The sequence below is a fragment of the Quercus lobata genome, chromosome 7 (genome assembly GCF_001633185.2).
Source record: "Quercus lobata isolate SW786 chromosome 7, ValleyOak3.0 Primary Assembly, whole genome shotgun sequence".
Taxonomy (NCBI): domain Eukaryota; kingdom Viridiplantae; phylum Streptophyta; class Magnoliopsida; order Fagales; family Fagaceae; genus Quercus; species Quercus lobata.
This window is the reverse complement of record NC_044910.1, coordinates 46655865-46800043: the sequence shown is the minus strand read 5'-3', so window position 1 is coordinate 46800043 and position 144179 is coordinate 46655865. Positions and strand designations below refer to the sequence as shown.

The 144179-nt window shown below is 34.2% G+C and overlaps 13 protein-coding genes and 1 long non-coding RNA gene across 19 annotated transcripts; 4 read left to right on the top strand and 10 right to left on the bottom strand.

Moving 5' to 3' along the window:
• Nucleotides 1–36107: 36107 nt before the first annotated feature.
• Nucleotides 36108–36792, bottom strand: LOC115953961 (zinc finger protein ZAT11-like). Its single transcript, XM_031071797.1, has one exon. The coding sequence runs from the start codon at nt 36722–36724 to the stop codon at nt 36212–36214; it is 513 nt and encodes a 170-aa protein (XP_030927657.1). The 5' UTR covers nt 36725–36792; the 3' UTR covers nt 36108–36211.
• Nucleotides 36793–45651: 8859 nt separating this feature from the next.
• Nucleotides 45652–46404, bottom strand: LOC115953942 (zinc finger protein ZAT11-like). The gene has a single exon (XM_031071773.1). It carries the CDS (start codon nt 46223–46225, stop codon nt 45713–45715), a length of 513 nt encoding a protein of 170 aa, XP_030927633.1. The 5' UTR covers nt 46226–46404; the 3' UTR covers nt 45652–45712.
• A 6275-nt stretch (nt 46405–52679) lies between these two features.
• On the bottom strand, nt 52680–53772 carry LOC115953891 (zinc finger protein ZAT11-like). The gene has a single exon (XM_031071713.1). It carries the CDS (start codon nt 53708–53710, stop codon nt 53195–53197), a length of 516 nt encoding a protein of 171 aa, XP_030927573.1. The 5' UTR covers nt 53711–53772; the 3' UTR covers nt 52680–53194.
• Nucleotides 53773–56833: 3061 nt separating this feature from the next.
• LOC115952132 lies at nt 56834–58676 on the top strand. Its single transcript, XM_031069209.1, has 3 exons — nt 56834–56849; nt 57554–57686; nt 58319–58676. Exons 1-3 carry the CDS (start codon nt 56834–56836, stop codon nt 58674–58676), a joined length of 507 nt encoding a protein of 168 aa, XP_030925069.1.
• Nucleotides 58677–60295: 1619 nt separating this feature from the next.
• LOC115952407 lies at nt 60296–62855 on the bottom strand. 2 transcript variants are annotated; one of them, XR_004083402.1, is made up of 3 exons: nt 62588–62855; nt 61588–61654; nt 60296–60653 (listed from the first exon to the last, which is right to left on the bottom strand). It is a non-coding gene; the product is annotated as an uncharacterized LOC115952407 (long non-coding RNA). The 2 variants fall into 2 exon arrangements; XR_004083401.1 differs by having other exon boundaries at nt 60296–60633; nt 62588–62854.
• A 3565-nt stretch (nt 62856–66420) lies between these two features.
• LOC115953722 (zinc finger protein ZAT11-like) lies at nt 66421–67062 on the bottom strand. Its single transcript, XM_031071485.1, has one exon. The coding sequence runs from the start codon at nt 66997–66999 to the stop codon at nt 66484–66486; it is 516 nt and encodes a 171-aa protein (XP_030927345.1). The 5' UTR covers nt 67000–67062; the 3' UTR covers nt 66421–66483.
• Nucleotides 67063–69473: 2411 nt separating this feature from the next.
• LOC115952131 lies at nt 69474–70888 on the top strand. Its single transcript, XM_031069208.1, has 3 exons — nt 69474–69642; nt 69883–70431; nt 70710–70888. Exons 1-3 carry the CDS (start codon nt 69474–69476, stop codon nt 70745–70747), a joined length of 756 nt encoding a protein of 251 aa, XP_030925068.1. The 3' UTR covers nt 70748–70888.
• A 6420-nt stretch (nt 70889–77308) lies between these two features.
• LOC115953852 (zinc finger protein ZAT11-like) lies at nt 77309–78487 on the bottom strand. The gene has a single exon (XM_031071671.1). The coding sequence runs from the start codon at nt 78358–78360 to the stop codon at nt 77848–77850; it is 513 nt and encodes a 170-aa protein (XP_030927531.1). The 5' UTR covers nt 78361–78487; the 3' UTR covers nt 77309–77847.
• Nucleotides 78488–82189: 3702 nt separating this feature from the next.
• On the bottom strand, nt 82190–91549 carry LOC115953455 (kinesin-like protein KIN-5B). Its single transcript, XM_031071100.1, has 24 exons — nt 91302–91549; nt 90753–90951; nt 89859–89988; nt 89589–89744; nt 89152–89489; nt 88887–89025; nt 88438–88535; nt 88193–88349; nt 88034–88103; nt 87875–87951; nt 87474–87527; nt 87310–87390; nt 87113–87224; nt 86929–87015; nt 86437–86612; nt 86169–86330; nt 85963–86070; nt 85686–85844; nt 85517–85600; nt 85211–85416; nt 84281–84382; nt 84079–84188; nt 83842–83993; nt 82190–82812 (listed from the first exon to the last, which is right to left on the bottom strand). Exons 2-24 carry the CDS (start codon nt 90929–90931, stop codon nt 82636–82638), a joined length of 3114 nt encoding a protein of 1037 aa, XP_030926960.1. The 5' UTR covers nt 90932–90951; nt 91302–91549; the 3' UTR covers nt 82190–82635.
• Nucleotides 91550–98466: 6917 nt separating this feature from the next.
• Nucleotides 98467–101083, bottom strand: LOC115951346 (sm-like protein LSM36B). Of its 2 annotated transcripts, none has more exons than XM_031068557.1 (4): nt 100919–101083; nt 100257–100403; nt 98802–98915; nt 98467–98681 (listed from the first exon to the last, which is right to left on the bottom strand). In XM_031068557.1, the coding sequence occupies exons 2-4, from the start codon at nt 100369–100371 to the stop codon at nt 98635–98637; spliced, it is 276 nt and encodes a 91-aa protein (XP_030924417.1). In that variant the 5' UTR covers nt 100372–100403; nt 100919–101083; the 3' UTR covers nt 98467–98634. The 2 variants fall into 2 exon arrangements, with proteins under 2 accessions (XP_030924417.1, XP_030924418.1); XM_031068558.1 differs by having other exon boundaries at nt 100924–101083.
• A 2205-nt stretch (nt 101084–103288) lies between these two features.
• LOC115953894 (diaminopimelate epimerase, chloroplastic) lies at nt 103289–109978 on the bottom strand. The gene is made up of 9 exons (XM_031071715.1): nt 109548–109978; nt 109298–109465; nt 109087–109157; nt 108731–108788; nt 108363–108542; nt 107445–107529; nt 104535–104594; nt 104344–104417; nt 103289–103897 (listed from the first exon to the last, which is right to left on the bottom strand). Exons 1-9 carry the CDS (start codon nt 109839–109841, stop codon nt 103781–103783), a joined length of 1107 nt encoding a protein of 368 aa, XP_030927575.1. The 5' UTR covers nt 109842–109978; the 3' UTR covers nt 103289–103780.
• Nucleotides 109979–116544: 6566 nt separating this feature from the next.
• On the bottom strand, nt 116545–118463 carry LOC115952556 (F-box protein At2g39490-like). Its single transcript, XM_031069729.1, has 3 exons — nt 117432–118463; nt 117168–117326; nt 116545–117067 (listed from the first exon to the last, which is right to left on the bottom strand). Exons 1-3 carry the CDS (start codon nt 118260–118262, stop codon nt 116663–116665), a joined length of 1395 nt encoding a protein of 464 aa, XP_030925589.1. The 5' UTR covers nt 118263–118463; the 3' UTR covers nt 116545–116662.
• Nucleotides 118464–129360: 10897 nt separating this feature from the next.
• On the top strand, nt 129361–131353 carry LOC115953682 (pentatricopeptide repeat-containing protein At5g42450, mitochondrial). Its single transcript, XM_031071441.1, has one exon. The coding sequence runs from the start codon at nt 129544–129546 to the stop codon at nt 131137–131139; it is 1596 nt and encodes a 531-aa protein (XP_030927301.1). The 5' UTR covers nt 129361–129543; the 3' UTR covers nt 131140–131353.
• Nucleotides 131354–134544: 3191 nt separating this feature from the next.
• LOC115952834 (serine/threonine-protein kinase AFC1) lies at nt 134545–140650 on the top strand. Of its 4 annotated transcripts, none has more exons than XM_031070142.1 (13): nt 134545–134996; nt 135259–135436; nt 135881–135907; nt 136405–136558; nt 136637–136685; nt 136804–136918; nt 137146–137237; nt 137563–137719; nt 137806–137870; nt 138333–138430; nt 138525–138630; nt 139566–139707; nt 140103–140650. In XM_031070142.1, coding segments are annotated over exons 1-13 (1293 nt in total). In that variant the 5' UTR covers nt 134545–134888; the 3' UTR covers nt 140105–140650. The 4 variants fall into 4 exon arrangements, with proteins under 4 accessions (XP_030926002.1, XP_030926001.1, XP_030926004.1 ...); XM_031070141.1 differs by having other exon boundaries at nt 139566–139763; XM_031070144.1 differs by lacking the exons at nt 136637–136685; nt 136804–136918 and having other exon boundaries at nt 134744–134996.
• Nucleotides 140651–144179: the final 3529 nt, after the last annotated feature.

Sequence of the window (144179 nt, the reverse complement as noted above, 5' to 3'; positions counted from 1 at the left end):
AATTTTTTTGGGGCAGCCTTATTTGAGTTATATTTCTGCTCAAATTTTAACCTTTGTGCAGATAAATTTGTTGACTTCTCTTGATCTTTCTTATTTTTTATTGGCTCGCTTTCTTTTTCCATTTGAATCCATTTTTCTTTGGCCAAATTATTAGGCTTTGAAGGTCTTTATTCTTTTGTTTGTCGACTTTGATTTTTGGTAAATTATCTGGGTAAACACAGAATATATAATTAATAATATCAGATCAAAGGCAAATGTCATAGAAAATGTCAAAGGCAACGACAAAAACAAAAGTTCAAGAGGAATGACGAAGTAAAGGACAAAGTTTTGAGCCTGTTTTAGTCCCAGGGACATGCTTAATCTCTTTAAGTGGAAATTGTTGGAGTAGCCACATAAAATCATGAACAAGGGCTTCCAAACCAAAAGAAACAATTGTGTATTCAATTTTACCACAAGAGAATACGGTCCCATGGGTAAAGTAAATCGTAACCCATTTATTAAACAGACTTTATATTGGTTTCTAATTTCACCAATTGACCACGACGTACTTTAACTCCAGAATGGTAGATTCCACCCAACTTAATTTATATTTGTACCAACAATTGAAATCGGCTACAATATTTAATTTATCTTTTCAAATATTACGATTTATTTAATTTATTACTTTTCAAACACCATATTGTAAGATGTAATTTACTCCCTAACCCCATAAATTTTATGAATGGTGTGTACATTTATTATTTAGTGCTCGAGCTCAACCCCCCAAACCCCATAAATTATATTTATTGTTGATGTGTATATTTATTATTTAGTACATGAAAAATTTTAAAATAACAAATAGATAATAACAACTATATAAAAATAAAAATGTTATACAAACTTAACAAAATAAAATGGTCACACTCACACCTACCTATATTGACAAAAGATAATGACAACTGATAAATTAAATATCATGTAATGATTTCAACATATGAAAAATCGTAAAAAGAAATTGTAAAACTACATACATTTGGTTTTTTTTTTTTTTGATAACTCGATAAAGTCCAGTTCTATTTTAATGACCTCTCTGAAAAAAATTATCTGAAAAAAATTATTGGAGCCGCCATTGGTTCTACAACCACAAAAATGGAACTCACGTGCAAAATTTCTTGCCCATGATTTTCAGAGTGTTTCTATACTCAGATTCCAAAGGTAGCCAAAAATGGAATTGAAAATTACCAATCAAGTTGCCAAAAATATGAAAAAAAAAAAAAAAAAAAAAATCTAGTACAGGAGCCGCGTTAAGTGTTCTCTGGGGGTTCAAATGAACCCCTGACTTGAAATATATATATATATATATATAAAATATTTTTTTATTAGCTTACTTTACTTTTAAAAATATTCTTGCACATTCATTTATTGCTTGCTCACATTTAATAATTCCATCGTCACATTAAGTAATATTAACATCACATATGATTGTACTTTTGTCACATTTAGTATTTCTTTTATTTTTTACTTATATTTGATGGTTTTATTTTCACATTAAACAATACCACCATCACATATGATTGTATTGTTGTCACATTTAACAGTTGCCTTATTTTTACTCACATTTAATAGTTTCATAGTCATATCACACAGTACCAACATTACATATGATCATATTTTTGTTACATTCGGTGGTTTCCTTGTTTTTTTTTACCCATGTTTCATTGTTCCATCATCATATTATGTAGTATTAATATTACATATGACTATATGTTTGTCACATTTGATAGTTCCCTTATTTTTACTCACATTTAATAGTTTTATAATCATATCACGCAGTACTAACATCATATATGATCGTATTTTTGTTACATTCAGTGGTTCTCTTATTTTTTTACCCACGTTTCACTGTTCCATCATCATATTATGTAGTATTAACATTATATATGACTGCACGTTTGTCACATTTGGTGGTCTCTTTATTTTTTACTCACATTTGATGGTTTTGACTTTGCATTAAGCAGTACCATCATCACATATGACCATACTATCATCTCATTTAATGTTTTCTTTATTTTAATAATTATATCAGATGGTACTAATGTCACATTTGTCAATACCAATGTCACATTTGACAGTTCCTTTTTTTGTTAGGCACATTAATGGGACCCATGGAACATTGGCCAATACCATCCAATGTGACTAAATACTGACATGACTAACCATCAAAATAGTAGATATATATATATATATATATATATATATATATATATTCTGAACTTTCATAATGAAGAGCTACATTTCAAAGTTATCACAATATTGAATATTATACACCAGCATTTGAAAACAATTTCACACGGTAAGAAACTAGTTATAGAATAATTCCAGACCACCGTTTTAATTGCAGCAATTTAGAGGGGAGAAAAAAAAAAAATTAATGTCCGAACTTGCATATTCCATAACAATTTTCGGAGAAAGAGTCACAAATAGATTGCACCGTGGAACAAACCGCAGGAATTCTGCTCCTGCAAAATGATTTAGCATCATATTAAATGTAAGTTTTGAGTATGAGAGAAAAAGGGAAAGAAAGAGATGCTATGCCACTTCGGCAAGACACTATCTAAATAACATTGTCAATCTACTGTCTATTATTTCATCAAGATTTGATTGAAAATTTGTCAATTTTTTACTTACTCCATGATTAAGTAAATTAGTAAGTTAAAATTGCATAAGGTAGGCACACTAGCTCCACTGGGCTACTACAAAGCTTATAGAACAAAGCATAAAACACATGGTGTGCATTTTTAGAACAAATCATCAAATGTTGTTCAAAACTCCCAAATACAACCACCAAAAGCAGATAACCCACAGGCCATCATATATCCACCAAAAAGAACTAACCTTAGATTGCTGCATTCAATGAATGAATGAGACTCAAGCATCTCCAAAACCATGAGATATGAACCTGGAAAACCCAATCAAATTAAAAAACTAAGCAATAATCAAACCCAACAATGTTTGAAAATTCAACAATACAAATTTAAATAAAAGTAATGTACAAAGTTAATAATCAACTTGTCCAATAAAAGTTGTTCAAAAACTCCCAAATACAACCACCAAAAGCAGATAACCCACAGGCCATCATATATCCACCAAAAAGAACTAACCTTAGATTGCTGCATTCAATGAATGAATGAGACTCAAGCATCTCCAAAACCATGAGATATGAACCTGGAAAACCCAATCAAATTAAAAAACTAAGCAATAATCAAACCCAACAATGTTTGAAAATTCAACAATACAAATTTAAATAAAAGTAATGTACAAAGTTAATAATCAACTTGTCCAATAAAAGTTGTTCAAAACTCCCAAATACAACCACCAAAAGCAGATAACCCACAGGCCATCATATATCCACCAAAAAGAACTAACCTTAGATTGCTGCATTCAATGAATGAATGAGACTCAAGCATCTCCAAAACCATGAGATATGAACCTGGAAAACCCAATCAAATTAAAAAACTAAGCAATAATCAAACCCAACAATGTTTGAAAATTCAACAATACAAATTTAAATAAAAGTAATGTACAAAGTTAATAATCAACTTGTCCAATTGCAGGTTAACATTATTAATAGAGATAGATTAAGGCCACATGTATGATGATAAACTATTTCAAATGAAACCTATATATAGTTAGCTATCAACCTCTAACCCTATCATACGCACGTATCAGTGTAATATGTTTATTATATTAAATATTGAAACTTAAAAGGTTCCAAAAAAATAAAAAATAAAAAGAGAAATGGTAATTTCACAACATTTTCGTAACAAATTCTAGATGGTAAGTTGTTATTGATTCTAATTTGAACCCATCTATGAAATTATTTTTTTGCTTAACAGTATTAGCTATAATAACATTCTGTCACTTAAAATTTATTGTAAAAGTATTGTAAAAATATGTAAGCATATCATTTCTCAAAACAAAAGAAAAATTACATTTTACTACCCTAAACTATACCTTAAATTACACTTTGCACCCTAAACTTTTCAAATGCACGTTTTGCACCCTAAACAATGACTCTTATTACATTTTGCACATCGACGTTAAGTTTACCGTTAACTTGGATGAAAATATAAAGTTTATGGTGTAAAGTATAATCAAGAGTATAGTTTAGGCTAATAAAGTGTAATTTCTTCTTTGTTTTTAATGGATTGAGAAGAGGTGTAATTAGGTCATTTCACATGATGTTATACTTTTCCATCCAAGTTAACAGCAAACTTAACGTCAGGGTGCAAAGTGTAACAAGAGTCATAGTTTAGGGTTAGGGTGCAAAATGTAATCTGAGATATAGTTTAGGGTGGTAAAATGTAATTTCCCTTGAAACAAAAGTTATCAGATCCGAGGAAATTAAAAAAAAGAAAAGAAAAAAAAGTATCTTATAGTTCCCAGCACTAAAGTTATTCGTCGTAATACATTTTACTCTTCTTTACCTACCTAGATTTGATTTGATTTTTTTGTTGTTGTTGAATATAAGATAGAAATACCTAGAAATGATTTAATATTGTATGCGTGTAGTTATCTAAACAAAAATTACATGAAAAATGTTTCCGTATTTTTGTTGCAATTTGTTTAATAAAATAGACATATTATACTCGTACTATACACGTGTCGTTCTTTCTCCGTTTCCATATTTTTCTGCCAAAATTTTGAAACGTACTTTTCTTGAAAGATGTCGAATTGGACCCGTTCTTATAATTACCGTATTTTACTAACTATGGTAACTCTTATTTTCATCAATAGGAGCCTCCCTACCTTTAAGTAAATTTTCTCATTTAAACTTATATTTTTGTTGTACTTCAACTTATCTATCTCAACATTTACATTTCATCTTCTCAAAAAAATAAAAAATAAATAACATTTACATTTCAATTGCAATCACTTTACGAACATGTTGCTTCTAAATAGTCCAACATTTAGTACCATAAAGTATTGTCAATTTTATTGAAGTATTTTCTTAATTTACATATAATTTTGAATACTCTATAAATTGCATGTGCATAATACTAACTAAATATTAATTTTGAATTAGGGCATTGATCGTTAAGTGCATAAATTTATAGTTTAGGCACCATGATTTTAATTACTCCATATTAAGAAAAAAAAGCAATACTTCTAGATTCCTAGTTAAAATTAAATAATTGAGAGAGCCAGTTTTAGATTAGTGGTAACAAAAGGTGGTTACTTAGAGAGTGTATTGTGTGTAGTATAATTTGCTCCACAATTCCTTAAAAGTTACCTTTACTTTCAAGTGGAATTTGTGATGCATCTCTGTGTTAGAACGTTATTCCTTTTTCGTTGTGTGTTTTTTTCTATAAATAAAAAGGTGGTGACTTCGTAAAAGACTAGTGGTATGTTTGGAAGGAAAGGAGAATAGTGAAATGAGAGGTAGGAGAAGGGAGGAGAATGGTTATCCATTCCCCTTATTGGGATTTTAAGTAAAAAAAAAAAAAAAAGAGGGATATTGCCTCTCTTTTTTTTTTGTTTTTTTTCAAATGTTTTAAAAATTAAAATGGGAAGGAGATGACATGTAAAACACCATACAAATTAACAATTATATCTCTCTTTTGTTTAATTTAAAGAAATAGACATAAAATACATCTTAAGAGCAAAATTGATAATTTAATGTTTATTTTATATTAAAAAAAAAAATTGGAACTTGTTTCCCTATATATTCTCCCATTTTAGAGGAATTAACAATGTGTTTGGAAGTTTGAAAGGAGAGGGGATAGAGGGTATGAGGGGAAAGGAGAGGAGATGGGAGGGGAATGGCATCTGTTCCCATTATTTGAATGTTATTATAAAATTAAGTATGGGGAACGGAATAAAATTTCTTCCTTTATTTGGATGTTTTAAAAGAATAAATGAGAATGGGATGAAATAATAAGATATTGTATAAATTGATAATTACCTTCATTTTGTTTAATTTAAAGAAATAGCAATAAATTGACACCATGAACGTAAAGTTGACACCCCTCTAAACCCCTCAATTTGGAGGGGAATATAAAATGAGGGGTTTAGAGGGGTGTCTTACCCATTTAAATCCCTTCAAACCCTTTCTGTCTCCCATTAAAAACATCAAAGAAAAGTGAATTCAATCATCCCCTATCCTTTCCTTCTACTCCCCTTTCTATTCAAACACACAATGAAATTAAGGGATTTGGAGGGATATTTTAACCCTCCAAAATCCAAATCTCATGCCATCCTTTCAAAAAAATAAATCCAAACACCATGAGTTAAAGCTTTTCTCATGGAGTCCTTCCCTCCCTCAAAAGTAGTGTGGGTTTTACTTATAGGTCCACCCCCTATTAGAGGAGGTAGTATCTTATAGATCATATACATCATCATCTTTCTTTGGTCACGTATAAATGATGTAATATATTCTAAAGAGAGATATTATGTCTACAACATTTTTACAATAAATCACAGGTAGTTAGTTGTTATTGGTTCAAATTTGAAATTAACACTAAGATTACTTTTTTACCCTATCAATAACAACCAATAACAACATGCCACTTAAAATTTGTTGTAAAAATATTGTAAACATATTATTTCTTTATTGTGAAAGAGATGTTACGGGTAAATTTGGTTTAACCTTTTTGAAATTGAGCTTTTTGAAAGAAAGAAAAAAAAACAATATTTTGTTATTGCTATCATTTGGTCCAATACGATTAAAAAAAAAAACCTAAGACTAAAAGGCAGGATTTATAAATTTTACTAAAAAGTAAATCACATTTTGAACATTAATTTTGTGCAAAATGTGGTAAATAGGATTTGTTTGATAAATGTGTTTAAACATATGTTTTCAATTTTTAAATAATATCATATTATATATAATAAAAGTTGGGCTTAGACGCCGTAGTTGCGCCATGTGTCTTTACCAAATTGTAGAAATTTTAATAGATTTTTTAAAAATAAATATAATTTTTTTTTCTTCTTATCTTTTTTTCCTATAATTTCTAAGTTGATAAAAATTTTAATTTGAAATCACTTCTTTAGATAAAGTTTGATAGACACAAGAACTTGATAATTTAATATCAACTTAACCTCTTCTCATCCATTAAGAAAAAAAAAATATATTCTTAAGCTTCACGTACACTTTCATAAATTTTTATAGATATATATATATATATATATATATATATTTTGTTCTTATCTTCTTAAATTGCATGATTTTTTTTTTTAGAAGATAAGAACAAAAAAATATATTAGTACATAATGACATATTGCATCAAATTGATTATAGGAAACAACAAAAAGAGGGGCTAACAATGGAAATGAAGCAATTGAAGAAAAAATCTGTGCCGAAGTAAAGAAAAGAAAGATTGTGAAGAAGTAAGTACAATTGCACAAATAAATATTATTTGGTTCTTTTTAAAACTTCACACTATTTTTATTTTCCTTAAGAAGAAAATAACTTTTGTATTTTTTCTGTTTTGCAAAGAAATAAAAAAAGAGAAAGTGGAGGACCAAATAGAAGTGTTAGACGATTAGAGAACATATAAAATATTTAAATGAAAGACTAATTTCATATTTAGAGTTTTCGATTGTTTTCATTTTAGAATGATTTGAGTTTGGAAAAATTTACTTTTAAGCTATTGTATATACGCTAATTCAGTTAATAGATTTTATTTCGGATAGGTTGACTTAGTTTATTGTACATGTTTTCGGTGTTGCACTCTTTTTTTAACAAATGTGTTATGTGCTAATTTTCTTTCATAAAAAAATGTGCTAAAAAGAAGGAAGGATTTTGATGAATATTACACAAGACTTCTTTCTGAGATTTCTTAATTGGAAGCAAGGTTTCAAGAGGTAAAGGATCATGCAACTCTCTTATTTTTTAATTATACAAAATTCAATTATTTTTTAGATTTTAAAAAAATAGATATATATTTTTTATCTTATATACAGAGAGAGAGAGAGAGAGAGATTTCATTAATAATTGTTATACTATTTTTACAATTTGCCATAGTTTTTAAAATATTTTATAATATTTTTTTTTTTTTATAAAAATGCCCAACTTGAACTTACATAATATTCATTTTAATTGTTATTCAATTTAATTATATTATCAAAATATCATGTGGCTTCACCAAATTGCAAAAATTTTATTAAATTTTTAGATTTTTAAAGAACTAAAAAGGAATAGTATACTATCAGGACTCTAATTCATTTTTATTGTAAGGACACAATTCTTTGGCGGCCCAATAAGGATGTTGGGCTCGCGCATGAAAGATCCCTCACAATATGATTTGTAGAGAGTGGGCTTGAAAAGCTAGCCGTTGGTCACGGGGCGGTGCCCGGTCCTGGTTTTAGAGGAATTCGTGTAGAAAAAGGATTTGGGCTTGAACGTTTAAGCCCTACAGCATCGCATCCTATGGGATGGGCCTCCTCGGACTTGATCCGAGGACCATTAGGGTCTTATCCCGGTTACCCGACGATGGGTTTTTTCTGTAATCTCAGGTGTTGTTGAGATGTTCTCACCCAGATCGTCTCCCTTTTTTGGAGGTGGAATGGGCGTCCTCTTCTAGGTTCACTTACTCTTTCTTTTATACTAGCTTACGTCCGCTGTCCTTCGTCCACGTGTAGGGCCAATCTTTATTAGACTGATACTTGTCCCATCAGTCTAGTCCCAGAATTGTGGGGGATGGTCGATAAAGCTGAAGAATACGGCTCTGTCAGGTGCAGAGTCTTATCTGGAAGGATAGTAAGGATAACTTCCCCCAAGATATTTTGGATCTCCTTACAAATTCGTTCCTATACCAGTTTTACCCCTTTATTCCGGTGGGATTCTGGATCTGCCGAGGACTGAACTATCCTCGGCTGCCTCCCAAAACTGTTTTGTGCTCTGTATTGTAGAGCTTGGGCCACAGCTTTCCTCGGCTTGGGCCTTCGGATTTTCCAAGAGCAACTGGGCCTGGCCCTTAAATTATTGGGCCCCACAATAGCCCCTCAAAACCCTGCTACCCGACTTCTTGGTTGGAAAGGAGGGTTTTGGTAAACCCGGGCCTTCAGTATGGCTTTATTTAATTCAGCCCTGCATTTAATGTGGGCGGTTTTCCACCTGTCCAGGAAACTCGCCGGTTTACCAGGTATTCCCTTTAATCCGTTCGTAATCTACTCCTGCCGTTTGGCTGTCCAAGATGCGCCTTTAATGACTTCCCTTTACGAGGCTAATTTGCGTTCGGCGACTCATCTGATGAGGTGGGGAAGTGGAACGGACACACCTTTATTCTTCAGATTCCTTTTGGAAACCTGAATGAATTTAATTCCCTTCGTTTTGCCCTTCCTATAAGAAGGCAAGCAGGAGGCCATCACTTTCGTGCAGACTCCCTCTCATCCTTCTAAGATCTGAAACCCCTAGCCTCCCTTAGCGTTCACTTAACCCCATTGTCATACACCCAATCAGAATGCGTTTACCATAACGAGTGATGAAGGAACCATACCCCTCCTCAAAGCACCGTGTTCTAATAAAGCTCGAAATGGCTCGGTCAGGGCAAGGCTGGCGGAGACTTAAGATTCGTCTCACCTTCCCTTCAGCCAAAATCCGAAACAGGGACTCATCACGTCCAACTTTCGGCGTGATTGAGTCGAGAACTCCCATCATCATAACCAACCGCTCTCTTATGAGCTCACCTAGTATGGCCCCAGCGTGTTAGGAGGCAGGACCGAGGCAGGGACTAAGTGTCTCTGCTTCTTCCTTTCTTCGTTCACTGGTGGCCCTCTCCGCCTTCCTTTCCTAGTCTTCCCAGCACCAGATCCATTCTGGTGCTTTCTCTTCTCCCTCTTTTGCTCCCTTTCTTTCTTTTCATCTCTTCTCTCTTCTTCTCCTCCTCCTTTACTCATGTCCTCCATCTTCCTCATTCATCTCCTCCATCTTCTTCATTGATTTCTTCCTTACTATTTCCTTCTCTTTCATCTTTTTCCAAAGAAGGTTCTTATCATAACATGAGCAGCATTGAGGCAGAGATTGGAGAGACTTTTGAAGACGAGTTTAAAAGACGCCTGACTGTTTACATATCTGTACTATGGATGTTATTGTTGCTTAGGCAGTTCACATTTTGTATAGGCTTGTTTGAGCCCCTCTTTGTACGTTGTAATGATTTTTCGTATTAATAAAAAATTGTTGTCATTTCATTTCGCATATTCTGTCTCTTTGTTTTTATAAATTTGCAAGTGCTGCTCGGCTCAATAATATCGCATCTAAATCAATGATGACTAAGACCGAAATACTTGATAATAAAAAGATGTCGCCATAACTTTAATAGAATTGTTTGACATAGCAATTCGTACCTGTAAATAGCGATACTTGCCAGAAACAAAACTGAGATTAGAACTGGATGTTCTATGTGGTGTAGGAAGTAATTATTTGAAGGCATATCACCCGCAAAAGTGAACAGCCCCCTTAGGCTACCGAAATAGCGGAGCGTCCCGCCATCATCCGAACACTCTTATTGGCCTTAACACTTTACAGTAGTTGAGCCGAGGACTTTCCCTATCCGAGCAGTTGGTTTCCCCATAGGCTTGAGTCCGAGGACCACGCAAGGCCTTGGTACTGTCCAACACTTGTAATTTTTCTTTTTTGTACTTGGTTTCGCCATAGGCTTGAGTCCGAGGACCATGCAAGGCCTTGGTTCTGTCCAAAACTTGTAAGCTTTCTTTTTTGTACTTGGTTTCCCCATAGGCTTGAGTCCGAGGACCATGCAAGGCCTTGGTTCTGTCCAAAACTTGTATAGTACTTGGTTTTCCCATAGGCTTGAGTCCGAGGACCATGCAAGGCCTTGGTTCTGTCCAAAACTTGTATCTTTTTTTGTACTTGGTTTCCCCATAGGCTTGAGTCCGAGGACCATGCAAGGCCTTGGTTCTGTCCAAAACTTATGATCTTTTTTGTACTTGTTTCCCCATAGGCTTGAGTTTCCCATTGCATAGTCCGAGGACCATGCAAGGCCTTGGTTCTGTCCAAAACTTATGATCTTTTTATGTACTTGGTTTCCCCATAGGCTTGAGTCCGAGGACCATGCAAGGCCTTGGTTCTGTCCAAAACTTGTAAGATGTTTTTATGTACTTGGTTTCCCCATAGGCTTGAGTCCGAGGACCATGCAAGGCCTTGGTTCTGTCCAAAACTTATGATCTTTTTATGTACTTGGTTTCCCCATAGACTTGAGTCCGAGGACCATGCAAGACCTTGGTTCTGTCCAAAACTTGTAAGATGTTTTTATGTACTTGGTTTCCCCATAGGCTTGAGTCCGAGGACCATGCAAGGCCTTGGTTCTGTCCAAAACTTGTAAGATTTTTTTGTACTTGGTTTCCCCATAGGCTTGAGTCCGAGGACCATGCAAGGCCTTGGTTCTGTCCAAAACTTTGATTTTTTTTTTTACTTGTTTTATTTTTCGACCACAAGTCCCTACACCAGGGCGGGGAAAGTTGGCTGAGGTTGGAAGCCCCTAGAGACGCCCGCGCCCTTAGCACTGCGAGGCGTAGCCCCTAGCAGAAGCTTACGTCGGAGCAACAACTATATGTCGCCGGAGACGGAGGAGATCCCAGAAATTTCTGCTTGCCAATGAGTTGATTCCACCGCCACCTGCGCCAGCGCGCAAGCTTCCCACAGACGGCGCCAATTGTAAGGACACAATTCTCTGCGGCCCAATAAGGATGTTGGGCTCGCGCATGAAAGATCCCTCACAATATGATTTGTAGAGAGTGGGCTTGAAAAGCTAGCCGTTGGTCACGGGGCGGTGCCCGGTCCTGGTTTTAGAGGAATTCGTGTAGAAAAAGGATTTGGGCTTGAACGTTTAAGCCCTACGGCATCGCATCCTATGGGATGGGCCTCCTCGGACTTGATCCGAGGACCATTAGGGTCTTACCCCGGTTACCCGACGATGGGTTTTTTCTGTAATCTCAGGTGTTGTTGAGATGTTCTCACCCAGATCGTCTCCCTTTTTTGGAGGTGGAATGGGAGTCCCCTTTCGATTTACTTACTTTCTTCTTTTATACTCGTCTGCGTTAACTGTCCTTCGTCCACGTGTAGGGTCAATCTTTACAAGACTGATATTTGTCCCATCAGTCTAATCCCAGAATTGTTGGGGATGGTTGATAAGGCTGCAGAGTACGGCTCTGTCAGGTGCAGAGTCTTATCTGGAAGGGTAGTAAGGATAACTTCCCCCAAGATATTTTGGATCTCCTTACAAATTCGTTCCTATACCAGTTTTACCCCTTTATTCCGGTGGGATTCTGGATCTGCCGAGGACTGAACTGTCCTCGGCTGCCTCCCAAAACTGTTTTGTGCTCTGTATTGTAGAGCTTGGGCCACAGCTCTCCTCGGCTTGGGCCTTCGGATTTTCCAAGAGCAACTGGGCCTGGCCTTTAAATTATTGGGCCCCACATTTATCATTAAATTAAATTAGATAAACATTATTTTTTTATTTGTTAGGATATATTTCTTAAATTAAGGGATAATATTGAACATACAAAAATTTAATTTAGATAATATTTATCATCTAATTAACATTGTTTTATTTGTTAGGATATATTTATTAAATTAGGGGATAATATTTAACATTCAAAAATTTAATTTAGATAATATTTATCATCTAAATTTTCTAAATTTTAATATTATTAAATTAACATTATTTTATCAGAATATCAAGCTACAAAACTTGATTATTAAGGGATAAGCACAATCCAAATTCTTCAAGAGGTAATTAATATAAATCTATCCCAATAAATAGTATATATCTCCAATAATTTGATAAACTCTATCTATTCTAAAAAACAGTATATATCTCCATTAATTTGATAATTTCTACATTAATAACATTTAATATATATATATATATATATATATAAATATCAAAATTCCTTATAGCTATCAACCACGTTCTCTTTCTCTCTCTCTTTTTTTTTTTTTAAATTTTTTTTATATGTTACGTTATGTTGAATCAGCTTTTTTTTATTTTTTATTTATTCTATTCATATGACCTTTTTTTTAATTCCAATTTTTATGGGATAAAAACAAACACATTGATTAGATATCTTTAATTTCAATTAGATTTAAATGAATTATATTTCAAATGGAACTCCACCAATATATATAACCCTATATATCCTTTTTGGAGTGAAACTTATTTCAATATGTGAATGCATAAATCCTATGACAATGAAGGTATGCATTCTTTCTTCTTTTATTATTATTATTTTCATTATTTTTATTTTCTTTAGTGTTATTATTGGTTTTTTGTCTTCATGTGATTTTAATTAATGAATTCAAAACATTCGAAAACATTGTCAAGTTTCTAAAGGCTCCTTCTTCATTTTTGTATTTTGTTTTTATTAAATTGATTAGGTTTTGTGTATTGCTTGCCTTTTGTTTAAATTAATTTTCTTAGCTTTGATCTAATTTATATGCTTAGGGTTAGGGTCTTAGAATTAATGAATAAATATGATTAGAATTAATAGATTAATTTTAACAATTTTCTTATTTGATTTTAATGTTACATCAAATTATCAAGATGTTCTACACGTGTATTCTTGAATTATCAACTTAAATTTTAATTTATAATATTATCAAGATTATATTAATTTTAGATTTATCAATTGTTTAGTACTTTTTTAAAAATAATTATCAATTTAAAATTCGATTTGGAATTATCAATTTAATTTAGTTTTAGGAAGAAATCTTACCCCTTATTTTAGTGAGATAATTATTTACACTTGATAATTTTTTCTTTTATATATATTGAATCTATTAAAATATATAATTATTTATACATTTATTTTATAAGTTTTTTCATAAAACCGTGCAACGCACGGGCCTATAACTAGTTATACGTATTTTTACACATTTTTTTATCCACACATATTTTTATAAAAACTAAAAACTTATGTTTAAAAACAAGTACCAAATGAGTTCTAAACAGACACCTTAATAATCTGATTTTTTTCCACCATTGAAGAGAGTGGGAAGAACTCCTCCAGGAGGCGTAATAGTTTATCCTCTCCATCTGGTCTTCTTCGCCGTCCTGTCTCTTCTCCCTATCCAAAAAACACACCATAAAAAGGGGTGTGGGTAGCACCAAAAGCGGTTTCCTTTACACGCTAATCATTGATTGAACTTTTACTTAGCGGTCTATGCATCATTATTCAACTGTGATGATTTGCCTTTTGATTTGATTTGTTTGGGTTGGTCATATCAAACATTAAAGATGGTCTTGTTTAAAAAAGGACGTCGTAGAAAGAAGTAATGGTAAGGGGTGAACGGCTGTGTGTCATGACTCATGACAGGAATGTGAACGAAATAGACCTTAGAGCATTCACATCAGCTCTTGTATAACTGTGTATAAATGTGTAAAATACACATTTTGGCCGTTTTTACACATTTTTAAGCAAAAAACACCCTACATCAGTCCAGCTAAAATCATACATAATCATCTAAAAATTTCAACGAGCTACAGTACCCGTGTAAATTTACACGGGTACTGTAGCATGTGTATTTAGTTTTTTATTAATTTCCGTTCGCACCAATTTTTCTCTCTCTTTTCTGTGCACAACGACCTCAATGGAAAAACAAACAAACTCAAACGGAAAAAAAAAAGAGACAGATCGGTGCTAAAAAAAACCCAAACGAAAAAACAAACAAATCGAAACGGAAAAACAAAAAAGAGACAGATCGGTGCTTAAACCAACACAGAGATGTACTTGCTAAAAAAAAAAAAAAAAAAACCCAAACGGAAAAACAAAAAAGAGACAGATCGGTGCTTATCGGAGCTCGTGGGTCTCGCTTGGTCGAAGCTGCGATGATGATCGGAGCTGTGGATCGGTGATCGGAGCCGTGGATCGGAGCTGTTATGATGATCGGAGCTGTGGATCGGTGATCGGAGCCGTGGATCGGAGCTGTGATGATGATCGGAGCTGTGGATCGGTGATCGGAGCTGTGGATCGGAGCTGTGGATCGGAGCTGAGCGATGATCGGAGCTGTGGACGGAGCTATGATGATGATCGGAGCTGTGGATCGGTGCATTGGTTTGTGACCGAGAGGGAGAGAGATGACACAGAGAGAAATCAGAAAATGAGAGATAAACCGAGAGGGAGATAGAAGAGAGAGAGAGAAATCAGAAAATGAGAGATAAACAGAAAATATGAGGGAGAGGGAGAGAGAGCGTGTACTAAAAGGGTGAGTGAGTGCTTATCAAAAAAAACAAAAAAAGGGTGAGTGAGAGAAATAATAAAATAATTAAGTAAATTGATTATTTAAATAAGAGGGGTGATAGAATAGATGAATTGATGTAGGTGTTTTGTAAAAGTGATAGTGTAAAATAGAAAAAGTAGGTTTTTTGTGTAAAATAGATGGAATTTTTTAAACGAGCTGATGTGAATGCTCTTAGGCCTATGACTTTCCCAACATATTTTCGTATATGAAACTTATAGAAACTAGATTCACTGCCTCAAAAAAAGGAAAGAAAAAAAAATTCACCCAGCCGGCCAGCCTATATTTTTAAAATATAATTTTTACTACAAAATAAATTATTTTTAATTATCAATATATTATAAATAATAATTTAATATCTTATGAATTTCTTTATAAATTTATGCAACCTAATCTAAAGCCTATATAAGTACATGTATATATATATCTTGAACTTTATACTTCCAAGCTTAATCTTAATAGGTTGTAAATGAATCAAACTGTTTATAAACAATTCGGACTTGACTCGATAAAAAACTCATTCATGTTTGTTTGTTTATAAATAAGCCAAAACTTGAGCATTAGTTTTAGGCTTATTTAGTAAACAAGTTGAGCCTAAGCAAAAATATTTGTTTATAAGTAGCTCGTGAGTTATAAAGCTCGATACAAAAGAAGCTGAGTATAAACTCATTTATAAGCTTGATATTTGCTTTCTAAATAAACTCATTACACATATTTTAATAATAACATGTCTCATATTGGACCATCCTTTACCTTAATTTTTTTACTTCTCTCTAAATTGATAAAGCACCACTTTAGATTTTAGTTACTTTTTAATAAATAAAAAAAATTTATAAGTGGGACCCAAGTCTTTTTCTAGTTCTTTGCCATCTAATTTGGATGTAAAAATTATATTTTAAACAATTGATGAAGCTATAGACAATGAATGATGAATTAATGGATTTAATTTTGTAAAGTTGTAATTTGAACAACGGCTAATCATAGGTCGGACTAAAAGCACGATAAATTGAGTATGTTATTTTTTAATTTTTGTTTACTTGATTTTGGAAAATTTGAGCATTTGATAATATAATTTTATTGGATCTTAAGTTCAAAAACTTGATCTGAGCTCGAGTTTGAGTTTGATATTAAACTCGAGCTTGGCTTGACTAATGAATCAAGTTAAGCCAAGTCAAGCTCAAGATTTTTTTTACTTTTCCATGAGCTTAAGCTCAAACAATATTATAAGCTTGTCTCAAACTCAAGCTAAGTTTAAGCCAGTACTACTCAGCAAAGCTTGACTTATTTATAACCCTCTAAACATGTTAATTTATTTGTGCTTGACTCACTTAATAATCAAGCCTAAATTTAAGATTTAGTTTGATTAGCATGTTCGTTAAATAAAAGAAATAGCTTTAAAAAAAATTTATTTATAAAATACTCTATCAATTCATTTAAAGCTCCACCCTCAAGAGTCAAGACCCTAATTAATGGACAAATTCAATAGTTGTAGTTTAAAAGAAGAAAAAGCCAATAAATTGAAATGGTGGCTACAATTTGAACCTTGATGTGACACAAATTAATTAGTCACCCAGCTGGTATCTGCGGATGGTAATCCAGATCCTGAAGGAATATACACACATAGGCTTCTTAAATCTTAAGTATTTAGGAAAAAAGTATTATCTATCTGACTGGCTTTCAGAAAAAATAAAACAATGGGCACTACTGGCGGTAGTAAAAATTCAACAAACACTTATTTCTTTTTTGGATAAAACTATTCAACTAAAAATGTGGTCGTTTATTTATAATTTTTTATTCTAAGTTCTCGATCGTTTTCCTTTTTTTTTTTTGGTGGATCTATAAGAAGAATACAGTGCCAATCTTCCTCACTTTTTCCTAGTTTCATTGGAATGCTCCATCAAATGTGGCTTGGTATAAATTCCAACAATTCAATATAATGACTTCTACGGTCCCAATTGCAGTTTTGTCTGGCTTTCTTTTGGCGAATCAGTGCAAGTGCAATCTCCATAAGAAAGCATATATGAAAAATTAAGCTACTTTTTTTTTACCCTCTCTTCTTTTTGAGGTAGTTTTCATACTCAATTTGGAATTTTGAATGCAGTAGTAGCATATGATCATGTTATACAAATTAACGCAATAAAATGAATAATTGATAAGGCATATTCATCTTAAATTGAGGTAGGGAACAGAGCCAGAGCTAGACCTTTGAGTCAAGGGAGGTGACTTTACTGTTAATTGTGTGTAGTGGTTTCAACCTTTCACTTTACTACTATTTAGCTACTGAGATTTTTTATTTATTTTTTTATGTTATTAAGAACAAAACTATTTTTGTTTATAATTTTTTAAATGACAGGGTTGTTTATTTTAAATAAACTTGGTTAATTGAGCTTAATTTTTTTTTTTTTTAAGTTTTACTATCGGTAATTTTTGTTGTTGAGGTTTTTTTATTTTTTATTATTTTTTTGTGCTTATATATTTTGTTTTAGATTTCAGATCTATAATTTTTTTTTATAGTCACTAAAATGAAGAAAATACTAGCACTACAAACATTTTTATATATTACTGATGTAATAAGTGGTTACCAGTAAGTAAAAAAGTGATGTGAGTGGAAGGTACATGTGTGAACCAATAAGAATTTGCTACCAAAATACTTTGTAAGAATGTTGTAAAAAAGTTTATGAGTATAATATTACTCTTAAAAGAATCAATGATATTGTTTAAAGGAAAAAAAAATTATAGAACAAAATTGCTAAAATTATTACACATATATAATAATATTTTTTAAAAAAATTTAAGGGGGCCATTGCCCCCCTATTCCAAAGCTAACTACGTCCCTGAATTGAGGTAAGGTAAAAGCAACGGCCTCTACAAAATCACACCTAATTCTTCATAGGAGCGAGCCAAATATGACTACATACACTTGGCCATGTTGCCAACCGAAGATTCTGAAAGATTTATCATTATCACAGAAAAATTATTTTAAAAAAATGCTACTAAGTGGCACGATAAGTACATATTTGGAGCCTTTTTCTACCTTTTAACTTGTAACATCGCTGTCTCAACGAAAGCATATCCTTCATATATGAACATGTGTCGAGTGATTATTGTAAAATAGACCCTCCATTACCTCAATATAATCGACCTGTAACATGTTATTTCGTACACGTGCTATGTCCTTATGTTACGGTCAATATTAACTTGAGGATTAGGGAGAAGGTGAAGAAAGAAAATCTCCGCAGAAAACCAATCATATCCCATATTAGGGTTTTATTGGTAAGAGGTGACAATAAAAAAGATTAAAAACGTCCTTAATTTCTAATCTGAGATAAACAAAGATACGTTGAACCTCTTTTCTATTTTTTTTTTGTTTTCCTTACAAAGATAACTTGAACTTTCAAAAGAGATTAGTTTTTATATGATTATCATAGTATTGTTGGGTATAAGGAGTTTAAAGAGAAAGAGACGTACCAATGCTGGTTTGCTAAGTGTCATGACCACGTTGTGTTCTAGTGATTGTGGCTCTCAGCCATTGGCCTTTGGAGATTCGACAAAAATCATTTCCACAACCTAACCCAATATGCCTCTATATATGATAGGGCTTAATTAAACAAATAGACTGGCTAGGACGTCATGAAACTCCTTAAGGGAGGCATGGCCACGTCAGACCTGCAGAAATTCTAACACAGAGAGATCGAGGAAGCAAACCTATCCGTTTACCAAAAGAAAGAAAGCATTGGAAAGTAAAGAAGAAAGTGCATGCGTACTTTTGTTTATTTATCAGGAAAATAAAAAGTGTATGTACTTTTATCCTAGCTTATGTGAAGCTTGACTGCATCGAAAGTTCTTCCCTAATCTTTGAACTCAGATTTATCTAACTAGTACAATTCAAGTTTGTGCGAGTGTGCATTTGTTTATTAGCACGCCTTTGACTGTTATTTTGTTGAATCTCTTAAGTTATAACTTAGTGTATCCTGCCTTTTGTTGATGTGGTTAGGACCTTTTTCTCATGTCTTCAAACAACTTATGAGACATTAACCTATCATAATATTTTTGCATTCTAACTTAAATCGAATTGCATTATCATGTTAGAGATATTATACTCCAAAAGGTCCAAACCTATTGTAGGCACACGCAATTGTAAAATAAGCACACTAACCTTAGGATTAGTCTAAGATGGTCTTAGAGTTCTAAATGAACCCTACATTAGATTAATTCAATATAAAACACAATTTCAATAGTTAAGATATAATGTCAAGGATTTTCTTAGACCATTAAGCCGAACCATGTAAGATTCTTACTTCCACTTTTCTCTTTTCTCTCTTTCAATACTTCAATCATTTAACAACTTTAATATACTATCAATTATCAATGCCAGATACTCCAAAATCCAAAAACCCACACGTCACAACTCACAACCAAATATTTTGCAAGCCATGATTCACTTAATTCAAAGGAAAAAAAAAAAAAAAAACCCACCACGCTTGCCGTGGCATCAATGTGTTTCCAAGTCACCCCTTGCAACTTAGCTAGCTATGCCAAAGTGCCCCCTATGTCAAGTATTGATACAAGGTCTTGTCATGTCAAGCAAAGTTATCAAATGCTAGTCTTATCATCAATACTATATCTATAACAAAAGATTTTGTCATGTCAACCAAACGTTAGTCTTATCATTAATGCTATATTTATAACAAAAGATCTTGTCATGTCAACCAAACATCAATGTGCCATGTCATTCATCACATTATAATACCAGTCCAATAAAGGTGCCACATCAGCTATCATGCATGCCAACATCTTACTTGCCTAGTGCCAAATCTCTGGCATCATGCCAATCCATGCAAACCCACTGTGCAAGCATCCCAAATCACCCATTGACCATGATCACTCCTTAGTCTTTTTAGGGTACACATTTCTCATGAACCACATGTCGCGTAGCATTAGCAACACCAGTCACACACAATGCTTCCATTAATTGGAGCAAGTTGCAGCAATTTGTGTCGGCGATAATCATCAACTGTGGCCGTTTGCTACTTGAGAACACCTTTCACATTTTCAAACTAATCACGTTATGCATTCAAGACCTTACAAACTAAGGATTCATTTGAAGTTTAAGGGTGGTGTAAAGATATCATGGCCCTAAAAGCCTAAACCTATTGTAGGGTCATGAGTTTATACAACAAGCAAACTAATCCTAGGATTAATCTAGAATTGTTTAGTATATAAACTCTATATTAGATTTATTAGCATACATATTTAATAGTAAATATGTAATCGTTAATAGCTTAATTTCTATTGTAAATGTAATCGATAGGTCCAACCACAGAAAATTCTTACTTTCACATTTTTTTTTTCTTTATAGTCCCTCAATCCATCAACAACTTTAACAATCCCAACGCATTTTTGATGATCTATATTGCTGATGCCAATATGGCGGCTCCATCCATTTCAAACTTTCCAATGGCCCCATCACACTTTATTAATGAAAATGAAGTATAATATTAAAAACAATCTTTAATGAAGTATAATATTAAAAATTAGGTTTTAAATCATATATTGTGGACACGTATGTCCTTATCAATTTCCTTGGAGAACTTTTTGACGAGCGCAATAGCAAGCAGCTTGAAAAAACGCATTCACATTTCACAGATAGTGGCTTATATATATGGCCGGTCCAATACTTGTCCTTGGAAGTTGGAACCTTCCATGTTTCAGGCCATTATAAAGGAATGATATAGTGGAATTCTGGGAGACGGGAATGTTATACGATGTTATTAGCAATTAACAAGAAATGATATTATTGCTGAAGAAATTGACAAAGGGTGACCCCATGCTACAACCAACCTACAAGTGAATTGTCTCTTTGCTTCATCGCAGGATTCATCTACTAGGGAAGCTATCTTTTGAGTCATTAAATTATTCGAGGCATTAGTTAGTGGACCTTTTATGATATGCACTAAAATGACTTCTACTTGTGGATTATCAAATCTCACATTCTAGATTACTTAATCAATGTACCCATCCGTATTAGGGTTGTGAGGAAATATCAAAATTAAGTTAACTAACAATTTTTGGCGATACGTACCTAATTTCGATGTAAAAAAGAGACCATAGATTTTTGCTATTATTATTATTATTTTTTTTACAGGTAAATAACATAAACCAAGGCCAAGATATCTCATCCGTGATAATCTTGATTATTCCGATGATTAAAATTAATTGGGTTCATTTCATCCAACACTTTAAGGCAGTCCTTGGAGTCACAGTCATTGTTTGAGGAAGGAATTCTAGATAGAATAGTGTTGTGCAGATAGCACCTCAGGACTCAAATCAATAACAGTAAATAAGTGAAAATTAAATAACAAGCACACACAAAAAACACAAGAATTTACGTGGTTCGGCAAATTGCCTACCTCCACGGAGATGACGGAGAAATTTCACTATAAAAAATTAAGGAGATACAATAGTGCACAAGAACATTCTCAAGAAACCCAAATCCCAATACACCCTAACTCTCTCTCACCCACAAGACAAGAAAACACTATTCTTCTTCTTATGCGACTGTTGCTAGGGTTTTAGGAATTACTCTAATTCTCTCTCACGGCTGCACTTGCTAGGTTATTAGGAATAACTGTATTGCCGTAACTAATAACATATATATGTATATATATATATATATATATAGGGATATATGTTAGGTCGACTGCCTTGGACTCCTAATACAACAAGTATTTGGTATACTTGTAATTGACTTGGGCTTGTGGCAATTCAAGCAACACACACGACCCATTTCAACAAATCTCCACCTTGGATTGAATTGATCAAGCTACACGAGCAAACTCCTCCATCACCTCCACCTTAGCCCTTAAGGGCTCACAAGCTGCAAACACCAACCAAGTCCAAGTAACTCTTGAACTTATCTGTTGGAACTGACTTTGTCAACATACTAGAGGATTCCCAAGTCTTATTCTTCTGTAGTGACCCTATCTCTTCTACATCCCTGTAAGATAATGGATCTCCACTGCTAGTTATGAGAGCAAAGCTAACCATGTCTTCAAAGCCATATCTCTGTGGTGCTTTGTGAATCTGCTTCTCTATACCTTTAGCAATTGAATAAGACTCTTCTTGTTGCTGCTGTGGATCAATCTCAACATCACCCTTATCACTGGGTGAACTATTCTTGTCAAACTCCACCTCAATAGTTAATTTCTCCTGTGTACTATCATCACAAGTCTCTGCTTCATTCTGTTTCAACATAAAGGCTTCATCAAATATGACATCTCTGCTAGTCACCATTTTCTTTGAGATTGGATCCTAAAGCTTGTAGCCTTTAACACCTTTTTCAAAACCAAGAAATACACATTTTCTTGACTTCGAATTCAATTTAGAACGCTCTCCACTCTGCATATGCACATAAGCTAGACAACTAAAGATTTTTAAACTCGAATAATCAACTGGTCTACCTGACCAAATCTCTTCTGGAATCTTGAAATCAATGGCTGATGATGGAGATCTATTAATAATGAAGCTTGCTGTGTTAATTGTCTCTGCCCAGAACACCTTAAGCAACCCTGCATTCAATCTCATGCATCTGGCTCTTTCTGCTAAGGTTCTGTTCATTCTCTTTGCAACCCCATTTTGCTGTGGAGTTCCTTTAACTGTGAAGTGATGAGTAATGTCTTCTAATTCACAAAATCTTATGAATTCTTTATCTCTATACTCTAGTCCATTATCTGTTCTAAGGTATTTTATTTTTCTGCTAGTTTGATTCTCAACCTATGTTTTCCACTTTTTAAATATGCGAAACACATCAGACTTATGCTTCATAAAATAAATCCATACCTTTCTAGAGTAGTCATCAATGAAATTGACGAAGTACTAAGCATCGCTATGAAAAGAAACTGATACTGGGCCCCAAACATCTGAATGAATGTAGTCAAGAACACCCTTACTTGTATGAGAGCCTGTCTTAAAACTGACTCTATGCTGCTTCCTATACACACAATACTTGCAGAAGTCTAGCTTGCATGTCTTCACTTCTTTCAATGAATTTCTCTTGTCCAGCTCTAACATACCACGTTCACCAATATGGCCAAGTCGCATATGTCATAATTTTGTGTCGTCAGTGCTGGACTCCACTGAAGTGGTGATTGCAACTCTTCCTACAACTATGTTCCAATCAATCTGTAAAGTGTGCTTATTTTCTGTCCCTTCATCACCATCAAAGCACATTTGGTAATCTTCTTGATTCCACCCTTTGATGAGTATGAATAGCCCAAATCATCCAAAACTCCTAAAGAAATTAAATTCTTTTTAAGATCTAGAACATGTTTGACATTACTAAGAACTCTCACAACTCCATCAAACATCTTGATCTTCACGGTACCAATTCCAATAACTGGGCATGTAGCATCATTACCCATTTGGATCATAACACCGTTGTAAGGCTTATACGTGTCAAACCAATCTTTCTTTGAAGTCATATGATATGAGCATGCTGAATCTAAAACCCAAGATTCCAGTAGAACATTGTTACCTGATGAGACTGAAAGTAAATCTGCACCAACTTCATTGTCATCTAATGTTTCTTCAGCAACACTAGCTGATTCTAGGGGCTTCTTTCCATTCTTCTTCTCATCTAAATGCTCTTTCAACTCTTTACACTGATTCTTGTAGTGCACTTTCTTATGACAATAAAAGCACTCTACATCTTTTTTTGCATGTGATTTAGACTGTGATCTGTTCCTATTGGAGTTCCATCCTCTTGACCTACTTCTACCCCTATTGCTCGACTCAGACTTTACAATAAGTCCATCAGCCTGAGAACCATTACCTTCTTGCTTCATCTTTATGTGTGACAAGAGAGCACTAGTCACCTCCTCGAGTACTATAGTCTCTTTCCCGTATATCAACGTAGTCACTAGATGATCAAAAGAAGTAGGAAGCGACGCTAATAAGAGTAACGCTTTATCTTCGTCCTCATAATTCACCCCAAAACTTGACAGTTGTGTGTTCAACATATTAAATGTGTTGAGATGCTCCAACAGATCACAACCCTCCTTCATATACAAACTATACAATTGCTTCTTTACTTACAACTTGTTCATCAGATTCTTTCTCATATAAAGACCTTCTAGTTTTTCCCAAACCTCCTTTGCGGTCTTTGCTTCTAGGATGTTGTGAATGACCTTATCACCTAGGTTGAGACGAATAGCGCTAGTTGCTTTCTCATCCATCTCTACCCCTTCTACATCCTTCATCGTTTTCGGTTTCTTTTCCTTCCCAAGCAAGGCCTTGTGAACTCCTTGTTGAATTAGGAGATCCTTCATTTGCCTTTGCCAAAGTGAAAAATTTCCCTTACCACAAAACTTCGCTACATCATATTTTGTGCTTGACATCTTTACTGTATTCAAAGGATTGAATCCTAACTTTGCTCTGATATCACTTGTTGTGCAGATAGCATTCTAGGACTCAAATCAATAACAGTAAATAAGCAGAAATTAAATAACAAGCACACACAAAGAACACGAGAATTTACGTGATTCGGCAAACTGCCTACCTCCACGGAGACAACGGAGAAATTTCACTATAAAAAAATAGGGAGATACAATAGTGCACAAGAACACTCTCAAGAAACCCAAATCCTAATACACCCTAACTTTCTCTCACCCACAAGACAAGAAAACACTATTCTTCTTCCTATGCGGCTGTTGCTAGGGTTTTAGGAATTACTCTAATTCTCTCTCATGGCTGCACTTGCTAGGTTATTAGGAATAACTGTATTGCCGTAACTAATAACATATATATATATATATATATATATATATATATATATAGGGATATATGTTAGGTCAGCTGCCTTGGACTCCTAATACAACAAGTATTTGGTATACTTGTAATTGACTTGGGCTTGTGGCAATTCAAGCCACACAGACGGCCCACTTCAACAAATATTCTAAATAATTTTGTGATGATTCATGGATATGATTCATGTATAGTCTATATTCATGGATATGATTCATGTATAAACATTAATTCTATATAAATGAATTTCTCCTTTGAATATGTCCATAGGTTTTCTACTTTGTTACCAATATTTGTGTTATTTACTTTATCACTTAAGGTTTTATAATTGATGACTTGCATAAACTGTGGTTGGTAATAACCAGTATTGCATAATTGGTGGTTAATTCAACAAGTTGATATATTTCGTTACAAAGTAACTAAACGTCTAAATTACTTTTCATTACAAAAACAAATTAAAATCTAAAATGTTATAATTGTGTTGGCATTATTATGCTAACCAAGAAAAAAAAGGGGGGGGGGGTGCGGGGAACGAGATAGGAAAAGACACACAACATAACAGAAAGAGATTAGGAATTGTTGTTCAATAATGCAAATCAACCAACCAAAGAAGTGATGCATCGAAATTGAATAGCTTAAAAGGTGAAAGTTATTTGTTTTTATCCCCAGTCAAAGTAGGAATGATGGTGTAGGTGGGATAAATGGAAAATCAAAATACTACAAGGATTCTAAACTAATACAATAAGACTGATTTACTATGTTGGAGACCAAGCAATGGGGTTTGATTAGAGGCACTTTAACGATTAAGCTAATGAAGAAAATCATATGATGAGTTCAAGAAAAGTGGCAAGAGTGTTTAGATAATAGAGTGTGAACTAAATCATATAATGAGTTTAAGAAAGGTGGTAAGAGTGTTTAGATAATAGAGTGTACATGACTCGCTAGTTAATTTAGAGGGGTTTCTATAGTGTTTCCTCGGTAGTGTTAGTTGGTGGGCTTGTTCCCTTTGATTGAGGAACTATGTTAGGGTCTTGATCAAGATACTTGATGAGCAGTCGATGGTTGCATCTTGGCTTAAACTGTTTGGTTGTGCCGACAATATTAGGTCTACTCGAACTAAACCTACTTTGCCACCTCTTGGGCTCAAGTGATTTAACCCCTCTAGATTGAATCCTTGACATTTTCCACCAATAAGGATAGAGGAGCCATTAGACCACAAGACTAATGGCCATTGACAGATAAACAACATGCTTCAATTGTTAGAATTGAGAAATAAGTTATTGGGGACCCTCACTATATTTCTTATGCAATTGACCTGCAGTCATGTGAGTAGATGAGAACTGTGTGGTCCTACTACAACGTATTCAATAGATTTCTTATACTCATCGTTGTCACTTTTTAATGATCATATATGCATGATTAGGGTTAAAATATATTCTAGAAACTTTTTTGCATGACTGCACTGCAAGTGTGGGGGCGATCAACACCGGTGTGTCCTCACTCCTCACATCTTGCATTCTCTCCTTGGATGGTGATAACTTTTCATGTAGTGATGTTGCCTAGCTAAATAAGTGTAAGTAATTGATCAACATGTGTAATTTTTGGTAAATGATTACAACCTTTTGCAAATGTTAGGAGGGACACAACACAACTTATTCCTGAAAAAAATTTAATCTTTCATGAATGAGTGTATGTATGCCTATAACTATGAAATTGATTATATCATTGTCATTGTCAAGCTATTTCAATCCTCTCCTTAAGTGAACATTCCTACGTGACATTTTTCACCCCAAAAAAGCACTTGGACCCGAAACTGAATGCTATTATGCTCTTTTCTGAGATTCTTTTGTAGTGAAGATTAGTTAATTTGCTTTGGTAAAATTCCTTATCATCATCCTCAATCATAGGTTAGGCTATAGTTCCTTCGAAAGGATCACTCAAAAGGTGAGAATTTGTTAGTCCCCACAAATTGTCAAATCATGTGGTGTTGGCGGGTCGGTTTGTTTAAGATTCATAATCGCAATCACTAATCAGTGATATAAAATATGTTCAAGACTAATTAAAAACTTATTTGAACACAGGCTATGCCTCACTTTAGGCCATGGCTGGACAAAAACAGCAATGAGAATTGGACTAACTAATTAAAAATAGATGAGTGTAACAATTAGAAGCCAATCAATTATCAGATTAGGACTACTATGATTACTGGTAATTAGCTTCCTAATCATTAGCTCTATTATGATAATTATGCCCTATAGGGGATCCTTCAAGCATGCATAATATAATAATCGTGGTAATAATTTTGTGCTCTTCAAGAACTGGGTGGCATGACCCCCACTCATTAGTGCTTTTTAGCCACGATATGGACTATAGTCACTCAGGGATTTTCATCAAATCATGCCTAATCCTGATTAATAAACCTAACCCAACTTATTTTCTTCTGGCTAAATCATTTTCCCCTTTTTCCTCAAAGAGAAAAACCGGCCTAACCCCCATCACAGCCATAACAATATACCATAAGAGATGATTAAATTCGATGTTGCTTGAAAATGAATTCACCTTATTTTTGTTCACCATAAGAGATGATTAAATTCGTAACTATAAATTTTTAAAACTTCACAAAACTTTTTTGATAATAAATTCTAGTAACTGTCATGATCATTTTCCATTCACATAAAATATGCTAATATGCTTCCAAGTGATTTCCATATAGAATCCTTCTTGATATCACTTGAATTCAAAGAATCGGTGGGGTCAATATTCAAATACCTAAACACATAATAAAATTTTATAATATTTTGGCAATACTCTTATTTAGATTTGTTGTGAGATATACTAATATATATATATATATATATATATTAGATTATATTATTTTTGTATATTCTTCATGCTTGCAAAATTTTTAGGTGATCAAAGATTAATAGTCATATCATTAATTAATTGTTAAAATTCAAATTTTTGTAATTTAAAATAATTCATAAAAGATGAGTTTATAGATCAAATGGTAAATAGCATCCGATTGATGTGAAAATTGGCATGCATGCTAAGAACATATGGAATATGTAATTTAACGGTTAGATTTTCAAAATATTAATTCAATAACAAGTTATTGGATAGTATAACATTACTTAGAGTTACACCAAGTATAACTTGAACTCAACTCTTTCTATTTTATTGTGATATAACGAGTTGACAATTTAATATATTATAAAAATGTTGTGAAGTTTTATTGTGATATGCTGACAAGAGAAGAATTTGAAGCCTTGCAATAATAAGGAGGGTATAGGTTACATCATAGGCTAGCTATACCAACTTCAAATTTGGAAAGCTTTTCAAATTATCACACGCATGGCCGATACCTCAATGTCATAGTTGTATGTTATCATAATTACTTATTTTTGCTTTCAATTACTCCACAAACAAATGTGGGGCTCCCAACTCCCAAAAGTTAACTTTTTTATAAAATAAGAAAGTTAACTTTTGATAAATATAATACAAGAGAGCAGTTTTTGTTTGTTTTTTTTTGCTGAATATATTAGAGAACAGTTCCAAGTAGTGATTATAAGGCATATATATTAAATTAATTGCCACATGGTTTGATAGTTAATTTGATCATTTTCCTTAATTATTTATTCTTTGACTGGAGAAATAGCAAGAACAGAGACGGATCATGGATCTTCATGGGCCAGGCTAGTTGCAATATGCTGTGTTTTTATATTAGAGCAATGTTATATACCAAAAAGAAAAAAAAAATTCACAACATTTTTTATAATAGTTGAGTTTGCAAGTTTTTACAGGTTCTTATATAAATTCATCACTATAGAATTTCTCTTTTATGAGCACATTATCACTGATTCAGTAGGAATCTTCTGCGTTTTGGCCATAACATATGGGACATCTGCCGAATAAGTCTTAAAGAAATTTCCATTGTATTTTTCAGTCTGGCATTATGCGAAACTGTTACTCCAATAAGGAATAAAAAAAATAAAAACAACCAAGAAACATTTTTTGCCACTATAAATCAGGTCAGCAGTGACTTTCATTTTAATTGTCTCTTTGCTCTAAATCATGGTTTCTCTAAAATGATTTTGGTAAAATTGACAGCAGAAACGTGATACACATAGTAGCAGAATATAATCAAAATTATAATAAGGAACACGAGCCACTAAAAAAGTAGTTCTCACCAATTGTGACTTAAGGAATAAAACTAGAAAATTAAGTTGTACAATGAGTTTCTTGAGTGACTACCGAGGACTCTTAAAAGCCTTGAATAAAATTGGAATTAATGTTTCGTCACTGATGATTTCAGGTGATAGAACCCCATGAGTTGGAAAATAGTCTCTAATTTTGTAAAAGAATGGTTTGAGAGATCCTTAGAATCTACGACTAATGTAAACTTGAATTAGATGAGGGACCAAGAGGGTAGCTAAACTAATCAACTATAGCACATTGCGAGTTGTAAAGTTGAAATTTTGTTTGTTTATCCCATTAGAATCAAACAAATTTGATTTCTTCAGAATCTGCATAACTGGTTACCAGTTAGGAATGCATTTTCAAAGAGCATGGTCCTCCACCACTTAAGTTAAGAACCATTATTTTTATTTATTTTTTTATAGTGAAATTTAATTATCAAAGTTGGGTAGGATTGATTAGTATGGATTGCCAACATTGATTGGTTATTTACATTATAAGGGAATTTTAAAGTCGATTACTAAACTATTATCATTACTGTGATTGGTGCTTTGGATCTCCAAATTATTGGTCCATTGAAATGCATGTAACCAGGCTTTAACTTTGAGGTCTTTTGACTTCTGAGAAGAATAATTGTGATGCATGGATAGCAACCGAAGGTGGCAAGTATATAAGTTTGAGATTCTCTCAAACAATTAGGCTCTTTTCGTTAGTAAAAAATAATCACATGATTGGACCATTATAACTGCTTCTCTTAAGAAAAGAAAATTCAATTCAAAGGCAGAACACATGTGGTTTGGATAATCAGAAAGATTGACCTTTCCTTCTTAGATGACATAGATCCAGAGACTGCAATTTAGAGAAGCATAAAATTATTATTACAAAGTCAAACATAATGAGCAAATGATATTGCCAGATAGAGCAGCAGTGTTTTACCGAAGAGAAAATTCATTCAATTCACACATTATAAAACAAAAATGATGTTATCGTGAAGGACTTGAGATTAGCATGAAGCTGCATGAGCATGAATATATCCAGCAAAGAATCATTGTCTCTCTTTCCATGTGTTAGGAGCAATGATATTTATTTGATATGATTTTATCAATTATGTTAAATGATTAAATTTACCATTTCTTAACAACTTAAATTTTTTGGACAATTGGTAAAATCAAAACTTAAAACAGTTCCGTTAACCATCATACATAAATTTACGGATTAAAGCTTAGTGTCATAGTCATGACACTCACATATGGTAAGTGATGCATATAAAAAGGAGAGCCTGTTAAAATCATATTTGGTTTGAGGTAAAAGGCTTTTAGCTTTATAAAAAATAACTATTAAAAATTGTCAAAAAGAATAAAAAGCTACACAAGGTTATTGTTAATGGGCACCCTTATAAATTTACATGCATTAGCAATTTAGTGACGTTTTAGTCTTTTTAGAGTTTGCCCCCTCCCTCCTTTTTCTTGCTTAAAAGAACTTCAATTAGAAATTAAGAGAACAAGAAACAAAAATACAGGCTTAAAGCAAAAGACAAAATACCTCAATGATGTGTTAGGGTCTGTTTAAGATACTGCCTATTGCTGAAAATTAAAAACACTGTAACAAAATAATTTTTAAATAGTACCGTGGGACCCAATTTTAAAGAAAAATTTGCTAAAATTCATATTTGTGGGTCCCGTGAATAGTGCATGGGACCCACACAAAATGCCAAACGCAGCTGAAAATTTCATTCTCAATGCTATCCAAACTCACACTTAGAGCATCCACATCAGTCCATGGATAATCTTGCAAAATACAAAAAACAACTCTTTTTACACATTTTGACCCAAAAATGCTCCATATCAATGCTTCTAAAATTGTGTAAAAATGTGTATATCTCTACACGAGTTATACACAATTACTGTAGCTCGTTCATTTATTATTTTATTAATTTCCTGTTCGCTCCATTTTTTCTCTCTCTTCTCCGTGCTCAACAAACTCAGTAACTTCTCCTCTCCTCATCTTCTTCTTTTTCCTCAGATGCACACAAACACATCCACACAGAAAAATCAACATAGAGATACACTTGCTCAAAAAAAAAAAAAAAACAGAGATATACAAACACACCCACACATAAACAAACCCAAACGGACAAACAACAAAGAGACAGATCGGTGCTTATCGGAACGATAAGTGCTTGACTGGAATGATCGAAGCTCGTGGGTATGGATCTTGCCTGATCGGAGCTAGGGAGATCGGTGCTTGTGGATCGGAGCTGTGGATCGGTGCAGCTGTGGATCAGAGCTGTCTTGTGATTGGAGCTGTGGATCGGAGCTTGTGATCGAGAGGGAGAGAGATGGGTATAGAGAGATAGACCGAGAGGGAGAGAGATGGGTATAGAGAGAGAGCAACAAATCAGAAAAAATGGGTAGAGAGAGAGAGAGCGCGTATAAAATGGGGTTAGTTGAGAGAAATAATAAAATAATTGAGAAAATTGATTATTTAAATGAAAGATGTGATAGAATAGATGAACTGATGTGCGTGTTTTGTAAAAGTTGATGTGTAAAATAAAAAAAAATAGGTTTTTTGTGTAAAATAGACAGAAAATTTAAACGAGCTGATGTGGTTGCTCTTAGTCTATTAAAGTTGTTCATAGAGCTCTATTCTCCTCCAAATAGAGCTACTAGTGTGGTCCTCTCGATCATTTCAGCAAATTCTGAAAACCATACCTAAATATATATAATGCAAGTCTGGCTTGTTTTTTTCCCTGAAAACATAATGCAAGTCTGACTAATTAAACACTATTGAGACTGCAATTATACCTCTCAGGAGGCACGAATGGGTTGCACCCGAGATAAATAATTTTCCCAAATTAATGACTTCATGTCTGACTTAAGTGAATCTAAAATTTGTTTAAACTACTCTGCATCGAGTGGCGAGCAGTTTATATTCCCCACAACTTGAACTAATCCTAAAATACATTTTCTTTTTTCAATTCAATAAAAAATGGAAATAAAAGATTGACGTACGCTTCAGTTGAAAATACTATATGAGGATAAGATCATTCGAGACCCTTATATATAATTATAAAAAAAGATTTCTTCTATAAAAAAAAATTATAAAAAAAGATCTTTCGAGAGCCAAAAACGACCATTAATAGCTTTATAATATTGGACCGACCTATGTCACAGTGATGTATGCTAGAATTGGTCAAGTAGCTAGCCCTGAATTCCCTATACCAGAGGAACTATAGTGTGGTCCTTGTTGATGATCACACTGAGAAATTCTACAAAATTAACCATGCATATTTGTAAACTAAGTTATATTCTAATTACTTAATTAGACCCTAATACTATAACGTATATATATCACATGATGTAACTGACCCACTTGTTTGTCTCTCGAGTCTTGACGCAGCTATATACCTTCCGGGAGGCACGCGCTGCTGCTTGGATTAGATACAATGCATCAATCATTTTCTTGCCGACATGGGCTCTAAAGTAATATATCTAGGAGAAACATTAGCTTATAATGACTGATTTGAAAAATGATCCGTCATTTTCTTTGAAAACCATGTTTTGGCAAACCCAATAGTAAGTTTAAGGAAGCTTTTCATTGAATACAAATTTCTACGAACAAAAATATATAAATAGACGATCATGACTCATGACAGTTAAACACAAAAATCCCCAGTGGCCTTTGAATATAAAGTTGATTATGTTTGTTATAGAGACCCTTAGATTAGATAAGCACTTCCTAGTTCCTACCTGTTACTGTTAGTGGTTATTAGCCCAATGGGCCTGGGCTCATTGTGTTGTTGTACATGCATTACACTCATACTACTTGTACTACACACATAATGTGCATATAAAGACTCTCTCTTGTACTGTATGATCCACATAAATATACTGATCTTGTACAGTTTGATACATAGAAATATATAGAATGCTCTCTCTCTCTCTCTCTCAACATGGTATCAGAGCCACGTCCTTATGGCCCTATGTAGTTCGATCCATCAGTAAAGGAGTTCTCTAATCATCCCTTGACTTCATTGAGCTTGTATATTGCGAAATTGATCCCATATAATTCCTTGTACTCAGATCAATCAAACTAGTAAATGACTTCTCCAATCATTCGTTGCCAGGAGATCTCATGTGCCCACATGTGTCAACGGCCATTGACACATGCCACACATGTTCATTTCTTTGCTTTTAGCTACGTATCATTGTCACATTGTGTGTCTATATAAAGACTCTCTTGTACAATTTAATACACAAAAATTATTAAGTATACATCTGTGAGTGAAATCTCACATTAAATAATGATAAGAAAAAAGAGTGATTAATATATTATTAGCTTTATATATTATTTTTGGTTTTCAGCTTTATGATTGGAGCATGTATTAGCTAGAGCGACTTCCCTCTAGAAGAATTGATCAAGGAGCCATTCTCCTTCCAGTTCTTGATTAGTTTGAGAAAATTCTACAAACCATGCATATATATAAACTAATAATTCTAAATAATGAAATACTACTATGTCTATGTCTAATGATGTAACACTTGACTTGAGGCTGCAAGCAAAATACCTTCGGAGAGGCATGGTGGTTGCGTGGCGTCGCAGACATAAAATTTCCCAACAAGATCTTGATGATTACTTAATTTAGTTAATCAAATTTCGGTTTAGGTCACTCTTCACCACTTGTCTTCCCACAACTATTTTTTTTTTTTTTTTAAATTTTCCCACAACTAATTTTAAATTAATGCATAGATAATTTTTTTTAGTGACAAGATTCAATAGTATTATTGGACAATACACTATTTTGGTATGCTTATAACGAACTAATTTATTAAAACATTTCCATTTGCTTTGAAAGCATGATGATTTGTAAAACACAAGAAAATTTTAGCTAAGCTTTTTCATTTTAGTATAATTAATTAATACTGAAAAAAAATAATTGGAATCATTTTTATTTTTTAGCGGGAATGATCCTGATGGTTGAACAAATAAATGCTAGTCACCTTTGCATAAAAAAATTATTAAAAAGAAATGATCATGTTATGAGGTTAATTTCCTAGTCATGTGTTTCATACAAAATGGATAAACTTAGAGGGAGCCTTTTAAGTTTTAACTATGGATCTTAGTCGTAAAAATGGATTTGAAGCTTAAGGACATCCCAATGCAAAAGGCCAAAATTCAGTCATCACTATTTCATTATGATCTCTTTGAGAATGAAATAATTTGTGACAGGCTAAATTAAATTCAACTGTATGTTTGAATTTAATTAAGGAACTTTTTTTTTCTTTTTTTTTTTTTTTGAGAATCAATTATTTTTTGAGAATCAATTAAGGAACTAAATGCACTGCACTTAAATTATTATACATAAATTTTGTCCAAAACCCACATTTCAATTGATAAATAATTTTTGACTATTTATTCAAAAGCATGGACTGGTTGCTACGATACATGGGTTTTGAAAGAACACTTTGGATATACTAATGGTAATGGAAAGTTTCATTGACATTATTGGAAAGATGATTGGTCATTTTCATTGAAAGCAATTTTCACAAGCAACATAATGAATCAAAATCCTCTTTTGACTTTTTACAATTGTATGACTTTCTTCTTTTTTTAACTTTGTTTTTATTTTCTTCCTTAAATTTATTTAGGATAGTCGAGGATGCTTTCCATTATTAGTTGCTTAAATAAGAATGTTACTATGTGTGCTGTGTGCATATTATGACTTATGAGGCTGCTGATGTAATTTGATTTTTTTTGCAAGACATGTTATATATGGAATGAAAAAAAACATATGCATGATGTAGAAACACTAAATGTACAGTAGTAATAAACAATTTAAGAGTTAGTCGTGTAAAAAAAAAAAAAAAAGAGTAATTTTATTCTTATAATATTTTTACAACGAACTTAGGTGGTACGCTGTAACTGGTTATAATATTTTGTTACTGTTAGATTGTTTGGAAAATATTGTGAAAGTGTTATGTAACTAACATTTCTTAATATATATATATATATATATATATATTATAATAACGTTTCCCAATTTGCTAGGTCAGGCCCAGTGAAACCAATGTCGTGTTGGACAAGAGTAGGACATGTTGTTTTAGGCCATCTCCAGAAAGATGCTCATCTTTTTAGGATGGCCCAGAAAAGGAAACTACGAAGAAAGCCCATAACACATGCCAGATTTGACCACCCACGGCTTATTGTAGTCTTTCACGGCGTGTACTACTCCTTTTCTTGACTTAGAAGTTAGAATTCAGAATATGCATTTCTGGGTAATTTTATTAACTTCTTAATATTTGAATGAGAATTCTCTCATTTTGAAAGAAGTAAAAGAAAACATAAAGGCTACGTACTAACGTGGAAACCTAACTTGTGTGCTGGGGTGTTTGCTGTTTACCACCAAACTGTGATTGAGGGAAGATTAGTCAAATTGGAGTTTTATTTTGTTTTTTCATTGGCTGCCCTTGCTCCATTTTTTTTGAAGTCAAATTGGAAATAATGTTTCTAGATTGCAAATTATGTTTTTTTTTTTTTTTTTTAATATATAATAATAAATCAAAGTAAATAGAAAATTATCACTCAAATCCTTTCATACTCAAGGAGGCATTCAAGCATTTCTAGAGTGAGATTAGATCTGAAATTCAAGTCTTACCAGTGGCTCAATAAAAACTCATTTCAAAATTGAATGGATGGTTTTTCTTTTTTGTTTGCCAAGATGAACCTTTTGGTTTTTTGTTTTGCTTACAAAATGACGAATATAATTGAACGTAACTAATATTAGGAATTCCATTAGTCCAACAAACCAACAACATAGAGGATGTAAAGTTTTAATACATTAGACATGAACCAACATAAGAAAAAAAATTGTAATTCAATACAAAAATTGGAAAAAATAAAAAGAATGGTATTGTACATGAAATAAATCAATGAATCTGAAATGAAAAATAGCTAGCACCCACTACAAATTGTGGTATCAAATCAAACCATCAAAGTAAAGTCAATTTGAGGAGCCTTCTTCCCAAATAGTAACTTCAAATCATTCTCCAAAGGTGTCAAGTTCAAGTCCAAGCACATAACCCTCGTACTATTTGATCTTTTCAGCACCGGCACTTTCTTTTCTATGGCAGTGGAAGAAAATGCACCATCCATCATTGCTTTATGCCTCCTCATGTGACCACCCAAAGCTTGCCCCATAGCAAACTCAAGCCCACATATTGAGCACTCATGCATCTTAGGCTTATTTCCCAGGTTCTGAGACTTTGTACGCTCTTTCAGTTCTTCCCCCATCAATTTTGGTCTCTTGTGGCTCGCTCTGTGGCCACCAAGAGCTTGAAAAGATGGGAATTGGCGATTACAAGTCTTGCACTCAAACACATCAACCCGTGAGGCTTTCCTGGGCTTGGTCTCTAGGCTTTGAGAGAGTAGCATTAGACAATTAGCCATGTCTAAGTTCTCTATCCCACCATCTTCTCTCATTCTCTTCATTGTCATAGCTACGTAAAAAGAAGTTAGAACACAAATGTTGAACTTTTGGTAACGTAAATGATATGAAAGGCAAATGTTTAACGAGGAAGAAAAGCAAGGAAGTCTTTTTTGGTAATCAAAAGCAAGGAAGTCTTGGTATTTATAATAGGTGTGTGGGCGAGTTAAAGGGTCTAGAAGTCTAGAATGGTTTATTGGACCAAATTGAACGGGATAGGACTGAGCAGCGGTTTCACATTATAGAAATGTAGTACTACTATTAGTAGTAGTAGGCAAACTGGACTGTTTCTTTGACTGGTGCAGTCACGAGAGAATAGCAATATTATTAGAATATATTACTTTTATGTTAAGAAACTATAATAATACATTGTCTTTTTCGTATTAAATATGAATGATGATATAGTTTTATCCACGTGCCCTGCCCTCTACGTTATAGGTGACGAATGTTCACTTGTTCAAATTTCATACCGTATGACGGTTTTGCTTAATCACTGACTTTTATATTTTAGAGTAATGAAATGTACATGAAGTTTTCATATCACTTTTATAATAAATTATAAATTATAAATTTTTTATAAAATATTATGTGAAATTAGTGATTTTTATAGTTTAAAGAAATATAATTTACACAACATTTTTATAATACTTTAATTTCATAATAAATTATAAATAGTAAATTTTTATTAATTTTTATTTGAACTCATTGCTGCAATTATATATATTTTTTTGTCAATATTAGTTAATAATAATTTATCATTTATAATTTATTGTTAAAGTGTCGTGAAAATAGTGTAAACATAACATTTCTTTTTATTATATTGTATTTTATTTCATTATTATTATTATTATTTCTTTTAATTTGGGGTGAGACGTAAGTAGTGACTCTAAGTTGGTGAACCAACACCTTCTCAAAAAAAAAAAAAAAAAAGAAGGAGGTTGGTGAACCAACAGATTAATATGAGATCATGAGTGGCGAGCTAAGCTATAATAAATGAATCTTCCTTTGGATAGGAACCGCCACACACTTTTTTGGTGGGCACTAGCAGATAAACTACACAAAAGTTTATCTCTAAATTAGTCCAGATGTTTGGTGTTCAATAATGGGAGGAGTGTCCTCCACCCACCCATATTACACAAACTGTTACAGACTTGGCGTGTCTAGCCAATGAGTGGGCAGCTGAGTTACTGCTTCTTCTGGTGTGGGATGCTTTCCATGAATTAAACTTCTGCAGACACCACGTTGAGCCTTCAATGTTCTTCTGGATAGGGGTAGCAGATGGGGTAGATCCACTTAATTGGGAATCACCTTCAACGTACCACTATGTCCTTCAAACCCATATCCCATGCAAGGAGGATTCCTTCTCTTCAACTGCTTTGGCTTCTCTACTTCTAGACAGGGAAGCACGGACGAGGTGACTCCGCTGCTTGCGCGTTGGTGCTGCGTCCAGCTCTCTTTTTTTTTTTTTTTTTTTTTTTCACAACTCTCACTGACTTGTGCCGATGCGGCGCAGACTTGGGCTGATTCGCGCTGACTTGGGTTGTATCGGGTGAAATCGCCGAAACGTCCAAAACAGCGGATTCAGGCCAAAATTCAATAACCCTAATGGCCTAATCTCTCTCACGCATTCTTCAGTCTTCACTTGAAACTTCAGCTCTCTCTCTCACTCGTCTCTCTGTGCTCTCTGCCTCTCTGCTCTCCTTCTCCCCTGTGTTGAGAGAGTATTGTTAGGGATGGCAATTTATGCCCGACTCGCAGGTACCTGGTCCGGCCCGACCCTAATGGGTCGGGTTTTACCCGGTCCGATGAATAATAGGGTCGGATTTGGGTTTTTTTTTTTTTTTTTTTTAAAAAAAAAAAACTCGAAATGGGTCTGGGTCGGGTTCGGGTTTTGGCATAAACCCGGCTCGAACCCGAACTCAACCTGACCTGGTTAGCTTAAATATAAAATTACAAAAAAACCTACCTACCTATATATATATATATATATATATATATATATATAACAACCCTAACCTAAAACTCATTTCTCTCAACTCAACCGCCTCTCCTTTCTCTCACTCTCACTTGCATCTCATCCGGCCCTCACAGATTCTCACTTAGGAATGGAAGTTAGAGATTGTAAAAAATCAGGTACAAATCTCGTGGTGTTAGAATCAGGTCTCTCCTTAATCAGCTCCACCAAGATTCTCAAAGTCACAAATCAGGACCCTTACTCTCATTCACTCATCGACCCACCCTCACCCTTGTGGAGGAGCACAAATCTCGTGGTGGTTGCCGTTTTTGTCACAGAGGAGCCCGTGATTGTTAGATCGGAGAGAGATTTAGTGGTTTGAGTTATTTATTTTTTTTTTTTGGGTTCATTTCCTCTCTCAGTAGTTTTTTTTTTTGGTTATTTGTTTGAGGATTTAATATGTAAAAATCTGTCCATAAATGATAAATGGAGTTTTGTTCCTCTCTTAGTAGTTTATGTTTTTGGGTATTTGTTTGAGGATTCAATATGTAAAAATCGGAGTGAATGTTGTGTTGATGTAAAAATTGGAGTTTTGTTTCTTCCATAAATGATAAATGGAGTTTGAGGATTTATCTGATAACAATGTTGATTGATTTGTGTTTGTATGTGTGTTTTTTTTTTTTTTTTTTTTTTTTTTTTTTTTTTTTTTTAAATAAGATTGGGTTGGATTGGGTAGCCATGGAATAGGCCCAGAAGTGGCTAGATGGGGCCTGCGGGGCCCGCAGAGACTTGACGGGCCGGGTTTGGAGCTTAAAAAATAGACCCGTTTATTAAACGGGTCAGGTTCGGGTAACAGGGGAGGACCCGCGAGTCGAGTCTGGGTATCAAAAAACTCGGCCCAAACTCGACCCGTTGCCATTCCTAAGTACTGTACATGGGCTTTGGCTTTGTTGATTGTTCATGGGCTTTGGCTGTACATTTTGCTTTTAACGTGCCATAGTAAAAATACTACTAACAGGCCATAGTAATTTTTAAGAATATTTTAATAGTAAAAATATATAGAAAATATAAATAAAAATATTTTTAATAATTTTTTAATCACCGCACCTGCACCTTACTTTTTCAAAAATTGCTGAGTCCTACACCTGCACCCAAATCCGAAAACGCACCCGTGCTTCATAGAGTTCTAGAGCTCTCAAGGGAAACACTAGTTTTTTGCTCATAGCTCCCATTAGCTGCCTTGGTCATTTTGAATCACCACGCCAACCCCACAATTACCCTGGTCCTTGAAGACTACACCATCTAAGTTTACTTTATGTACTACCAGCGTTGGGATTTTTTGGCTTTTTGTAGGAATAACAGCGCGAATTTCTTCCTCATATCTCCAAGCTTCCAAAGCAATGGTTTGCCTACTCACCCGTGGTGGACTGAGTTCTTGTTATTCCACAGGCTCCAGGCCGTGATAGCGAAGATTTCCCAACCCTTCTCTCCTGGTAGGAATGGAAGGAGACTTGGGCATATACTGCCATTTAAAGTCAAACCTTAAATCTAAAACAAAATAAATAAGCCCAAAAAAATTACCCAACAACAAAAATTACTAATAGTAAAACTAAAAACAATTAAACCCAATTAATCAATTTTACCAAAAATAAACAATCTGATCCTTAAAAAATTTTAAACAAAATAATTTTATCCATGCCTAGATGTACGAATAAAAAACACAAATAAATAAATAAATAACCATTAACTGTTAAGCAATAGAGCCATAGGCTAGAGCTACTACACACAACCAATAGCAAAATTGTCCACTTAACTTCAAGTCCTAACTCCGCCCCTATTCCGGGTTCTCCTTGAACCGCCAGACCACATCTACGAATTGCTTTGGGAGACAACATCGGTTGCCTAGTTTGAAGTTTGTGTTGTTCCAGGTTTCTTCGGCTATTTTGCATCCCATAGAATGTGGCCCGAAGTTTCGCTTTCTCCAAAAAATTCACACCTATTGTCCGTTATGACCTTTCAATGCAGCAGACATTGCTTCGTGGGGAGTATGTTTCTACATGCTCCACATGAAGTGCTTTATTTTGTTTAGGCGCACTATAAGTTCCGAATGAGCTTCCAAATAGCTGACATTTTGGAATTATCCAAGTACCCTGGTCTTCAGTGAGATATTTTACCGCCACTAGTACTTTGTATGCACTCTTGACAGAGAAAATGCCAAGAGTTGATTTTAGTTGTTATAGGATGGTCGAACCAGGACCTAGCTACTACTACTAGAAATTTAAAATTTTTCACTGACCATGTCATTCATACAATGACGACAAAGAATACAAGATTGTACTATGTGTTCACAGTTTACGCAATATTTTTCTTTTGGGTTGAATTTTACAAGTTACACGCTGTGCTGCTGCTCTCTAAAATATAGACAAAGTTTAGCTATAAAATTGGTTATAATTTAAGATTGCAACTTTACTCAATAAAATAAATATTATTACATATTTTGAAAATTTAACCGATGAATTTCATATTTTTTATGCTCTTAATACACATCAAATTTTGTATCAATTAAATATTATTTACTATGTGATCTATAAATTTATATTTTATGTATAATTTTAAACTATAAAAACTTGCAATTTAAACAATTTTTTAACGACATAACTATTAATCTTTAATTTTCTAAAAGTTTTGTAAGCATGAAGAATATAAGAAAAAGATATAATCCAATGGTGGATTTGTCAAAATTTACTTTCAATAAAAGGATATTAAGTAAGGTTGTAGCCTAAGATTATAACTAATTTTATAGCTAAACTTTGTCCCTAAAATATATGCACACTTCAGGGTTGTAACTATATTTTTTCTAATGTTAATAGGTGGCCTGGAGCATTTGTTAATGAACTATTTTAGGGAGAAAAATGCTATATTCACAATATTTTTATAAAAAAAATCATATGTGGCATATTGTAACTAGTTGTTATTGATGGATAAAAAAGTAATTTCAATGATAGGTTCAAATTAAAACCAACAAGAAGTTATTACCTATAATTTTTTGTGAAAATATCATAGACGTAACACTCATTTTTTAGGAAAATTTTAATACCAATTTCATGAAAAATATAAAAAAACTATCAAAAAAGTTAGTTGCTTCTTTTTTTTTTAGTAAATACTAGTGCATATTTGTTATTACCCAGTTATTTTGAACTAAAATCATAACTTAAAGTCATGGTACAAAAAGTGTGTGAGTATACTATCGTATATATAAACACCAACATTTTTATGGATGAACGTTCCAGAGTGTTTTGTAGTATTCGTGTCGGTTGATAGAATAGTAGTTAGAACTCCTACATCAAATTATCATATTAGCACCTTAATTTTACGCGGTCCAGTTTGATTATTGTTATTAATATTATTATTGACCTTCTTTCGCCGTTTTTGGCTTACTCCGCGGCTATGTGTTCACATAATAAGTGAAAAAGCCACCATCAATGTGGCAGCTAGAATGCTTCAACGTGTAGGGCACACCGCACACTACTTGACTTGGAATAATATTTGGAGGAAATTTCAGGTGAATGTTTAGAAAATGTTCACATGCAAGAGCAGCAAGTGGTAACCAACTTCTGGGAGAAGTATTCTCTGTTTCAGGTATGCTTCTTCCTTTCATAGTTGGTGGGATCTGTCAATTGTGGGTCTACTATTTGTAAGAGACGAGAAATATACACCCGAAACAGGCTATATTTTCTCTAAGTTCTAGGACATTCGGCATTATTATTCGGAGAGATTTTTAAGAAGACTCGTGAATAAAAAATGAAATAGTCTAATTAAAAACTGAGACGCCACATTTTTATATTATAATGTTTTTTAAAGTAATGGAAAAGAAATTAAGGCTAGCTAACTTTCAACATAATAGTCAAATTTTAAGTTCTTATTTGAATTTTTCAAACACCCTACCCCTCTTTACAGTGCTTAGCAAGTCCAAGAGTCATGGATTGGACCTCCTAAATAAAATTGTAAATCACAAGATAAATAGGCAATAGCGTGTAAGAATTATTCGGCAAAACACAGCCACCAATGAAATATTCAACATCAACATAAAAAAAATGCACATGTTGGATAAACTACACATGGAACTACCTTCACATTTCAATTTTGACCTAACAACTTGGACTCGTACTTATCAGTTAATGAGCTTTCGTGCACATACATACAGCATTATAATTTTCTTCCAACATGCTTCATAATCATAAAGAAGAATTGTCACAAGATACATTGTGCCATTTACCAAAAGAACTATTCAACTTTTATATAAGATACATGTTGCTCTAAAACATACACTTCCTAGGTTTTCTGAATAAGAAATTTGTATTATCCAAGACATTTCAACCTTGATATGATATTTGGACTCATGCTCGTCAGTTGATGAGCACAATTCTTGATTGAAAAAGGAGATTTAGTTAACATACTAACAAGCTAGCTTTAATTAATATCTTTCCATCATTATTAAGGAGTTAACTAAAACTAACACTAACTAATCAGAAGTCAATTTAAATCTGCAAAAGGAGTTCTCTAAAGACGCGCGCGGTATCTAGCTTTCTGTAAGAGCCAACTTCACTCTGTTCTCTGAAATTTCATAGGCAGGGGTTCTCATCTCCTTAATCAGGGGCGGAGGTAAGTAATAGGTCCACCCCCACAAAATTTTGAATTTTTTTTAATATATATAATTATTTTTATATTTTTAAAATTTAGTATACAAAAATAAGAGTTGGCCCCCCCCATATAATTGAATTAGTCAAATGATGCTCTTTAAAAAAAAATTGGTCTAATAGTTATAGAGATATAACTTTATTTTTCTCAATTCTAATTTGGCGAAAAGCACCTTTTAGTCCCTACATTTTCAAGCTATTCCCATTTTAGTTCCTACATTTTATTTTTACTGCTTTTAGTCCCAATCCTGAAAAACACTTCTCGTTTTGGTCCTTGCCATTACATCAGAAATAAAGAAAGCTGACGTGACAAACGGCAAGAATAAATAATATTAAATTAATATCCACGTGGCCTAAATTAATAATAAAAAATGTTTTTTGGCATTAAAAAATGCCACATTAGCATCTAAATTAAAAAAATTAATTTATTAATTTTAACTAAATAAAAAAATTAAAAACAGAATTAAAAATTAAAAATCATATGAATTGAGATCTAAGTGTGTCTTGAACAAGAACAACAAGAACACAATCCTATATCCAAGAACACAAACCCAGAAATTAAAAAAAAAAAAAAACATTTTGCAGCCTAGCCAGTCACTCACCCTCGGGCTCATCACCTTCCATCTCTCGGTTCTTCTCTCCCCCTCCATATTTCGTTGGCGCAACTCATCACCAACTCCACCATCGTTGTCGCAACTAGTTCTAGGATCGATTTCTTAGTTTGCAGCGTCAATCAAGTCCACCAATCTCACCGTCGATCTGGTTTTGTCTCCTCAATATGGGTTTTGGGATTGTTTGTGGATGCCGATCTCAGTTTTTGCCACTGGGTTTATATGTTGATCTGGGTTCTATCACTACGTTTTAGTTGCATGGTTTGTTTTGCTAAAAACTATGAAAGACCACCTAAGTTTGCTGGGTTTCAATCTTGTTAGGTTTTTACCAATATCGAGTTTTTTTTTTTTGGGGGGTAGCTAATTTGAGTTTGGGTGAGTTTGTAGAGAAATTAAAATTTGGGTTTAAGAATTTCTACTTTGATTCATGGCTGTGCTTTGATTGAAATTAGAGAATTTAAGTTTGATTTTTTCAGAATTTTGAGTTTGGATTTTTTTTAAAAAAAATTTCTGGGTTTGTGTTCTTGGATCTAGGTTTGTGTTCTTACTGTTCTTGTTCAAAACACACTTAGATCTCAATTCATATGATTTTTAGTTTTTTTTTTTTTTTTATTTAGTTAAAATTAATAAATTAATTTTTTTAATTTAAATGCTGACGTGGCATTTTTTAATGCCAAAAAACATTTTTTTATTATAATTTAGGCCATGTGGACACTAATTTATTATTATTTATTCCTATCGTTTACCATATCAGCTTTCTCCATTTCTGATGTAACGGAAGGGACCAAAACGGGAAGCGTTTTTCAGGATAGGGACTAAAAGCGGTAAAAATAAATTGTAGGGACTAAAATGGGAATAGCTTGAAAATGTAGGGACTAAAAGGTACTTTTCGCCTTCTATTTTTTATTGTAAAATGTGCTCTTATATCTATAAAATATGTGATAAAGTTTGGCACCAAACATGTTTAAATCAATCTCTTTCAACTCGTTATGTGGCGATTAACAAGTTACTGACTCATTAAAAAAAATCTTGTCACTAAAACAACATATGAAATGTCTCTTTAGTAGCCACATAATGGGTTAGAGCAAGATAGTCTCAAATATGTTCGTAGCTAAACTTATTCCTCCAAGTTTTGGGTTAGTTTTTGAAAATTGCATTAGTTCAATGGAAATTTTTTTTTACTAACTTTACTATAAAATTTGATAATTTGTATCGAAAATAATACTTTTAAGAATTTCACCATGAAAATGGTAAAAATGAATTTTATTTTATGAAAGGTCGCCATCAAATATAATTTTGATTAAAAATACTAAGTTTTTTGTTGTTGTTGGGTGTGTGTGTATATATATATATAGATATAACTTATAAAGAATGTGTGTATATATATATATGTGTGTGTGTATAATAAAAAAGCGTGTATGTATATATATATATATATATATATATGTATATATATATGTGTGTACGGAGTTATCTTGATAAATATATTAGTACCATAACTTGGTCCCTCAAACAAAATTCTTTGGCTCCACCCCTGTTCTTGATGGATGCCAAACTTAAGGACATGCCTATGCAAAAGGCCAAAACCATTTTTACAACTAAGATCCAATATATTCAATACAAAATTGGAAAAAAATTAAAAAGAATGGCATTTTACATATATATATATTAAAAAAAAAAAAATCAATGAATCTGAAATGAAAAATTGTTAGCACCCACTACAATTGTGGTATCAAATCAAATCATCAAAGTAAAGTCAATTTGAGGAGCCTTCTTCCCAAATAGTAACTTCAAATCATTCTCCAAAGGTGTCAAGTTCAAGTCCAAGCACATAACCCTCGTACTATTTGATCTTTTCAGCACCGGCACTTTCTTTTCTATGGCAGCGGAAGAAAATGAACCATCCATCATTGCTCTATGCCTCCTCATGTGACCACCCAAAGCTTGCCCCATAGCAAACTCAAGCCCACATATTGAGCACTCATGCATCTTAGGCTTATTTCCCAGGGTCTGAGACTTTGTACGCCCTTTCAGTTCTTCCCCCATCAATTTTGGTCTCTTGTGGCTCGCTCTGTGGCCACCAAGAGCTTGAAATGATGGGAATTGGCGATTACAAGTCTTGCACTCAAACACATCAACCAGTGAGGCTTTCCTGGGCTTGGTCTCTAGGCTATGAGAGAGTAGCATTAGACAATTAGCCATGTCTAAGCTCTCTATCCCACCATCTTCTCTCATTCTCTTCATTGCCATAGTTACGTAAAAAACAGAAGTAAGAACACAAAAATGTTGTTGTTGGGGGTTTTTTAGAGGTCAACTTTTAGTAACGTAAATGATATGAAACTAATGAAAGGCAAATGTTTAACGAGGAAGAGAAGCAAGGAAGTCTTGGTATTTATAATAGGCGTGTGGGCGAGTTAAAGGGTCTAGAAGTCTAGAATGGTTTATTGGACCAAATTGAACGGGAGGACTGAGCAGCGGTTTCACATTAAAGAAATATAGTACTATTAGTAGTAGTAGGCAACTTGGACTGTTTCTTTGACTATTGCAATCACGAGAGAATAGCAATATTATTAGAATATATTACTTCTATGTTAAGAAACTATAATAATACATTGTCTTTTTTCGTATTAAATATGGATGATGACATAGCTTTACCCACGTGTCCTGCCCTCCACGTCACCTATGACGATGTTCACGTGTTCAAATTTCATAAAAAAAGTCTTATGCCACATAAGATGGCAAAAAAAAATCACAACTCATCTATGTAGTGAGTTATGGTTGATAGAAGGATGTCCCACCACCACCCTTCCACCAACCACAACCCGCCACATGGGTGAGTTGTGACTTTTTCTGTGCCACTTTGTGTGGCACTAAAAAGACTCAATTTCATATCATTCGACAGCTTGTCTTAATTAAGCACATAAAATACATAAAATCATTGCCTATTATATATTAGAAAAATGCAATATACACTATATCTTACCGCACTTTTATAATAAATCAGAAATGATAGATTGGTTTTAAAACACCATGTGAAATCGTTGACTTGAAAAATGTGATACACACTACATTTTCATGACGTAAGTAGTGACTCTAAGTTGGTGAACCAACAGATTAACATGAGGTCATGAGTGGCGAGCTAAGCTAATAAATGAATCTTCCTTTGAAGCTTCCAAGGTTTTAAGAATAATCCTGCTAGTTTGAAATCTCAAAGTTGGTGTAGGTTACGGTCTCAAAAAGTGTCTTAATCCGAAATTTTTTTCTAAAAAAGTAAAAAAAGATTTATTTATTTTTATTGGATAGCAACCGCCACACACTTTTTTGGTGGGCATGCACTAGCAGATAAACTACACAAAAGTTTATCACTAATGGGAGGAGTGTCCTCCATCCATGTTACACAATCTGAGTTGCTGCTTCTTTTGGTGTGGGAAGCTTTACATGAATTAAACTTCTGCAGACACCACGTTAAGCCTTCAATGATCTTCTGGATGGTGGTAACAGATGGGGTAGATCCACTTATAATGCCTGTATGACCAATTGGGAATCACCTTCAACGTACCACTATGTCCTTCAAACCCAGATCCCATGCAAGGACGATTATTCCTTCTCTTCGGCTGCTTTGGCTTCTACTTCTAGAGCTCTCAAGGGAAACACTAGTTTTTTGCTCATGGCTCCCCTCTTGTTGTAACTTCCCTTTTAGTCTTCTCCTGATGATGCAACGCAGGCTGTGCTGCATTGGATTGCAGCTGTCCTCAATGCTGAGGTGCACTCTCTGTTGCACCCAATTGTACCCTGCCCTGATGATGAGGTGCACTTTGTGCTGCACATGATGGCAGCCTGTCCTGATGACTAGTGCATGCTCTCAGCTTAACACCCAGCTGTTGCTGAGGAAGGCATGTACTTTCAACAGAGCTCCTGTTATTCCACAGGCTCCAGGCTGTGATAGCGAAGATCTCTCAAGCAATGGCCCCCCTATTTTTTTTAAATGGGAAATGTTAACAAGCACCGTCCGGTACTTGTTAACGTTTCCTTTTTTGTGTTTCATTAAAAAAGAAAAAAGAAAAAAGTTGTCAGAAAAATTACCAAAAGAAATAAAGAAAAATTATCAAAAGCTGAAAAAGTTACCCAAAAAGTTATCCAAAAATGTGTCGTTAACAAGCACTTTACGGTGCCCGTTAACACAATTATTTTTTAAATATTAATATATACATAGGTATCAATTTTAACAATTTAGTTTATAAAATTATACTTTTCTCTTTTAACAATATTATTGATTCTCTACTATAACCACAAAATTTTCAACAATATTTTTACAAACCATTGTAGTAGTAAATTCTTATTGGTTTGTATAAAAGTTCATCACTTACATCATATTTTTACTTACTAATAATCACTTACCACATTAATAATAATAATTTTTTTTTTTTTTTGGTTGAAAAAGACCATATTAACAATTTTTTTTTTTTTTTTTTTTTTGTAACTTTAGCATTTACCTCCATTTAAAGTCAGATCTAAAATCTAAAACAAAATAAGCAAGCCCAAAAAAATTACCCAAGAACAAAAATTACTAACAGTAAAGCTAAAAGTAATTAAGCCCAATCAATCAATTTTACTAAAAACAAACTACTTGACCCTTTAAAAAAAATTAACAAAATAATATTGTCCATACCTAGATGCACACATAAAAACACACAAATAAATAAATAAATAAACCATTAGTTGTTAAGCAACAGAGTCGGAGGCTAGAGCTATTGCACACAACTAACAGCAAAATTGCCCCATAACTTCAAGTTTTAGCTCTATTTCTATCTCCCTAGTCCTCCTTGAGCAACCAAACCACATCTAAGAATTCCTTTGGGGGACAACATAGGTTGCCTAGTTTGAAGTTTGAGTTGTTCCAAGTTTCTTTGGCTATTTTGCATTCCCATAGAATGTGGCTAGGGATGGCAATGGGTCGGGGCTGGTTTGAAGGATAGGGTTTCCGCCCTTGCACTACCCTGCATGACGGGAAAAATTTTCTTACCTCATCCCTGCTCCTTGGGACCCTGCAAAGCCCTGCCCCATCTTGTAAAACTTTACTTCATGTTAATTTGCCTACAACTATTACAATTGTTTTTAATAAAACTTGTTTCGTTAATAAAAATATACTTGAAATTACAAATAAATTTCTCCCATCAAATCAAACTAATTTTTAGCAAAAATTGAATAATATTATTGAAATGTTTAACAAGACAATATCACAACAAAAACAAAAATCTCAAAATACAAAATCAACGATTCAATAGTATATAAATTTGTTTACAATAAAGACAAAAGAAAATGTTAAATTTTATACCTTATTTCCAACCTTGAAAAAAAAAAAAAAAAAAAAAAAAAAAAAAAAAAAAAAAAAGGAAAAAAAAAAAAAAACAGAAAACCTTGTTGAATAGAATAAAATAAGTTGATAATATGCTTTTTAAATAGTAAGATTTTAAGATATGAAAAATTTATAATTAAGCCCTTATCAATGTGAGGTGGGGCGAGATGGATTAGATCTAAAAAGTCTAAATTCATCACTACCCCGTCCCGTGGTGCGGGGTTAAAATCTCGCCTCATTCCTACTCATCACTTTTGTAAGGCGAGAAAAACCTCAGTAGGGTGAAGTAGGAAAGGATTGGTCAAGCGAAACGGGACGTTTCACTTTCTTCAAAAAATTCACACCTGTTGTCCTCTATGACCTTTCAATGCGGTGGACATTGCTTAGTGAGAGCATGCAGAAGCATGCTCTCCACACGAAGTGCTTTATTTTGTTTAGGCACCGTGTGTTGCAAATGAGCTTCCAAATAGCTGGCATTTTGGAATTATCCGCGTGCCCTGCCCTGGTCCACCTTTGCTCCCCTTAGCTTTAGTGAGATATTTTACCGCCACTTTGTTTGCACTCTTGACAGAGAAAATGCCGAGAGTTGATTTGAGTTGTTAGGGGATGGTCGAACCAGGACCTAGATACTACAACTAGAAATTTAAAAATTTTCACTGACCATGTCATTCATACAAAGACGACAAAGAATACAAGATTGTACTATGTGTTCACAGTTTACGCAATATTTTTCTTTTAGGTTGAATTTTACAAGTTACAAATTGTGTTGCTCCTAAATATGAACAAAGTTGAACTACAAAATTGATTATAACTTAAAACTACAATTTTATTTAATAAAATAAATGTGGGGCCCAAATGATTTATGGGCCAGGCGCATCTACCCGGGGAGAATCCAAAGGCCCAAGCCGAGGAAGGCTATGGCCCAAGCTCGACAAAATAGCCTATGGATACCGCTGAGGACAGCTCAGTCCCCGGCAGACCCAAAGTCCCCCCTGAAAGAGGGGTAAAAACGGTATAGGACTGAAACTTGGAAGAAAGATCTAAAATATCTGGGGAAAGCTGCCCTTACTGCCATTCAATGCTCTGAACCTGACAGAGTCGCATTCTTTGGCTTTTACAACCACCCCCAACGACTTTGAATATGGGCTGATGGGACAAGTATCAATCTTGGAAAGGTTGACCCTATACGTGGACGAAGGACAATGAACGCAGGCAAATATAAAAGGAAAAATAAGTAACCTAAAGAAGAGGCTGGGAAAAATGGCCAAAAACCAGAGCCTCCCAGCCCACCTCTAGGAGAAAGACTCCAGGGGTGAAGGAAAACTCAGCCTTGTATGAACACCACGAAAAACCCACCGCCTGTCTATCAAGGCCTAGCCTTCCAAACCCACGCTCTACAAATGATATTGTTAGGGCCTTTTCACGTGCGAACTCGACACTGTTACGGTCCGCCACGAATCGTGTCCTTACAATAAATATTATTACATATTTTGAAAATTTAACTATTGAATTACATATTTTTTATGCTCTTAATACACATCAAATTTTGTATCAATCATATATTACTTATTATGTGATTTATAAACTTATATTTTATACATAATTTTTAATTATAAAAACTTGTAATTTAAACAATCTATTGATGACGTAACTATTAATCTTTAATTTCTAAAAAATTTGCAAGCATAAAGAATAAAAAAAAAAAGATATAATCCAATAGTAGATTTGTCAAAATTCATTTTCAATAAAAAAATATTAAATAAAGTTGTAGCCTAAGGTTGTCCCTAAAATATACACACACTTTAGGGTTGTAACTACATCTTTTCTAATGTTAATAGGTGGTCTAGAATATTTGTTAATAAACTATTTTAGGAAGAAAAATTATATATCAACAACATTTTTACAAAAAATTGTAAGTGACAAATTGTAACTAGTTGTTATTGATGGATAAAAAAGAACTTTAAGTGATAGTTAAGTTCAAATTAAAACCAACAAGCTAGAACCTATAAATTTTTGTGAAATGTTGTGAACATAACACTCATTTTTTAGAAAAATTTTAATATTACTTTCATGAGAAATAAAAAAAAAACTATCAAAAAAGTTATTTGCTTCCTTTTTTTTCTATAAAATATTTCTAAAAATACCTTTAAGGTTTGTTATTGGGTTTTTTTTTTTTTTTTTTTTTCATAAGTAAATACTAGTTCATATTTGTTAACACAGTTATTTTGAACTAAAATCATGACTTAAAGTCATGCTACAAAAGTGTGTGAGTATACTATTTGTATATATAACACCACCATTTTTATGGATGAAAATGTTTTGTAGTATTCGTGTCGGTTGATAGAATAGTAGTTAGAACTCCTACACCAAATTATCATATTAGCACCTTAATTTTACGCGGTCCAGTTTGATTATTGTTATTAATATTATTATTGTTATTATCATACTAGCATCAATATGGCAGCTAGAATGCCTCAACGTGTGGGGCACACCGCACATTACTTGTCTTGGAATAATATTTGGAGCAAATTTCAGGTGAAGGTTTAGAAAATGTTCACATGCAAGAGCAGCAAGTGGTAATCAACTTCCGGAGGAAGAATTCCCTATTTCGAGTGTATACTTCTTCAGGTGAAGGTTTAGAAAATGTTCACATGTAAGAGCAGCAAGTGGTAATCAACTTCCGGAGGAAGTATACCCTGTATACTTCTTCCCCTCATAGTTGGTGGAACCTATAAATTGTGGGTCTATTAGCTGTGAGAGGGGAGAAATATACATCCGAAACAGGGTGTATATATTTTTTCAAAATTTTGAAACATTCTACAGTACTATTGTTCTAAGAGATTTCCAAGATGACTCGTGAACAAGAAATAAAATAGTCTAGCTAAAAACTGAAACACCACATTTTTATATTATAAATTTTTTTTTAAATGTAACAGAAAAGAAATTAAGGCTAGCTAACTTTCATCATAATAGTCAAATTTTAAGTTCTTATTTGAATTTTTCAAACACCCTACCCCTCTTTACAGTGCTTAGCAAGTCCAAGAGTCATGGATTGGACCTCCTAAATAAAATTGTAAACCACAAGATATGCCAATAGCGTGTAAGAGTTATTCAGTAAAACACAGCCACCAATGAAATATTCTACATCAACATAAAAAATGCACATGTTGGATAAACTACACATGGAACTACCTTCACACATTTCAGTTTTGGCTTAACAACTTGGACTCATCCATTAATGAGCATTTGTGCACATACATACAGTATTATAATTTTCTTCCAACATGAAGAGTTGTCACAAGATATCTACCAAAAGAACTATTCAACTTTTATATAAGATACATGTTGCTCTAAAACATACACTTACTTGGTTTTCTGAATAAGAAATTTGTATTATCCAAGACATTTCAACCTTGACATGATATTTGGACTCATGCTCGTCAGTTGATGAGCACAATTCTTGATTGAAAAAGGAGATTTAGTTAACATACTAACAAGCTAGCATTAATTAATTAATTAAGGACATCATTATTAAGGAGTTAACTAAAACTAACACTAACTAATCAGAAGTCAATTTAAATCTGCAAAATGAGTTCTCTGAAGATGCGGTATCTGGCTTAATTTCTGTAAGAGCCAACTTCACTCCTTTCTCTGAAATTTCATTGGCAGGTGTTCTCATCTCCTCAATGGATGCCAAATTTAAGGACATGCCTATGCAAAAGGCCAAAACCATTTTTACAACTAAGATCCAATATATTCAATACAAAATTGGAAAAAATTAAAAAGAATGGCATTGTACATAAAATAAATCAATGAATCTGAAATGAAAAATTGTTAGCACCTACTACAATTGTGGTATCAAATCAAATCATCAAAGTATAGTCAATTTGAGGAGCCTTCTTCCCAAATAGTAACTTCAAATCATTCTCCAAAGGTGTCAAGTTCAAGTCCAAGCACATAACCATCGTACTATTTGATCTTTTCAGCACCGGCACTTTCTTTTCTGTTGTAGCGGAAGAAAATGCACCATCCATCATTGCTCTATGCCTCCTCATGTGACCACCCAAAGCTTGCCCCATAGCAAACTCAAGCCCACATATTGAGCACTCATGCATCTTAGGCTTATTCCCCAAGTTCTGAGTTTTTTTACTCTCTTTCAGTTCTTCCCCCATCAATTTTGGTCTCTTGTGGCTCGCTGATCTGTGGCCACCCAAAGCTTGAAACGATGGGAATTGACGATTACAAGTCTTGCACTCAAACACATCAGCCCGTGAGGCTTTCCTGGGCTTGGTCTCTAAGCTATGAGAGAGCAACATTAGACAATTAGCCATGTCTAAGCTCTCTATCCCACCATCTTCTCTCATTCTCTTTATTGTCATAGCTATGTAAAAAGAAGTTTGAACACAAATGTTGAACTTTTGGTAACGAAAATGATATGAAAGGCAAATGTTTAACGAGGAAGAAAAGCAAGGAAGTCTGGGTATTTATAATAGGCGTGTAGCGTGTGGGCGGGTCTAGAAGTCTAGGATGGTTTATTGGACCAAATTGAACGGGATTGGACTGAGTAGTGGTTTCACGCTATAGAAATAGAGTACTATTAGTAGCAACTTGGACTATTTCTTTGATTAGTGCAATCACGAGAGAATAGCAATATTATTGGTTTATATTACTTTTTTGTTAAGAATCTATAATAGTTCATTGTCTTTTTCGTATTAAATGATGAATGGTGAATTGATGATATAGTTTTATCCACGTGCCCTGCCCTCCACACTATAGGTGACGATGTTCAAATTTCATACCGTGTGGCGGCCTGTCTTAATTAAGCATATAAATTAAATAACATGTGAACTGTGACTTTTATATTTTAGAAAAGTCCTATATATTTATACAGTATTTTCATAATATTTTTGCAATAAATCATGAGTAATACTACAATCATAAATTATTTTATAATATTTTTACAAAATATTAATGTGACAAATTCTTACTAGTTTTAATCTGAGCCTACTATTAATATCACATTTTTACTTACCAATAATTGTTTTGAAAATACTTAATCCATATCAGCCATTTGTAAAAATATTGTAAAATAATTTATGAACGTAACATTACTCATAAATCATAAGTGGTAAATTATTATTATTTCTAATTTGAATGCATTGTTGCAATTACTTTTTTGTCCGCTAATAAAAACCAATTGCTTATAATTTATTGTGAAAATGTTGTGGGAATAAAATTTCTCTATATTTTATTGTATTATTATTATTATTATTATTATTTCTTTTAATTTGGGGTGAGACGTAAGTAGTGACTCTAAGTTGGTGAACCAACAGATTAATATGAGGTCATGAGTGGCGAGCTAAGCTAATAAATGAATCTTCCTCTAGGCTTCCAAGGTTTTAAGAATAATCCTGCTAGTTTGAAATCTCAAACTAGGTGTAGGTTATGGTCACAAAAAGTGTCTTAATCCCATTTTCTTTCTAAAACAGGGTACATCAAGATTTGAAATCTTAATTAACATCTCAAGGGCATTGGTTTATAAGCTATTTCTAAAAATATTTTATAGAAAAATGATAAAACAATTAATTTTTTTGGATGAAATTTTATATTTCTCATAAAAATGATATTAAAAACTTTCTTAATATACCTTAAGAATATTCATTAACATGATCCTTTTATTTTTATTCGGAACCTGCCACAAAATTTTTTAGTGGGTACTAGCAGATAAACTACACATAAGTTTATACCCAGTCTAGTCCAGATGTTGATTTTAGTTGTTAATTATGGAACGGTCGAATATCAGGTCGTTCATACAAGATGACAAAGAATACCAGATTGTACTGTGTTCACAGTTTGCGCAATATTTTTCTTTTGGGTAGAATTTTACAAAGTTACACACTGTGCTGCTCCCTAAAGTATACGCACACTATAGGATTGGTAGCTTACGTTCTCATGAAGAAAGAATATGAGAGGAGAGTGTCTGCTGTATATATATATTTTTTAAGGACACATGTTAAAGGTGCGTTCAAGCATTTGTTAAACCATTTTGAAAAAAGAAAGGTTATGTTCACGATATTTTTACATCACTTTCATAATGAATAGTAAATTATAGGTTGTAACTGGTTGTTATTAGTAAACAAAAAAATAATTTTAGTGATAGATTCAAATTAGATCCAATAACAAGTTATCACTTATAATTTTTTATGAAAATGTTGTGGACGTAAGCACTTATCTTTTAGGAGAGTTTTAATACCACTTTCATGAGAAATATAAAAAGAGTAATGCTACTAACACAAATTATTTTACAACATTTTTAGAAACTGCTAACGTGGTTTTAACATTTTCCAAATAGTCATTGTAAGTAAAAATGTGACATTAGTGATGGGCCTAAATTAGAACTAGTAAGAATTTGTCACATTAATAGTTTGTATAAATGTTATAAAATAGTTTGTCGCTGTAGCATTTATATAAAAAACAGTAAAAAAAGTTAGTTGCTTCTTTCTTTTTTTCTATAGAAAGTTTCTAAAAATATTTTGTTAGGTTTTAAATATTTAGTCTTAAATGTTTAGAAACTAATTTTATTATATGCTGGCAAACTCATAACAAAAACAAGTCTAGTATAAGATCTTACTATCTTAGAAGTGTTTTAGACATTGCTCGAATTGATACAAGTCAAGATTTAAGAACATACAAGCTGCAGAAAGAAGAATTCAAAAACTGTCAAGCTTAACCAATCAAAGAGAAGCCTTGACCGATCAAACTGTGATTCTACAGAATTTTAAATAAGGCTCAACAGCCCGCGAAATGTCTAGGGTTTGAGTCCAACACTACTAGGTATAAAAGGAAAATCCTAATACACATTTTTCAAGTCTTGAGAGTTACTCCTGTGAGATCTGTAAGGTTTTGTAACCTTTTAACTCTACAAGCACCTACCAAGGATCAAATCCAGATTGCTAGTATCGGTGGAATAAAGTTGTTGCTAAGCCTTTAGCAATCAAGTGTATTGAAGATCAAAGCATGAACAATTGGTTCATGTGAGAACAAGATCCAAATCAAGGAAGTCTGTGGAGCTAGAGCCCAATTTGATAACTGTGTTAGATTTACTACGAATTGGTATTCTTGATTGTAAATCTCAACTTGATATAGTGGACTATTCTCTTCAGATAGTTCCCTCCCAGATTTTTACCTTGAGAAGAGTTATTTCATTGATTTTCCTGAGTTATCACATCTTGTGTTATTTATTTTTGCATTGTGTTTATTTCATGTAATGATTATTTAACCTAGATCTGAATAATTAATCTAAGTAACTACTTAGCTAATATATTAGGTTAAACAAACTGTGTTTTTAAGAGGTCTAAACTTTAACATATTTCATAAACCAATACCCTTAAAGACATTAGTTAACTTTTCCTTCTTCTTTTTTCTTTTTCTTTCTAGTAAATACTAGTGCACATTTGTTATTAAAAAAAAAAAAAATTGAATTAAAATCTTGATTTAAAGCCATGGTGCAAAAAGCGTGTAAGTGAAATAGTGTATATAATAACAAGTGTGAAATCTCAACACCACCATTTTTATGGTGTGATGTCGGTTGATAGAATAGTAGTTAGAACTCCTACACCAAATTATCGTATTAGCACCATAATTTTACGCGGTCCAGTTTGATTATTGTTATTAATATTATTACTGATGTGGATAAAAATAGAGATTACTTACAATAAGACAAGCCGACGGTTAAAAGCGGATGGATACAATTAAACCCGTCAGCCTTCATTTGAAGGTATCGACGAAAGGGATATTTAGAAAGAGGCACCGACAAGGCATACCCAAGGGCTGACAGGATCATGAAGCTGACGTGATTAAAACTGAAGGCGTAGGGTAAGCTGACGACCTTAGTAAAGGATTGCTTGCCATCCATGATTGCGTATATAAGGAAATGTCTTACTCTCCACGTTTAGTGATACCCAAAGGGATTCCTATATGGAAAGAATCCTGCGAAATATGCCCAAGAAGACTCATATAAAGAAAGGACTTCTATTCCAAGGAAAAGAGGTCAACCCTCTACTACTATAAAAACCCAAGCACCCTCGCAGATTAAGGTTCGCATGATTTACCCTCTCTAGCACTCTAGAGTTGTGAGAATAGTTCTAACTTGACCTTCGGAGGGTATTTAGCAGGCACCACACCGGTGCTCTCTGTTAGGTCCTCTTCTTTTTGTTGTGCAGGCGCTATTTCGATTGTGCGAGGACTATGTGACTTACTGGTGATTTTTTCGGCATCATCAGTTGGCGCCATCTGTGGGAAGCGTTTCGCAGATTGTAAGCCATATTATCGCTTTCTGGACAAAAGAGTTGCATGGTGCTCACTCGCTCAATGGCAACCACTAACGACATTCAAGAAGAAGAACCACCCATGACCGCCCTCGAGAGACAGGTTAAAACTCTCGCCGCTGCTGTGGAACGCCTCACCAAACAAAATCGCGACCTGAAAGAGCAGCTACGCTAGAAAAACGCAGTACCGGATAACCAAAGAGCAAATCAAGAAGGAACCAGCGCTGAAAGAAGGAATCAAGAGGGACCACAGGCCAGTAACGCCCCAAGTAGACCGGAGTGACAAAACGTGAGCCTCCCCTCCCTCTTGGATACGGTTCCACCACCCATTATCGCGAAGATGCAGGCAATAAAGGAACAGATGGAAGTTATGATGAACATTCTCAACGGACGAGTGTCCAGCGATCTTGACGACCTTGTTAACTGAACTGACTCGCCATTCACCGCCTCCGTCAACTCCTTCCCCCTACCGAGTAAGTTCCCCATACCACAGATAGATAGTTATGACAGGGTTAAGGACCCTCTAGATCACCTAGAGACTTTTAAGACCTTGATGCACCTTCAAAGAATAGCAGATGCGATCATGTGTAGGGCCTTCCCTACAATGCTGAAGGGTGCGGCAAGAATTTGGTTCAGCCGGTTGACACCCAACTCCATCAGCACCTTCAAGGAGCTAAGCACTCAATTTACTGCACACTTCATCGAGAGACATAGGTACAAGAAGTTTACGGCTTGCTTGATGAGCATCAAGCAGCGAGAGGAGGAGACGCTAAGATCCTACATATCCCGCTTCAATAAGGAGGCACTCTTGATCGACGAAGCCGATGACAAGATACTTGTAGCGGCATTCACTAATGGGCTTAAGAAGGTTAAGTTTTTGTTCTCCCTGTACAAAAACGACCTGAAGACCATGTCAGAGATGCTTTACAGGGCCACCAAGTATATGAATGCTGAAGACACGCTGCTGGCCCGAGAAGAAAGACCCAAGAAAAGAGAGAGGCAAGAAGACACACGGTAGGACCAAGGCCGGAAGAAGGCAAGGACAGGAGACCGAAAGGATGAAAGACACCCTAAGCCCCTGGGAGGAAGATTCACAAGCTTCACTTCATTGACCGCCCCGATAGATCAAGTCCTAATGCAAATTAAGGACGAAGGGGCTCTGATGTTCCCTGGAAAGCTGAAGGGTGATCCCAACAAACGATCTAGGGATAAATATTGCCGCTTCCACCGTGACAATAGTCATGACACGACCGATTGCTATGACCTAAAGCAGAAAATTGAGACCCTTATCAGACAAGGAAAACTGCAGAAGTTCGTCAGTAAGGAGAGAACAGATCCACCCCCACAAGACCAGTAACCCCGGCGGGATAATGAGAGACTGAAACCCCCCATAGGGGACATAAGGATGATCATGGGAGGAACAGTTGCCGCTAGGTCGTCCAAAAAGGCCCGCAAAACCTACCTTAGGATGGTACAAAATGTTCAGCTGACGGGAGCTTTGCCAAAGATAGCACGGAGAAAAGGCCCCATTATCGGGTTCTCAGAAGAAGATGTGCGACGTCTTCACCACCCGCATAACGATGTGCTTGTCATCAACATACGGGTAGGAGACTACAACATGCACTGGGTGTTGGTCGACAACAGCAGCTCAGCAGATATCCTATACTACCCGGCGTTCCAGCAGATGAGGATCGACAAGGAACGATTGATTCCGACGAACGCCCCGCTCGTTGGCTTTGGAGGGAGCCGGGTATTCCCCCTGGGAGCGGTCACATTGTCCATAATGGTAGGCGATTACCCTCAGCAGATCATCAAGGACGTAACATTCCTAGTGGTCGATTGCTCGTCTGCCTACAACGCTATCCTCGGACGACCCACACTTAATTTGTGGAAGGCTGTAACTTCAACCTACCACCTAATGATCAAGTTCCCTACCGACTACGGAGTGGGAGAGCTGCGCGGAAGTCAGGTGGCCGCACGGGAATGCTACGTGGCCATGATGGAAATGGAGGATCAGGTCCAAGCCATGAATATAGAAGAGCACCGGATGGTGACAGAGCCGGAAGAGAAACTTGAAGAGATATTCCTTGACAATTCCGATCCTGACCGAACAACCAAAATTGGAACCCTCGCTAATCCCGCGATCCGCCAAGAGCTCATTACCTTTCTTAGGAGTAATCGGGACGTATTCACCTGAAGCCATGAAGACATGCCAGGGATAGATCCTTCAGTGATGGTACATAGGCTGAATGTATCGCCTTCCTTCCCACCCATTTGACAGAAGAAGAGGGTGTTCGCCCAGGAGTGAGATCAGGCCATAGCGGAAGAAGTTCGCAAACTACAGGAGGCAAGTTTCATCAGGGAAGTTTACTACCCCGATTGGCTGGAGAACGTAGTAATGGTTAAAAAAGCTAGCGAGAAGTGGCGGATGTGCGTGGACTTCATCAACCTTAACAAGGCCTGCCCCAAAGACAGTTATTGTCACGACCCGAACCTGTATTTAAGAGTTTAGAGCATGACCGGCATGTTAATATCAAGTTTACCTCAATATTAACACGAACCAACCTAACTGAAGGTACATATCAAGAATTGTTTGTTCAATTCCTGCTTATTGTCTTGCATAAAAGCCAATATAAATACAAAAATGATGGCAACCCTGACATTTCATTTCCTTCAAACTTGGAAACAAATACCACCTGTCTGAAACTTAAGGTATTCAAGTAAAAATTTACATAGCTAAACGTTTAGCAAAACTCTTATTACAAACCTAACCCTAAAGACATACAACTGGGGTTCAAAACAGACTACAGTACCGAATTACATATGTGCTCAAAGGATCAAGTACATCTTGATTCCTTCTATACATCAAAAGAGCTAACTACTATACAACAAAACTCTACATTCTAATAAAACGAGAAAACACAGAATCCTTGCCACCTCTCATACTCTCGCTGCTTCTAGGAAGAACCTGTGCACTGAAATATAATAGGGTGAGCTGCGAAGCCCAGTAAGGTTTTAAAGCTCCATGGGCCTTTAATAAGAATGCATGTAAAACAAATAGTTTATGGATATGCCAACTTTGATCAAATAGCCTTCATACTATTCATATTGCTCTTAAATAACTTATGAACTTTTCAAATAAAAATATTTCATTTTCCTTTCATATAAAAAAAATAAAAGGACATACATATAATTCCGTAACCTTATCTTATAAAAAAAAAGACTATAAATGCTTCATCATAAACTTCTTTTCATGAGAGCTTTTAATTTTCATAATGCATTTTAACAAAATCATTCTCTCATGCTCAATAACATAATGTAGCTATTCATAACATATTAGTTAGTCCACTTTTGATAAGTCTGTACAGAGAAGGCCTCATCACATTTGGGTAACCTTGTGTGCATGATATTGTCCTCTTTGAGAGGCCTGATGGCACATCTCCTCAAGGTTTTATTCCTCCCCGCCGTCCGTACACATTGGGGAGAAGGCCTTATTCAGATTAGAGTTACGGGCAACCCCATTTCCTCTACTTTAAATGGCCTAGAGTTACGGGCAACCCCATTTCCTCTACTTTAAATGGCCAAACAGATAACATCTTTCCATGGAAAGCCAATAATTAACCCCTATTGGCTGAGTTCAGAACATAACAGTGGAATAACCCGAACGCTATATTATTCTGATAGCTTTACTTTTACATAATTATTTCATAATAGTAGCATATCCACTTCATTCTAAAATATTATGTTCGTGACATAGGTACTAGCATTAATATGCAAAATTATCATATACATAAGGTTGAACAACTCACGAAATATACTTTACTTAAATCATGCTTATATGTATTATCTCAAATCGACAAGTTTTAATGCATATTAGTTTTCGAAATAAACTTTATACTTATTAAAAGCACACGTCACAAGTCCCTTACCTGAAAACAGAAGGTGCGAGAGATTGTACGCGAGGAGCTCAAGTATCCGTATTCTCGTTCTCGCCACCTAAACGAAAAGAACCAAAACTTATTATGGACAAACTCCTCCTAATACATAAACTTATACCTAAATCACCACCTAACTCTCAAACTCAAGGAAATCCTAATTCCCATCATATAAAGTTCCCAAAACATATGATACAATCATCAAACATAATTGCAGCCAAACCATAGAGAAATCAATCCATAAAATTTATATATGCTTCAAACATACCAAAGGATGAGTGTATAAAATTATAACTCAAAACATACAACCTAACTTGAGAATTAAATCCACAAAGTTAAGTGTAGTATATATTGCTCACTGCTCATTACAGCCACGTATGCTCCATTTGTAAAATACAAACGGGCTGTCCACAGACCTCCAATTGTCATGAAATTATACAGAACTACTCCCCTGTGTGTCCAGTATAAACCATAAAAATTTCAGAGTCAAAGCATTAACCCATGATTTACTAAAAATCACACAATGCAGTATACTCAAAACTGTCCTGACAGAATTTCTTGCAACTTACAAATTAAACCACTAATTTTATGTTCATCCAAATGCTGTGAGACCACTTCTATAACAACCATATGTGTCTTATAATTCATAAAAACTACTCCTTGCATCCTAATTCACAAAATACAATTTAATACAGAATTTTCTTGTAGTAAACATCAACTATGTCACAGAGACAGCTTCAGTACATATTCTTACAAAATCATCAACAAATAACAATAGGTCTTAATTTCATTTGGGTATTTTTATACCTATAGTATACATATTAAAATACCCTAATAGGCATTCAATTGATCAAAATATCATCAAACTTCAAGTAACTAAAACAGAATCACCAATTCAACTTCCAGAAACAGAGTAGAGAACAAAGAGGGAAAATAAACAAACAAATTTTACTATCCAAAATACACAAAATCAGATGAGGTTTAACTTACTTACCCACACACTTTGAAGATAAAATCTTAGGGTTAATTGTCTAATTTCTTCTTCAAAGAAACTAGAATTTTTGGTGAGAAAGGGAGGGAGAGATGTTGCCGTGTAAGGAAGGAAGAAGAAAGAAGAACAAAGAAAGGGGAAATAGAGAAAGAAGAAAAGCAGCTGCTGGACTTCAGAAGCAGCCAAGAAAATCAGAAAAGTAAGAAGACTTTTGGGGCTTGGGTACGTGTATGGCTAGGGAGAAACAAATATCACAAACACCTTTTCCAATTTTTCTTGTATTCACACACACACACACACACATATATATATATATATATATATAAACTTTGCATTCACACTTACCTACAAAGAATAAATAACACATTACCCACACACACATATATATATCCTTAATTTTATAAAGTTATAACTAACACATTAAAATAATGACATGCATATAAACCCATAAATTAATTAGGCAATTAGGTTGGGGTGTTACAGTTATCCCCTCCCAAGGGTCGACGTTCTAGTAGACTCTACGGCTCGACACCAACTGTTAAGCTTTATGGACGCTTTCTTGGGTTACAACCAAATCCGAATGCACGACGCTGATCAGGAGAAAACTTCGTTTGTAACCAGTCAAGGCCTCTTCTGTTATAAAGCAATGCCCTTCGACCTAAAGAATGTAGGCGTAACGTACCAAAGGCTTATGAACAAAATGTTCGCGCAACAAATTGGGAGGAATGTCCAAGTCTACGTGGACGACATACTGGTAAAAAGCCGAAGGGAGGAAGATCACCTAGAAGACCTTAAAGAAATATTCGACACCTTTCGTTCTTACAACATGAAGCTCAATCTAGGAAAATGCGCTTTCGGAGTAACGACAGGAAAATTCCTTGGATTTATGGTGTCTCAAAGGGGGATCGAGGCCAACCCGGATAAGATCCGGGCAATTATGGAGATGGCACCACCAAGAAATGTGAAGGAGGTACAAAGCCTCAACGGAAAAATAGCAGCACTAAATAGGTTTGTGTCGAGGGCAACAGATAAATGTTTGTCCTTCTTTCGCACGTTAAAGAGATCATTTGAGTGGACAGCCGAATGTCAGCAAGCATTCGAGGAGCTAAAGGCCTATCTCTCCTCCCCGTCGCTGCTAAGTCCCTCGCAGTTAGGAGAAGAGCTTTTCCTCTATTTGGCCGTTTCCCCCGCAGTCGTCAGCGCTGCCTTAGTAAAAGAAGAAGAAAGGGTGCAAAAGCCTGTATACTACGCGAGCCGAGCGTTTCACAGTGCCGAAGAAAGATACCCACCTATGGAGAAACTTGCCTTTGCATTAGTAACAGCAGCTCGCAAGCTCAAATCATACTTTCAAGCCCATACAGTGAACGTTTTGACCGACAAACCCTTGCGACAGGCGATAAGCAATCCTGAAGCCGCGGGTTGACTAGCGCTATGGGCTATAGAGTTGAGCGAGTTTGATATCCAGTATCGCCCACGGACTGCCATCAAAGGATAGGTTGTCGCGGACTTCATAGCAGAGTTCACTCACGACGAAGACAGAGGGCAGAAGAGTCCCCTCGTTGGAGCATATATACGGACAGATCATCCAACAGACAAGCTGGGGGGGCCGGCATCATACTACTGTTGCCCGAAGGGGACATGGTTGAGTGTATGGTCCGTCTCGACTTCCCCACTACCAACAATGAAGTGGAATACGAAGCACTAGTGACGGGGCTTGATCTTACCAAAGCGGCAGGGGTCATGAGCGTAGTCATTTATTGCGACTCTCAGGTCATTACTAATTTAGTGAATGGAGACTATGAGTGCAAGAATGAGCGGATGAAGAGGTATATGGATCAAGTAAGGAAAAGAGTAGGCGACTTGAAAGTCAAGGTCATCTAGATCCCCAGAGGAGAAAATGAGCAAGCCGACCATCTTGCCAAAGCCGCTTCAGGAGAACATATGATCACTCTCGGTAACGTACTCTTTTTTGTTCAATTTTATCCATTAATAGATCCCGACGATGTACAGGAGATTGGCTCTGAGAGTAACTGGACCACACCGTTGGTTTCATACTTAAAGAATGGCGTCTTGCCAGACGGGAAGGAAGCCGCGAGAAAGCTGAAGGTCCAGGCAGCGAGATTCGTCTTAATAAAAGATATCCTGTATAAAAGAGGTTTCTCCCATCCATATTTGAGATGCTTGGGTGCGAAAGATGCGGACTATGTCATGAGGGAGGTACACGAGGGGATTTGCGGAAACCATTCGGGGTCAAGGTCATTAATGCACAAACTTGTGCGAGCAGGGTACTATTGGCCCACCATGCAGAAGGATGCCGAGGCTTATGCTAAGATCTGTGACAAATGGCAAAGGTTCAACAATATTATTAGACAACCAACCTGTTAGGTTCTAAAGACTTAGGTATTTATGTATTTAGAACTCTAATGTGTATTGTTGGCAAATCATGATCAAAACAATGTGTTTAGAAGTGTTTTAGTCTCGCTCAAAGTTGTATATTTTATGTAAAGTTGGAATCGAGCTAATGCAGAAAGTATTGTGCATTTTGGCCTGGCTCGATCGATCGAAACTTAGGCTCGATCGATCGAATCGCAGGCAAAATGTGTTTTTCTGCAGATTTCCAACTCAGCCCTAGTTGTTTAAAACGTTTAGGGTTTTCTAATTTGTCCTAAATATAAAAGGCAAACTCTAATCACGTTTTAGTGTTGCTTATATTGCTATTTGTGTAAATCTCTTGTGAGATCTAAAGGAGCTTTCCTTTACACAAACTTAGGGTTTTCAAGGAGGAGATATTATCTACACCTTGATGATCAACTCGGTTGCTGCCATTGAAGTTTAAAGAAAACACAAGCAGGTGTGCTTGTATCTGGTGGTGAATCCAAGAAAGAAGGAGTCCGTGGATTCGGAGCTTGCACGTGGTCGTATCAGTAAGTTCTACTAGTTGGTAGCAATAAGAAGTCGAGCATGGAGGCTTGTAAGTCTTATAGTATGAATTTCGATTCTTTCAAGATAGTGGATTCAAGTTTACCTTGAAGATAGTTAGGTCAAATCCTCCTCAGGTTTTTACCGGTTTGGTTTCCTGAGTGATCATATCTTTGTGTTATTTATCTTTTCACTGCTTTGCATGATATGATCTCTGTGATTGTGATAACCTAGATTTGTTAAATTGGACTAAGTAACAACTTGACTAATTACCTAGGTTAAATCAATTGTTTTAAGGGGTTTAAAAACTATCAAGTGGTATCAGAGCGAGTTGCTCTCTTGTTGTTGATCTTTTGATCACTAAGCTGATCCTTGACCCCTGTTGTCATGGAACATACTCTTTAGTTATTTCTCCTCACTTTGATGGGAATAATTATGCTTATTGGAAAGTAAGGATGAAAGCATTCCTAAAATCGATTGATGAGAGAGTCTGGAACTCCGTTGAATACGGATGGGAGAAGCCCATTACTCCTGTTAGTGATATGATATTTGGACTCATGCTCATCAGTTGATGAGCACAATTCTTAACGGAAAAAGGAGATTTAGTTAACATACTAACAAGCTAGCTTTAATTAATATCTTTCCATCATTATTAAGGAGTTAACTAAAACTAACACTAACTAATCAGAAGTCAATTTAAATCTGCAAAAGGAGTTCTCTGAAGATGCGGTATCTTGCTTTCTGTAAGAGCCAACTTCACTCCTTTCTCTGAAATTTCATAGGCAGGTGTTCTCATCTCCTCAATGAATGCCAAACTTAAGAACATGCCAATGCAAAAGGCCAAAACCATTTTTACAACTAAGATCCAATATATTCAATACAAAATTGTAAAAAATTAAAAAGAATGGAATTGTACATAAAATAAATCAATGAATCTGAAATGAAAAATTGTTAGCACCTACTACAATTGTGGTATCAAATCAAATCATCAAAGTAAAGTCAATTTGAGGAGCCTTCTTCCCAAATAGTAACTTCAAATCATTCTCCAAAGGTGTCAAGTTCAAGTCCAAGCACAGAACCCTCTTACTATTTGATCTTTTCAGCACCGGCACTCTCTTTTCTATGATAGCGGAAGAAAATGCACCATCCATCATTGCTCTATGCCTCCTCATGTGACCACCCAAAGCTTGCCCCATAGCAAACTCAAGCCCACATATTGAGCACTCATGCATCTTAGGCTTATTCCCCAAGTTCTGAGTTTTTGTACTCTCTTTCAGTTCTTCCCCCATCAATTTTGGTCTCTTGTGGCTCGCTGATCTGTGGCCACCCAAAGCTTGAAACGATGGGAATTGACGATTACAGGTCTTGCACTCAAACACATCAGCCCGTGAGGCTTTCCTGGGCTTGGTCTCTAAGCTATGAGAGAGCAACATTAGACAATTAGCCATGTCTAAGCTCTCTATCCCACCATCTTCTCTCATTCTCTTCATTGTCATAGCTATGTAAAAAGAAGTTTGAACACAAATGTTGAACTTTTGGTAACGAAAATGATATGAAAGGCAAATGTTTAACGAGGAAGAAAAGCAAGGAAGTCTGGGTATTTTTATAATAGGCGTGTGGCGTGTGGCGTGTCGCGTGTAGCGTGTGGGCCAGTTAAAGGGTCTAGAAGTCTAGGATGGTTTATTGGACCAAATTGAACGGGATTGGACTGAGCAGCGGTTTCACACTATAGAAATATAGTACTATTAGTCGCAAATTGGACTATTTCTTTGACTAGTGCAATCACGAGAGAATAGCAATATTATTGGTATATATTACTTTTATGTTAAGAATCTATAATAGTTCATTGTCTTTTTCGTATTAAATGATGAATGATGAATTGATGATATAGTTTTATCCACGTGCCCTGCCCTCCACACTATAGGTGACAATGCTCAAATTTCATACCGTGTGGCGGCCTGTCTTAATACTTAATTAAGCATATAAATCAAATAACATGTGAACTGTGACTTTTATATTTTAGAAAAGTCCTATATATTTATATAGTATTTTTATAATATTTTTGCAATAAATCATGAGTAATACTACAATCATAAATTATTTTATAATATTTTTACAAAATATTAATGTAACAAATTCTTATTAGTTCTAATCTGAGCCCACCATTTACATCACATTTTTACTTACCAATTATTATTTTGAAAATACTTAATCTATATCAGCAATTTGTAAAAATGTTGTAAAATAGTTTGTGAATGTAACATTACTCATAAATCATAAGCGGTAAATTATTATTATTTCTAATTTGAACACATTGTTGCAATTATTTTTTTGTCCGCTAATAAAAACCAATTGCTTATAATTTATTGTGAAAATGTTGTGGGAATAAAATTTCTCTATATTTTATTGTATTATTATTATTTCTTTTAATTTTGGGTGAGACGTAAGTAGTGACTCTAAGTTGGTGAACCAACAGATTAATATGAGGTCATGAGTGGCGAGCTAAGCTAATAAATGAATCTTCCTTTTGGCTTCCAAGGTTTTACGAATAATCCTGCTAGTTTGAAATCTCAAAGTTGGTGTAGGTTATGGTCACAAAAAGTGTCTTAATCCCATTTTCTTTCCAAAACAGGGTACATCAAGATTTGAAATCTTAATTAACGTCTTAAAAGCATTGGTTTATAAACTATTTCTAAAAATATTTTATAAAAAAATGAAAAAACAATTAATTTTTTTGATAGCATTTTATATTTCTCATAGAAGTGATATTAAAAACTTTCTTCATATACCTTAAGAACGTTTATTAACATGATTTCTTTTTTTTATTCGGAACCGCCACAAACTTTTTTGGTGGGTACATACTAGCGGATAAACTACACAAAAGTTTATACCCAGTCTAGTCCAGATGTTGATTTTAGTTGTTAATTATGGAACGGTCAAATAACAGGTCGTTCATACAAGACGACGAAGAATATATACAAGATTGTACTGTGTGTTCACAGACTCACAGTTTGCGCAATATTTTTCTTATGGGTTGAATTTTACAAAGTTACACACCGTGCTGCTCCCTAAAGTATACGCACAGTATAGGATTGGTTAGCTTACGTTCTCATCAAGAAAGAATATGAAAGGAGAGTGTCTGCTGTTTATATATTTTTTTAAGGACACATGTTAAAGGTGTGTTCAAGCATTTGTGTTAGTGTATAGTTTAGACTAGTTTAGCCCATTGGGCTTAGCCCAGTATACTGTACTTGTAGTTTACTCCTTTTACTTGTACTGCACACATATCTAGCCTATATAAGACTCTCTATTGTACATTCTTTCACATACATCAATATACAGACTATTCAGTCTTTCTCACACTTTATATTCTTAACATGGTATCAGAGCCAATCCTCTGACTTTCTGGTTCCTGTGGACATCTCCGGCGTTCTTCCGCTGCCCTCGCCTTCATCCAGTAGCCACTGTCAGAAGCGAGTCACCGCCGTCGGATCTCGTTGTTCTGCTCATCCAACTATCAAAGCAAAGGCATTGAGTGACAGAAAAGAAAATCCCGAGCAAAACCCAACCAAGAACGGCCAGAAAACACTTCAAACGCGCCTCCACGCGCTGCCTGAAGTTTCTGCCTCACGAGCACGCGCCGCCACGCTCCTCCACGCGCCACACGCGCCAGCTTCATTTCGCGAACTGCCACGTCAGCCCTAGTGTGACGTCACCCTGCCACATCAGCACACGTCAGCCGTTGACTGGACCATACCTGACCGTTGACTTTGACTTGACCGTTGACTTTGACCGTTGACCAAGTCAAAATTTTTCAACAGGACCTGTCTTGCTCAGTTTTTCGCGTAGATTTTGATTTTAGGCTCCATTTCTGCATTTGAGGTATCTAAATCTCACTTTTTGGTCATTTTCTTCATTATGGCTCAACAAAGTGAACGAGATATCATACGTCCTATCACCATCATGTTGGATGGTCCTACTAGCTATCGTGCATGGTCTTAGAATATTTGTGACTGGTTCAATTCCTAAGCCAGTACCAAACCCTAAGTCCAAAGCCACAGCTGCTGAAGAGTCTTCCAAGACTGCTGTTACAACAGATGATTATGAAGAACGTCTAGAAGAATGGGAGAGTATTCAGAGTAAGATCTTATCTTGGTTTATCAATACATCTATTCACTCCATTCATAATCTTCTTCCTCGTCTTGAAACTGCTGAGGCTGCTTGGAAATTTTTGGCCGATCGTTATAACTGCACTAATGATTCAAGCTTGGAGTTTCATATTGAATCAAAGCTTTATCAAATGCGCCAAGAGACAGGTCAGTCTATTTCTGATTTTTATTCTCAGACTTCGACTATGTGGGAACAACTCTCTGCTGCAGATCCTTCACTAGTGTGTTCTAAGGACATTGAGCTCTTTGTCAAATATCGGGATCGCCGTAGATTTATGCACTTCATGATGGGTTTACGTGAGGATTTTGAGCCTACTAGGGCTTCTCTACTTAGCCGATCTCCTACTCCTTCTCTTGATGCTGCAGTAAAGGAGCTCATTTCTGAGGAGAATCGTCGGCCCACTTATCACATGACATCATCTGATCATGTCTTGGCTACACCCTCACCACAGCCTCCCATTGTTGCATTCACTGCTCCTCCGCGAATAAACTCCGGGCGTCCCACCTCTCAGTCTTCCAAAGGTGCTCACTGCAAGTTTTGCCGTGCCAAAGGCCATGATATCTCTGTTTGTCGTAAGCTACAAAAATTTGTGCAAGAGCAGAATAAAGCTTCTCTTCCTCAGGCAGCTGCTGTATGTCCTTCAGATCCATCGGTTCCTACAGGTCCATCTTTGGCTTCCTCACTTACTACGGCTGATATTGAGGCAGTTGTTCAACAGGTTTTATCCTGCACTTCCACTGCCCTTTCTGTCACCTCAGGTAAACAACCTTGGTTTTTTGATACTGCATGTTGTAACCATATGACTCCTGATGAATCCCAATTTTCTGATAAGGCACCCTTAGAACATCCAATCACCATTTACACTGCTGATGGAACTCCTATGCCTGTTAGTCATAAAGGAACAGTCTCTTCTCCTTGTTTATCCCTTAGTGACACTTTTCATATTCCAAAGTTATCCCTCAATTTGCTTTCTGTTGGTCAACTTTGCGAATTAGGCGTAGATCTTCTATTTACTAATCATGGTGTGGATGTGCAGGATCCCCGGACGGGTCAAGTGCTTGGGACAGGCCGTAAGGTTGGTCGCATGTTTGAGGTTCATGACTTGAAGATTCCTTCACAAGTTGTTTCTGCAGCTGCTACCACTGCCACCTCCTCACCTAATCTATGGCATGCTCGTCTTGGTCATCCATCCTTATCTCGTCTTCAATTGTTAGCTTCTCAAGGTCATTTAGGTTCAGTTCAGTTTTCAATATTTGATTGTACTTCCTGTCATTTTGGCAAACAAACAAAATTGCCATTTAATAAAAGTGACTCCTTTTCTTCTGCCCCTTTTGATCTTATACATTCTGATATTTGGGGTCCTGCACCTGTTCCCACTGAGGGGGGATCTAAATATTTTGTCATATTTATGGATGATTTTTTCTCGGTATACTTGGATTTATCTGCTTCACCATAGGTCTGAACTTGTGTCTATTTACCAAACATTTCATAAAATGATTGAAACACAGTTCAATCGCACCGTTAAAGTCTTTCGATCAGATAATGCTCAAGAATATAATGATAAATCTTTCCTATCCTTTTTAGACAGACATGGTACTCTTCCTCAGCGGTCTTGTCCTTACACCTCTCAACAAAATGGTCGTGCAGAACGAAAACATCGTCACATTCTTGATGTTGTCCGCACCCTTCTCATTTCTGCCTCTCTTCCTGAGCGATTTTAGGGTGAGGCCGCACTCACTGCTGTGCACACTATTAATCGTATTCCTTCACCAACTACACACAACAAATCACCATTTGAGCTTCTCTATGGTCAAACTCCTGACTACTCCTCTCTTCGGGTTTTTGGTTGTGCTTGTTTTGTCTCTCTTCCTCCTCATGAACGAACAAAGCTCCAACCTCGTACTCGTCTCTGTTGTTTCCTTGGTTGTGGTGTGTCTCAAAAAGGGTTTCGCTGCTATGATCCCATTTCTCATCGCCTTCGTGTCTCCCGTCATGTTGAGTTTTGGGAATATCGTCCTTTCACGAGTCTTCAGCAGTTTCCTACATCTTCTTTCTCAGAGTCTCCCATTTTTACTGATCTTTTCCTCCCTCTCTATCCTGAACTTGTGGAGGATTCTTCAGCATCGACTGCCTCTCCAGACGACTCATCTCCGGTTCTGTCTCCGGCATATGACCCGCCTATCTTGGATCCTGTGGCACCACCCTCTCCTGAGTCTCCTATTGGTCCTGAACTTCGTCGTTCCACTCGGGTAAGCATTCCTCCCCCTTATCTCACTGATTATCATTACTCTTTTGCTCTTGCCACTCTCTATGAACCTCACACCTATCGTGAGGCTCATACTGACCCTCTTTGGTAGCAAGCTATGAATGAAGAACTAGATGCCCTTCATAAGAATCACATGTGGGATATGGTTGATTTGCCTCCTGGTCAGTCTGTAGTAGGTTGTAGGTGGGTTTACAAGATCAAGACCAAGGCTGATGGATCTGTTGAACGATACAAGGCTCGCCTAGTTGCCAAGGGCTTTACTCAGGAGTATGGTATTGACTATGAGGAAACATTTGCTCTTGTTGCTCGTCTTACATCTGTTAGATGTCTCATTGCTGTGGCTGCTGTTCGTCGTTGGCCTCTTTATCAAATGGATGTGAAGAATGCTTTCCTTAATGGAGACCTCCATGAAGAAGTGTACATGCAACCACCCCCTGGCTATCCACACTCAGGCAATCAAGTTTGCCGCCTTCGCCGTGCTCTTTATGGCCTCAAGTAGGCTCCTCGAGCTTGGTTTGAAAAGTTTAGCTCAGTTGTTGCTCAGCAGGGTTTCACTTCGAGTCCTCATGACATTGCTCTCTTTGTTCGAAGATCCTCTGCTGGTATCACTCTTATTCTTCTTTATGTTGATGATATGATTATTACTGGAGATGATTCTGCAGGTATCCGCTCTCTTCAGAACTTCCTTAGTCAGCATTTTGAGATGAAAGATCTGGGTACTCTCAGCTATTTTCTTGGGCTTGAGGTTACCTCATCCTCTGATGGATACTATCTTTCCCAGGCTAAATATGCTTCTGATCTTCTCTCCAAACCCGATGTCACTGATAACAAGACTGTTTCCACTCCTTTGGAATACAATGCGAAGCTCACACCCTTGGACGGTGAACCTATATCCGATGCTACTCGCTATCGTCAGTTGGTTGGCAGTTTGATCTATCTCATTGTTACTCGTCCAGATATTTCACATGCCGTGAGTATGGTTAGTAAGTTCATGGATGCACCTCGTTCTGTCCACTATGTTGCTGTTCTTCGGATTCTTCGATATGTCAAAGGCACACTTTATCATGGTCTGCATTACTCCTCTCGATCTTCTCTCGAACTTCATGCTTATTCAGATGCTGACTGGGCAGGTGATCCGACTGATCGATGCTCTATCACAGGTTTCTGTTTCCTGTTAGGTACTTCTCTGGTCTCGTGGCGCAGCAAGAAGCAGGATGTGGTTTCTCGTTCTAGTACTGAGGCTGAGTATCGTGCCCTTGCCGACACCACTTGTGAGCTTGTTTGGCTTCGCTGGCTCTTGGCTGACATGGATACTCCACAGCCCACTGCCACTCCTCTTTATTGTGACAATCGTAGTGCTATCTACATTGCTCATAATGATGTCTTCCATGAACGTACTAAGCATATTGAGATCGATTGCCACATCACTCGCCAGCATCTTAAGAAAGGAAATTTCCAGTTATTCTCCATCTCTTCTGCTGACCAGCCTGCTGATATCTTTACCAAGACTCACCCGCCTGGTCGTCTTCGAGATCTTATATCCAAACTCCAGTTGGCTTCCTCCTTGCCACCTTGAGTTTGAGGGGGGATGTTAGTGTATAGTTTAGACTAGTTTAGCCCATTGGGCTTAGCCCAGTATACTGTACTTGTAGTTTACTCCTTTTACTTGTACTGCACACATATCTAGCCTATATAAGGCTCTCTATTGTACATTATTTCACATACATCAATATACAGACTATTCAGTCTTTCTCACACTTTATATTCTTAACAGTTAAACCATTTTGAGAAAAGAAATGTTATGTTCATAATATTTTTACATCACTTTCACAATGAATAGTAAATGATAGGTTATAACTAGTTGTTATTAGTAAATAAAAAAGTAATTTTAGTGATAGATTCAAATTAAAACTAATAACAAGTTACCACTTATAATTTTTTGTGAAAATGTTGTGGACGTAGCACTCATCTTTTAGGAGAGTTTTAATGCCACTTTCATAAGAAATATAAAAAGAGTAATGCTACTGATACAATTTTTACAACATTTTTAGAAACTGCTAACGTGGTTTTAACATTTTCCAAATAGTTATTGTAAGTAAAAATGTGACATTAGTGATAGGCCTAAATTAGAACTAGTAAGAATTTGCCACATTAATAGTTTGTAAAAATGTTATAAAATAGTTTGTCGTTGTAGCATTTATATAAAAAAAAAGTTAGTTGCTTCTTTCTTTTTTCTATAAAAAGTTTCTAAAAATATTTTGTTAGGTTTTAAATATTTAGTCTTAAATGTTTAGGTTCTAATTTTATTATATGCTGGCAAATTGAGAACAAAAACAAGTCTAGTTTAAGATCTTACTGTCTTAGAAGTGTTTTAGACATTGTTCAAATCGATACAAGTCAAGATTTAAGAATATACAAGCTGCAAAAAGAAGAATTCAAAAACTGTCAAGCTCAACCAATCAAAGCGAAGTCTCGACCGATCGAACTGCGATTCTGCAGAATTTTAAATAAGGCTCAACAGCCCACGAAATGTCTAGGGTTTGAGTCCAACACTACTAGGTATAAAGGAAAATCCCAATGCACATTTTTCAAGTCTTGAGAGTTACTTCTGTAAGATCTGTAAGGTTTTGTAACCTTTTAACTCTACAATCACCTACCAAAGATCAAATCCATATTGCTAGTATCGATGGAATAAAGTTGCTGCTAAGCCTTCAGCAATCAAGTGTATTGAAGATCAAAGCATGACCAAGTGGTTCATGTGAGAACAAGATCCAAATCAAGGAAGTCTATGGAGTCAGAGCCCAATTTGGTAACTGTGTTGGATTTACTACAAATTGGTATTCTTGATTGTAAATTTCAACTTGATATAATGGATTGTTCTCTTGGGATAGTTCATTCTCAAGTTTTTACCTTGAAACGAGTTATTTCATTGATTTTCCTGAGTCATCACATCTTGTTTTATTTACTTTTGTGTTGTATTTATTTCATGTGATGATCGTTTAACCTACATCTGAATAATTAATCTAAGTAACTATTTAGCTAATATATTAAATTAAACAAACTGCGTTTTTAAGAGGTCTAAACTTTAACATATTTTATAAACCAATACCCTTAAGGACATTAGTTAACTTTTTTTTTTTTTCTTTCCAGTAAATACTAGTGCACATTTGTTATTAAAAACAACTTTTTTGAATTAAAATCTTGATTTAAAGTCATGGTGCAAAAAGCGTTTAAGTGAAATAGTGTATATAATAACTAGTGTGAAACAACACCACCATTTTTATGGTGTGATATCGGTTGATAGAATAGTAGTTAGAACTTAGAACTCCTACACCAAATTATCGTAGCACCATAATTTTACGCGGTCCAGTTTGATTATTGTTCTTAATATTATTATTTACCTTCTTTTGCCGTTTCTGGCTTACTCTGCAGCCACGTATTCACATAATAACTGAAAAAGCCACCATGAATATGACAGCTAGAATGCCTCAACGTGTGGGGCACACCGCACACTACTTGACTTGGAATAATATTTGGAGCAAATTTCAGGTGAATGTATAGAAAATGTTCACATGCAAGAGAAGCACGTGTTAACCAAGTTCACTAGCTGAGACATGGCAAAATGGATGGGTCAGGTCGTGTCGGATCAATTGGGTTATAGGTCAAACGGGTTATGGGTCAAAATGGATCATTTTAAGCGGGTTAAAAACAAGTTTGGGTCAATCGAGTTATGGGTCAGGTCAGGTTGACCCGTATTTTTTCCAAGAATTTTTTTTAATTTTTTATAATTAAAAAAATAACATGTATTTGCCATTTAAAAAGTCATGCAACAAATTACTTTATATAAAATGCATTACTTTGAATTCACCACTTATATCAAGAATGAATTACACTTATTAATACTTATTCAATAATTTTAAAATTATACAAATCCTAACATTGCTATCTAAAACAAAATAACACAAAAAGATAAGTAAAAAAAAAAAAAATACACAAATTTGATTTCTACACAATATCAACATCCCAAAATATAAAACAAAATTATAAATGACTTATTGGATAATTCATTTGACAAAGAATAAAAATATATAAGAAATTTACAATCTTGAAAATTAATTTTATACTCTATTATCAATTGTGGCTGACACTCTATTTCAATTTGAGATATATATTAAAGTTTGATAGTTTACTTATTTATATATAGTTTCTTTTATAAATATCATATCATAGTTAAGCAATACACACTCTAGGAAATATCATAATTTATTTTGAAAAGCTATTTATTTTGGACATAAATTGTTAAAAAATAGGTCTAAGCATTCATAATTTATGTTAATTTGATACTTTGACTTCACTATTTTCACACTTGTCTACAATTTATGTTTCTCACACATGTTTACAATTTTTAATCTATATTTTTAATTGTACTGTAATCAGATTATCTTGGCATGTACTTTACTATTTGATATCTAAAAATCTTTACTCATTACTGAATGCTCAATCATTCATTTTTCAATTAATTTGCATACAGTTATGTAAATGTCTCAATTGTTTCCTTAAAACTCACAACAAACAATTAAACCAATATTATCTTAATTTTATTATTTTTTTTACCCAAAAAAAAAGTTTTCAAAAATGGTTCAGATTCGGATCAGGTTGACTCGCAAAAAACACGAGTCAGGTCATGGGTCAACTCGTTTTTGTTTCGGGTCAAAAAAATCGGGTTCAAATCGGGTCAGAAAATTTTGACCCGTTTTTCCATGTCTTGTGAGAGGGAGGAGAGAAATATATTCCCGAAATAAGGTGTATTTTCTCTAAATTCTGGGACATTTAGAACTATTGTTCCAAGAGATTTCCAAGATGACTTGTGGATAAGAAATGGAATAATCTAGCTAAAGGCTTAGATATCACATTTTTATATTATAATTTTCTTTTTAAGTAATGGAAAAGAAATTAAGGCTAGCTAACTTTCAACATAATAGTCAAATTTTAAGTTCTTATTTGAATTTTTCAAACACCCTACCCCTCTTTACAGTGCTTAGCAAGTCCAAGAGTCATGGATTGGACCTCCTAAATAAATTTGTAAATCACAAGATAAATAGGCAATAGCGTGTAAGAATTGTTCAGTGAAACACAGCCACCAATGAAATATTCAACATCAACATAAAAAAATGCACATGTTGGATAAACTACACATGGAACTACCTTCACACATTTGAATTTTGACCTAACAACTTGGACTCATACTTATCCGTTAATGAGCATTTGTGCACATACATACAGCATTATAATTTTCTTCCAACATGCTTTATAAAGAAGAATTGTCGCAAGATACATTGTGCCATCTACCAAAAGAACTATTCATCAACTTTTATATGAGATACATGTTGCTCTAAAACATACACTTCCTTGGTTTTCTGAACAAGAAATTTGTATTATCCAAGACATTTCAACCTTGACATGATATTTGGACTCATGCTCGTCAGTTGATGAGCACAATTCTTGATTGAAAAAGGAGATTTAGTTAACATACTAACAAGCTAATTAATATCTTTCCTTCATTATTAAGGAGTTAGCTAAAACTAACACTAACTAATCAGAAGTCAATTTAAATCTGCAAAATGAGTTCTCTGAAGATGCAGTATATATCTTGCTTACGGTAAAAGCCAACTTCACTCCATTCTCTGAAATTTCAAAGGCAGGTGTTCTCATATCCTCAATGGATGCCAAACTTAAAGACATGCCTATGCAGAAGGCCAAAACCATTTTTACAACTAAGATCCAATATATTCAATACAAAATTGGAAAAAAATTTTTAAAAAAAAAAAAAAAATGGCATTGTACATAAAATAAATCAATGAATCTGAAATGAAAAATTGTTAGCACCCACAACAATTGTGGTATCAAATCAAATCATCAAAGTGAAGTCAATTTGAGGAGCCTTCTTCCCAAATAGTAACTTCAAATCATTCTCCAAAGGTGTCAAGTTCAAGTCCAAGCACATAACCCTCGTACTATTTGATCTTTTCAGCACCGGCACTTTCTTTTCTATGGCAGCGGAAGAAAATGAACCATCCATCATTGCTCTATGCCTCCTCATGTGACCACCCAAAGCCTGCCCCATAGCAAACTCAAGCCCACATATTGAGCACTCATGCATCTTAGGCTTATTTTCCTGGTTCTGAGTTTTTGCACGCTCTTTCAGTTCTTCCCCCGTTAATTTTGGTCTCTTGTGGCTAGCTCTGTGGCCACCAAGAGCTTGAAATGACGGGAATTGGCGATTACAAGTCTTGCACTCAAACACATCAACCCGTGAGGTTTTCTTGAGCTGGGTCTCTAAGCTATGAGAGAGCAACATTAGACAATTTGCCATGTCTAAGCTCTCCATCCCACCATCTTCTCTCATTCTCTTCATTGCCATAGCTACGTAAAAAACAGAAGTAAGAACACAAAAATGTTGTTGTTGGGGGTTTTTCAGAGGTCAACTTTTGGTAACGTAAATGATATGAAACTATGAAAGGCAAGTGTTTAACGAGTAAGAGAGGCATGAAAGTATTGGTATTTATAACAGGCGTGTGAGCGAGTTGAAAGGATCTAGAAGTGTAGAATGGTTTACTGGACCAAATTGAACAGAACAGGTCTGACCAACGGTTTCACATCAAGGAAATATAGTAGTAGCAGCAGCAGCAGCCTAGTAGGCAGCTTGGACTATTTCTTTGACTAGTGCAATCACCAGAGAATAGCAATGTTATTAGTATATATTACTTTTGTGTTAATAAACTATAATAATTCATTGTCTTTTTCGTATTAAATGATGAACGATGATATAGTTTTATCCACGTGCCCTGCCCTCGACGTTATAGGTGACGATGTTCACTTGTTCTTGATACCGTGTGACGTCTTGTCTTAATTAAGCACATAAAATACCATGTGAAATCAGTATCATTTGTATTTTAAAGAAATGTAATGTACACCACATTTTAATAATATGTTCATAACAAAATTATAAATTATAAATAGTAAATTATTATTAGTTTTTATTTTAACTTATTGCTGCAATTTTTTTTTTTGTTTGTAAATATTAGTTAATAACAATATGTTATTTATGGTTTGTGATGAAAATATTGTAAATATAATATTTTTTTTATATTATATTTGATTGTATTATTATTATTATTATTATTATTATTATTTCTTTTAATTTGGGGTGAGACGTAAGTGGTGACTCTAAGATGAGGTCATGAGTGGCGAGCTAAGCTAATAAATGAAACTTCCTTTGAAGCTTCCAAGGTTTTAAGAATAATCCTGCTAGTTTGAAATCTCAAAGTTGGTCTCGGTTTAGGGTTTATTATAAATAGTAAATTATTAATCTCAAAGTGTCCTAATCCGATTTTTTTTTTTCTTCTAAGAGCATTCCTATCAGCCCTTTAGAAAAAATAGTATTTTGACACACCAAAAATCAACTTTATCATTTTAGCACATCATTTTACAACATACCATTTATCAGATGTTCTATACTTCAATTCTATACATTAAAATAATATTTACTATACATTAAAATAATATATTACATTATCTCTATCCCTATCACTATCTTCATCATCATCACCAACGGCCACCACCGGCACAAACACCGACGGCCACCACCGGCAACAACGCCAACGGCCACCAATGCCACCTCAAAAAAAAAAAAAAAAAAAAAAAAAAACAACACAACCAGAGAGACTAAACCGGCACAAACCCACATCCACCAACACCACCTCAAAAAAAAAAAAAAAAAAAAAAAAAAACAACAACAACAACCAGAGAGACCAAACCAAACAAACCCACATCCATCACCGGCACAAACCCACATCCACCAAATCAATCAAACCCACATACCAAATCCACCGAATCAATTATAAAATTCAACAAACCGCATCCCATCCACCAAATCAAACAAACCCACATCCCAAACTGCCTCCGTCACCGTCGTTGATGAAAATTTCACTTCTGGCCACCGTGTCCTTCACATTGGAGTTCCTCTTCGTCGCAAAGTGGGTCGTGATCAGTGGCGAGCCGGGCAGTCTCTGTCTCTCGGCGTGGCAAGATCAGCGTGGCAAGATCGGTGTGGTGAGATCGGCGATGGCGAGAGGGCAAGGCAAGAGGGACAGAACAGAGAGAGCGAGAGATGTAGACGGAGAGAGAAAACAGTGAGAAGAGAGAGAAAACATTGAATTAAATATTGAGAGGAGAGAGAAAATATTGAATAAAAAATTATTTTTCGAAAATGGCATTTGTGTCTGTACCGTCTCATATTCGAGACGGTACTGTAGCATGTTCTAAAATTATAGAACATATAGCACATCTCATGAAGCTTGAACAGTAGTGTTTGGTGTGCCAAATGCCAAATATTTGGCATTTGGCACACCTGATGAGATTGCTCTAAAAAAGTACAACAAGATTTATTTATTTATATTGGATTGGAACCGTCACACACTTTTTTGGTGGGCACTAGTACGCAGATAAACTACACCAAAGTTTATCCCTAATCTAGTCCAGATGTTGATTTTAGTTGTTATGGAATGGTCGAAAGTCGAATCAGGACCTAGCTACTACAACTAGAAATTTAAAATTGTTATCTGACCATGTCGTTCATACAAAGACGCAAAGAATACAAGATTGTGTTCAGCTTACGCACCTTTTTTTTTTTTTTTTTTTTTTGGGTTGAGTTTTACAAGTTACACACTGTGCTGCTCCCTAAAATGTGGACTGGTTTAGAGCATTACACTCCTGCAAAAAATTCATGTTTATTTTAGTATAAGAACTTACATTTTTATATATTTTACATTATTAATTTTCAATAATAATCTATTTTAAACTTTAGTTTAATAAAATATCAATTTTTTAATTTTTTTTTTTTCATATACAACAATCATTATTTATTCTTCTCCTTCGTCATTGAGATATGTGAATAAAGAAGAAGAAAAAAAAAAAACTAAATACAAAATGAATAGTATTAGTGTATATTTACATGGTTGTTATAGGAACTTTGTAAATTTACAAAGCATTCACATTAATTCATGCAAAATTTCATGTCTATTTTAATATAAGAATTTACTTTTTTTTTTCACATACTTATTTTTTAAAGCACCTCACATCATATATCTATTTTATACTATATTTCATTAAAACATCAATCTTTCTTGATTTTTATAATTGTTTCTTATTTTTTCACATACAACAAACTATCATCCATTCTAACGTAATAATCATATATTTTTACACAACTTTACAATACCTTTTATGCGAGAGAATTTTGGATTTGATTAGCTAAAATGTTATACTATTTCTATTATACAAGAACGTGTAATACAAGTGCACTAATGGGTACACGCTTAGAATTGTTTTCCTTAAGTTCTCACGAAGAAAGTTTTATTTTGTTTGGATGAACGTTCCAGAACGTTTCGTAGTACGTATTGGTGTCGGTTGATAGTGTAGTAGTTACCATATATTAGCACCTTGATTTTACGCGGTCCAGTTTGATTATTGTTATTAACATTATTACTATCTTCTTTTGCCGTATTTGGCAGGTAGTGTAACAACTTGATATCAATTAGTTTTCTTTTCATACGGTGCGACTGTTCTGACACTGATCTTTGTCTTTTAAGAACATGTCTAGATTGCTTCCTCAACGTGTGGGGCACACCGCATACTACTTTTTTTTTTTTTTTTGAGAAAGCACACCGCATACTACTTGACTAGGAATAATATTCGGTGCAACATTCAGGTGAATGTTACATGCAAATGCAAGAGCACACCACTGGCAAGTCGTAACCAGGTGTTCTGGGACATTAGGCACCATTGTTCCAAGAGATTTCCGATCTAAATAGTAATGGAAATGAAATTAAAGCTAGCTAACTTTCAACGTAATAGTCAAATTTTGAGGTCTTGTTAGAAATTTTCAAACACCCCCTCTTCTTTACAGTTCCAGTACGAAGTCATGGATTCCAACCTCATGTATAAAAATTGCAAATCACAAGATAAATGGGCAAGAGCTTGTAAGAATTATTCATTCAAAGACAGCCACCAGTGAAATATTCAACATCAACATAAAAAATGCACATGTTGGACTACCTTCACATTTCGATTTTGACCTAACAACTTGGACTCATACTTATCAGTTAATGAGCATTTGAGCACATACACTTTACAGTTCCAGTACGAAGTCATGGATTCCAACCTCATGTATAAAATTGCAAATCACAAGATAAATGGGCAAGAGCTTGTAAGAATTATTCATTCAAAGACAGCCACCAATGAAATATTCAACATCAACATAAAAAATGCACATGTTGGACTACCTTCACATTTCGATTTTGACCTACAGCATTTTCAGATATAAAAGTTGCCACAAGATACATGGGAAACAGCAGGCAGGAATTATTCAATGCCATTTACCAAAGAACTAGTATTGTTCAACTTTTATATAAGATACATGTGCTCTGACTACATACACTCCTTGGTTTTCTGAATAAGAATATTATCCATGACATTTCAACCTTGACATGATATTTGGACTCGTGCTCATCAGTTGATGAGTGCAATTCTTGATTGAAAAAGGAGACTTAGTTAACATACTAACAAGCTAGCTTTAATTAATATCTTTCCATCATTATTAAGGAGTTAACTAAAACTAACACTTTCTAATCAAAAGTCAATTTAAATCTGCAAAAGGAGTTCTCTGAAGATGCGGTATCTTGCTTTCTGTAAGGGCCAACATCACTCCTTTCTCTGAAATTTCATAGGCAGGTGTTCTCATCTCCTCAATGGATGCCAAACTTGGCACTACCATAACTCGTTTCTTTGGTGTTGTGCTAGTATGGTTATCGACCTGTTCATACAAACACCAGTAAACAACTTAAAACTCTGCAATAGCATCTCCAGAGCTTTGTTTTTCATTATTTTGAGATCATCAATCCAGAGTTTTGTAGTGTTATCTGTGTATTTGCCTAGGTGTCTAATAATCACTAGATAAACCATTCTCACATTTGGGCCCATTTGGTAGCTGTGTTCAAAATAATGTGAAAACTGTGATTGGTATTCATAATGTAAAAAATGTGTTTGGTACCATATTTCAAATAACATATTTTAAAATGTAAAAAAACATAATTGTGCATTCAATATGTATATGTGTTTTTTTTTTGAAAGTGATGATTGTATAAGTAAAAGAATACTATTTTATTTAAGGAAAAAAAAAAAGGACAAAAAGGTAAGCCCATAGGAGAAAAAAAAGAGTTTGATCTTATCCATGAGTCCCATAATTTTTAAATTATTTACCAAAAAAAAAAAAAATAAAAAAAATAAAAATAAAAATAAAAATAAAGCCATTCACCATTGTTGCTTGAATACTAAAAACTAATATGAATGATAGTTTTCAAAATACATGTTTTAGAATTCATAATTTGAGAATTGTAACTCAAAAACCCATAATAAAACATCGCTATCAAACAAGTTTTTTTTTTTTTCCTCACAATTTTTAGTGTTTAAACACTGAAAACGGTTGTTTGAACATCACTATACCAAACAGGCCTTAGCCTGTCAAAAACTCTGTTTTATATTTTTAGAATTTCTCTTTTATATCCTATGCTTGGGAAACAAATAAGTTTCGAGTCAGAGTGAGAACTTCACTTTTCTATCCAATGCTTGAGAAAAAGGAATTTTAACTTTTAAGTGAGAGCCTGACATTTTTAAAACTTCTCTTTTCTATCCAATGCTTGAGAAAGAAAGGGGTTTTGTGAGATCCTACCAAAAGTACCCCTAAATAAATCAAGTCCATTTCCAAATATTTCAGCATTTTGAGAACTCACTCTTTTCTATGCTATAATTGAGAAAAAAAGGAGTTCTAAGTGAGAGAGAGTACCAGATAATCTTTTACTAGGCACTTTTCTGCCTGGCTTCGGATGTCCGATATGCTTGTACCATGCGTCTCTTGTATCAATTTAATTTGATCTAAGCACGAGGTGGTTATGGAATCTATTTCCTTCTTATTCTCATGGTCCAGCATTAGCGAATCTGCCCAGTCCAGATAGGTTTGAGAAGAATGCATAATTTAATAAGAAAAAGAAACTTAAATCAACATATAATGAAATTTAGTTACCATTAACAGCTGCCAACAATTCACAAGCTCCAGCATCAAAATCTGCATTTACAGAGGAAGATGCAGATACAAATTCCTCATGTGCAAAATGATTCGTGTATATATTTTCCCTGTTGAAACAACGGTTGAAGACACAAATGGTATAAGCTATAAGAGATACCAAGAAGAAATTTTCAACAAAAAAAGAAAAAGAAAAACTTACTTCACAGTAGATTCCATATCTGCAACACCGGTCTTATTAAGACTGTTTATGGATGACTGGGCATTTCCCCATTGCTGCCAAGAAGAATCCACTCTCTTTGAGCTGCATCAAAGAAAGATACAATCATATGTAAGTGACAATTAATGAGATTATCAATAACACTAGTCAGAATAAGGATGTTTTTAATTACCAAAAGACTTAAATATAGCTGCTTCAATCACTTCAAGCATTTTTCTATAACATCACCTGATACTTCTCAGGATTTGTATTTTCTTACCAATATACCCAAAAAAATATAACAGAAAACAACACAGAGAGAATCAAATATTACAATTAACTGGTCTTTGAAGTAAATCACACTCTTGAGTGGCAAGCATTTTTCTATAACATCACCTGATACTACTCAGGATTTGTATTTTCTTACCCATATACCCAAAATAATATAACAGAAAACAACAGAGAAAGACTCATATGTTACAGTTAACTGACCTTTGAAGTAAATCGCACTCTTGAGTGGTATAATGAAGGATATGATCATAAAATTCTTTTGAAGATAACATACTCAATGAAATGTGAGTTCCAAATTGAGCAAAGACCACTTGAAGGACAATTGTATCACTGTACTTTTGCAAAAATTACAGACAAATTTACTGTAAACCTCAACACATCCTTTCCAAGTGACCATTGTACTACTAATTTTTGTATAATTTCTGGAGAATATTTCACTCAAAGATACTTCTGTGCTGTATTATTTTAGGGAGGCAATGAGGATAATTGCACCCTATATGATATCAGTTATAAATTTAAATTACTTCTTTTGTCTTGGTTTTTATTATTTGCCTTTTTCAGTATCATTCCAAAATAATCACCCGGGATGAAGCTTGGGTTCTTTTTAATTTTGAAATTGAAGCCATGAAAATAAAAGCTTACCACTCATGGAAGCATTCTTCCATGATAGCCCTAGACTCTGTGGCTGTGAATGTGTCTTCTATGAAATGAGTTTCAGCCTTTTCTATGTATTCACCCAACTCCTTGTTAGCAACAGATGAAACTTGCTGCATCTCAGACATCTCTTGCTTCAGTTTTTTGCTCTCTTGTATACTTGAGTCCTGGATGTTCCTTGCTGCCTCTGAGACCTAATATAACATTTTTAATTGTCAAGCATTAAAAATTTGCAAACTGTTCAATGTAAGTTAACATAATAACATTGAAATAACAGAGAGTGACTTAACCCACCATAGCAGTTTTGCTAGATGTCAAAGTTGCTAATATTCCTGCAATTTTCTCCAGAGCCTGTTTTTCCTCCCTCGCAGCCTTGTCCTGTTTAATAGCAGTAGAAGTCTATCAGCCTTCAATCTGTACTTGACATAAGTAAATCATGGAGTGGGACTCAAAATTATCTTACCTTAAACATCTTCTCAAAATTTACCAATTGATGATATCTCTCCGTTTGGCTTTCTTCAAGAATTGTCATGACTTTAGAAGAACGATGATAAAGGTTATTAAAGAATTCCACAGTTGCCTTTGAAATTACTTGTGCTGATACAAAACTACGTTGTAACCCCTACGATTCACAAAGATTAAGTATTTTCAATACACATTATATTTGTAAATTATCAAGAAAAATAGCCAAGAGATTTTGGTCATCAAAAAAACAGATTTTCACTTATAATCTAATCTACCTCCTCCTGTTGTCTAGTGGAAAAAGCCAGTAACTGTTTTTGTTCATCAAGAGAATTTTGGATGTCACAAATAACTTCGCTGGCCTCCGAAACCGCAGTGACAAGAAACTGTAAAGGCAACAAATTTTCTAATCATTTATTAATCTAGCACCTACATAAGCAAAAATGAAAAAAAAAAAAATGCATCTTCTTCTTTGGCTTCGTACATTCTCAACTGCTGTTGCTTGCAATGAGATTGTAGAATTTATCTCTTCAAGGTCTGAGGAAGCTTTCCTTTGGAATGCATTAGCAAGCTCCTTCAAGGTTGCTACACCTAAAGTATAAGTCTCTGCCATTTTCTTAATCCTTGATTCAAGGGCCTGCGTTACCTGGAAATATTGATAAAAAAAAAATAAAAAAAAATAAAAAAGGAATCAGAGAACAAGTACAAACTAAGCAAGCATAAAGAGGAGACAAAAGTCATTCTTTCCTTACATCAGATTTACTAGCAAGATGTGAGTGGACATGTTCTTCCATGCATCTTAAATGTAGCTGTTGTTGAGAAACAGACCCCAGTATGGTTCTGTGAAGGTCTTTTAAGCTCTGATCAAGCTGAGAACCAAAATTCAAAACCATACTCTGGTTTTCTGTTTCCATCTTGTCTTTCTGATCTGCAGAGTAATAACATTCAAGATGGGGTTTAGAAGGCACATGAATACATTATTTATCATGTATGTACTTCTTCTTTGTTTCCTCTTCTACTTCTATTTTTCTTTAAAAGAAAAAACAATAAATGTGGAATGTGGAAGTTCACTTATCTTCTCCAAAGACATCAACAACAAAGCCTTAGTCCCAAAGACGAAATTTCCAAAAAAATGTCCACTTTTTAAGAATTAAAATTTATTTTATAGGTTTGAGAAGATTGACATGCACTACAAAAATATTCAAGAATGTAACTTTAGAGTGGAAGCAAAGAAGTTGTCATACCTAATTTTGTAAACAGTGAATCTATATCCTCTGATGCACTTTGCAGATTGGTGCGTAACTGCTTTGCATGTTCAACTAAAGAATTTTCTGTATATGCATTGAAAAATACATTTATAATTTAATAATGGGACAAATATACAGCAAGAAAGACAAAAGTTTGCCAGTACTCTTTCTGTTGACTTACCTGAGCATAGCAGTTTGGATATGATAAACTCTTTTTCCTTCAGTGTTGAGATGGCTAACCTATAACTCTCTTGAAGATCAAGCAATGCCTTGTTACTGCTTTCCAGATTTATCTGAAAGAACATAATTTTTCTTGATAAAACAGATATATGCACTGAGAAAACTAAGAAAAAACAAAGAAGAACAAAACTTTCCTACCTTGCAATCCTTGAGCTCACTTTCAAAATCCAGTTTCTGTTCTTGCTCAGTTAGATACAGCTCACGAAACCTGTCCACTTGCTGCAGGAAGAAGGGCATTTATAATTAAAACAATCACATAGTAGGTGAATGATACAATTGACCAAGGAGCAACTGAATCAAACCTTCTCACTCAGGCTGAGATCATTCTCCAATTGCTCTATCTTCTCATTCCTTGCCTGCAGGTGTTCAAATACATCAGACTACATAGGAAGAAAGCTGTTGCCAGTTACATGTTTCAGCTGTCCTTAAACTGTGGATGGTTTAAAGTAGGCCATGGTCTAGCTTGAGATTGGCCAAATAAAATGATATTTTAGTCCCAATTAATTGGGATCAGCTAGACAAATTCAAGTGATATCATCCCAAATCTGTAATTTTCAATAATAGAGTATCGGTGAAAAATCTCAGTGCCAACCCAATTAACGTTGGACCATTAACTGAATCTCATCCTTAAATATTATTAGCAGATATTTGTTTTCAATTAAAGATGTATAAAAAAATGAATATAAACACCATTCAAGTCCACCTTCTTTTCAGCTTCTTCCCTAGAAAATCTTTCATGTGGAATATAAACACCATTCTTATCCCTGGCTGCTCGAACATCTGCATTGGTTTTCAAAAATATGACTCAGTTTGGATCTTTTGTAGCACAATACAATACAAAAAAGCAAGTGAATCATCAAACCTTCTTTCATTCTTTCAATTTCTGAATACAAATCTTTGAGCAACACAGCTTTGGACATTTTCTGGTTTGCCTGAAAAATAAGCTTCGTCATCAGCACCAAAATAAATATAGAAAATAGAATAGAATAAATTGGAGAAAAAAGGAGCAGTAGCAAAAAACCTCAGGTTTGTTTTTTATGTTTTTGGCACGACAGGCATAATCTAAAGTGCTTAGAGTTTCATCCAAACAATGAGCAGAAGGAGAAATTGTAGCTATAATGCAAGTTTTTGTTTTCCCCCCTAAGGAGTCCCTCAATAGCCTTGTAAGCTTGCTATCCCTGAAGTCGGAAAAAATGGAAAATGCATTGGAACATAATTACAAGAAATCCAACATATTAGGAGAGTAGATAAGATGTTGGCATGAACCTGTAAGGTATATGGGCAGAATGTTCCACAAGTGCATTGATAACACGGCCTAGAGTGAGTAAGCTTTTGTTTATCTCCCCAGCTTCTCTTGCACGACCCTGCAATTAGATTTCACACTTGATCAAAATCTGATAGTCACCCAAAAGGTAGAATTGAGAAATTCAGAGTCTAATTGTATACTGCTGTAGATATGGACATACTTTTGAAATTGAAACAATACAAAAATATATACTAGCAAACATGAAGTGTCTTAGGAGACAAAAAGCATCATGACATTTATGGCTCGTGTAAAGTAATCTTCCGAGAATTACTTTACAATAGTTTCCACTGCCATCAAATTGTCCTAATTGAAAGACAAGGTTAAGCTTCTCTGAACCTGCCATCAAATTGTCCTAATTGAAAGACAAGGTGAAGTAATCTTCTGAGAACTTCTAGCAATATTATCATACCTCTCGTGCACCTGAGCGAGATATATTCTCTGACCCTGCTAAATCAACAAGATTAAGCTTGCCGCATTTAATTAGCTCCTCATCACCAAGAGCAGCTTCTTTTATATGGACAGTAATGGAAAATATAGAATGAGAACGGCTGAAACAAAGAAAATTAATTTCGTAAATCTTGGGTTTTTTTTTTTTTTAAGATCCAACATCCTTATTGGATGAGAATAACAAATAATTGAATGAAAATAAGAAAAAAAATAAAGCAAAAATTTACCTGCTGCGCTTGTTTAACAAGGTATCTGCTGTACGCCTTTTGGCTGCCCCCCGTTCTAAGAGAGTATAAATTTCATTTACACTGTATACAGCTTCTTCTTCAAGTCCTCTTACAATCACACAGCCCTTTCCATCCTCCATCAAGGAAATAGGTTTCTTTTGTTTATCTTCAGTTGATCTTGAATTGTCCTCAGGAGCCAGCAAATCAGTTATTTCTTCATTGTAAAGCTCTGAAAATGTAACTTTCAAGCTATAGTCAGCATTTTGTGCCTCCAGCATATCAAAGATTTGACGAACTGCCCGTGGAATAACTCCGGCTTCAGCAGGCAAATCTCCACCCTGTAAATCATAGTATGAAAAATGGCTGTGATGTTCAGAGAATGACTATTCTGCTATCATTTAGAAAAGTAAGGATAGAATTAGAAGACCAATCTATACCTTTTTTCTCATCCCACCCTCCATTGTATATGTTTTACCAGTGCCTGTCTGCCCATATGCAAAGACAGTGCAGTTGAATCCATCAAGAACTTCGTTAACAACTGGGGCAATGGCTTGGTCATATATAGATCTTTGCTGTGCTTTGGGCCCAAAAACCTAGCATATTTTACAAAATAGAAAAGGATTTGTATATTTAGAATATTAATCGTCAGTAAAAACCATGGAGGCAAAATAGTCATAAAGCATAAAAGAGGGAGAAGAGAAGCACACCTTGTCAAAGGTGAAAGCTCTATCTACTTGCTTGTTAGCTAGATTTTGAATTACGGTGACTTCTCTTTTATGTTCATTACATGATATCACCCTTGGCACATTTGACCTTATCTCATCATCATTTAATGGTCTGACATTGAAATCAAATGAAATATCATCACACACAGTTTAAATGATATACATGAGTTCTAATACAGGGAATAAGTACACACTCCCTATTATATTTATGTCACATAAGTCATTTAGGTCAATCTTGGCACAACCACGAAGCTACAAGAGAACTTCAACAACACAACAAGTGCAAACACAAAAAAATACATGGTCTCACATGCTAGAAATACAAGGTTGTCCGAGAACAAAACTAACCTAATTCCTTTCAAAATCACCAAGTGGAATGTGGTCATTGATAATTTACAACCTATGACTTGTCAATATTCTCAAAACCATTAAGAAATACAAAGGAAGTAAAACAAAAAAAAAAAAAAAAACCATTTTTTGTCTCCTCCAATTTACTTTACTTACATAAAAATCTTTCTTTGAAGACTATCAACCAAGCAAGTAATTTTCAACAAATAATCATGGGTAACATGGAGATGCTCCTTTTTTTTTCAAAATTCACCTCATTAAGAAACCGAGACAATGCCACTGAGTTACAAGGCTCTTGTGGCGGGTAACACGGAGATATCTCTAGCAACTATAATAAAAAACAACTAATTCTCAATCATATATTGTCATCCATTAGCATTAGCAATTCTATCAGTCATGTTAATTCAAAGGGCACCACAAGCAAACATGAATCATCATTGAGATACCCGAAAATCGACACTTAACCATAACATCTAGAACTTGATCCTATCAAAATACAATCACAAACAGAGAAACCGAACACCAAACCTGCATCTTAGTAGAACTTGAACATTGGTCTCTTTATCCCTGTTGTCCTGACGGCTTGAGTTCCAGTCTGCGAGTCTCGGATCAGTACGCCGCCGTTCAGGACGAGGCGTAAGAAAAGGAGACGGAGATGGTACCAAACCCAAACCCACTTTCTTGGATTGATCAGGAGTGAACGACATCTTCTTCACTCAATTCGGATCTTAATTATCACAAACACAAACAAGAACCCTAATTAGCGTCTAACCATGAAAATTTACAATATATATTATTGCAAAACTCAGTCAGAATACAAATATACAACCAAAAAAATCAAAAATCAAAACCTAACCCTCCCGTTTGGTTGGAGAGAAAATGAAGGAAAAGAAGAGAGATCAAAATTGTAAGAGATTTTTTAATTTTTTTTTTTTTTCACTTTTTTCTCAAGAATAAGATCTTATCTTATTTTGATTTCTTTTAGTTTTCTCAGAAACTAAATAGAAAGTACTTCCAGATCATAACTGAGTTGTTAAAAACACAAAAACAAAAACAAAAAAAAAGAGTTGTACTTACAGAGTGTTTGGGTGAGAAAGAGGGATTTGGATTAAAAGCAAAAAAAAAAAAATGATGGGAGAATCTGATGAAAGAGCGAAAGAGGAAAGGGCTTTTAATTTCTGTCTTTCTTGGTTCTCCTGTTTCTGAGAGATATGGGGAAATTTAAATTTTTGGCTTTTTGCTAATATGGAAGATTGGAGGAGTGTGTGTGTTTTTTTTTTTCAAAATGAGGATGCCGAAAGGGTTTTGGTTTTTTTGAATCTTTAACGGCTACTTTGGGTATTTGTAACTTGTGAGGGACAGCCGTTGTGGGGACAGGGAGATTCTTTGGCTTTTTGAAAAAGTTGTGTAAATTTTCAAATGGGACGCGTAGCCTGGATTGCACTTTTTTTTTAAGGTAAATCATCTTAAACACACCTTGCGTTAGGAGCTTCACTTATTGCTAATGATGGCATGAGGAATGAAGGTGCTTGGGTAGCATTATACCAATTACTTGGTTTCATATTTTTTCAACACACTCATGGCTCCTCATACCAAACTAGTGACGCTCCTAAGGGCTCTTTGAGGGGGACCTACCAAGTCTTCTTACTTGAGTTGGATCGATGAGCAAGATGAGGAGATATCATGTGAAGGCATCTTACTCCACATGATGCCCTAAGGTCATGGCAGAGGAGGGTCATGGTGGGCAAAGATGGATTTTGATGATGGGTAGCAACAGCTAGTGCCAATCCTATGTGATGGCGCCTAGCATTGATGGCTTAGTTGTTGGTTTCTTGTGTGTGGGCTTAGTGGCTTGAGTGCAAGGCAGAACTGGACTGCTGTGATGATTAAATGTTGTGTGCATGGCATTGGTGGCTTAGTTGCTAGTTTCTTGTGTGTGGGCTTAGTGGCTTGAGTGTAAGGCAAGGTTAGGCTGCTGTAATGATTAAATGTTGTGTGCAAAGCATTGGGCTAATGGGTGTTAGCTGAATGCATGGACAAGTGTTAGTAGGCTGATGGTAGTTACTTTGTGTACTGCATGTGGGCATGCTATGTGGGCTATATTGTTGATGAGAAGGCCTTGAGCATGGGCCAAGCCTCCCAAAATGTGTGAGAACATGTTGTGTGAGTTGCTGGAGAAAGGGCAGAGGCTCCATGGTCTGCTGAAACATAGGTTGTACATGTGCAGTATGTGTAGTAACAGTTACCAAGCAGTTCCTAACTTTCCTGATGATCAGACCTGTTATGTGGGATCTAGAAACGTGGAGAGCAGGCCAAAATAGTATCAGTTGAAGGTGTCTTAAGTTAGAACACAAGTTGCAAATTGTCCAAGACCTAAGTAGTTACTAGGCAGTAACTATCATGGCAGTTAATTTTGTGTATTTAACCCTAAAGCTGTTGAGGGTGTCAACAGCAGAGTATATTTGGCATTGGGAAAATTTTGTATAATTCTCTAGGCTTGTAAAAGGGTTTTTTTGTACTTGAGATTAAGTAATAAATGTTGGGGGTGGGTTCCTTGTAAATATTGTGTGTGTATACATCCCTATATAATATGTTTTAAGTGTTACTGCAGTGTGGGTGTGTGGTGTTGGCTGAGACTAAGTTAGAGACTTAGGGCCATCACAGGTAGAAAATTTGAGTGAAAAATGACCCTGTGACACATTGTTACCCACAAACTTACATACATTTTTTTTAAAAGAACTTACATACATTTCATTTTAACATCGTGACTTGAACAACGTGGTACATGTAATAAGCAACATCTGTTTATTTTTGGGTAATCACTGTTACACACAATGTGTACATAAACACCCTACGTGCAACAATCACTATCCTTTTCTTTTCTTTTTTTTCATTTTGGTTCCCAACTTTTAAGCTATATGTGAATTTGATTTCTAATCTTTCAAATATTCAACTCATTCCTTAATGATTTAGTATTTTGTTAATATGGTCCCTATTATTAAATGATGGATAGAAAATACTAATGTAACTAATGGCTAAATTAAATATTGTTTTCATGCCATGTATATTGACATGTCAGCATAAACTTAAAAAAAAAAAAAAAAACCGAAATGGAACAAAAAAAAAATGATCAATATAAAATGGGCCAAATGTTAGGAGTTTGTTTCCTTTTATATAAGTGAAACGTGCTTTAGTCCCTTTTTTATGTGCCAAATATTCACTTTTTGCCCAAAAAAATTTAAATTAAATTAAATTAACAAGCCTCTAGCTCTAGCTGAAGTTATTTAATTATGTAGCCTCTTTTGAAACTCTATTGAACTCAAGATTTAAGCAAATGGGCATTGTGGGGTCAAAGAATTTGGCAACCCCGGCCCACCTTATACTAAGCCCAAGGCCCACGCCGAGGACGAATGAAGAAAGCCCAAATTGCCAAGAAACATTGCCGAGGACAATTTTGTCCTCGACCAACCGAGATCCTAGAAGGGAAGAACGGCACACCATCGAAGGCAGCCTCCCAGAGCGTCCCAAGAAAAAGGACAAGTACAGTAGGACATCCATGGGAGCATAGTGGAGGAGCAATTCAAGGAGAAACTGTCATCTCCACATTAAATGCCCACAACTAATGTTCTGGCCGCATTAATGAGGAAATGACTCTTGAACAGTACTATCTTAGTTGCTGCAACACACAGAAGGTCTGGAAAGGTGGCTGATGAGACAAGCACTCGAGTAGTGACCTGCATGATCAACAGATGGAGGGCCAAGATCAATCGGTAGGCGGTATACAATGTGAGAAATCCTCCAGTAATGGGGGACAGAAAAAGGAAAAAGAGAGAATACGATATCAATTTGCATGATCTTGGAAACCTTTGTAACCAAGCACTAAAGAAAGAATAAGAACAATAAGTTCCTCGGAAGAAATGCTCGAGGACAGAATTTCATACTTTAGTCCACGTCCTTGTTATTCAACCCACTCATAACCATGTCTAGTTGTTGCAACCTTCACTAAGGCCTAGTTCTTAAACTCATTCTCTATAAATTTATTGTATTGGGCTAGATGGGCTGGAGTCCACTCATCTAATAGAAGGAGTGCTCAAACCCAGCCCCTACAGGCATTTACATGGATCATCTGATGTAGCTATGCCTAAAATTGAGTTTCAAAAAAGGCTACATAACTAGATAATTTCAAGTAAAGACTTTTCAATAATATTTGTTGCAAAAATTGAATACTTTGCAAAAAAAAGCCAACATGCTACAGTTGCATGAGAATGGTTTCAAGGTTTTTTTTTTAATTTTTTTTTTGTTTTTTTTAATTCAACAACTGAGGGAGGGGGATTTGAACCATGCATATATCCTTTTGAAACACTTGAAGTAGAAAGTGTCAATACTATAAGGCTTTTGACAAGACATTTCTCAAGTTGATTAGAAATAAAATTCTTTCTTGTTCATATATCTTCAAAAATATCATGGCCATTGTTTAACAGTAAAAATTGTTACAATATACAAGAAATATAATAGCAAATTTAATTAATCACTTAAAACGACGTTGATACAACAATGACTCATTGCCTCCTTGATTTCAAAGGCCAACAACTTCTCCAATAACAGACACCAATTTAATTTCCAAGTGAGTCTTTTTATGCTGAACTCTATTTTATTTTTTCAACTTTAGAAATGTGGATTGTTAGGCTTTAATTGGAATAATTAAAGCCTAACAATTATTATCTCCTACATGATAGTTTCCTTTGATATCTTGTTCCAGACAACATTGACATGTACTCGCCATGTCTAATTTCAGTTATGGTCAATTGTGCATTGCTTTGTCTTGAGAAGTGAAGACCTACATTTTAAAAAGAAGATAATGACAAAGATGAATAAGGACAGTAAAAAATAATTTCCATATATTTTTTCATCATCATCATCATCATTATTATTATTATTGCTTATAAAACCACAAATTCTCTTATAAATTTGCTAAAATTATTATCTTATAATATATTTTGTTAATGATTGTATCATGATCGACTTTAAAGTCATAATTGTTATAATAGCAAACACATTTCAAAGATTTATAACATTTCTTATATATGGGGTATGACACCACGCCATTAATTTGACCCATGTAATAAGGGGTAATTTCACAATGATTTATATCCCACTTTTTGAGCTTCAATTTTCAAAATATTCGACTCACTTCTTATACTCATTCCAAAGAAGAGATCAATTATTAACTTTTCATTTTCAAACAGAAAAAAGTTTATCACAATATATATTTTTTACTCTTTCACAATAAAACAAAAATTACAGAATATTATTTTTATAACTTTCACAATAAAACAAGAATACAAACTATCATTTTCCAACATTTTCATACAAAAATCATTAACCTGTTATTAATTTCATCCAATATCTCAATAATCTTTCTTGTGAATTTATAATTCTATTTTATAATTATGACAAACAAAATTTATTTTATAGACAAAATAAATGAATCACGATAAAAGTGATGCAATGATGTTATCATACTATATGTGTTTTCAAATTTGGAAATTGAATGATATAGTGATAGGTATATTTCATGCCTACTCAGAAATGCAAATATCATTTTGATGAAATAAAATATTAAAAAAAAAGAATCAAATATCTGTATTATTAGTTTCATTTTGTTTTTTGTTTTTCTCTTCTTTTTTTTTCTTTTTTTTCTCTTTCCTTCATGTATAATGTACCTTGAAACTCATTATTGGCAACTTTGTTTTGTTATGTCATTTTTCACAAAGTTGCAGGAATATAATTTTTCATACTACTATAAATAAAAGCAAAACCTCATGTGTGATTCTTAGACAACTCTTTTATTTAGCCTTCCACCATATCATTTTCTAATTACCACCATGTGCCACTTTTAACCTTTCACATAAGGAAAAATCTTAACGATTTTTTAATTTAATTTTTATTATTTATTTGTACTCAATAATAAATAATTTTATTTCCTTACAATATATATATATATATATAGCCAATTGTAAAATGCAAAAAAAAAAAAAAAGAAGCCAAAATGTAAATCCAGAAAGTAAAATAAGGTGTTAACTGATGCATACACTTCCTCATTTTGTCTCTGAACTTAGCATTGAATAATTGTTATCTGATTATTCCACTCTATTTTCCAACTTCTTAGATTCTCTACTCCTAATTTCCTTAGTTTTTGAAATGAAAGGACTTTCTCCATTAAATGGGACTTTAACATTGGTCTAATCCCCTACCATAGCCTTTTTTTTTTTTTTTTTTTTTTTTTTGAGGGACAAATGTTTTTATATTTTGGTTTCTTTTGTATTGAGAATTTAATCTTCAATAATTTTTCTTGCTATATTTTTGCTTCTCTTTCCAAGAGTTTTGCTAAATTCCGATATATTTTGTTGTTAAATTCCAAAATATTTTGTCTTTGAAATGATCTCTGTAAATATGGTATCACCCAGCTTTGTTAATTTTGTGTTCTTGAAAAGTTCTCAACAAAGAGTTGAGGAAAAAATATTGGGATGTTCATCCACAAGATCATAAACATTAGTATTCAAAATGTATTTCATTTAGCTTTGCAAACATCATGCGATAGAAGATTAAAAAAAAAGGTTTAAAAAGAGGTGTTGATAGGACCCAAATTAGTTGTTTGAAACAAGAACAAAATCCTCTAATACTTTTAGTATGGTAGTTGAAGGGGAGAAAACAATTAGAAAATTAAGGTTACAAGACTTGCACACCAAAAGAGGGCTATGATCTGAAATTTGCCTAGAGCCTTGTCTAGCACCTTTTAGTGTTTCTAGTGGAATTGTCTGAGATTCAAATTGCCACACTCCCAATTATTGCATGGCACCTCCAGTCTTCAATGAACTTTGACAACAGAATTAGTAATGACACAAATTGTTTGTGATGCAGAGAGTTGTAAGATTTCACCGGAATAATCGAGCATAATCGAGAAATCACTATTGATAATAATGTGAAAACTTCAACTCAAAATGTAATAGCCAAGGAGTATTTCGTTAGTACACAATTTTACTGCATCAATCTAGGGAAGCCCATGGGTTGATTTGGGTCAGGTTTGAGGTAAAACCGCCACTCAACTCGATCAACTTGAGTTTCGAATTGAGCCACCCATTGACAACTATGCATCTACAGGTCTTCGATTGCCACAGCTTTACGAATCTAAAGATTGGGTTGATAGAAACCACAATGTCATGGTGGAGCTCAAATTTTCGGTGGATTTTGATGGATTTTATCAGATTTAGCCCAAATCTTACCAAATCTAGCCGGAATCTCACCACATCTGGCAAACCAATATATTAGCGGTGAACGACAAAGTCTAACGGTTGGGATTGGTCAGATCAACTGGAATAAGATTTTCTTGCAAAAAGATCTGCCACTTGACCTGTAGTTGTTGAATTTTCTTAACAAAGACCCAATGTCGACCACTGTAGTCACCGGATCGGTCGATTTTCAGTTAGGTCCAATCCTTCGAGTGGGTTAGGTTGTTGGGGTAAGTGGACAACCCTACGTCAATGAATCAGAATGAAGCTTAAGTTCTTGTGCTATTTGTAGAAAAACAAAGAAAGCAAAAATGATAAACTGAGAACCGTCTAAAAAATAGGATCTAATAAGATGGACAATTGTCGTTGCATGCATGGTAATGGGTAACAGAGCATTGCAGACTTATCACCGGAAGGAGCAGTAGATTTCAACACCATCCTCATCAGTCACAAGGCACGCAATAGTAGTTCCGCTAATCAAGCAGAGGCCATTGTCAAATCATGTCTCCCAACCTCAGGAGTTGAATGCGGAAGAAAAGAAAAGAAAAAAAAAGAAAATATATATATATATATATATATTTATATAGTCAGAAACCGTTCTCCCTTATCCAAAACAATGAAGCATAGACCAATATTTTGAGAAGTACAAAATAGGGCCTCCATTTCACAACAATATGTGCAACAATTTGAAAATCGGTCACCAACCAAAATGCTTCCCTTAGGTGGATCGAGTAAAACTTTAAGTAGCATGCAAAGTAGTTTTCTCACAAATTGAAGCTGTCTCAAAACAAATTACTTTGATAAATCAACACGAGATGAAAGAATTCCTTCAAGAAAGCTTATGTACAAACCTTCAATATATAAACAAGGCAATGGTATCATGATCATGATCATTGATTGCATTGTTAGAGCAATCATGACTATTCATTAGCATATCAATAAGGCACCACTCCTTAAATCAAACAGTTAATAACTCATTCCATTATAATAATAGATAAGAAAGGTTCCATTTGTCCAAGTCGTAATAGCTTTCTAATCCTCATTTCCAAAATCCTTACAATACAATACAAAATAAAAATCATGACTGCAGATAATCTACAAGACTTGATAAATTTTCAAAACTAAGCCCCATCTGCCAACGTCCTCTTCGATGTACTAATGTAGAGAACTGCATCAAAAGAGAACCCAATTATAGTGACACACTGATACATGCAAAATAATAATGGTATGGCCAAAAGGTAAAGTTGTTTAACAAAAGTAAAATAACAAGTCAGTCCTTTGAAATTACCATTGTTTCCACGAATGAAAGCATCGCCATACTTATTTTTCAACTGCCCATTGACATATTCTTCTGTTTGCTCCATTGCAATATTCATATACCCATCCAGACATGCAAGAATACCTGCACACAAAGATTTGGAAACATTGTTATAGCCTATGAAGTGTATGAATTTATGCTTTCATAGTCCATTCTGAACTAAACAAAGTGTGGTGCTTCACTCATCAGTCAGATGTTTATTTACGAAAAGTCAAAAATTCACTACTTGCCTCAATAGCCAAGTGGTGCTTGCCTCCCAAAAGCTCTGAATCTACCCATGGTATCAGGTATTGTACAATTCTGTTATTGTTTGACACGTATATATAAAACTTAAGGGTAAATTACACTTTTCCATCGGAATCTTTTATCCAAATTACAATGTCCCCCCAAACTTTTGAAATGCACGGCTAATTCCCTAATTTGAAAGTTTGCAACAATGTCCACTCTACCATCTAAATTGGTGTTAAGTCTCTAATTTGAAAGTTTGCAACAATGTCCACTCTAACCGTCTAAATTGGTATCAAGTCTCGCACAAAACACGTGACCCGTGGACCCACAACCCTAGCAGGAGTCCACTACATAAAAGGAAATGACTAAACATGCCTCAGACCATACATGCAATCTCACCTACTTTTCATTAGATATTATGTTAACTAAATTGTATTTAAAAACTCAAGTAATGCTGAATGAAATGCTTAGTCCCCATTTAAAATTCGATAATAGTCTACATGTTGCCAATATATATATAAAGGAGCGCTATATATGGATACCATGTGACAGATGATGATTTGTTTCAGCAGAGAGAATTAACAGAGAAATTTTATAAATTCAAAACCAATTGTGCCTTAAATAGTTTATTTTATTTATTATAGTTACAACCTTGGAGGAGGCAGGATTCTAGACTTGGTTCTACTTATAAAGGAGAACAGGTAATGCCACTGAGCAACAAGGGTCTTGACACAAGATTTTGCCATCAAAATTATTATAGCTTGAAAAGTGAGACGCCGCCAATCATAGCAGTAAATACCATTAGAATAAAGTACTTAAGAAAAAGACAGCCAATCACTTTCCAGAGGAGAGGAGGTAAACTCAAAGAGAAAACAGTTGAGAGATTTTCTCACACAGCTGGTGATTATAACAATATGTTTGCACTGAGAAAAACATAAAAACAACTTCTTGAATGAGAAAAATAGACATAGTGCCCCAAATATTAAAAGAACGAACGAATACAGGTATGATTTTGAGTATTCTTCCGAACATTGCTTTATCAAAAATAATAAAACCCCCAAATGGAAAGATGTTTGCTATGACAAAGATTACACTTCCATCAAACACTAGCAACAATAGTCTACCTGAATCATTCACCTAGCTCGCAAAAAACAAAAATATAGAACCGTGGCGCAAATGAGGAATGGAGAAACTGACCTCGATAATCAACCCCAGAATTCAGCTTGACAACAACAGGTCGGCCGCGAATTGCTTTGAGGAAATCACCTGGGGTTTTTGTAGTTGCTGATCCTTTCTCTCCAGTTCCACTCATTTTTGCTTATCTGAAATCTGAACTTTCTCTACCTATTGATACAATATCAACAGTAAACAACGAATTCATCTCACACAAAATAACACAAGTAAAATTTGTAGTTATTAATTAACATCCCAAGTGAACCCCAAAACGTCTAAGCAGTAATATTTGGTTGAAGCTTGACCAAAATATGAAGCACAAAGGCAAACCCACATAATAAATAGTTGTAGTTTCTTTCAAAGTAAGATATAAGAACAATAGAAAACTTCAACCCATTGGAAATAGTTTTACAATAACTCGTTTTTTAAAACAACAAAAGTGTTACAGAAAGAAGAGTAGAACCCTAATCCTTGATCTAGCATCAAGGATAGCAAAATACCAATTATCAATAAAGAATTCACTAAAATTTCTCTAAAGGAAACATTTTTTTCTTCTTCATCCAAATAGAGAAGAGCTTACAAAGAAAAAAGAAAAAAAGAAGCGTGAAATCAGTGACAGAGAAATCAGAACAAAGCAGGAATTTTGAAGAAAAAGAAAAAGGAGTTGGGAAGCGAGGGTACCGTACCGTACCGGAGGTATTGGAGAGGCGCGTCGGACTGGTGTTGGTGTTGGTGTTGGCGCTGGCGCAGAGCGGAGGGGCTTTGAATCTGTGATTTTGGAGGCTAGGGCTGTGCTGTGCCTGTGTGTGACTCTCTGATTTTGTGAAGCGGGACAAGTGAGAGGGAGCCAGCAGTGGAGTCATATTAGGTTGAAATTTTGTATTTTAATTAAAAATATATAAATTTATAATTATAATATCTTTTTAATACATAATATTATTTTAATTGAAAAAAAAATTGTATTAATAGATTCTTTAAAAATATATATATATATTAAAAAAATCAATCCTTAGTTCTTGGTCTAGTGACTGACTGATACCTAAAGTCTAATAAAATTTATAAAGTTTTATTTTTTATTTTTAGAAGATTTTATTTAAGTTCAAAACAAAACCTCTCAAATATTGTCAATCTTAAGGCTTTGTTTGGGAGTTCATAAATTAATTTTTTTTTTAAATATTAAATATTTTAACATACACGGAAGAAGAAAGAAGGTCTCAGTGATGTATATCTAAAATGGTCTAACTCTTGGATACACAGCATAAGTTTTAAACTTCTTTAACTTACACTCATTGAATGATCATAAAATAATATAATGGAGTGATGTATTAAAGTGAGAGAAATAAATGATTATAAAGGAATGAAACAAAATTAAGTAATCTTATTTTTTATACAAGATAGAAATTTCCTCTTGAAAACTTGAACCCCAGCCCTTACCCTCCACACTCCACAAGCATTTATACTTGTAGAGTGACCACCGCACCAAGGGTACATGATGACAGTAATCTTGTTTGAATATATTAAAATAAAGGAATGGAACAAAAGGTAAGTAATCAGTGGACCACCTTCTTCTTTATTGTAAGTTCTCTCATGCCTTATGGTGTGAAGTTTTTGCGGTGTTTAGGATTCAATGGGTAATGCCAAGGTCAGTGAAATCTTTTTTATTTATTTGGAGAAACTGGTTTGAAAAGCATCTTTCAATCATTTGGAACATGGTCTCGGCATGTTTAATGTGGTTAGTTTGGCAGAAACGTAATGCCTGCATTTTTGAAGACAAGGCGATAACTTTGGAACATCTAAAATGTTTACTTTTTCATACTTTGTTTCTTTGGGCTCGTATTTGGGGGTGTATGAATTGTACTGCTGTAACTGATTTTTTAGTTTCTATTTCTTTTAGCTCTTGATTTCACCATCGTGAACATGATGTTCAATTTTTTTTCAATAAAAGTCTTATTACCTATCCAAAAAAAAAAACAAAAAACAAAAGGTAAGTAATCATATTTGGAAGTTACATAAAAGGGAAATAATGAAATCATTTTATTACAATATTATTACTAAACCTCTATTTTTAAATTTAAAATAAAGGGCTAAATATATAAGGGTATTTTGGTAGTTTTAATAAAAAATTCATTAAATCTAAAATCATTTCCTCCAATTTCTTCCAATTATGTGGGAAATTAAAATTTGAGGTTTTAAGAGAATAGAAAGAAATTAGTATTTCTCTTTACTCATTTCATTTTCTCTCACTTAAACACCCAAATAAAAGAGTGAATTTTCCATCTCTTCCATTAAAAATTCAAAATAATAGGAGTGAGGAATATTCTAAAAGTATTGTTTTAATTCATTTCCATTCTATTTATTTCACTCCTCCCAAACTAGCTGTAAGAGTATCCACAATATAAAAAGCAGGTTATGTTATTAAACTATAAGAATTCTTGGTCTTCTTGATTATTACATTAAGAGGTGGTCTCCTTTATTAGGAGATTAGGATTCAAATCTTTCCTCCCCATTGTTGTAACTATCAAATTATAAATAAATAAAAATCCAATAGCTAAAACATATGGCTTTGCTCCATCAATAAATTAGAATGAGGCTTGCTGAGGAAATTTTTGTTAACACATGACTTTGGTCGGTCAATAAATTAGAATGAGGCTTAATTTCAAAATATTTTCGCAACAAATTGAATGCCAACTCACCATAAATTAAAATAAAGTAAAATAAGGTTATAGTAAATAAGGTTATAGTGTTGTGAGATTTTGTTATGGGCATAGATTTTCTGAACTGAACACATGTCTCAGTTTTTATAAGATACATCAAAAGAATAAAACAGAATTTGAATCATTTGATAACATTCTAAACGGAATTTGAAAAATGTGATAAAACTAGGCCCCCGAAAAGTTTAAAATAAAATAAAAGAAGAAGAAGAAGAAGAAGAAGGGATTGCGCAGTGGAACTGTGTTTAAGTTAAACCCTCTAAATTAAAGATTGGGAGAGCTCACATCATGCATATTAAGGCGTTTGGAAAAAAGAGAAGGCATCAAAGCATTCCTTCTAAGCAATCATACAAATTTTTTTTTCCTAATCCCCTTTAATGCATAGAACTGAACTAACAGGAGAAAGCGTTTTGATTGATCTTTTAGGAAACACAGAGTCACAGACTACTAATTGGAAAACACACATGGTTCTCAAACTTGTGACGAATACCGTAAACAACTAAACATCACTGTTCCCTAATTATCTACCATGGATCATTAGGCTGAGAGAAAACTTGTTGATGACATAGCCAGCCCCAGAAACAACATGATGATCTAAGCTGAGGTAAACATCCAGGCCCCTCAACCAGCAGGTCTTGATCTCTTGTAAAGTCTGATGGGCAAATAGTAGACACAGCTAGCTTCAACCATGGGAAATTCAACATTGAGATTTTAGAGGTATAGAAACAGAGAAAAGGTGTCCCACTTCAGAAGGGCATACTCTTTAATTCAAGAAAATTTCTGTGAACTGAAATAATGAGTCTCCCACTGATGGAGAATATTTTAGTCACCACAATATCAGAGGGGTACAGATCCATAAAATACAACTTCGGCTGGGCCTGTCATGTAGATATGATTATCTTCCTCCCTCCACTCAATCTGCAATGGTCCTCCAGGTAGATCAACCGTGCAATTCTATGTCAAAGAAAGAAAAACTGAACTGTTAGACATGTAAAAGCAAGCAGAGAGAGGGAGAGAGTTCGGGTAATTTAGAAACCACAAGCAAATAATACAATTTGCTTTTCAATAGTAGCATATGAGACCAGAGACCAATCATTTCTAGTGAAACAACAATAAAAAATAAAGTTTGACAATCATAATTTTTTATAGTGAAACAAAAGCAAAAAAGAGGTTTGACAATCATGAAAGTTGTTTAAGAAAAGTTAGATAATTGGCACAGGCCCCACAATCTTAAGGAGGCCAAACGTGAAACAAGATATACTTCGTGGGAAATGATAGATTATCTAGAGTAAATGAGTAATACTAATACAGCTTCCAAAGAAAATGGAACAGATTCATTCTTCTGGTGCATATACACCAGCTAGATAATTATCTCTCTCAACATTGCATGCTATATTTACCCTTTCAGCATGACCTTCAAGAACTGCTGCAACAACAGTTGCACAAGCTCCAGTTCCACAAGCTAGCGTTGCTCCTACAATTAACAGTTCCAGAGTTCAGCTTTCCAATCAGAAAACAAAGTAAGAAACCTGGAAGAGATTGGTGAAGCACATGAATACATTCAATTTGCACAAAGCTCACAATAACTGACCTGCCCCACGCTCCCAGACACGCATTTTTAGGTGTAAACGGGAGAAAACTTGGACAAACTCTGCAAATCAGATCAAATGGGAATCATGATTAGAAAATCATATGTTTCAACAATAAGAAGTTGCATATTATATTTAATATGACAACAATGAGAGATCCAAAATATTTTGTTCAAAGTAAAATATCTATTTTTTAGTAAAATAACATGGTTGTGTAACTTCTTGTCATGTAGGGGTGGCAAAATCCGACACGATCCGCGAACTCGACACGGCTAACCTATTTATAAACAAGTCATGGGTTGAGGCTAAAGGGGTTCGGGTCAAATTCGGGTTGATACGGCTGACCCGTTTATTAAACGGGTCGTGTTCGTGTTCAACCTATTGAATCCGTTTGACCCGATTAGCTTATATAGGTAATGTTACAATTTTACCCTTAAAACCTAGGTATATAAGCTTAGCTATGGTTTATTCTCCTGCTCAAAACTAGACCTCCTCTGGACCTTGTGTCTCTTCATTTTCATCAATAGTCAATACTCTATCTCCTCCAACTCTTCTTCTTCTCCTCAAAACTCTAGCCGATCCTACAGATACAGATTCTACAATCTACACTATAAAATCAAAACCCTAGCCGCCTCATGTCTCTCAACCCTCTACTCTCTCTTCCCCTCAAATCCCTAGCTGACCCCCTCTAATATCACTTCCCCTCAAAACCGTGGTTGCCCTCTCTATTCTCTGTTCTCCTTCACGACTTCACAGCTTCACCAGTTATTTTTCTTCAGCTTTCAACCACCGAATCCCCTAGCAAGGTATACATGTTATATATTTTTGTTTTGTTTTCTTACTTATGAAATTTTCAATAATTGTAGATTTTGTTTATTGTGTTAACAGTTAATCATTATCAGTTTGTATTCTTTATGCACAATGGCTGGGAAAGAGTCTTCAGAAATAAAAATTTGAAGTTTGGTGCAGTGGACTCTCTGTCCTAGAAAATGCAGCAATTCCTTTCACCCCAAATGCACAAAGGCTGGGAAAGCTAAGGTATAAATTCGCAATTTTCTTTTGTTGCCATGAAAATTTTACATTTATTACTTTTATCACTCTTAGATTTAAGATTATTGTAGTAAAGATGTTAAAAGGTAAGTTATTGTAGATTTTATTTATTGTGTTAACAGTTAATCATTATCAGTAATTGTAGATTTTATTTCTGAAGACTCTTTATGAACGTGGAGAGAGTGGAGGACTTCAATTAACAGTTAATCATTATCATGTTGATTGTTTAGTACCAATAGTAGACTTGTTTGTATTCTTTTTGTTGATTTTAAAATAACTAGGTCTTGCTCTATGATTTCTTTTCAAGTTTCTTTGTATCTGTCATCTTAAAATAAAATAATTGTAGATCCATTCGTTTATTTTGTTAATCACTATCATGTTGATTTTTTTTTTTTTGAGATAAAAGATAGAAATTTTATTAGATACTATATGATAAACAGAACATGTAACATCAAAATAGGGGAAAACCAGACCTATTTTGCAGAAAAATAAATACTGCAGAAAACAAACACAGCAGAAAAATAATACTGTGCAGAAAAACTACACTGCAGAAAAATAACATTGTGCAGAAAAACACCAATGTGCAGAAAAACTACACTGCAGAAAAATAAAATTGTGCAGAAAACACCACTGTGCAGAAAATCCATGTGTTTTTTGTGTACTGAATTTCATTGGGAATTAATAGAGTTTAGGTTCATTTTTATTTTCTGGAGGAATAGGTGTTATTGGATGAATGGTTTTTGGTTCTATGTTGTGCTAGGAATGTACTAACCATATTTTGATGAAAGTAAAAGCGATTTAGCATCTTATTTTGTTTGTTGCTTCGTTGTTTTCTTGATAGCCTTATTCTATGCTGAGATGAATGTTATTCTGTTCTTAGTTTTTTTTCTATTCTAAATGATAAGTTTTTAATGTTTCATTAAATTTTTTGATGTAGAACTTGCACAATCACAGTTGGAAGAGCTCACTGAACATATAATGAACATGAACATCAATAAGGATGAGCACATGGAAGACACCTCTTCAATGGGACCCTCAAATCTCTTCTAATCCAGTTTCTGTCTTTTCCTTTTTGATGTGGCACTTGGATGGTTGGACTTGGATTTTGCCATCATGGAAATATTGATCTGTCATGTGATTATTTTGGTTTGTCTTTTAGTTTTTGATATGGCACTTGGATGCCATGTAATAATCTTGGTTTTTTATTATGAAACTTTGACATATTATTGAATTTGATGGAATGGAGGTTGGAACCTTTTGGACTAGTAATTTTATTTTGAAGGAATGAAAGAATTATTTGCTACAGTTATTATTTGAATTTTTATTACTTGATTTATGGTTGAATTATAAATTTAGATATATGGGAGTTGATAGCAGGTTATTCAGGTTAAGTTTAATTAAATAGGTTGTTTGGGTCATAATCAAACAAGTTATTTGTGTCGATCCTAACGTGACCTACTAATTAAACGGGTTAAATGTGTCATGTTGGGTTACCCGTTTAATAAACAGGTTGTGTTAGGGTTGAGGAATCCTGACCCGTTTACTAAACAGGTCGGGTTTGGGTTGACCCATATAACATAATACTCACACCTCAACCCAACACGTGAACACGAATTGCCACCCCTAATGTCATGCCATGTCTCACATGGTCCCACCATCCATGCATTTGGCATGCAATATGTAACTGGGGTCTGCCATGTGTCTTTGTGCACAAGACCAGTGCAAATAGCACTACTTCTAAATAAAAGAGATAAAGAAGGACAAAGCCAAAAAAAAAATTCTAGTCTACATCAATGAATCCTGAGGAAAAATACTCATAACTGATTCCAATTAAAAAATCAGCTCCACAGATTAAATCTAACCTGTGTTAGTTCGTGCAGGGAACATCTCATGATGCTCAAAACTTGGACCAATTTTGGCTAAATCTAATTCATCAACCTGCAAATTCTGTTTGATGACAAGCATAAAAGCAAAAGATTAACATCAACAGAGCTAATGGACAACAGCAAAACTATTTTTTTAGCTAAAAAACAGCAAGACAAATGTTTCAACAAAGGAATAGAGGTAGACTGAGTCAAGTGTAACTATACAATTTATCATGTCCAACATTTGTTTGACAATAAAGCCAGACCATAATACAATTGTTACTTCAAATTCAATTTCAAGTACTCATAGAGGTTTCTCAAAAAAAAAAAAAAAAAAAAAAAAAAAGAATTCCTGTCATAGAGAACTAGTTGCTATTGATTGATTGAATTATCACATGTCAAAGTCACACAGCGTTCCTAATTGGGCGCACATTTTTTAGTTCATCCTGAAGAATGCAAAAACTAAATGGTCATATGATGACCCAATTGTAACTTATCAAAAGTACAATAGTGTAGTTATTAATGTCTCTAAGGGTCCATTTGGTTAGGCGTTTTGGGAGTCTAAAAGTGCGTTTTTAAAACCCAAAACTTTGTTTTCCAACAACAACTCCTCATAGCTTTTTTACATATGCTCATTTTAAACTTAAAACACCATTTTGCAACAGCTTATCCATTTTAAACTTAAAACACCGTTTTGCAACAGCTTATCCAAACGCACCCTAATTGTTGGAAAATAATGTGCTACATACCACATAATATTAACAATCAGCACACCTTCCAATTATATCTTTAACTTCACCTAGGATGAAAAATGTGCCAAAGAGCAGAGAGTTCAAAGCAAAAAGGGCATAGAAGTGCTATATAAAAGTGAATGAAAAGGCACAATTTCTTCTCTCAACTGTCAACAATGCATACCTGACCTCCTTTTGCACCAAACGTCACACAGTGAGGATTTCCCATACTAACACAGGTCACATGCCAGGTTACTCCATCAACATCTAGCTCTGACTTAACCACAGATTGATCTTTATTTGCAGGCAATTTTGTGGGTACATCTGATCCTTTAAGTATTGGTTCTCCCATGTCAACTCTAACCTGATATTGTAAGAAAAAATGTCTGATAAATTGAGATAAAACACTAAATAACACAAAGACGGCTATCAATTCCTAAGTGAAAACAGTTTCTATGCATTTCAAAAGCACCATATTTCTAATGCCTAAAAAAGCACATCACACGTCAAAACTCATGTAAATTGCAACATCTAAGATATTGTATAACATACCTTGCCATCTTCTAGGATTTCTGGAACAATGAGACCAGCACCAGTATGTACTGTAAAACTGCAGAATAGTATATAAAAAGGAATTATCAATCGCCGTTTTCAATAACATATGTTCTAATTTATTTAAAATTATCAAAATCAAACAGCTATCAAAATTGTTTTCCAAAAACTTAGTCTTTCTATAGACATCAATTTTTGTCCTCTACAAGTTGCAAATTCATTGTTGTCTTAGAGAAAAATCAATTTCGAAAGAAACTGAGTGTAAGCTTTGACACACTAATGAAAAAACACACACACACGCAGCAATGATAGTTAAGTATGAAAAATATCAAACACAAAATAAACTTAAAAATTACCTGTGCCTCCCATTCAAATTCTCAAGCTCGGCAATGAATCTAGCGAAGCATCTCACTCCATTACCGCACATCTAGAAGATAAAAAAATCAATATTCAAAACTTCAGCAAAACCCTTATACATTCACACAAGGCATTCAAAATCATATAGACATGTATAGAACTATCAATTCAACGCACAAAGAACAAAGTTTCAAGCATAGCCAATAATACCTCAGGCTCGCTACCATCTGAATTGAAAATCCTCATGGTATAATCAGTGCCGTCAATACCCGGCATTGCAAATATAACTCCATCAGCACCAATCCCAAAGTTCCGATCACACAGCTTCACCGCTTGCTCCGGCGTAACCCTAGGCTCTGAAGAATCCCTATTATCTACCTATTCAAAAATCACCAATCAATATTAAACCTAAACAGGAAAAAAAAAATTAATAATTTTTTTTTTCCTATGCTATTTATACCAAAATGAAGTCGTTGCCGAGGCCGTGGTACTTGACGAAGTGAAGGAAGCCAGCCTCTCGTCGGTCAAGAAACGACGTCGGAGCAGTCGAGACCTTCTGTGGAGCTTGGGTGCTCATGGAAGAAGAAGCAGCAGACGCTGAAATGCGAAACCTAGGGCATAGCCCGGCGATATTGTACTTGGGGAAACTCAATTGAATAGTTGATGATGAAGAAGAAGATCCGGTGAGAGTGAGTGAGTTGCGGCGGCGAATAGGTGAAGTGAGAGGCACAGAAATTGTGGCGGCAATGGCCATGGATTTTGACTAGTACAGTACAAACTACTCTTTACTATTTTTCAAGTTCTCTATCTCTCCCTCTCTCTCTCAAGGTAAAGCGACGCTGCTTGTCGTTATTTTGCGAGAGATTGCTCAGAGTGCCGTTGACATTAGTGTTTCGCGGTTTGAGAAAAATGGATTTAATGGGTTTTAACTAAAGGCCCATTTATGGGTAAATGGGTTTAATTACGTGGACTGGTTGTAACTTGTAATGGGTAAAGGCCCATATGTTTCATATTCATTACTCGTTTATAGAAAAGTAACACTATTTCTTTGGGTCTTATTGTTGGTTGCTTTTCCATATTAATATTTAATTGGTTCGGTTAATGTATATCCTAAGGGTATACATTAATCATTCATTTTATGAAAAGAATTTCAGAGAATTGAAAAAGATATCAAAATAGTTAGGTCATATTTGATAATTATTTTTGTTTTTTGTTTTCAAAAACTTGTTTTTGGGAATAAAAACAAAAAACCGATTTCTTATGTTTTCAAAATTAAAAATGTGTTTGGCCGGTTCAAAATAGCATAAAATTGAGTGAGCATTTCCTCAACCTAATAACTAAGTGATGAACCGTTTTTTATAATTGATTTTAAACTTTATTTATTTTGCTTTATTTTTTGAAAAAGCCAAATACTAAAATACATGTGCATATACAATCTCATGCTAGCACAACAGGTACATGCACATACTGCCAAAGTAAAACAAGTACACTAAACACAAATATTACGGGCCCATTTGGTACATGTGTTTAAATACATGTTTTCTGTTTTTAAACAACATTACATGTATTTTTATACATTTTTTCAGCTACATGTATCTTCAAAAAATACAAACAACATTATTAGAACAACGTCACCAAACAGTCCCGCACATCTTTCAAACACATGCAAAAGCTGAACATGAGATATCAACATAGCTACACAAGTCATAATGAGCCGGTCTCCACTTCCTAGATTAAACACATTGAAGCTCCAATTTTCTAACATGATGAAATCAGTTTGCAAAGAGCTATTGCAAAATGGATCTGAATATCGTGAATGTCTAACATGCACATATTTCATTCCAATTGTGACCTCCCTTGGCTTTTACTTCGGATGAGAATGTTGTGCTCATGATTCGCCGTCTTCTTGAAGGTAGGTTTCTAGTGGTGCTACACCATAGGTTGATGGTTGGTTCAACAATGGCAGTGCGACAGGGAGGATTTTGTGGATGACAATAGGGAGAGAGATTGGTGGGTTTGGCCGCACGTTTTAAAATTTATTCGTGTGCTTTTGGTTTTAATTTTTTATGGCTTAGCCAAAATAAGTAGCCTAGATCTCATTTACATACACTTACTTAAAATTCAATATATCTTACCACTCTTAACAACATTACGTTCAAATATATGATAAGATGATATGTTATATGAGGATTGAAGAGGGTAAAACATGAGTTTTATACCACGTTATTACAAAATTTAATCCCATATCACATTTTAAATATGAATATCAATAAATAAAAAAAAGTGTATATTACATGTGAAATTATGTACGTTGCATGTACACAAGATATACAACAATAAATGTCAAACAATATCTTCAGCTAGGAAATTACTAGTTGGACTAAAGCTTTACGTTCAAATGACTCAAGCTCTGTGTCGGTAGTGCCCTTGCAATTTGCCTCATTCAGACTTTTTTGTTTGTTGAGAAGATGCTTTATTCAGTTATTCAGACTGGAGTGGACATTGAGCACAATATTTCTTTGCTATGGACCAAAATAGAGCCACTTGCATATTGCAAGTGGCCGTACCTTAATTATGATGAGGAGAAATGATTATCCGTCAAAGTCAACTCAACTATATATGAGAAAATATTGGCATTGATTTTATGGACCTTTTTAACGGTATCCGAATAGCTACGCATGGGTTATATATGTGAGCCTCATATATTTTTTGGACTGAAATATTGCACTCATTCTTGGACATTTTTCGTTGCATTTTCGAGTAAAAATTGCACCGTTTGAAAAATGCTAAAGACTTTTCGTCAAATTGAATGGAATGCATTATTGAATGAGATTTTTTTTTTTTTTTTTTTTTCAATATAATTGATCAAAGAATGGAGATTGGAGATTGAAGCCATTATTCTAAAGTTGGCTGTCAATGAATTGTATTTTGTAGTTGGAAAGAGTTTTTGATCACAAGTCACAACATTTTGGATCTACTTTCACCTGATCCACCGAATGTAGCCACACTATACGTTGAATAATGCAATTAAAAATCATTGTATAGTTTGGCAAGAATCTATGGGATAATATCAATCCAGAGATTACAACATATAATAGTCTAACAGATACAAAGTCAGAACACTTTCAATAAAAGCCTGCAACACAAAACCCATACTTTTGTTAACTCTCTGGCCTCTCGTCTCATGGACTCAAATACTCATAATAAGATAACATGTATATCTAGAGTAAATTGTTAGTTGTTCAAATTGAAAATAAACTAAGAGGAGGCTTGGATGAGTTTATATTCTTTTATTTATTTTATGTATTTTTAAAAAATAAACTGAATAAAATTATAGGTAACTTAACCCCCCAAAAAAAGCCTTTTTTAAAAAAAAATAAATAAAAGATTGCGAATAGTCTGATATTTTAAATGAATTTAATTAAATGGTAAAACTTAAGTGCAGTTTCTTTTGTGCTTTTAAGTTTTTAATTAATTTCAATCAAGTATTTGCATAGATCAATGAATTATACAGTTAAATTTAATTATCTTTAATTTAAAAATAATGTTATTTTTATTACATTGCTTAATATGATTACTTTGTTAAATTAAATTAGAAATATAATGTACACTATACTAACTAAATTTTGTTCAAAATTAAAACAGATATAGGATATATTTTTTTCAAGCATAGGCTAAAAATACATGTGAGGCAAATATTAGATCATAGGTAAGACACATTCGAATACTTTTTCTTTTTGAGTTGAAGTGTGATAGGCTAATTATAATGATATATCTTATGGTGTTCATGTTCATGTAGTTTATCCTCTCCTACAAATAATAATAATAATAATAATCATCACACCTTCATCCCTCCAATTATGTACGCTTGCGTGAACTTATCTAAAAAAAGAGAGATATCATGTTCACAATATTTTTCTAATAAATTTTATATGGTAGGTTTTTACGTGTTGTTAATGATAGAGGAGAAAAACAATTTCAATAATATGTTCAAATTAGAATTAATAATAATTAACTATTTATGATTTATTATGAAAATATTGTAGATATAACCAAAAAATCAATTTTCCTCTAAAGTGACTTTAAACAGTGAAAAACACGTACCTATTAGTCTATTAACAAACTAAAAGTGAAGCCACCGCTTTTGAATGCAATGTGGTTCAGTTGCTTTTCAAGTTTCAACGGTTCAACCCGCATAAATATTAAAGAGTATTGTGTTTTTGTTAGTTTTGGGAACCGCGTTGAATTTGTCAGAAGAGAGACCTAAGTACAAATCTTGTACGGAGACTGACGTCGCTACAATCTCTAGAAGGAAATCCAAAAAAATCTAAGAAAATCCAATATTGGCAAAAGTTAGAAACACAAAGTCAAAAATTAACTATACTTTCTTTCGAAACAGTTTCGGTCTATACAATCTGTTTTTTTATGATAGTTTTTTTTTTCGTACATTAAAATATCTAATCGATTTTGAGTGTAACTAAAAATTGAATTCTAAATTTTTTATTCAATCATCAAAATTTTATTATGTAGTTGACTTGGAGAATTATTCAAGTGTAGTCTAATAAAAAAACATTTATTCCGGTTAAAAAAACAAAAAACTTTTTTTTTATATAATATCATATAAAATAAAGGGATTTGTAAGGTGAAAAAAGACACAAAAAAACTGGTTAAAAAAGTCAAAAAGAACGCCATATAGTACTAAAAATGTTGAAAATTTTACACAAAGGTGAATAAAGACAAAAACTTTTGTCAGAAAAAATACAAAAATATTGCTGTTACTAAATAGAATAAACAACATATTAAGGAATCAGCAATTTGAATTTTTCTAATTTGTCTAGCGTGTAATTTATCATGACCATTTTTCGTTTTGATATTTTACTTATGAGAAATTAGAAAGGACAATGTGATCATTTTTTGCTTTTAATGTAGCAATTATTTGAATGTGACAAAATTACAGGAGCTAACCATGATATAGAATCATAGATGATACAATGACATGTGTCAATGTTTTAACCAATGAATCATATATTATACTAACTCTTTTACAGTTCAATGCCTAATTAACAACTGGTTTGATAGCTATGTTGCTATTAACAACTGGTTTTGAACTTGTACATTTATTGACTAAAGTTTTCTGTCTCATTTGTTTGATAGTTAGCTTGTGAAGATGAAAAGGGTAAAGTGATCATGTTTTGCTTGTAATGTAACCATTTACTTTGTATGTGACAAAATTCGGAGTGGGGCATGATATACATGATAGAAAGACATGTTTATAAATTATAATGGTTTAACCAATGAATCATTATACTACTCCTTTCACAATTCAATGCATGAGTACGATTTTGATAGTTATGTAGCAAACAACTGGTTTGATCACCTATATTTATTGACTAACCTTTTCTATCTCATTTGTCTAAACGTGTAATTTATAATTTATAATGGAAAATTCTTGTTTAAATTTTTGCTTGTGAAGATGCAAGGGCAATATGATGATGGTCTTTTTTTTTTATATATTATATTTTACACATGGATTCAGTGAATTTTAAATTCATGATCTTACCCTCCATTTTGTGATTATGGGAAAGAAAAAGTTTAAATCCAAACCATATTTGGGTTATTTTCCATCAACTTTTTATGTGGTGATTGGAAAGATCATATATATATAGTTTTAGTCACACGACCTTTTTAATTAATTATGTGACTTATTTAAATAATACATATGGATAATTGTATAAATCGTCATGTAGCGAGTTGAAGGAGATTCCTCAAAACTAGTTTGAAACAAAACTTTATCTTTATAGGAAAAAAGAAAAAAAAGAAAAAGAAGTGTCTCTACATTTATAACTCATTGGGCCAATATGATGATAAGTTGCTTGTAATAAATTCTTGGACAATGACAAAATTAGGATTTAGGAGAGCTCATGTGATCTACATAACTACATTGGACAATTTTCCATTAAAAAAAAAAAAAAACTACATTGGACAATCCTTTTAATAGCAAGACTTTATTACAAGATTCTCATCTACCAACTACCATGCATTCAATATACAATTAGTAATACTTAGTGGCCTTATAGTTTAATCACACCATCTTACCATGCGTTCAATATACAATTAATAATACTTAGTGGCCTTATAGTTTAATTACACCATCTTTCCAGTAACATGAAGAAGTTATCTTATTTTTCTGCAGGGACCAACCAAAAAAAAAAAAAAAAAAATTCAACTCGTGAGAATCCATGTGTGAATTCCATGAATAATTCAATGATCTAGTTGCATTAATTGAATATGTCCAAATAGAAAACAGTCTAATTCGATCTAGATAAACTTAAGAATCAACGCGATTTATCTCATTAGCTAGGAATAATAAAAGTCAATCACCAACTCCGAAGTACTTTTCTTTTAACTTTTGATTTGTTTTGGTAGTTGGCACCCTTAACCACCTGCTTTAAATTTATTCCTTTGAATAGAAAATTTTAGGGATATAAAAAATTTCACAATTATTGTTACAATTTGTCACTTGATGAATTGTGAATGATGGAGTTTAAATAGTGGCTTCATACCTCTATTACTCACAACTCCTTATGTAGTAAGTTGTGATAAAAATTGTGAGATTTTTTGTGTCCTTAATATTGCTCTGTTTGAATTTTAATGCAACCATGTTATGGAACGTGGAGTTGACCAGATATAATGATACAAACCTTTATAAAATCCATATGGATATGTTAAAAAATTATTCAACCAATAAACAACTAAGATTAAAAAAAAAAAAAAACTGCCAGCGACGAATGAGATAATATATGTTATGTTAAGCTCGAATGCAGGAGGTAGATTCATCTTGAAACAATCGTGGAACTTAATTAATATATTTTTTAAAAAAATATTTTTTCAAATTCAAATCTCCTGTCTTCCAATTATTGAATTTAATAAATAAAATAAAATAAACAGCATCTCTAAAATTCTTAAGGCTGAAAATCACAAAAATTTATGATTGAAAGTCTAATTTCATTTTGAGTGATACTAGGGATATGTTACAATTTTCCTCACATAATTCTTACAAATTGACGTGATATTAATCAGAAAAAAATAAAATTATGATATTCATTTATTATGTTGTTGAAGTCATCCAATCACATAAATTATTATATCAATTTATAATTTTTTTAAAGTAAAATTTATATCCACGTAGTGTTTTTAAAATATATAGTTTCGGTCAATACTCATCACTTAAAAGTTCAAGAGCAAACGGTACGATTTACCATTGCTGATTTGACTTGTTTGCCATGTATCAATCAAAGAAATTTCACAAGAACAATGTTACCAAAGTCTATTGGGGTAATTAGACTGTAGCAAAACTCAAGCTGTATATGCAAGGACTCAGATAATTGAATTATGTGTATATGGCTGCAACACTACTTACATCAACATTTGGAAGAGAAGCAAAAAAGAAAAAGAAAAAGAAAAAAAAAAAAAACTGTCGGTTACAGTGATGTTAAGAATACTATATAATATGAATGGTTGTAATTGGAATATTAATTTCATCTAGATTTACTGTTAATCAATTTTTATTATGCACTAATCACAAAACTTCACGTTAGCATTTGTTGGACAGTGACCACCGTAAATTTCTTCTGTAAATCCAAAGAAGAAGTCCTTGGTCAGAGATAAAACAGCAATCTGGTTTTGGTGGTTCGATGATGCCTGCTTCTGCTGATCATGCAGAGAGACCTTGACAACCCTCCATATTCGATTCGTCGGTAATGTAACAGACATTGAGTTTAGCATACTTGCCTTCTTAAGTAAAAGCTCCATTAGTAGTAGTTGATCTTCTTTGATGCTAAAGCCCAGAAACGTAACAACTTTGAGGTGATCAAGTTGTGAAGTATTGGACTCAACGGTTGCAAAATCCATCCACAAGTGAGGCTCATGCCAGTATTGGTGAAAATATGGACAGGGGACACAGTTGTTGGCACGTTCAATCTGCATTTATTGTTGTTTTTTTTAGTTGAAAGGAGTGAGTTAACGAATACTTGGTAGTTGGAACCTTTTCATAAGTGTGATAGATAAGAAAAACACTTACTTTGATAAACAACCTTTCCAAGATAGGCGCTATGTTTAGGAAGCAAGCCAGTGAGTCCCTCTTGGACCTGTTGATCAAAGAATCAATCCACCTTAATTCCTTTAATTTGTTGAATTGGAATCTGAGGCACCTGAAGATCACCCCTGCTGAACACAGCCACTTTGGAAATGGCATATACATAGTTCTTGTCAACAAAAAAAAAAAAAAAAAAAGATTTCCATGTCTTAAGAAGAAAATTTTGGTAATGAGGTGAAGAATCAGTACCTCAAGAAGCCAGCCGCTTATAGTGAGAATCTCAACTTCCTTGAGAGAGGCCAAAAGCAATAGGATTTCCTCACAATCAAACTCATTATTGCCAAGTCCATCCTTCAAGTTAAGCACCACGTTGACCAAGTTTAAAGTGTTTACCAAATGAATCTGTGGAAGAACTCCTTGATAACTAAATGACTTCAGGATTGGTGCAGAGATAGTGAGATCCACAATATCTGGACAATCCAACACCACCAAGTTCTGCAGACAGTTCCCTGCTTCTATATCAAGGCTTTCTAATCCAACACACTTTTCAATCTTCAAACTTTCAAGAAGCTGACAATTGGAGAACAAAGCCGAAACCAAGTCTTTGGCAAGGTGGGACACTGACCTGAGATGCAGGGTTTTGAGAATAGAAAAGCTTGCTTTCTTTGTGGGATTGTCAGAAAAGCCCTGACAAGTTTGCTCCAATTTCAGCTTGAACTTGCCACTTGTTTTCTCTCTTTTGGAGAACTCAAAATGAACCTCATTTTCTGCTCCCTTTGTAGCCAAGACAATCAAATCTTTCTTGCTCTCCGGGAAGTTAAGGCACAACTTCCATACCTCTGGACAGTCATAATAAGACCTTAATATTGTACCGATGACTTGAATTACTCTCTTGCAATCTTCATGATTGGTTATTGGGTTTGTATCAAAGTCCATATCTACTTGAAATGGTGTCCAAAGGTTCTTCCACACAGTTGAAAGAGTGCTAGTTCTTACTGCCTCCTCTAATGGGAGGAGCGACAAGATGCGCCGGAGGATTTCAAACGGTAAGCCGCTGATTGAATCAAGCCTATCCTCCATGATTTCTTTACCCTGAACCAAAACCAACCAATTAGACCCAATAATGGAAATATTAACCAGATATATTGTGGACAGAGAGGAAAAGTTCAGCTGCTTGATAGGTTTTCCAAGGAGCAAAAATAATCGAGCGCATCTAAAGTTATCCAAGCAAATATAGACCGTACAGAATTGCTGCAGATAATGTTCATGGACCACGTGCTGTCAAAACTGACAAATTTTTTAAGCTGATATATGAAGCATTCACAGTGATATTCAAGCCTTTATATAAAATCCTTATTCCATCGAATATTAATATTTAAGAAAAATGATATGTCTATATCATTTTTATAATATTTTTACAACAAATTTTAAGTGACAGGTTGTTATTGGTTGTTATTATTAGGGCAAAAAAGCAATCTTAGTATTAGATTTAAATTTGAACAAATAATAACTAACTACTTATGATTTATTGTGAAAATGTTATAAACACTTCATCTCTTAACTTAATACAACTAATAATATCTTTTGTATTTTCTTACAAGGGAAAGCAATTGACTATTATGTTATAATAGATTCTCAAAAAGAAAGACTTTTATAATACCTTTGAAGTATGACTTATGACTTCGATGCTAGGTGTTGATTTTAAATTTTTAATGCTCCTAGTTAGGCGGAGAAGAAAACATACTGCGTACTTAACAGGTAAGAAGCCTCCTAAAAAAATCAAAAAAAATGTAAAAAGCCCCTATCCCACAGTCCCACTCCTACGACTTTAAGCTCCTTCAGAAATGATTAATCATTTCCAAAAGTCTTGTGATCCCCATTGGCTATTTGTAACAACTTAAAAGTCTCTGTCCCACCGTCCCACTCTTACAACCTCAACTCCTGATGAAAAACTATTCCTTAGATGAGGAATAGTTAAATCATTATCAAGAGTCTTTGTAATCTTTATTTAGTTTATTTCAAAAATTCTTTAAAATCCTATCAACTACATGCTATATGACCTCGAAAATTGAGTAAATGTAAAGACACATCCAAGCACACACCTGAATCAGTGGTAGTTTTAGAAATTTTTTTCTAGAGTGGTCGTTAAAGAATTTAAATTAAACACAATTTGAATATATTGACAACACACCAAAAAAAAAAAAACATGAAATTTTACAAAAAGATTTTATTAACAAATGCCATAAGGACATATGTTAAAGATTAATAAAAATGTTCAATAATCAGTGTAATGTACATCTTTTAAAAAAGAAAATACATTTGTTAATGATACACTGGTTTGCAGGCATAAATTCATTGTAGTTATGTATACTCTTTTTTGGATATATTCCTCCAATTTGACATATTTTTTAAAGGAAAATTTTAACCAATACCCTAAGGGTATTAGTTTATAAACTATTTATAGAAATATTTTATTGAGAAAATGATAATACAATAAATATTGATGACAGATTTTTATATTTCCCATGAAAGTGGTGTCAAAACTTCCTTATTATAGTTTATTAATAAGAGTCATGCTAACGAGTGCCCTTAAGATATTGGTTAACAATCCAGTTAAAGAAATATTTTACGAGAAAAGAAAAAAAAAACAATTAATATTTTGACAGTTTTTTTTCATTTCTCATAAAAGTAATGTCAAATCTTTCTTAAAATGAATTGTTAACTAATATTTTAAGGGCATTTGTTAGCATTTCCCTATTAATAATTGCCCTAAGGACATCCGTTAACATGACCATTTTTTAAAATAAAGTCTAGTTAATGAATACTCTAAAGGGGCACATGCTAAAAATTAATAAATGCTCAATTATAAGTTGTAATACACATTTTTCAAAAAATAAAATATACAGTGGGTTCCAGTTAGCTCAACTGGTAAAGTCTCTGATGGTTATATAAGAGATCTGGGGTTCAATCCCCGCCTACACCAAAAACTGATTGGTGTTTTGGTTTAATGATAGAAAGCGCTCATCAGGAGTGGACGCCATAAATTGAATCTCTCTAAAAAAAAATAAAAAAAAAATAAAATATACAAGTTAATAATTCATTGGCTTACACACACAAATTTGTTGTGGTTGTACATGCTTTTTTAGATGGATTCAAATCTTCTAGATTTCTTAGGGTACTCTGCCTTTAATGATTTAAGCTTAACAATTCATTAATGATTTAATGGTCTAGATTTTGTCATGTCAGCATTTCACTAAAAATAATCTTAATTATTTTGTTTGCAACATTATTTTATTATTTTAAGAGTATTGTAAGTGTAATGCTGATATAACAGAATCTAAACCTTTAAATCATAAAAGAATGGTTAGGATTTAAGGAAATCTATTAGTAGAGTATTATAGGAAATCTAGAAGATTTGAATTTTATATCAAAGTGGTCATAATATCAATTTGTCTAGAAATTATGGCTCGTTTGGTAACAATGTTAAAACAATGAAAATAGTTGTTTAAACACCACAATACGTATTTCCACACACTTTTTCACCCACATGTATTTTCAAAAAATACAAACAATATTATTAGAACAACATTACCAAACGGGCCCTTAAACAACATTACTAAAAATCCCTTACCAAACAAGCTGTAGTCCAAACTGCACAATAATTTCCCTCAAGCCACGTGGGTTAGTTTCTTTTATAAAAAGGGTACAGTGTTAAGTTCCTTTATAAGTTTAGAATTGTAGCATTTTTTTTTCCTTCCAAATATAAGTATAGTGTCTACATTATTGAAACTTGAATTTTAAAATAATATTGTAAATGGACATCATTTTTATTTCTTTTTTAGGACCCATATTAATTTCTAATGCCTATTTTGTTTGTAGTTTTTAACCCAAAACTAAAGAGTTTGGACCAAATAGAATAAAATTTCATATTTTTTAATCCAAAAATTAAGAAAAAAAATTTGAGCCAAAAACTAAAAAGACATTTTAAAAAAAGAATCAATTTAAGGCCAAAAATAAAATGGACCAAACTGGATTGACATCAACCGAACAAACCAAAGTAGACAAAATGAGACCAAAGTGGACCGAATAAACTGAAGTGGATTGAATGGGACCAAAGTGTGTTGAATGGACCAAATTAACCAAATTGACCAAAATGGACAGAATGGATTTTAGTGGAATGAATGGACCAAAATGTTATGCTGATGTAGCTTAATAGGAGTATAGAAACAATAAATTTTATGCTTTGGCTTTTAGATATTATATATATTGATTGGTTATATTGATGTTAATAGGTCCTTATGTTATGGTTCATCACATTTTTACTATTAACCCACCTAAAAATAATATCATTTTTATGATTTTTTTTATTATTCAAAACAACATTGTTTTTGGTGGATCAACACTAAGGATCTGTTTGGGATCCATTTATTTTGCTGAAATTGAAAACTTTTTGCTGAAAATACTGTAAATAAATGTAAAAGTTTTACGAAATAGTACAGCGAGACCCATGAATAGTACCAAAAAGTGCAGTAACGCTCATGAATAGTAGTAAAAATAAGCTGAATAGTAAAATAAGCTGGCTTTCTAATCGATAGCCAAACGCACACTAAAGATTCTCTAACAGAAGATGCAAGTGGCACATTGACATCTTTCTTTTCTTTTCTTTCTTCTAAAAAAGGGGGGAAAAAGAGAAAAAAAAAAAAATCCCTTGTAATAGTTAGTGTCAAGACTCAAAATCAGTTAAAATTACATTTATGATGTCCAAGTCATAATTAATTGGGATAGTGGCCGTTAGGGATGGCAATTTTTCCCCGCCCCGCTTGACCCGCCCCTCCCCGCTTCGCCCCGTGCGGGTTTTCCCTGCCCCGCAAAGGTGGTGGGGCGGGGATGGGGCGAGATTTTAGACCCACACCACGGGGCGGGGCGGGGATGGATTTACACTTTTTAGACCCACCCCGCCCCATCCCCGCCCCGCCCTGCATTAATAAGGGTTAAATTATAATTTTATTGTACCCTAAAACCCTACTATTTAAACAAAAATATCATCAGCTTATTTTATTCTACCTAACGTGGCTCTACCTCTTTTTTCTCTCTAGCAAAGTTGGAAATAAGGTACCAATTTTAACTCTCTTTTTTTTGTCTTTATTGGAAACAAATTTATATACTATTGAATTGATGATTTCATTCATGATTCATACGGTTTTTCTAAACTTACTTTTCATCATGAACATAATATAATTTTTTTTAAAGAGTTATGGGTCTGTGGCTCTAAATATGTGTCTGTGTCATTGTTTTTGTAATTTTGTGTGGGCATTTGGTTGCTTAACAACACTGTTTCTTTAAGCTTGTTAAAATTTTATTTTATCATGTTATGAGATTTTTGTTGTGATATTGTCTTGTTAAACATTTAGATAATATTATTTAGTTTTTGCTAAAAATTAGTTTGATTTGATAGGATAAATTTATTTATAATTTCAAGTATATTTTTATTATTGAAACATGTCATTTTATTTGAAAAAATGGTAAAAGTTGTAGGGAAAATTAACAAGAAATAAAGTTTTACGGTGTAGGGCGGGGCTTCGCGGGTCTTCGCAGGGCCTTAAGGGGCGGGGATGGGGCAAGAAATTTTCCCCGTCATGCAGGGCGGGGCGGGGCGGGGATGGGGCAAGAAAAATCCATGCGGGGCGGGGGCGAAGATCTCATCCTTCGGCCCCACCCCGCCCCATTGCCATCCCTAGTGGCCGTGGGATCTCATGGTTGGCTTGAGATATAATAACTCAAACTTCTTATCAAAAAATAAATAAATAAATAAATAAAAACTCAAGCTTAATTTTGTTTTTATTTATAACTCTAATACTTACTTGAATCGCACGTCAGCATTGACTATAGGATTTTGAATCTCATTCATTCTTAGGGTCTGTTTGGGATCCGCTTATTTTGCTAAAAGTACTGTAAATAAAAGTAAAAGTTAGCTGAAATAGTACAATGAAACCCATGAATAGTACCAAAAATTGCAGTGGAGCTTATAAATAGTAGTAAAAATAAGCTAAATAGTAAAATAAGTTGACAAAAATAAGTGTTGCCAAACGCACACTTAGGATGTGTTTAAATATCGCTTATTTTGCTGAAACTGAAAAATTATTGCTGAAAATACTATAGATAAAGGTAAAAGTTAGTTGAAATAGTATAGTGGAGTTCATGAATAATGCCAAAAAGTGCAGTGAGGCCCATGAATAATAGTAAAAATAAACTGAATAGTGAAATAATTTTAATTTTTCATTTCAATCCAAACGCATGTGCATTTGGATTGGAATTATAAATGAAAATTATTTCACTATTCAGCTTATTTTTGCTATTATTCATGAGTTTCACTGCACTTTTTGCACTATTTATGAGTTACACTGTACTATTTCAACTAAGTTTTACCTTTATCTACAGTACTTTCAGCAATAATTTTTTAGTTTCAGCAAAATAAACGGTATCCAAACACATCCTTAATATGCGTTTGGCATGGATGAAATTTGCTAACTTATTTTACTATTCAGCTTATTTTACTACTATTCATTGCCCCCATTGTACTTCCAGCAAAAAGTTTTCAGTTTTAATAAAATAAGTCGATCCCAAACAAACCTTTAATCTTGTTTCTATTTTTATTTTTGAGAAACAGTCTTAATCAGTTAATCCATTACTGCTTTGTTTGTTTCGCTAAAAAACTTTCTGTAAAGATAGTTTTCCACATTTTCCAGTGTTTGGTAGCAAAAAAAAAAAAAACTGGTCAATGGAAAACTATCTTTAGTCAACGGAAAACCCTAATAAAAATAAGGCTTATTTTCTATAGGTTGTTTTCCAAAAAAAAAAAATTGGAAAACAATCTCTCTCTTATACATTGCATCTCCTATAAATATTATCTTTGTTTGTAGCTATGATAAACATAATTTTTTGGCACCTTCTCCCTCTCATGGTAAGATTTCTCACTTTTTCTCTCTTCCCTTTACTTTTTCTCTCCTCACACCCTCACTGTCACTAACTCTAGTGTCTCCTCTTCTCATAGATCTTTCTCTCTTCTCTCTTTTCTCCATGTTTCTTTACCCCTCTGTAACACAATTCTCTGATTAGATTTTTTTTTTTCCTTCACTAATCGGTCAATAGCTTAGACTTGCAAAGGAAAACAAATTTGCAGTGGTAATTATTTCATTCCTCTCTACCAAAATCCCAATTCTTTGCCTTGAACTTCAAGCTTGATTTTCTTTTTTCTCTAAGAAATTTTCCGTTTGATGGATTCCAGGCAGAAGTTACTTCTTTTTCATACATAAAGTGCAAAAAAAAGAAAAGAAGAAGAAGAAGAAGAAGAAAAATAAAGAATGAATAAAGTAAAAGATGAAAATTTTAAACATAGTACCTATATTGCTCTAAATTGCTTTTACATGGGACAATCTTTACCTTGGACTAATAATATTGTTATATAATGAATGAAATTGTTTAGGGGAATTGTATTTGTTGGCAAATACTTTTTTTGTTGGAAGATACTTTATGTAGATACTATGCAATGATGATATATTATGCAGTACATTATGTAAATACATAATTTAGATTAATATTGAAGACTTGTGGTTGATCATAATAGACAATTAGTATACCAACAAAAAGAGTAGACAATTAAAAGTTATTATTTATACTTGTTGAAAATGTATTCCCCTATCAAATATATATATATATATATATATAGACAAATGGTTGATGTATATGTGTGTGTGTACGTGTGTACGTACGTTATTGTCCATATATATGAGCAAAATGAGTGGTAGAGATCATGAAAATTTGACAACTAATTAATTTTGATTGTATTTATTGTCAAAATTTTTGTATGAAAACCAAATTCATTCTTGGTTTTTTTATTTATAATGATTACATTACTTGGTTTATATAATATACATATTTTAAATTATACAAGAAATATTTTTAAAAAATTGCATACCAAACACCAGAAAACATTCTCAAGCTCATTTTCAAGATCGTTACCAAACACTGGAAAATGAGACAGTTTTTTAGAAAATGCTCTTTGAAAAATGAATCATTTTCTAGAAAACGTTAATGTTGAAACAAACATGGCAAAACCATCCATTTTCTTTTTCTTTTCTCTTTTCTGAGTACCATCTGTTTCACTCCCACAATTTCATTATACATGGAAAAGATTAGAAATGAATACTTTCCCGAGAGACAATCCCCATAAACACGGAGGGAATTTCTAGGTTTACATATATATAGTGTTGATGGATAGGTTTATATTTATGGTGGTACAAGAATAGACACGTAGGTCTTAAATTTATTTTAAGAAGGTTTTTCATTCGTATATTGTTCGTAGTTATTAGATGGTGTTTATATTCTTCTCCAAATATAAAAAATAAAAAATAAAAGATTGTGTTTATATATAGAAACTTGCTATATATAAGTCAGCACCACCACAACTTATTGTAAAGAAAAAAAACCCAACCCCAACTCTGATATATACTCCTTTTCACTAGTACCAGTTACCGGCAGATTTTTAGAGAGAGAGAGAGTTGGAAGCTATGTATGCCTTTTGGAGTGATCAGGAGGTAAGTACCTCTTTCTTCATTGTATTTCTTTGGGGCTTCTGTTTGTATTGTTGTTATATATGCCTAATGGTCTGTTTTTACTTTGATTTGTATTTGGGATTTGTTCAATTGTATTGATATTTGATACTGCCATGAAAAAGGTTTGCATTATCGTGTTAGTTTAAGCATGCATCACGCGTAGTCGTGCATCTTTTGCATTTTCATGTACTTTGAAAAGGATGATTGGGGCACAATTTTTTCTGTCCTGGTTAAGGTTTATTCTTGACAATCACTTTCACATAAACTCTTAAGTCTCAATAATAATATCACTTATATTTTTTAACACTCACACATTTTACTTCAGAAAGTTGGAAAAAAGGTTATTGAACAAGTTGTGTCCCTAAACTTATTCTTTAATTCATGGAGAAAACTATACCCTCAAGAACAAGTCAATCCTTAGCATATTAAATAATAGAATAATTATTTATCTGGAATGACCATTTGATCATTAATTTGGTAGCCTTTTCATAATTTATTTGTTATGAATAAGAGGTTGGGTGGCATGTAGGGACTTGGGAGTTTGAGTGTGGAACTTCGTCTTCAAAAATAATTGGGGTGCCTGCCAATCGGTTCTCCCACACTTTGCAAAAAAATGTGAGTTTTGTATATATCTTGGGTACTATCATAATAGTTATTTTCTTAATGTGCATAATAAATTTAAAAATTAATTTATCTCAAAAAAAAAAACACACATTATAAAACTTAAAATTCTCTCTCTCAAAAAACCAATTTCTCTCTCTTTGATACCCAAATAGTAATCATAATTACTCTCGCCAACACCGTGAATCATCTCCATTCTCATATAGTCATACCGCCCTCTAACATTGAAATTGTCATGTTGTTCTTATCTTTAAGAATTTTGATATGCTTATGAAAAATTAACAATGAGTTAAATTTAAAACTATTCAACTTTTAAAAGCATTTTAGTTTGATAAGTAAGATATTTCAAATATACAATTTGTGAGAGACATATATAAGGTTTTATTCCAATTTTACAATCAACCACACGAATAAGATCGTATGCAATTGATCCTAAGAGCATAATTTGTTTTGAAAATGCGTTTTTCACACTTTTGAAAGGATGTGATAGGGTTTGGGTACATAGTTGAAAGATAAAAAATGACATCGATTAAGCTTAAAGACTATAATCTCTCTCAACCTAAAGGATAAAACTTGTTACACATACCCTATTACATACAATTTTTGAACTGAAATTGTGAGTTGAATACACGATTTTAGTTTTGAAAGTGTGTCTTCAACTCACAATTTTAGTTAAAAAAATGGGTGTGTAATAGGATGTGTATAACAAACACTATCCCAATTCCCAACTTAAAACCATTGCTGCTTTGGGGTGGGGCAGCTTAACCTACTACTATTCATTTTCTAGGCCCAATTGGGATTGCCATTGTTGGTTGCCTTCCATCCTTTCTATTTAAAAAATACTATGTGCGAATGAGAGTGTGTTTTGGAAAAAAAAGAACGCTTCCAACATGCTAATCAAACCATGGCTTAAAGAGTTAAAGTGCTAATGTGTTGTGCATAAAAATACATAGTCACATGTATTTTTAATGAATAATGCGACTTGTTTAAATAATATTCTTGTTTATTCCTCTAAAATAATTAGGAGGAAAACTTTCTCCAATAAGAAATTTGGAAATAATTTGTAGCTAACACACAAATTCCGTTGGTATTTGTTGGAATAAAAGAGTCAGCTACACCTATGTACATTTTTCCAACTGTTTTGAATATTGAATATGGCTTAGATTCCAATCATGTAGGAGATTAATGACGTTTCACAATACCAAGTAAAAATGCTCTCTCCGACTTTTCATTTTTTTGTCTCCAATGGCTCACAGAATTACTTTCAACTTTGACAGAGCATAATTGAACTGAAGCACAAGCTTCTCTGCAAAAACCATGAACTAGAAATAGCACGAATGGAAGCAGCAGAAGAGATAGGCAAAGACAAGCAGAAGATACAGCAGTTATTCCAGCTCTTGGACATTGCTTTCCGAGAAAGAGATGAAGCAAGAGACCAGCTACAAAGACTACAGAACAAGTTATTGCCAAACATTCAAGATGAAACCAGCCCTTCTCTTTTACAAGTCCTTCCTGATCAGAGCTCTATTCCCACAAAGATCACTGAAACAAACACAATGGCGATAGAATCAGATAGCAACTTCAACGCATGCAGCTACAATTCACATGACTCAATTTCAACCCCAGTAAATAACTTGTTTGGTTCAGTTTTCTATCCGGACTTTACATATCCAAGCACAGCTGATTCAAGAAACCATAAACAGCCATTAGTTCAAGATTGTTCCAGGTCTCTTCAGCCGAGTCTAATTTCTTCAGAAAATGCAATAGTTGATTGTGCTTCAGTTATGATTGATTCTCTTGTTAGAGGAAAGCCTCTTCCTCAAAAAGGAAAGCTCCTGCAGACTGTATTAGAAGCAGGACCTTTGCTTCAGACAATTCTTCTTCCACCTCTCCCTCAATGGCGAAATCCTCCACCTTTGCCTGACTTGCAAGTTCCACCCAATCCCATTCAAAAAAATGATTGCATAATTCAAAGTTCTCCACACCTTGTGAATTCTCATATATCTACTTGCATTCCTTCTGCATCAATTTCGCATATTCCATGCAGTTCTCTCTCAGGCATAAACAGCAGCCTAAATAATAATAATAGACATCTCTCTCTTGATTCAGATAAATTGCACTATCGACTTCCAATAGGAAAACGAAGAAGGCTGCTCTGTGATTAATGACTTACTTTCTTCTGCAAAAAAAATCTTGATTTAGACCAATTTTATTTGTAGTCTTGGTCTTCAATGGTTACTTTGCTTAACTTATGGACTTGGTTCCTGCACATTCTTATTTCATGATGTTGGTCCAATGATATTGTCTATTATTAAAAGCAGCTTGACATGTCTCCCTTTTGAGTTGTGACTACAATGAATTATGTAATGTTACTGAATCAATTGTGCCATTTTTTTTAATGCAAAAAAGTGTTACCTGGATGGTGGCCTGTTTTTCAAGCATCCCTACAGATGCCTCTACTCCCAGCTCCATACCTCATTCCAGCATTGGACTCAAGACTCATTATTTGTTAGGGTACAATTCGTTATGTGCAGTATATTGGGTTCTCAAATTAAATTCAAATACATGTATTTGTCCTTATAAAAGACAACACTATTTGTGTCTAACTAATCAATACAACTATGTGTTTGAATTTAATTGAAGAACTTAATGTATTGCATCTAAGATATTGGAATTAAATTTTAACAACAAATAAAACAACTCACAACTAGATATTTTAATTTTTGAGAGCTCAAATGAACATATGTTGGTCAAGAACTTCATGGGGCCATTTCAAATCAATAGTCAATAACCTACTTTTCCTTCTTGGAAAATGTTAGAGCCACAACTTTTACCATGACTTTTGTCGCAACTTGCTTACGTGACAAGTTGTGACTGATGGAGTAAAAATGATGAGTCCACAATTTCACTACTCACGACTTATCATATATGTAAGTTGTGACAAAAGTTGTGATCCTAACATTATTTGCTGTCTCTTCTAAACATCAGTAGTTTAGTGCCCTAGCCATTGGTCTTACCATCACCACTAAGTTTAAAATGCTCTCCTGGGTCCACTGATCATGCAAGGTAGCCCGATATGCGAGTTTACTGAGCCCTCGGAATTCAAATAGCCCGCCACAAGTCAGCAAATGAAACCCATAATTTATAGATTCTCCATCTCTCAACCCATATGGAGAAAAACCCAGAGTCTAGCTTTTAGCCATCTCATTGAAACCAAGAAAGCTCATGCCCATGACTTTAAATTAGGTACCTCAGCTGTTCAATCGAGCAAAGCCATACCATATCACTCTGAATCAACCGCATTCTTGGATGCTCGTAAACTGTTTGACGAAGTGTCTGACTTGAGCGTAGTATCTGCCACGGCCATAATTGGCCGCTTTGTTCGCCAGCACCGGTATGAAGAGGCAATATATCTCTTCTCAAGGATGCTTGTGTCAAATGTTAGACCCAATGAATTCACATTTGGCACGGTAATTCACTCATCAACTGCACTAGGAAACTTTAATATAGGCAAGCAACTTCATGCTTGCGCAACAAAGATTGGCCTTCACTCAAATGTCTTTGTTGGTAGTGCGCTTTTAGATTTTTATGTCAAGCTGAGTACCATCGAGGAGGCTCAAAGAGCTTTTGAAGATACACGTGAGCCGAATGTGGTATCTTACACAACTTTGATGGGTGGCTACCTGAAAAAGGAGAGGACTGAAGATGCTTTTCGGGTTTTCCGAGAGATGCCAGTGAGAAATGTTGTTTCGTGGAATGCTATGATTGGTGGGTGTAGCCAAATAGGCCACAATGAAGAGGCTGTCAATCTTTTTATTGAGATGCTTAGAGAAGGGTTGATGCCTAATCAATCTACTTTTCCTTGTGCTATTAGTGCAGCTGCCAATATAGCAGCACTAGGAATGGGCAGAAGTCTTCATGCTTGTGCTGTTAAGTTCTTGGATAAGCTCGATGTGTTTGTTGGCAACTCTCTTATTAGCTTTTATGCCAAATGTGGATCTATGGAAGATAGTCTCTTGGTATTCAATAAACTTTCTGGAAGAAATATTGTTTCTTGGAATGCTGTGATATGTGGTTATGCACAGAATGGTAGAGGAGAGGAAGCCGTGAACTTCTTTAAAAGGATGCGGGACATAGGTTGTAAACCTAATAGTGTTACACTTCTTGGCCTATTATGGGCTTGCAACCATGCTGGCCTTATTGATGAGGGTTACTCATATTTCAATCAAGCAAGACTTGAAGACCCTAGCATGCTAATGCCTGAACACTATGCTTGTATGGTCGACTTACTCTCCCGCTCTGGGAGCTTCAGACAAGCTGAGGAGTTTCTTTGTGAATTGCCATTTGATCCTGGAATTGGGTTTTGGAAAGCATTGCTTGGAGGCTGCCTGATTCACTCAAATACGGAATTGGGGGAGTTCGCAGCACAAAAAATCCTCACTTTGGATCCTGAAGACGTGGCATCATATGTAATGCTATCAAATGCACATTCTGCAGCTGGTAGATGGCAGAGTGTGTCAACAATAAGAAGAGAAATGAAAGAGAAGGGCATGAAGAGGATTCCAGGTAGCAGTTGGATTGAAATCAAAAGCAAAGTTCATGTCTTTGTAACTGGGGACAAAAGACATCAACAAAAGGATGAAATTTATATGGTCTTGAGGTTTTGTATTGAGCATTTTAGAGAGGTTAAAGCTTCCAATTTTATCGAAGATGAGTTGAATTAGATTTGAAATGATTAGAGTGGCTCAGCTTTATAAGTTGGAGTTGTAAATCTGAGAGTACCTTCCAAAGCAGTTTGAAGGAGATTTCTCCAACCTATTGCATGACAGTTCAAATGATCATCCACCTGTATTTTTTAGTTGACTCATTAAGTCATTTAACAAGTCTAATGACTAAAAGTGAATGTGAATTTATGCTCATTTGGTTAAGTTCAATAAAGCTCCTACTGGTTTATCAAAAATAAATAAATAAATAAAGCTCCTACTGCCAACTTATTCAAATATATAATGTAACTTCTCTGAAGTTCCTAAAGTGGTTTGCGAGAAATAAGTAGAGCTTTCCTTGCAGGCTGTATCTAGCATTCCAAGAACCACTACTGGATGCAGCACTGGCAACATCGTACTCAACAACCAAAACCAGAAACTCGATCGGGGCTACCATGGTTTTGAGGGGATCTGCAAAACTGACATTTTCTCAAGAAAGTAATCTTTCCTAGTGACTGTATTTATTTAATATGTTATAAAAATTGTACATGGCATTTTTTTAGTATATGGCATTTTTTTCCTGCAATAGGAAACAGAATCTCATTCGCTAAACCAGAGATTGGTTATAACAAGATCCATTTGTATATTTAACTTTTTTTTCTTTTTTAAAATTTTTTAGGAGTGTATGTAACTCTTGAAAGTTGAAATTTGCCTTTGTTACTGCTGTGCAACTTAATTGAAAGCATTCTTGTATTTGATCTTATAAGCAGCAATCATGACATTGGTACCATTTACCAAGTAATAATATTTGCTGTCAGTCATTATGGTATTTTAAAGGGGGCAAAGGTGGAACGGTAAGTTTTTTATGCACATGATAAAAGGCATCAGCAAAGAATCATCAAAATAAATAAATAGCAACAATTAAATATAAATGCAAGAACTTGGTTCATTAGTATGATCTCACAGGAGTTCCAACTTTATCTGCATCTCAATTATTTCTTAAGCAGGCTTATGGTAAACTACATTGCCAATTTTGTTAGGAAGATCCTAACGGGGGATGCAAAGGAATTGTAGGGGAATGTATGAGAATCGTAAGAGAATTGACTTAATTCAAGGTGATCACCCTCCATACTCCATAGAGAAATATTAAGAATAGTGACGAAGCCATATTGAGACCGAAGGGGCCTTGGCCCCCATAATTTTTATGAATACACAGGACCGTTCTTATGAGCTTGATTGTTTCTTTTCTTAGTTTTGTGTCTGGGAAAATTTTTCTAGTTTGGTCTGACTTGTTTTCTGAATCTTTTTGTACTTTACAGATTTTTAAGTCCAAAAATATTTTAATATTTGCTCTAATTCCAAGAGATCCCCATGTGTATGGTTTAAAAACATTACGCTCAAAAAAAAAAAAAAAACCTAATGGCTTTCCTTCTCTAGTTCTTGTATTCTTTATTTTTTAATAAATTAAAACTATACTATTTTGATGAATGATAAATATAGTATATTATATAGCATATAAATATAATACATTATTATTAATTTGACAAAAATATATGATTGGTTATTCACTTATTGGATTATATTCTTTCAATGATTGTAGTATTTTATTTATAATTCTATTTTAGACTATTGTACATAGAAAAATGCTATGTTCACAACATTTTACTATACTTTCACAATATTGCCATTTAAGATTTGTTTTGAAAATGTTGTAAACGTAGCACTTCTCATTATACATGACATAGATGTAATATATATATATATATATATATATATTAATATATAGAGGAAAATTTTATGATCTCATTTTTACTTGGCTCCCCCGAAGATAAATACCTAATTCTACCATTGATTAAGAGAGAGGAAATGTACTAAGCAATCAATTAGTTTATTCTTTAATATCTAATGTTGAAATTACAATCATGTACTTATAGAAGACTAGCTCTAATCTTATTGGTCCACATGGCTTAAGCTAATTAACTAATTAAATCAACTTGTGCTCTAAGAATTACAGCATGTGTTAAATGAGATACATGTGTACTCAATTCCCAACTAACTTATCCTTATCTCAATCAACCAACTAGCTAACTAACTAAAGGGAATACAACAATTATTAAGAGATTACAAGGCATATGGCATAATTTGGGGTTTCTAACAAATTTACTATTTATGGCATGTTGACAACATTTGCAATTTCAAACTCACAAGAATGACATAAATCTAGTGCTCGGTGCTCCCCTTAACAGAGAATGCATTCCAAAAAAAAAGGTGCAGATGGTTCAAATACAACCCATAGCCCTGCAAAAACCCAATAAAAGTTTATCTGAAGTCAATGTAATTGTAGTTCCATCTCTCAACACGAGGTTCTTAGACATTTTTGAGTTTGAATTCCTTATCTTCAAGGACTGTTCTAACCATCTTATATCATTGCAATTGTGTTTATCACATCTAACATATCCACTTCATGATAATTGCTCTTTATCATGATGCAAGATACCAATTGATTTTGGAGTATATTAAAGGAAGATCAAGCGGAGTAAGCTCGATTCAAGATAGAAGTTGCTGTCTACATGTTGAAGCTGCCATACGACTTGCAGTTCTATATTCCAGCTGTAAAGCTACAAGTAGTTTTGCATAATAACTTAGTACTTGTGGAGACAACTGTCAATTACTAAAATGTATTAGTGGGACTTGTAGTTAATTCTATTGGGTGTGGTTTACCTTCAATACTTTTTAAAATGGACATTTCCTGTTATTTTAAATATACACTAGCAAGTGGTAGTAAGTTCTAATCTCCACATTTTATTTAGTTAATGGGTGATGTGGCAATTTTTCATTAAAATAAAAGGAGATTCCAGTTAAAAAAGTACTGGAGATAAGTCAAACTCAATTTTATTATATTAGCTGTTAGGAAGTTGTTAGGCAGTTAGCAAATATCTGGTTAGTTTCTTCATCTTTTTTTGTATGCAGACACCGGTTTTATTATTATTCATTAACATTTTAGCCTCTGAAATCCTAAATCAATTACTCCCTCAAATTCTAACAAAATAGACAGGATTTGTTTTAGGTTAATTTATTCAACAACAAGAAATATTATCAATTAAGCGAAATAGGGGTCAAACCTTTTTTTTATAGGATTGAGGCCACCTTAACCTTTGCCTATTTGGTATATTTTTAGAAATTTTTTTTTTAGATACATTAGAATTTCAATTATGATGTTTGTTTCTCAATGCAACTTTACAACTAAGAGCCAAGTTAAACAACCAACCAAAAAAAAAAAAAAAATTAAAAATATACAAATTACAAAAATAATCAATTGTTTGTCCAGAAAATGATAATGGGCCTTGACATCGGCCCAAAACTGTGGGCCCATGAACGTTCAGAGAGGCAACACTGTGGTCCTCAAGGGGACGACCGAGAGAGAGAGAAACAGTGGTCCCCGAAATAATCCAAGCTCTCGGGGCCCACCTCTCTTTCTCCCAAACCATGGTTAGAAACACACCATCGATTCGAGTTTAGCTTCTTCGCTTCAGGTTAATCTCCAGATCCGCTCAGTCCACTTCTTCGAATTTTGATGAACCAAAAAAGCTAGAAGAAAAGTTCTTTCAAATCCGACTCAAAAATTCGTGTTGGATTGGATTTGTTTGGTTTGATTTGATTCTGGATCAGCTCGAAGAATCTGTGAAAATTTTGAGGATCCAAATCTTAGAGAAATAATCGCGTCGTCTTCGTCGCTAAAAAGAGCGAAATTGGAGAAGAAGAAAGAGAAAATGGAGACTCAGAGGATCATAGAGTTTCCGCACAAGAACATGGATAAGCGCCCAAGGAAGAGACCGCGTTTGACTTGGGACATGCCTCCTCCTCTTCCTCCTCCAAAGGTAATATTTGTATTTCTGTATGGATTTTTGCGATCCTTGAATATGAACCATAGTTCAAATTTGCTACAGAGTTTCTAATTCTTCGCTTTAAACGAATTATATTTTTTAATTTACAAGAATAATTTTGTGGAAAATTTTGGTTTTTTTTTTTTTCATACTATATATCTGTCTGTAAATTGCAGAATTGCGATTTAGGTTACTTATTTACACGAATTGTTGATGTTAATTTAGTTGAGCTATTATTGTTATTTTGGTAATGCAGGTAATTCCAGGGATGTACTGTGGGCAGGAGTTTGGGGGCGCGGCGGCAATGCCTAATTATGGGTATGCTTCATCTATGTTTTACAGGGGAGTGCCTCCAAATGGCTCCCCTCCTTGGAGACCGGACGATAAAGATGGTCATTTTGTTTTCGTGGTTGGAGAAACTTTAACTCCTCGATGTGAGTTATCCTTTTTCAATATAGAATTGGAATATATTGCAATGTGCTTGTTTTTTGCTTGTGAAGTTGCTGAGTTGTGATGATAGCACTATAGGACACTGCTTAAAGAGCTTTCATATTTTTCATTTGGAAAAATGGTTTTTTGATAAGTTGTGTGGAAAATTTGTGGAAACTCTTGTAATGTGGCTTCCTGATTCTAACTTGGATCTGTGTTAAAGAGTTTGGATCTCCAGTTGTTGTATTATGACTAAAACCTTGACAATCTGTTTTTCAAGTTTGAAAAATATGTATAATCCTTCTAAGTCCTAACATGGAATCGTTCATGCACTCATTTATGCCATTGTGTTTTTCGTGGATTGACTTGTGTCTTTTTCTCATTCTGATTCTTGAGTGCTACTCATAACTTGCTCACTAGTGACTGACCTTTTCTCATTATAATTGCAGACAGGATTATTGGCAAAATGGGTGAAGGTTAGTAGTTCGATAAATTTTTCATTTGTCCTTAAATCTTTTGTATGTTTTGAATTTCATTAGTCTTTTATGAAGTGATTTCCACTTTATATGGAAATTTGTAAATGTTATCTATTTCTTTTGTCTTTTTTTTTTAAATTTTATTTTTAGGTAATGGAATGAGTAGATATTTCATGTACACAGGATGTGTACACAAATTCTCCTAAAAACTAACAAATATGAAAGAATTTCATTTGGAAAGAGAGGGTGTGTAGGAATTCTACCATTGAATATATATCACTAGCTCCAAGAATCCTAGACCATTCAAACAACAATCTCTCGAACAAAGTTTTCACTTTTCATCTACACAACTGAGACCTCCACATCAGTAAAAGTATGATTGTTCCTTTCTATCCATATTACCCACATGAATCATATGGGAGCTATTAAATATTGGATCTTAATGTTCAGTGATGTTTATAATCATCTCTGTGATCTTTTACTCGGAACTTATGTAGGGACATTTGGGCAAGTCTTGGAATGCGTCGATAATGAAAAGAAAGAAGTTGTGGCTATCAAAGTTGTCCGTTCCATACACAAATATCGAGAAGCAGCTATGATTGAAATTGATGTCTTACAGAGGCTCGCTAGACACGATGTTGGTGGCACCCGGTAAGGATGTTCTCTTTTTCCCATATTGGCTGTAGTACTTCAAAGTGATTTTGGTATAAGTGGTTTCATTCTTTGCAGTTGTGTGCAAATACGGAATTGGTTTGACTATCGTAATCATATTTGTATTGTAAGTATTTATTGGTACTTCTGATTTGATTAATTTGAAGGGGCAATGTATGTTCCTTCATGCCTGAATATTCTGTGAGTTAAAAGAACTTGCGGATGAATTTAAATGGTTTCAACAGGTATTTGAGAGGCTTGGACCAAGCTTATACGATTTTCTTCGCAAAAACAGCTACCGTTCATTTCCCATTGATCTTGTTCGGGAGCTGGGCAGACAACTTTTGGAGTCTGTAGCATGTGTGTGGGCAATTCTTGCACCATTTTATCTGATTCATTCTACTTGATGCTCAAATATATTTAAAATGATACTGAGATTTGGGCATCTATTTACTTCATTTCCATTTTAAAAAGATTTCTCCATTTTCAAACCCAAACTTTTTTTTTTTTGGGGACAAGTGAGGAATTGATGATTTAGAAGATAACTATTTTCATTTGTTGACTCATTTGACTTGTTTATGTTGTAGTTATGCATGAATTGCGCCTGATTCACACTGATTTGAAGCCAGAAAACATTCTTCTTGTTTCCTCTGAGTATGTCAAAGTGCCAGATTATAAGGTATTGTTTGATTAAACTTGTTCTTTGTCTAGGCATATCATTTTTATTTGTGAATTTGAATGTCTGATCAGAGGAAGGCTGTTAACTAAATAAATACCTTATTTGATCTGATGATACAATTATTATATAATATTAGATAATAAGACAATTATACAATTATTATATGAAATCTGTTTTTTAAAACATAGATTTTTTTAAGAGGTACTACGTGATCTCATGTCTTATTTTGATTGGAAGACATGGGTGAATTTTGTGCTTTTGAGCCTGATTATTGGTTGAATTCAAAGCCTGATATTTCTTTTGTTCTTCAATGGCTGCAATTAAGTTTCTATCACGGTCAACAAAAGATGGTTCGTATTTCAAGAATCTTCCCAAGTCAAGCACAATTAAACTCATTGACTTTGGAAGTACTACATTTGAACATCAGGATCACAGTTATGTAGTGTCAACTCGTCATTATCGTGCACCAGAGGTTATATTGGGTAAATATTATTCCCTATAACACTACTGCAGTCAGTGTTCTGCTTCATTGCTTCTAGATAATTTTCGCTGTGGGCAATATCTGCAGGTCTTGGATGGAACTATCCTTGCGATTTATGGAGTGTGGGTTGCATACTTGTTGAACTTTGCTCTGTAAGTACCCTTCTTTGTATAGGTCCCCGTTCGTTTACAGTGTAGTCAAATTGACTTGATAAATTTAACAGTCACACATTCTACTGAGTATTGTTTTCGGTGATTCATTTGGGAGGTTTAATGTGGAAACTGACCTTTTATGATATGTGGCACACTTGAAACTCTTCTTCCACTGCTGAAATTTTCCATTGTTGTCTTTCATGTAATGTGAATGCTGGGGGCATCTAATTATTGTCTAGAACATTCATTGCAAAGATATTCTCATTGAATTTTATGAAATGGAATGTTAATGGTGAAGATTGACTTTGGAGCTATTGCTTTTATTAATATACTTGAAGCTAATTTAATATTTATATTTGGTTTTAGGGTGTTTTAATTATAGGAATTTTGGACTGCTTCTATATTTGGCTATAGAGTTTGGATGCATGTTACCTTTTAAATCCCTCTATCATTTATGAGCAGGGAGAGGCACTTTTTCAAACACACGAAAACTTGGAACATCTTGCCATGATGGAGAGGGTTTTGGGTCCAATACCCCAACATATGGTGCTTAGAGCTGAGTAAGAGTGACTATATTGTTCTTTCTGCAATGTTTCTCGGTTTCCTACGTGGGTGAAGTTCTTATTTTTTGTACTTGTCCCTGTCTTCATGTAGCCGTCGTTCTGAGAAATACTTCAGGAGTGGTGCACGATTAGATTGGCCTGATGGTGCAACATCAAGGGAAAGCATGAGGGCAGTTTGGAAATTGCCCCGCCTGCCGGTAATCATTCAGAATTTGCAGCTTCAGAATTGTTCATATAAATTTGGACCAGATTTGTCCATTATATTTATCTTTTACTTTGATGTTTTTCTTCAGAGGGGTTTATAAGATGTAAGAGTACAGTAATGCTTACTAGGAGTCTTGCATAACCAAGTGATCCTCAATAGCCCTTCTTAGGTTGATGTACCTGCACAGACCTTTCTAAATTCTGACTAGTTGGTTACTCTACCCAGCTTTTCTCTGTAAAAAGGCTGAGATTTTCAGTTGCTATATAAGCATGCATTCACCAATTGTTGTCTCTATCTGAACCATACTAACTAGTTTGTAATTTGTAGGATCTCGAAACATAAGTCTCATACCATCTTGAAATGGACTTACTGAATTATCTATTTGAAAATTTTCTTTATTTTCACCCCAGTTCTGCCAATTTGCATCCAATATTTATTTAATCTTCTGTTGTTTTTTCTGCAAAGGCTAATAAATAAAAATTGATAAAAAAAGAAAGTCAATTGATTAGGTTCTGACATGTCAAAACACTTACAACTGTGCTAAACTAGCTTGTAATCTGTAGGATCTCAAAACATCAATTCTCATTACATCTTGAAATTGAGCTGCTGATATAGAAAATTTTCTGGAACTTCATTTTTCACACTGGTTCCGCCAATTTGATCCAATATTGTATTTTATCTTCTGTTAATTTCTGTCCTCATAGATAAATAAATAAATAATTATTAAAAAAAATCAATGGATTTGGTTCTGTTATAAAAACATTTGCTACGATGCTTTCTTGAATTACCTAGAGAAATAATACTAGTTTAGTTTGCTGCCATGTTATAACTTGGACAAACTTGTATATGGAAGATTTCTTTGAACCTTTTTTAATTATACGCCATCTTCCATGTGTAATCATATGAACATTGAACTCTCTGTTGCAGAACCTAATAATGCAGCATGTTGATCACTCTGCTGGCGATTTGATTGATCTCTTGCAAGGGCTCCTACGTTATGACCCAGCAGATCGTCTGAAGGCAAGAGAAGCACTTGGACATCCCTTCTTTACTAGAGATCCAAGGAGATGTGCGTACCCCTTGTAATTGGAAGTCCTCATTCATGTTAAGTTGAGCATGAGCCATGTATGTCTGACATACTTGTGATGTTTTGATTGTGTGGTCATTATACAATCATTACTGTATATTTTTAAGCGTCTTCTCTTTCCCTCATGTGCCCATTAGTTTGTTTTACTGGTTTCTTTTTTGTATGGTGATCCCAATTGACCTGTCCATCAAAAGCTCAGGTTTCTTTGTTGTGCTAATTAGGAGAAATAGAAAGTTCATTAGTTCGCTGTTGGATTACTTTGGTGTGGTGTTTAGTGTATCATCAGTACTAAATCTGAAATGGGTGAACAACTTGCAATGATTTAATTCGGTTTAGAGAGGAAGCCTGGTTGGTTAATAATGTTTCTTCTTTAGCAGAATTGAATGTGGATCGACGACCTGGAATGGCTCTGCAGAGGAGAGGCTTCATTTCATATTATCAATGTTGAATGAATCAGCTAAGTAAATGCTATTCTCCTTTTCCTTTGAGAGTATAACCTAGTTCCTTTTGAAAAAGGGTGGGAGGCCACATATGCATCTCTCTTGTTTGGTTGATGAGAGAAAATGAAGGGCAAAGAAAATGGAGTGATTTTCCATCTCTTATGTAATAGGGACATAATAGAATATTCAAATAAACTACCTTTTCTATGCTTTCATTATTTTTCTCTTCTCAACCAAATAAAGGAAATTTATATTTATTTATCATCATTTCCCTCTTTCATGTTTTGTGCCAAACGCATTGTGGAAAGCTAAAATAATTTCCATCTTCTCACTTTTCATTCTCCCAACTAGACAAAGTCGGGTTGAACTGTAACTTAATCAGGGTTTGATTGTATCACTCTCTCCCTTTTTACATTGTTAGTACATATTATGTATTAAATGTGGATGGTCATGAAAAATGTGGATTGTGGATATTTTGTATGGAATATACATTAAGGAGTGTGAAACAATAATTTCTCAACTTGATTGGTCCCATGCAAAAGCCTCATTGGTTTTAGGTGGTTGAAAGCGAAAAAAATTTAGCTTGAATATCTTCTTCCTCCAATCCACTGTGTGACAATCAAAGAGACTGCATGTGTAATTTTAGTCACATGATTTTTATAATGAGTATTGTGACTTGTTTAAATAATACACATAGATAGTCTTATAAATCATCACATAATGGGTTTGAGGAGATTCCTCCAAATTGGTTTGGAGCTAAATCATTGTCCATTAAAAACAATAATTTTTAGTACAAATTTTGGCTCCAAATGTGTTTGAAACTATCTTTTCCAACTCATTATTTGGCAAATTATAAAACTATCTATGTATATTATTTAAACAAGTCACATGACTCGTTAAAAAAATAACTAAAGCTACACATGGATGGTCTTCAACGGCCACATGATAGGATGAAGCAAGAAAACTCCAAACATGTTTGGGGTCAAACTTGTTCCTAATTTTTTAATCAAACATCATGTCTACATCCTTGAAAGTTATTGCTTGACTGACTTGATATGGTTGAGTATTACTTGTAAGAAAAAAAAAAGAATAATTTTTTTCTTGAATAATACTGTATAATTAACAAGAGAAAAGAAACTGCACATGAGGAGAGCCAGTTTCAAGTTCTAACTTCCAACAGAGACTCCTTGGGCCCCAGGAAAAAATAGGGACGAAGGAGATAGGAGTGTTTCCCTCAAAATTTACAAAGGAATGTTTATAGACCTATCAATAAAGGAGTTCAAAATCACTTGATTGCAGTGATGTATCTATGGAACAGTGAGTTGTTGAGTTCTGAATTGATTGGATTACATCATTACATTAAGAGCATCTTCTTACAATATTACAAATTTATGTCCCAGCTCCAATGCTTTCTCCACTGCTAGGTAAGCTACTTTGGCTTCTGCTACAGGGGATCTTGGTCTTTTGCAATTTCTATCCATACAAAGATAACATCTTACATCTCCCTTATTAAGATTCTTGCCCATTGTTGCAATATTATTCACAAGATATGGTTGTGAATAATATGAATTTATGTGTTTTATCTTTAGGGAGCCTTAGTTTTTCTTTAGCATGTATGATCAAACTCATCCAATTATATAATTGAAGTACATGTCAAAAAATTTGACGTGCAACACAAGTCTGGAAAGTTCCGGACTTGGGCTTGTTGCTGTCGATTCCAACCAATTAGTACCATTGTATTAATTAAGGCTGAAGAGTCTATTATAAGGACATGTTCAACTCTGCAAATAATAAAGTACGAAAGAAAGCAAATTGGTTGGCATCGACAGCAACAAGTCTGGAAAGTTTGGATCGTCTTTTCTGGACTCTTTAACAGTCGTCTCACATGGTGTTGGGGTCACTCATGCAGGTTGTGTGTGCGGAGGACATTCACATAGTCTAGACTCTCTTACATGAAAATGAAATCAGTACAGTACCTCTCAATTATGGCTTTTGTCTTTCACTCTCTCGCTAGTAGTTCATACTTCATCCCCTTCTTCCACATGGTGTTGGGGTCACTCATGCAAGTTTGTGTGCGGAGGACATTCACATAGTCTAGACTCTCACATGAAAATGAAATCAGTACAGTGCCTCTCAATTATGGCTTTTGTCATTCACTCTCTCGCCAGTAGTTCATACTTCATCCCCTTCTTCCAGATCTTTGGCTTTGGATTCCTGGACCCAAAAAAAGAAAAAAAAAAAAAGCAAACAAACAGACAAAAGTACATTTTTTTTTATGAGAAAAAAAACAAAATACGTGTCTTTGCCTTACCTGGGCCAGAGTATGCCTGTCCTATATTTTGGGCACAAAAATGAAGAGATGTATGGTGCTTGAGGGTCTCATCAAAAATATTTATACTGTATTTGAGTGGTTTAACATCTGTTTGATTATCTCTTATTTTGTTGGAAATTAAAAATTTATTATTGAAATCATTATAGTAAAATAATTTTTAAAACAAAAATATTATAGAAAATTTTTCTTTTTGACCAGAAAAAGGCGGAATAGGTATATTTAAATGAACAAAAGTACAAAAGGTCTAAGCAGCTTTTTTTTTTTTTTTTTTTTACAGGAAAAAAAGGTAGAATAGGTATATTTAAATGAACAAAAGTACAAAAGGTGTAGGCCAGCTGTATGGCTCAGGATACTGTTGCAAATTTTAATAGTGCGTTATTCACAAGTTGCGGCTCCATGAACAGTACTGTAGGGTAACTAAAAAAACGCAAACGCAACATTGGGGGAGAAACGCTGTATCCAAACGTATATTTAATGAAGGAATGATCAGAGTCCTTTGATACCATGCAAAGTTAGATTCATGTACTTAAGTATGAGTAAGAGGGTTGAGGGTTGTGAAAGTTCACCGAGCTTTCATTACAACTACGAGATCCATACTTGTTACTGTTTGTAATAATTGTCTTATTTGATTAACACTACAAACATAATAATTTTCATAATTTTTTTTTTTACTGTTAAGTATGCAAGTTTTTTTGAATTCTTATTTCGATTCATCATTTACATTACCTTTTTAATCTACTAATAAGTCAAATTTTTTGTGCCTAACTTATTGGGTTTGATTCGATCAAACAACTTACAAGTTATTCATGCATGTGGCAGCCTCAATAATATAACCTTGAATGACAAGCAAGCCATGTCATTATCATTTCTGGCACTAATTACAGGAAAATCTATTATTTTATCTGAATGGAGTAATATTTTAAGCTGCACAGAAGATTAATGTCAAGAAAGTGATCGGGTAATAATGCTTTAGCTAATACTACATTGATTAGATTTTGAAAGTCATGTACGCTATAATGTCACTTCTTCTCTGCTCTCGACTTTTCCCCAGTTGGAAGTGTGCAATTGTAATGATATAATTTTGCATACTGCGTCAAAGTTTTATCAATCACACCTCGTAATATTTAATTGGGGCAAGAGGGTACATCTTCTCACACTACATTATATATATATAATTTGATAGGTAGGAAAGAATTTGATTCCTAGACATTTTTGGTGGAAACATCGTTCAAAAAATGTGAGTTAAGCTACAAGATTCTTGACCATACTACATACTAAATAAGCGCCATAAGTTATAATATTTTGTAACTCCAATCTCCTTCTCTGTTGGAATACGAAAGTTTTATGTCTTTAAACATGCTTATGAAAGATTAAAGACAATTGCACTTAGGGTGAGACTCCAAATGTAATATTGAATTTGATTTTATCAATAAACAATTGCTGGAGCATTCCTTTATGTGAGAAGGTAATGTCTTATATTAACAATAGTATTCAAGAGGTAAAGTGGAGACATGTTTCAACTTTAGGATGTTAGAAAAGATGAGACATAACTTTGATAAAATTTGAAAATAGAAAGAAGAAGAAAAAAATAATGTAGAGAAACAAAGCAGGCTTGATGGTCAACATCCCTAAAGAAAAGCTCTTAACGGCTATATATTTGCTATATGAACTATGTTACAATG

Excerpts from the sequence above, each read along its gene's own strand:
- LOC115953961 (XM_031071797.1), bottom strand. The coding sequence starts at position 36,724 with ATGACAATGAAGAGAATGAGAGAAGATGGTGGGATAGAGAACTTAGAC.
- LOC115953942 (XM_031071773.1), bottom strand. The coding sequence starts at position 46,225 with ATGGCAATGAAGAGAATGAGAGAAGATGGTGGGATAGAGAGCTTAGAC.
- LOC115953891 (XM_031071713.1), bottom strand. The coding sequence starts at position 53,710 with ATGACAATAAAGAGAATGAGAGAAGATGGTGGGATAGAGAGCTTAGAC.
- LOC115952132 (XM_031069209.1), top strand. Across the intron at positions 57,687-58,318 it reads CTGGACAAAAGAGTTGCATG|CACCTTCAAGGAGCTAAGCA; the intron begins GTGCTCACTCGC and ends CAACTCCATCAG.
- LOC115953722 (XM_031071485.1), bottom strand. The coding sequence starts at position 66,999 with ATGACAATGAAGAGAATGAGAGAAGATGGTGGGATAGAGAGCTTAGAC.
- LOC115952131 (XM_031069208.1), top strand. The coding sequence starts at position 69,474 with ATGGTCCTACTAGCTATCGTGCATGGTCTTAGAATATTTGTGACTGGT. Across the intron at positions 69,643-69,882 it reads AGAATGGGAGAGTATTCAGA|ATCCTTCACTAGTGTGTTCT; the intron begins GTAAGATCTTAT and ends TCTCTGCTGCAG. Across the intron at positions 70,432-70,709 it reads TGCCCTTTCTGTCACCTCAG|GATCCCCGGACGGGTCAAGT; the intron begins GTAAACAACCTT and ends GTGGATGTGCAG.
- LOC115953852 (XM_031071671.1), bottom strand. The coding sequence starts at position 78,360 with ATGGCAATGAAGAGAATGAGAGAAGATGGTGGGATGGAGAGCTTAGAC.
- LOC115953455 (XM_031071100.1), bottom strand. The coding sequence starts at position 90,931 with ATGTCGTTCACTCCTGATCAATCCAAGAAAGTGGGTTTGGGTTTGGTA. Across the intron at positions 88,104-88,192 it reads ACATAAAAAACAAACCTGAG|GCAAACCAGAAAATGTCCAA; the intron begins GTTTTTTGCTAC and ends CTTATTTTTCAG. Across the intron at positions 82,813-83,841 it reads GCCTAGTAAAAGATTATCTG|GTCGATAACCATACTAGCAC; the intron begins GTACTCTCTCTC and ends TTGTATGAACAG.
- LOC115951346 (XM_031068557.1), bottom strand. The coding sequence starts at position 100,371 with ATGAGTGGAACTGGAGAGAAAGGATCAGCAACTACAAAAACCCCAGGT. Across the intron at positions 98,916-100,256 it reads TTCTGGGGTTGATTATCGAG|GTATTCTTGCATGTCTGGAT; the intron begins GTCAGTTTCTCC and ends CTTTGTGTGCAG. Across the intron at positions 98,682-98,801 it reads TTTCATTCGTGGAAACAATG|TTCTCTACATTAGTACATCG; the intron begins GTAATTTCAAAG and ends CTTTTGATGCAG.
- LOC115953894 (XM_031071715.1), bottom strand. The coding sequence starts at position 109,841 with ATGGCCATTGCCGCCACAATTTCTGTGCCTCTCACTTCACCTATTCGC. Across the intron at positions 108,789-109,086 it reads AATTTGAATGGGAGGCACAG|TTTTACAGTACATACTGGTG; the intron begins GTAATTTTTAAG and ends ACTATTCTGCAG. Across the intron at positions 107,530-108,362 it reads TTGGTGCAAAAGGAGGTCAG|AATTTGCAGGTTGATGAATT; the intron begins GTATGCATTGTT and ends GTCATCAAACAG.
- LOC115952556 (XM_031069729.1), bottom strand. The coding sequence starts at position 118,262 with ATGGAGGATAGGCTTGATTCAATCAGCGGCTTACCGTTTGAAATCCTC. Across the intron at positions 117,327-117,431 it reads TAAGCGGCTGGCTTCTTGAG|TGGCTGTGTTCAGCAGGGGT; the intron begins GTACTGATTCTT and ends CCATTTCCAAAG. Across the intron at positions 117,068-117,167 it reads TGGAAAGGTTGTTTATCAAA|ATTGAACGTGCCAACAACTG; the intron begins GTAAGTGTTTTT and ends CAATAAATGCAG.
- LOC115953682 (XM_031071441.1), top strand. The coding sequence starts at position 129,544 with ATGAAACCCATAATTTATAGATTCTCCATCTCTCAACCCATATGGAGA.
- LOC115952834 (XM_031070141.1), top strand. The coding sequence starts at position 134,889 with ATGGAGACTCAGAGGATCATAGAGTTTCCGCACAAGAACATGGATAAG. Across the intron at positions 134,997-135,258 it reads CTCCTCTTCCTCCTCCAAAG|GTAATTCCAGGGATGTACTG; the intron begins GTAATATTTGTA and ends TTGGTAATGCAG. Across the intron at positions 138,631-139,565 it reads GGAAATTGCCCCGCCTGCCG|AACCTAATAATGCAGCATGT; the intron begins GTAATCATTCAG and ends TCTCTGTTGCAG.